Source organism: Dipodomys merriami, unplaced genomic scaffold (assembly GCF_024711535.1).
Source record: "Dipodomys merriami isolate MVZ:Mamm:240054 unplaced genomic scaffold, mDipMer1.0.p SCAF_17, whole genome shotgun sequence".
Taxonomy (NCBI): domain Eukaryota; kingdom Metazoa; phylum Chordata; class Mammalia; order Rodentia; family Heteromyidae; genus Dipodomys; species Dipodomys merriami.
In genome coordinates this window covers 17,244,420-17,373,572 of record NW_027203048.1, presented here as the reverse complement: position 1 = coordinate 17,373,572, position 129,153 = coordinate 17,244,420, and the positions used below count along the sequence as shown (strand labels likewise).

General features: G+C 37.0%; 1 protein-coding gene across 2 annotated transcripts; it reads left to right on the top strand.

The window, feature by feature from the left end:
* The first annotated feature begins 7,500 nt into the window (after positions 1-7,500).
* On the top strand, positions 7,501-118,106 carry Strn (striatin). 2 transcript variants are annotated; one of them, XM_070025367.1, is made up of 19 exons: positions 7,501-7,814; positions 49,960-50,063; positions 57,077-57,150; positions 66,483-66,561; positions 70,324-70,491; positions 72,907-73,039; positions 78,097-78,232; positions 83,960-84,070; positions 86,080-86,166; positions 86,616-86,759; positions 90,537-90,673; positions 92,446-92,621; positions 94,959-95,006; positions 96,548-96,669; positions 97,992-98,159; positions 104,238-104,378; positions 108,290-108,397; positions 109,870-109,956; positions 110,043-118,106. In XM_070025367.1, the coding sequence occupies exons 1-19, from the start codon at positions 7,581-7,583 to the stop codon at positions 110,210-110,212; spliced, it is 2,427 nt and encodes an 808-aa protein (XP_069881468.1). In that variant the 5' UTR covers positions 7,501-7,580; the 3' UTR covers positions 110,213-118,106. The 2 variants fall into 2 exon arrangements, with proteins under 2 accessions (XP_069881468.1, XP_069881469.1); XM_070025368.1 differs by lacking the exon at positions 86,080-86,166.
* The last annotated feature ends 11,047 nt before the right edge of the window (positions 118,107-129,153 follow it).

Sequence of the window (129,153 nt, the reverse complement as noted above, 5' to 3'; positions counted from 1 at the left end):
CGTAGACTCCTCCAACTTGGTTAATTTAAAATTGAAATCTTGGGTAAAATATGCTTTTCCACCTTTGATCTTCCAGTAACTAGTTCACAACTATCCTGTAGCTTAAACTGTAAATCCTCAGATCATCACTGATGATCTGTCTAGTTTATCACCAAGTCTCCTCAGTATTTCATCAAATCTCACCATATATCTTTATTATTATTGTTACTAATTTAGTCTAAGTCACCGAGCTCATTTGTAGTACAGATGATTCTTGATATATATCCAAGTTATAATTTTTAACTTCTTGGTGATGCAAAAGCAATACACATTCATTAGAAGCCATTCTTTCAAGCTTACATTATGATCTTTTCCTAGGCTAACAACACCACCATGCAATACTATCTTCCCATTCTGGGCAATAACAGTGGGACACAGATCCCAGTCAGCCATGCTATTAGGAGGAAAAATAGCCAGTATAGTGCACTGTATAACTAGATGATGTTTTCTGTATTAATATATTTTCAATTTATAATATTTTAAGGTGTATGAGGCTATATCCCCATTATAAATCAATGAATATCTTTATGACAAAGTGGTAGCCTCAGTTTGCTTGAATTGCAATCTGTTACAGCCTGTATAAGGTTGCACAAGTCACTTGTGCTGTTTTTTTTTGTTTTTTGTTTCTTTTTTTTTTTTTGCCAGTCCTGGGGCTTGAACTCAGGGCCTGGATTCTGTCCCTGAATATCTCTGTGCTCAAGGCTAACACACTACTACTTGAGCCACAGTGCCACTTCAGGTGTTTTCTGAGTAGCTTATTGGAGATAAGAGTCTTAAGGACTTTTCTGACCAGGCTGGTGTTGAACTGCAATCCTCAGATCTCAGATCTGTAAAATGAGAATATCTATCTCATAGAGTGCACTGGACTAAAAGAGTTAATATTTGCAAAGAACCTTAAAATGGTGTCTGACCCTTAGAAAACAATTTATAAATGCCTACTAATATGGAAAAAAAAGTTTTCAAGTTCAAATTCAACATCCTGCTAAAACTCTTTGGTTGGTTACCTCAGCATAAAGACTAGTTCTTTACTGTGATGTTCAGGCAATGTACAATTTGGCCTCTTGAATTCTTCCTCTCCTCATTTATGTTCTTCATAGTAAAACTTAAGTGTGTCCATGACTCTTAAGAGAACACAGCTAGTGCTTAGTGTCACAGAGACATTATAAGGATTGAATTTATCATGTAAGTGCATTATTTTTATTGAGTTAATGTTTATAAGTGTTAGCTGAAAATAGTAACTTGCTATTTTCAGTTTGCTCTTTGTATTTTAGCCATGTTGGATCTATTTCAGCATACCAAAGGCATTGTGTATGTTTCCTTCCTTATAGTATTTGAATTTTGCTTTAAAAGCTTCATCTACCCTTTAGGTCCTTTTTAGTTTAGTTTTTTTTTTTTTCAACAGCACTGGGGCTTCCTTCATATTTTGATAGGACTGCATTCTTGAAAGTTTGCAATATCAATTTATTTCCACGTACTAAGAACTATACTTATATTGTCTCCCTCTCAAGTGAATTGGTATGTATTGGTTAATTAAGCTTGAATACAGTCAGCTCATCAGTCATGTTACAAGCACAAGTTCATGTGAAAGTATTTGTTCACATGAACTTGTGCTATGTAACATGACCAATGGTTCAAGCCTTTCCTACTCTTGGTACTTCATGTCCTGCGCTGAGGGGAAATCTGGGAAAAGAGATAACATAGATAGTGGTAGAATTTTCCATTACTGAGAACAAGTGCTATAATTAACACCTATTGAACAATGGTAGCCTATTGAAAGCCTGCAGAATAGAGGGAGAGAGATGTAGTGCATGCAAAATAGATTTAATCCTGATGTAAGAAATCTAAGAAAAGCCACATCTTTAGAAATGAAAACAAAATGTACTGGACTCTGTTAATTTCATTCATTTTTCTGTTTTTCTGGCACAAGATCCAGTTTTCCCTGTCATATTTGTAATAAAAAAACAAATGTACACAAGGAAAATGTACCACATTTGAATTATTGTAAGGGTCAATTTTATGTGTAAAGAGCAGTTGGTGGGAGTTTGAAGAGGCAGTACTATTTCTGTGTAATTCAGATTGGGGGTCTACTGCTGAGAAGTGGCTATGTCTGGCATCTCCCTTGCATTGTTGGCAGGAGTATCCAGTTTACAAAAATGGTCTTTCAACACACACACACACACACACACACACACACACACACACACACACACACACACACACGGTTTGAAATTCAGTTCTTGACTTACAAATGGGGCATACCAACATTAAAAAACCCACAAAATTTGTTGAGTTTTAATTAGCTGGAAAATTTAAGAGAAAGCATGGATGCGGTTGTAGGAAAAGAAAGAAGAATGTGTTCAGAACCTAATTACTCTGCTTAGAGAAATAGACCAAAATTGGTCATCATTGTCATTCCTGGAGAAGTTTTGCTACAACTTTAGGAGTATATACTCATTTTTGTCTGTCCTGTGTTAGATGTTTAGATTTATTCAAACAATCTTAATTTTAGCTTTGAATTACTGATTTCTATAAATATAGACATTACAAAATTTAATTTAAAAATGTAAGTTTGAATAGTTAGGTTTGTTAGATTCTATTTAATAATTTAAATTATTTGAGGAGTGGACAGGTTCTCACTACTTAGCCTGACACTCTGATTTGCCTGTCTCAGTTTTCTGAGGCAGTTCTTTCTCTTTTTATCTGCCCAGAATTCTGAAAGAACTATGAAGTTGAATTTGAAACTTTTACCCTGAGTAAAAAGTAAAGATTCAGACACAAATAACTGAAAATTTACACATTCATTTTACTTTCCTTTTTTTTTTTTTTTTTGGCAGGGGGGGTCCGGTCATGGGCCTGAACTCTGGGCCTGGGCGCTGCCCCCGAGCTCTTCAGCTCAAGCTAGCGCTCTGCCTCGAGCCACAGCGCCACTTCCGGTTTTTTCTTATGTGGTGCTGAGGAATCGAACCCAGGGCCTCATGCATGCAAGGCAAATGCTCTACCACTGAGCCACCTTCCCAGCCCTTACACACTCATTTTAAAGAAGAAAAAAAAAGCAAACATGAATTGTGCCAAGCATTGGTGGCTCATGCCTGTAATCCTAGCTACACAGGAGGCTGAGATCTGAGTATTGTGGTTCAAAGCCAGCCCTGGGCACCAGAGTCCATGAGATTCTTCTCTCCAATCAACCAACAGAAAACCAGAAGTGCTGCTGTGGCTCAAGTGGTAGAGTGCCAGCCTTGAGTTGAAGAGCTGAGGGACAGCACCCAGGCCAAAAGTTCAAGCCCATGCCTGACCAAAAAACACACAAAAACCCCCAACAACAAAAAAAACCACACATAAATTGTAACTTAATGGAGCTATAATCCCACAAGGCACACACATATAAACCAAAAAGTAGCAAACACTTCTATTATTCGAATAACCATTTGGCATTTCACATTTTTCACTTTAAACAAGTTGTATTAATGTAACTTAGCACTTCCACAGTTGTTCTGTGTGTGTGAAGGGAGCCCTACCCTATTTATATTTCACTTAGGCCTTAATAAACATATAATGAAAAGATTAACCCCTTTAGGTCTGATGGTTAAAGGTTACCTTATCTTTGTTTTAAAATTATTTTAATTCTACTATATTAGTATTCTGAATATGGGGTGAGAAAGGAAAAGGAACATGGTTGAGTTCCTACTATTTACCAGAGATTTTTGCCCCAGTATGTATTACTATTGTAAAACTGTATTAGATAATAGTCATTATATACAGTATATACCAGCTATATACTAGCTACTATGGTAAGGGGTTACTTTATAAGACAAATAGGCCATTTGCTCAATTTTTTTTTTGGGGGGTCCAGTCGTGGGGCCTGAACTCTGGGCCTGGGTGCTGTCCCTCAGCTCTTCAGCTCAAGGCTAGTGCTCTACCACTTGAGCCACAGCACCACTTCCGGCTTTTTTTTTTCTTTTTGCTTATGTGGTGCTGAGGAATTGAACCCAGGGCCTCAGGCATGCAAGGCAAGCGCTCTACCACTGAACCAACTTCCCAGCCCTTTGCTCAATATTTTTAAATCTGGAAAATTACAAAGGAAAAATAAGTTTAATTTATTACAAATGTCACATCTTTAGTTACTTTTTTTCAGTTTTCAAATTCAAAAGGGATTCTTGGTATTGTGACTAAGAATATACATCAGAAGGAGACTTTGGAAGGCCTATGATGTTCCATTTCACAATGTGAGTTGTAGGTACACAGAAGTTGTGAAAATTCATTTAATACTTCTGTGTAATTTTTTATTTATTATTTTGTTGGTGGTCGGGCTTGAACACTGGGCCTGGTTGTTGTTCCTCAGCTCTTCAACATTAGGCTAGCACTCTACCACTTGAGCCACAGCACCACTTCTAGCTTTCTGGTGGCTTATTGGAGATAAAAGTCTCACAGAATTTCCTGCCCAGGTTGGCTTTGAACTGCAGTCCTCAGATCTCAGCCTCCTGAGTGGCTATGGTTACAGGTGTGAGCCATTGGCACCCAGCCCACTTCTGTGCATTTTTATATACACTAAATTACTTTAAAAACTTAATTTAAAGCCAGAGGCTACAAATCACTTAAAGGGACAGCTCATTACTCAAACACTGTTTCAAAATTGATTCATATCAGAGGTGTTCCATTAATTTCTTCCTGCCCTTCGTCCCTCCCTCCCTCCCTCCTTCCTTCCTTCCTTCCTTCCTTCCTTCCTTCCTTCCTTTCTTTCTTTCTTTCTTTTCCTTCCTTCCTTCCTTCTTTCTTTCTTTTTTTTGGGTCTGGTCGGGGTGCCTGAACTCGGCCTGGGTGCTGTCCTTCAGCTCTTCAGCTCAAGGCTAGCACTCTACCACTTGATCCCAGGGCTTCATGCATGCAAGGCAAGCGCTCTACCTCTGAGCCACCTTCCCAGCCCCCTTTTCCTTCTTTCTTAAAATTTCTTGTCGAGCATTGTTACCCCCTCCCTTGTTCTCCCATTACCTTCCCTCCATTAATTTATTTTCTTAAATTAATTTATGAATTTTAAGAGAAGGCCTTCTACCTAAAAATGCTTTGTTTTGTTTTTTGGTCAAACTACACACCAAATATTACCACATGGATTTTTTTTTCTTTTTTGTCAGTTGTGGGACTTGAACTCTGGGTCTGAGTGCTGTCCCTGGGTTCTTCAGCTCAAGGCAAGTGCTCTACTGCTTGAGCCGTGGAGCCATGTCTGGTTTTCTCTTGGTTTATTGGAGATAAGAGTCTCACAGACTTTCCTACCCCTGCTGGCTTTGAACCTTGATCCTCAGATCTCAGCTTACAGGCATGAGCCACTGGCGCTTGGTGGAAAATTTTTCAATGTGAGAAATACATTTCTTCATAATCCCAATTTACCATAACTATTCTTAGTATTTTTTAAATAATAAATCACTAATACTATTTTGGGTGTAATTATGTCCTTGCAAAACAAAAAAAAGCATTGCGAGTAGTAAAGTTTATGAATTGAAACAGTGCTTTTTAAAGTATGTTGTATTCTAGATTATAAATGTAATTATGTTTTATATTCTGATGTGAATTGCCTTAAGGGAAGTGTCAGTCATGTCTTCTATTAGAGAAATAAAAGCTCTTTTTAAATTTGTAAAGTTATTTACATTTGTCATATGAAAAACAGAATGCTTTGGTAGTAATCCGGTAAGGCTAATAAGAGAGAAGTCATCCTGTTAACGAATCTGTCACTGAACTGGCAGGCAAACTGGGTGCTAGCTTTGACTTTCACTCACTCCAAGTTTTTCTTTCTCTCACCAGGGATTTCTTTGAACTATAGTTTCTTGAGTTTAAATGAGGGGATTAGGTCGCATCTCAAAGGACATTCACAGCCCAAGTAATTTATGACACAGGGAATGTGGCCAGGCCTGGATCAACTTTTTATGATAATCAAGAATGAATTCACAAAGCAGAAACATTCAGTAACTGGGAGAAGAGAGCTTGCCATCTTTATTTGCAACCAGAGCAGATACAATGTGTTTCCTGTCTTTTCCACAGTACCCATGGGAACGGGGGAGGGGAGAGGGGACAGGGACAGGATGTCCTTCCCTTGCATGTCACTCATTACCCTATATACTCTTTAAAAAAACAATAACTCCCATAGCTACGGGGTCTGGAATCTTAACAGTTCATTCCTCCGCGTCCCCCGCCCCCCCTTCAAAAAGAACCTAGTAGGATTACAGAGAACTAGTTATAGCTTGAAAAGCAGTAAGTACTTAATTTCATTTTCATTCCTTCCATATTTTTCAGGCACCGTCCCATCCGTGTTGGAGGATTTTGTTGTGAGTTAATGGGAGAAGGGGGTGGGGAATCCAGAGAAGGAAATATTCAGTCACTTAACCGGAAAGGACTTTGATGAGTCTTTAGAAGGCTGATACCCTACAGGTGAAAGATGGAAAGAAAACAGTAAACAAACAACAAACAAAAACAAATGAAAAAAGGAGAGGTAGTGGACACTCCAGAGAGCTCTCCAGCACCAGAGGGCCGCGTCCTGCGGGCTACATTAGTCTAGATACTTCTGTCCAATTAAATGGAGTCAAAGCTGTGCAGGAAGGACAGGAAAAGCGAGGCTTAAAAAACCAAACCCACCAGCCACAGCACCTGTAATTAGATAGCTAATTAAGCTCTGACCGGGTTTGCTGGGCTCTGCGAGGAGAAGGGGACTTCAAAGCCCAGGAACTTTTCTGAGGCGAAACCCCAGGACGCCGAGGCGTGGACTCCCAGGGAAAAGAATGAGAGTTCTTGGTAAGTGGTCAGGAAACAGGTTTAAAAAAGGAAAAGAGAAAAGGCAGGCGTGACGGCGACCCCCGTGCGACGCGGCGGCGCTGGGCCCGGCAGGGGCGGTGGGCGCCGTCCGGGATCCGAGCGGAAGGCAGAGGACTGCAGCGGGGCTGAAATAGCTGCGCATCGAGCTTGTCTTCTTTTTTAACGAACCACCAGGAAGCCCTAAAAGAAGTGCGGCTTGGACTGGCATTTTGGCGTGATAACTTCCGTGTGTGTGTGTGCAACAGGGAGCGCCGCTCGAGAACTTCCGCGTGCAAGCGAAGCTGCGTTGGCGCGGCCCAGAGCGGGGCACAGACCAAGCCCACCCTGCCCGCCCAAAGGAAACCGACCGCTCCCCGCCCTGCGGTCCCACCACGTAGGGCGGAGCACCGCCACGGAGGGCGGGGCATGGGCGGGGCGACGGGGGATGGGGGCGGAGCCTCGGCCCCGCCCCCAAAGCCAGGCGAGCAGCCCCACAGGCTGCTGCGCTGCACGCTCCGCCCTCCGAAACTACATTTCCCGGCGAGCCCCGCGCGCCGCGCGCCGCAGTTGACCCACTTCCCGGCCCGTCACGGGCTCGCCCGGCCTCCGCGTCCAGGCGGCTGCTCCCTGCTGACTGGGGTGTGGGCGGGGAGCGGCGGTAGCGGCGGCGGCGGCGGCGGCGGGAGGAGGAGGTGGAGGTACTGCTGGTTGCCGCTGTTGCCTCCGCGGCTGGGCGCCTGGGCTGAGCCCGGGTTTCTGCGGCCACCATGGACGAGCAGGCGGGTCCCGGCGTTTTCTTCAGCAACAACCATCCGGGCGCCGGCGGTGCTAAGGGGCTCGGGCCTCTGGCGGAGGCTGCCGCGGCCGGCGACGGGGCGACGGCGGCGGGGGCGGCCCGAGCCCAGTACAGCCTCCCCGGGATCCTGCACTTCCTGCAGCACGAGTGGGCCCGCTTCGAGGTGGAGCGAGCCCAGTGGGAGGTGGAGCGGGCGGAGCTGCAGGTACGGACCCTCCCGGCCTGGCCCTCGGCATCCCGCCTCTCCGCTCCTTCCCGCCCCGCCCCGGACCCTCTCTCACGCGCAGCCCCCCGGCCCCCGCCTCCCTTCCCCCGCGAGCCTCGGCCCGCGGCCCCCCCCCCCCCCGCACCCCTGGCTTTCGCTGACCCCACTTCTTCCACCCCGCACCTCCGCTCCCATCCCGGATGCGTTGTTTACCCGCACGGCGCCTTTTTGGCGTTGGCTGCCTCTCTCTCACTCACTCTTTAACTCCCAGTCTCATTTCAACTCTCGTTGCACCCCCCCCCCCCCCATCCCCGGCCCATCTCAGGGCGTCCCTTTCAGTTTTGCGAATCGGGCTGACCGTAAGTTTTCCGAGACGCGGTGCCAATGGCCCTGTCTTAGCGAGTTCCCATCCCGGGTCTCCGGACGTTCACCGCCAAAGGTGTTGGCAGTTGGCTCCCTCCGCGGGGAAGGTGATTAAAGACAGCACAAGTTGTGTCAGTGAGGCCCTGGGCTTTCTGCGTGAAGCTGACGTTTGGTCGGGCAGAAGTGTGAATAGCAGTATCAGCTCCCGGTTTTAATGTGTGTCAACAATGCTTCTCTACTCTCTCTTTTTCTTCTTTCCCTTCCCCTTCATTCCCGTCTCATGTTTCTTTTAGATTTCATGGAATTTCAATGAAGGACCTAAGTGATCACAGTCGGATGATGAGAAGTTCCGAGATGGTTCCCTTGAAACTTCTCAAGAATTAATGTCATGTGTATAATGTGAGATTGACACGTACTTTAAAAGAAATGAAAGAGGCTTGGACGTTAGTTACATTGCCTTGCATAATCTGCAAGATAAAAGCTGTATCCAGAGAGGAGTTTTTGTGGGCCTGAGAAGAGAGAAAATGAGGTTGATACTTTACAGGTCACTCTGAGTTGGTAAGCAGTAGTGGTTCTCAAAACTAAAGCATAGACTTAATTTTAGGATAAACTTAGAGAATTGTGAGTGGTCATGTCTTTGTGCTTTATGGGCCAATCCTGAGTGTCTTATGGCTTATGAGATGCATGTGCTGTTTTTGTTGTTGTTGTTGTGCAGGTCCTTGGGCTTGAGCTCAGGGCCTGAGCACTGCCCCTTATATTTTTCACTCAGGGTTGGTGCTCCACCACTTGAGCTACAAGTCTACTTCGGCTTTTTAGTGGTTAATTAAAAAGTCTCATGTACTTAACTGGCTGGACTGGCTTTGAACCATGATCTTCAGATCTCAGACTGCTGAGAAGCACTTAAAGTTTAAATGCTACTCAATGTGCTGCTTTTGTGTGTGTGTGGGACATGTATATATATGAATATATATGTAATATATACATTTTTGGCACTAAAAAACAAAAATCTGCTTAACAGAATCTATGGTTAAACTTTTTTGTTTGTTGCTAGCTCTGCAACCTTGACCTCTTTGGGCTTAGTTTCATTATTCACCCCATGTTTACTGAGTGCCAGCTATGTGTTTAAACTGACAAAGCTTCTGCCCTCATGGGGCTTATATTTTAATGGGAGGGCAACCAAGAAATGCAACTATATAATAAAATGGTGTGTACCAGAGACTGCAATGAGGAAAAAAGTTAGGGGTCAGAATAGAATGTAATAGGGCAGTTATTTTAGATACGGTGATCAGAGAAGCTTCTGGAAGAGCAATTGAAGTGGAGGGGAGATGGACAGCTTCTATGATTCCTTTTTCCTTCTAAGTCTTTGACAACTTTTTCATCCCTATTATGTTGCTTTAATATCTAGTCTATTTGACTGTAAGTTTCCTCAGAATTAGCCTGATCACAGCTATCTAGTGCCCAAGAAATTCATATGCTTATACAGTTCACCATTACTGGTGATGCATTCTATAAACAAGGACTTTGGGCTTCAAGGAAGTGTGAAATGTGCAAGTTCATGAATTTTTTTGTATGCAAATGCTTAACTTTCAATTTCTTTAATATAAAATGAGTTGCATGAAAATAATGCTTACCTTTCTGTCTGTAGCAGTTTAGGAATTTGCAACCTACCTGCCCACTGTTCACTCTCTTCCTTTATGTTTAACTTTACAATTTACTCATGAATGTAGTTAGTCTTGAGTTTACACACAAATATGTGTGTTAAACTTCAAATAAGTTTCCCATTGATGCTCATGATATTTATTGACTACATTACGTTCTTCTTTTTTTTTTTTTTGGTCAGTTGTGGGGCTTGAACTCTGGGCCTGGGCGCTGTCCCTCAGCTCTTCAGGTCAAGGCAAGTGCTCTGCTGCTTGAGCCACAGTGCCACTTTACATTATGTTCTTTAACAGTGTCTTTTTTGTTTGTGTGAAACTTCCAGGAAGAAACTTAGAAATTGTGTCGTGTTTTCTGAACATATTAATATTACATATTTTGGGGGAAGAGGGTTTACAGTAATGGATGATCTTTGACCTCCTTATTATCATAATTGAGAAATTAAAAAACTTACATTAGACTAACATTAAATTAGAATCTTTCATTGGAATATTCTTAGAAAAATAATAAGTAAAATATTTTAATGATTAGTGGGTGAACTATTCATCACTTGGTGTCCTTTTAAATTTCTTTTCAAGTCATTAACACCAAAGTCAACAAAATGCTTCTAAAATTTAGTCTAATTTGTCCTTTCAGGAACCTGTCAGTACTGCTCTTTCAAGCTACCTGGGCAAAGTTGTAAAAGCAATCCAAGTTCTCATCTATCTATTTAGGGTGTAAAGAAATAGCCACATTGTATCAGAAACACCTTTTATCATTTATTTCTCCCTTGTTCATTAGTTAATAGACCCTCTTTCTCTTTGAAGTAGTGCTCTTCCTGTTCTGTGAGAATAGATAATTCAGGGGAAAGAAAAGAATGACCAAGATCTCATGGAGCTTTATGTTTGTGAAAGGAATTGTGAACAGAATAATAATAATATTTGAAACTATTTTCTACATGTGAGACCTTATTTGAGAGACCCTCTCTAGTAAAGCATGCAGCCTAGTAAGAATGATAGAATATAATCAACATGTGGAAGAATCAGATGATTATCATTTGAGGGCCAGGTGGCTAACTTTTGGCTAATTTTCTTAGAATAGCGTGAGAAGATTTAGCAGTGAATGAAGAGAGGAGCAGAAGAAAACTTTATGAAGTGATGAGAACCTAAGGCTCAGTATTTGACAATTACTGACTTCTGGGAAAGTAAAAATGTAAATAAAAGTAATGGCCCTGAATTTTGGTATGCATTTATGGCTGGGTGTGGGGAGACTTAGATTATTTACCTGGAAATTCTAGAATTGTATGGAAAAGTTCAGAAGTTTGAGTAATGTTGGGCCTACCTTTTTGGAGGCTATATGCTGGAGTATTAATGGATCTGGGCTTTGGTGTTAGTGATTTATATTTTCATTAAGGACATAATTTTCAAGCACATATTTCATACCAGACACTGTTATAAACATGGAGAAGATACAACTGTGAATAAAACCAGCTCTTGCTCTCATGAAGCTTAATCATGAGGGCAGGCAAACAATGATATATACCTGAAATGTTGGAAGATAATAAATGTCCTGATAGGGTAAGGGAGATAGGGAGTAATGCTTCACTGATGAGGTATCATTTGCGCTTTAAACCTGAAAAGGTGATACCTGAAGTGAGGAAAGTAATCTAGGTAGAAGGAACAGCTAGGGAATGGGAGAATGCTTGGAATATCAGAAGACTAACAGGGAGGCAAATGTGGCTGGAGTAGAAGAGAAGGAAAGAATGTGAGAGAGTCTTATCCATTTGTAAATACTTTAAATATGCTTTGAGCCAAGAGCAACTTTAAAAAGGATCGCTTTGCATAGGTTCAGAATAAACTTGGGAAATAGAAGCAGGAAGACTAGTTAACATGCTATTGTAGTTAATTCAGGCCAGATGAGTGACAATAATGAGATTTGAGAATGTTCATTTTGATACGCTATCAAAATCTGATGGATTCTGGACACAGGAAGGTAGAACTAGCAAGATGTGCAGGATCAAATGTGAGGTATGAGTTAAAGGGGAGTCAAAATTATTGAGATCTTTTAACTGAACAGCTTCATAAGACTGCTGAACATTAAATAGTACAAAAACACTTAAAATGACTTTCTTTTCTGTTCAGTTATTTACCAAATTATGAAAGGCAACATGATATAGATCTCGATATAAATTCTTGTTCTAAAACTCACTGTTGTGTTTCATGCCTATTGTACACGTTTTAATTTTTTCATGAATAAGGTGAAGATAATAAATTACTTTGTGATAATTAAGTAACATGTTTTAAGTACCTAGTCTGGTTCATAACTCCAGTAAGCATTGAATAAACACATACACAAATGTTAGCAAAAACTTTTACTTATTTCTTTATCTCTAGACAGAAAAGCATAATCATCAGTCATGAACTCTTCTAAAGTTAAGAGCATTTAGATGCCATCTTGAGACCTTGCTGGGCACTATTGCTGGAGACTATTCTGGGCACTATGGGCATGTGTGTGTGAGTGAGTGTGTGTGTGTGAGTGTGTATGTGCTCTAGAACTTGGCCTGGGCACTGTCTCTAAGATTTTTGGCTCAAGGCTATTGCTCTACAACTCCACTTCTGACTTTTTGGTAGTTAATTTGAAATACAAATCTTGTGAACTTTTCTGCCTGTGATCCTCAGATCTCAGCCTTCTGAGTAGCTAGGATTACAGGTGTGAGCCACTGGTTGGTACCTGGCACAATATGTCTTTTAGTAGGAATGAATGATGGCCTTCAGTGACTGCCTCAAAATGATTAGAATATTATCCAGTGGGTGGTGGCTATCTTGGAATTTGTATCAGCTTTTCTGAATATAATTTTCTTTATGTTTTGATAAATTTTATACTTTTAATAACTACTTTATAATACTAATCTTCAGTTTTATTTGGTTCTTTAAGCCATTTTAAATTTGAAATAGGTGAACCCTTTTGTGATATGGAATAGGTTCATTTTTTTCACTCTGCTCATATCCCTGAGAATTTAATCCTTGATCTTTAATTACAATTTGGAAAGGTTGTAGAAATTTTACTCTTTTAAAACATCCTGTTATTTGTCACTTTACTGTTTCTCAACAAGAATAATTTAGGGGAGAGGGGCTTTTTAAAGATACTCTTTCCTGAACTGTACTGTAGACCAGTTAAATAAGAATCATAGGAATTAAGGCCCCTGTCTATCTGTCTGTCTGTCTATCTATCTCAATATTTATATCTAAATATCTATATCTATGTATATGTATATATACATAGATATAGATTTTTTTCTCCTTTGTTCTAGTGTGCAGGGATTGAGAACCAATGCTTTTCTTTTTATGCATGCACACACATGTGAGTACACAGTGTATAAAAAAGTTTGGCAATTTCAATACTTGTGTTGGTGTATGGATGGCTTTTTATAGACTTTGGGATATAAGTCATTATATTTCCATTGTTCTTTCTGATAATAGCATTTTATTTTTAGGCAGTTGAATATTATAATTTGAATTACCTCCCACTGACTGAAATATATAATGACAGTGTAAGCTTTGAGCTGGAATGAACTTTGGAAATAATTCCAAACTTTTTGTGCAAGTAAAGTGAAGTCAGAGAGAGGTTAAGTAACTAGGAATGAAATAGTTTTTTTTTTGTTGTTGTTGTTGTTGTTTGTTGTGCCAATCCTAGGGCTTGAACTCAGGGCCCTGAGCTGCTTTTTTTTTGGTCCGGTAGTGGGGCCTGAACTCTGGGCCTGAGCGCTGTCCCTCAGCTCTTCAGCTCAAGGCTAGCGCTCTACCACTTGAGCCACAGCGCCACTTCTGGCTTTTTTCTTTTTGCTTATGTGGTGCTGAGGAATCGAACCCAGGGCTTCAGGCATGCAAGGCAAGCACTCTACCACTGAGCCACCTTCCCAGCCCCAACCCTGAGCTGCTTTTGCTCAAAGTTAGCACTCTAGCACTTGAGCCACAACACCAGTCCCAATTTTTTCTTGTGTATGTGGTGCTGAGGAATCGAACCCCGGGCTTCATGCAAGCTAGACAAGCACTCTATCACTAAGCCACATTCCCAGCCCTGAAATAGGTTTTATTTAACTCTGTCACTGTTTTCCAAATGTTTTTTGTACAATTATTTTCAGATACATTAGCGTTCTCCATCTCTTTCTACTTTTTCCAACCTTCTCTTTCTCTTCCTTGTTCATTTTCTCCCTCCTTCTTTCTTCCTTTCCTTCCCTTTTTTCTTTTTGTGTGTATTCCAGGAGCTTGAACTCAGGGCCTGGATGCTATCCCTGAACTTTTGTCCACAAGTCTAATACTCTACCACTTGAGTTACAGTTTCACTTCTGGCTTTTTTTCTTTTTCTCTTTTTGGGGGGGATGAGGAGGAACAGGTTGGTCAAATGGAGTTTAGAGTCTCACTGACTTTCCTTCTCAATAGCTTACAGTTGTGAGCCACCAGCATCTGACTTTCCTTCTTTCTTTTTCTCTTTTTTCTTTTGCTGGTTCTGAGCATGGGTGCTGTCCCTGAGCTCTTTTTGCTCGAAGTTAGCACTCTATGCCTTGAGCCACAGCTCCACTTCTGGCTTTTTCTGTGGTTAATTGGAGATAAGAGTCTTATAGACTTTCCTGTTGGGCTGGTTTCAAACTCTGATCCTCAGATCTCAGCCTCAGGAGCCACCAGTGGCTGGTTTCCTTTTTTTCTTAATCTTTCTTCTCTTTTGGTCCTGGGGCTTGAACCCAGGGTCTGGCACATGGCCAAGCATACCCTCTACCAGTAAGCTAAACCTGGACCTACTATTTCTTTTTATTCTTACGACCTTCTGAAGTAATCAGAGCTACACTGTTACTTAATGTTTTTCTTTTTACTTACATATTAGAAGTTTGCACAGTTTATTAATTGCATTTAAGGTTTGTTTTGGTAGTGTGTATTTTCATTGATTTGTCAGGGTAGATGCCTTTTCATTTTGTGTAAGACTTTTAAAAAAATTGTATTTTTTGTCAGTGATGTGGTGATGGTGGTTTGGTGATGGTGACAGTGATGGTGCACTTCTCTAACATCAAAAGTTGGTGGTTGACATTTCATTAAATCTGCAGATTCTGTTAGAATTTCTAAATATGTCCCCTGCTAAACTTGCTCTATTTGGATGTCTAATTGTACACGTTTTAGGCTTTTTCCTTTTTTGTTCTCTATATTTTCCATCTTTTTATACTTTTGCCCTTTATTGTGGATAATTTATTCTGGCTTCTTGTTCATTGGTTTTCTTTTTAATTGAGCACAATCTATTGTTATGCAAATCTGCTGGAACTTTTCTGTCTTCCTCTTTCTTTCACTCTCCCCCTTCTCTCTCTTCCAAGTGTGTTGTCCTTTGCAACTATTTTCCAGATGCTGTTTTTATCCTTTGTATCTAGTAAGTTTTCATTTTGTAGTTGGTGTCTCTACAGTTTGTATATTTGAGTTTGTTGTATGGTTTGTAGTTTTTGCCCATAATGGTTTATTATGACTTGTTCCTTTGCAATTTTTTTTGGCCTTCCTTGGGTTTCAACTCAGGGCTTCACACTTGCTAAGCAGGCCTCATATTGCTTGAGTCATGCTGCAGACCTAACTTGTCCTTTTGCAGTCTTAGTTTATCTTGTTTTGTGTGTTGCTCACTATCCTTGGAAAAAACCTAAGACTGGTTGTGTCTTTGCTTCTGGTAGGTACATGCTGAGGGCGTTACTAGTCCAAGAGTGGTGTAAAGAACGTTTGTTGCTTAAGGAGTTGAGGAATATGTAGCTGATGTGAATTTTGGTTATGAATACATTTGGGGGGGACTACTTCTGCCACCTTTGTCCTGAGGTTCTAAGCACTATAGAAGTGTCTTACCTAAGTTCTTGTGAGCTCTATGTGAACTGTAGACTCTCCACTTGCGATGGATTGGTCTTCGAGTTTTTGCCTTTTGGGTTCTGCAAGGCTGTTGAAACTAAAATTTAGATTTGTTCTGATTGGCAAATACCCAAAGTGAAAAAAGTGGGCTTTTTTTTTGTTAGTGTATTTCAGTGGGTTTCTGTTTTCTGTTATTTTGTCCAGAATTTTTCAGTAAGAAAGTCACTGTAGTTCACTGTTACAGGAAACTGATTTTTCTCCTAGTACTTTTTAAAAAATTTAATAAATAACAAATAAGGGGCTGAGTAATTATTTCATGAAATTAACACTGATAGCATTTCTTCTGTAGTTGTTGTTTTGACTGTTGTGGGGCTTGAACTCTGGGCCTAGGTCCTGTCCCTGAGTTCTTAAGCTCTACCACTTGAGGCACAGTGCCACTTCTAGTTTTCTTGTGGTTAATTGGAGATAAGAGTCTCATGGACTTTCTTGCCTGGGTTGGCTTTGAACTGCAGTCCTCAGATCTCAGCCACCTGAGTAGCTAGGATTACAGGCATGAGTCACCAGTGCCTGGCTTCCTTTTTTTAGTCAGTTGTGGGGCTTGAACCATGGACCTGGGCACTGTCGCTGAGCAGTTTTGCTCAAGGCTAGCTCTCTACCACTTTGAGCCACAGTGCCACTTTCAGTTTCCTGGTGGTAAATTGGAGATGAGAATCTCAATGAATTTGCATACTTGGGATATGGAAACAAGAGAATCATAGTAAGTCCAGCCTGTGAGACCCTAATCCAAACTTTGGAAGACCCTCTTTCAAGCCCGCTGCATCTTGTATATACATTTCTCTAATCTGGGGAGGGGAAGGGGAATAACAAAACGTTGAAACAAGGACACAGGATGACCCATTGCAACAAGTATATACACAGGACAGTATATTGGAAATGAACTTTACAACTTGGGGTGGGCTATGGGGTGGAGTGGGGAGGAGTGTGGGAGGTGGGAAAGGGAAGGGATAGTGGGACAACAACAAGGGAAGGGGTAATAATGATTGAAAAGTAATGTACTCATTGCCTTACTCATGTAACAGTAGTAACTCCTCGGTACAGCATCTTTACAATAAAATTAAAAAAAAAAAAAAGCAAGCTGACTGTGGTGGTGCCCACCTGGAATACCAGCTACTCTGGAGGTGGAAGTAGAAGGATCATAGCCAAAGCTAGCCTCAAATTCATGATCCTCCTGCTTCTACCTCTATGGTACTGGATTATAAGCTTGTGCCAGTGCAACTGGTTCTATTTTTTTCCACTCTCTTTCCCTTTCTTCCTTCTTCCCTTCCCCCACCCCATCTCCCCAAGTTTGCAACATACTGTCCTGAGTATTGCTGTTGCATTGGTTTATACTTTGTCCTTTAAACTTTATTTCTGTATCTACATTTCTTTGAATTCCATTAGTAGGAGGTGACCTACTGTTTTTCTCTTAAATCTTGGTAATTTAGGCAGAAACTGTTCAAAATTTATCACTATGCAGTCTTTGAGAAGGGTTGAAAGTGCAAATAATTTGATTTCTTTCTGCCAAGCTACTTAGCTACTCGATATCAACTGTACCTTTTGATTTATCAATGTTATTAATGACATATCAGTTTCATTTCTAGAATATTAAAAATAAAGTTTCCCTTATCATCCTTGGAGTTGTTACCTGGCTGGTTAATATAACAAAGCAGTCTTTTGATCATCATAATTTAGCAGTGGGGCTTTGAATTAGACATCTGTGTTCTAGTTTTTAAATTTTCTAGACCTCATTTTTATTTGTAAAATGTTGATAATCCCAACAGTAATGGTAAAGCTTAAAAAGACATGAAGTATGTAAAATTCGAGGTGCATGGTGGTTGCCCAATAAGTGGTTTTCTATCATTGGTTGAGATGTTGGTAGACAGAATGCATTGAATTGTATTACTTACTTAAGTCATATCTTAGAAACCAGTAGAACCACTCAGCATAGTAGCTTCTAGATTTTCTTTCCATGTAAGTAGTGGTTTAAGGACAATAAATAGTTTTTTGTTTTGTTTTTGTTGGCAGTGGGGCTTGAACTCTGGGCTTGGGCGCTGTCCCTGCATTCTTCAGCTCAAGGGAGTGCTCTACAGCTTGAGCCACAGCGCCACTTCTGGTTTTCTAGTGGTTTATTGGAGATAAGAGTGTCACGGACTTTCCTGCCCCATGATCTTCAGATCTCAGCCTCTGGAGTAGCTAGGATTACAGGCGTGAGCCACCGGTGCCCAGCATAATAAATAGTTTTTTTTTTTTTTTTTTTTGGGTCCGGTTGTGGGGCCTGAACTCTGGGCCTGGGCGCTGTCCCTCAGCTCTTCAGCTCAAGGCTAGCACTCTACCACTTGAGCCACAGCGCCACTTCCTGCTTTTTTCTTTCTGCTTATGTGGTGCTAAGGAATCTAACCCAGGGCCTTGAGCGTGCAAGGCAAGCGCTCTACCACTGAGCCACCTTCCCAGCCCAATAAATAGTTTTTGAAGTTAGAGGATTGGGTAGAGATGGCAGGTTGTAGCAGATGGAGATAGCTTGTAAGTTCTGAGGACTGGAGAGAATAATAAAGTAAAATTGGGGGTTCAGAGAGAAACTTGAGGCAAGAAAGAGTAGTTGGAGAAAGAGTAGAAGTGGAGGAAAAAAACAAGACAGGAACAGAAGGGTAGAGAGGACCCAGGCAGAGGAAGAGACTGTACACAATGTTAGTGATCTATTTTTTATTTCAGCATTTATAATTACATAATTCTTGAGCTTCCTTTCCCTGCCCAGTGTCTCTCTTCACCTTTATATCTTTTTTTATTGAGATTAGTGATTACATAAATTTCACAGTATTGTGAGATAGTGATACTTAGCTAAAGTCACAAACATTTTAACCTTTACAAGGCAAATTGTCATTATCATGATCTATAAAGTTTATGAAGTCTACAAACTTTGACAGTACAATTATTTCTTCCAAATCAGTTGATATGTACATTTCTTGTGCTTGTGCTTAGTGTAAGCTGTTCCCTCTTTCCCTTTCATTCCCTCCCTCTCTATCTCCTTTTTTTACTTTTTATGTTGGGTGTGGGGCCTGAACTCTGGGCCTGGGTGCTTTCCCTGAGCTCTTTAGCTCAAGGCTAGCGCTCTACCAACTTGAGCCACAGTGGTACTTCCAGCTTTTTCTGCTTATGTGGTGCTGAGGAATTCAACCCAGGACCTCATGCATGCGAGGCAAGCACTCTACTACTGAGCAAATTCCCAGCTCCTCTTCCTTTTTTTTTCTTTTTGTTGGTAGTGGGGCTTGAACTATGGACCTGGGCCCTGTCTCTCAGCTCTTCAGCTCAAGATGAGTGCTCTACCACTTGAGCCACAGCACTACTTCCTCTATCTCCTTTTTTTAATACCAAGAATATTTTGCTTCTACAGGAACTTTAAAATTTAAGTAATCTTATCCCTTTTTAGTTAGAACAAGAGTCATAGTGATTTATCTGAGGTCACTCTTAGAGTTAGGGTAGACTTAGTTTAAAATTGAGTTGTTTTAGTACCCAGGCTAGCATTTGTTTTCTATACCAGTCCCTTCCTTTTTATTGCTTCTTTACTTGTGTGTAATTGTTCCTGACCTAAAGAACCAAGCACATTGTGATATTTAGAAGATTAAATATTCTTTGAATGGCTATTATAATTTAAGTTCTTATCGTTTATTAAAAGTTTTTCTTGGGTTGGGAATGTGGCTTAGTGGTAGAGTGCTTGCCTGGCATGAGGCCCTGGGTTCGATTTCTTAGCACCACATAAGCAGAAAAAGCTGGAAGTGGCGCCATGGCTCAAGTGGTAGAGTGCTAGCCTTGAGCAAAAGCAGCTCAGGGACAGTGCCCAGGCCCTGAGTTCAAGCCCCAGGACTGGCAAAAAAAAAAAAGTTTTTCTTCAAACAGAACAATAATAAATACCATAAATGATAAAGCTAGAAGCTCAGGAAAGTAACAATTTATTTTCCTAAAAAAATGTTTGACAATATATTATCCTAAATGCTTTTAATAATTTCATTTTTGTGTAGGGAATACTAAAATGTTTCTTTTTTTTTTCTTTTTTGTATTTTCTTTTTGAAATTTTTCTTTCTTTTTTTTGGGGGGTGGGGGGTCCGTCTGGTCGTGGAGCCTGAACGCTGGGCCTGGGCGCTGTCCCTCAGCTCTTCAGCTCAAGGCTAGCGCTCTACCACTTGAGCTACAGTGCCACTTCCGGCTTTTTTCTTTTTGCTTATGTGGTGCTGAGGAAACGAACCCAGGGCCTCAGGTATGCAAGGCAAGCGTTCTACCACTGAGCCACCTTCCTAGCCCCAGAAATGTTTATTTCTTAAAAAAAAAAAAATCCTGCTGGGCACCAGTGGCTCACGCCTATAATCCTAGTTACTCAGGAGGCTGAGATCTGAGGATATGGGGCAGGAAAGGGCAGGAAAGTCTATGGCACTCTTTTCTTCTATAAACCACTAGAAAACCGGAAGTGGCTCTGTGGCTCAAGCAGCAGAGCTCTCAGGGACAGCGCCCAAGCCCAGAGTTCAAGCCCCACGACTGACAAAAAAAACCAAAAAAACCCAAAAACCCAACACTCCAAATTTGAGACTTTTCCACCTTGTGCTAAGGTTAGTTTAATTATGTTCAATGTATATATTTTAATATAGTGTTCATCGATTACACATTAATTTTGTTTAGTGCTTTGGTTATTAGACTTTTCTTAGCCTATTTTACATATTTTATGATAGGTCAAAATAGTAAATATGTCAACTTTATTTGTTCTTATGCAGCAAGTTATTTGGGGAAATAAAATCACTTTCTTTGGCAGACTTTTGTTTTACTTTTGTTAAAAATATTTTATTTGAATAAGATAATGGAATATTACAGAATATATTAAAGAAGTAAATTGTTTTGTAGAGTTAGCTTGAAGCAGATTAGCAGAAGAAAAAAGGAGTAGGTGTTTTGGAGGTGCAGTGGGGAGTAAAGTACGGGAATAGGAGTTCTGGAATTAAGGTGAACTTGGGGAAGTATTGAATAAGGTGGATGGAAAGGTATTTTGGGTGTGGCAAGTAGGTTTCTTTTTGGCATAACTACACTGGTGAGATCCTTTCCTAGGAAAGAGCCCAAGGGAATATTTGATTGCTGATCACAGAAGTTTCATTAACACTCATAAACATGTGACAGAAATTGGATCCAATACCTGTGTCTCTACTTTGGAGAAATAAACACGATGTCTAATTCCACAAGGGTGATACCAGTTTCACCCAATGGAAAATTACAGCCCAGTTTAGTACTTGCTCTCAGGTTTTTGTATTTTTTGTTTATGCTTCCTCAATGGGAAGTTTAAGCTGTGAGCAAAGGAGTTTAAATTATAGGCACAACCCCAACCTGTCTTGAAGAATGCAGATTCCTATAAAGCTGAAAGGAGGGACAGGGAGGAGCCTGGAGAACTGGGTCAGCACAGTCACTGAACTTAAAAGAATAGAGTTCAACGGGGAAGAAAGCACCCTTAGCCTCAGTAATTCATCCCATGCTTTTATGTTTCCTCTGTCCTTTCTTCTTTAACCTCCCCAACCAATACGTTTCATTTATTGAGCCTTTATCTTGCCAAAGCACAATGCTAAGCACTTTATATGTAAAATCTCTTTTAATCTTTGTAAAATTTTATTGGTAGTTATTAACCCTAATTCATAGATAAAGAATTTGAGGGAAAAGGATAAATAATAATATGCCATAGATAAAGGTTGACTCATATAGATTTGGGTGGAGTAAGTGGAAGGAAATATTTTGACATTTTAAATTTTCTTCATGCTTCTGGGTCAGTGTGTAGGACATGAGTTTTTTCCTCTTGTCTGCCTACTAAATTTCTAATCATCTCTGAAGATTAAGTTTACTTTCTCTGGAAAACCTGTCTGCCTTCCAGATCCAAGGAAATGTCCTCTGTTAGTATGTATATAAGGCAGAAGCATTGTTATCCAATACCTTTTAGACTGGTGGATGATCATTTAATCAGAAAAGTTGGTCATAATGATACCTTAAATATTTTTTGTTAAAAAATATATTTGTCAAGCTAGACATTGATGGCTCACCCCTGCAATCCTAGCTTCTTAGGGGGCTGGAGTCTGAGGATCATGGTTCAAAGCCGGCAGGGACGGGAAAGTCCTGGGAGACTCTTATCTCCAGTGAACCACTAGAAAACTGGAAGTGACACTGGGTGGTAGAGCACTAGCCTTGATCACAAAAGCTCAGAGACCAAGCCCAAGCTTCACAACTAACAACAATAAAAAAATGTGTTTGTTTGCTAATGTCACTTTTTTCTCCAAACACAGATTAGAGTTCTATATTATCGTTCTTGAATAAGCCACAGTTCTATTGTTTATGATTTCTGGTTTTGGTTTTCTTTGAGTAAAGTACTCTGAATGCAGAGTCTTTTTTTTTTTTTTTTTAATGACCTTTACCCTAGTCTTAATGGTTGTTTCTTCCATACTAGTTTGAAAGTGTTGTTTTTGATGAGTCTCCTTTATTGTCTTGTTGTTGTTGTTGTTTGTTTGTTTCTTTATTTCTTGCTTCTTTAGGAGGGAAGTGGGAGTGCTGGAGATTGAACTCAGCCTCATATATGTTAGTCAACCACCAAGTTCCATTCTTTGAATATCTGATTTTATTTAAGTAGTATTTGAATTACTCAATTAAAATAACAAGTACAACTAGCATAAACAGTTTTGGGATGAGTGTTGGTGAGCTTTTACAACTCTTATGGAAATTGAAATGTATGGGTGGACTTTAAAGAATGGCTACCACCTATGACTAATACATCTGGGCTGGGCAGTGTTTTACAAAGGGACTAGATAATACTGGCTAAACCATCTGGTTGGTTAAAGGGATTAGTGGCAAGAACATCTACTGTTGTATCTATTACATCACCTATCTCATACTTTCTGTATTTGTTTCCTCCTAGACTCTGAGTCACTGAAGGGTGTTTTTATTTTTATAAGGTGTAGCAGAGTGACATAGTTATTGCTTAATAAATGGTTCTTAAGTGAATAAATATATTAATATATTGTTACTGAATGTATATTCAGTGTCTGTTTCTCTTCTGTTTCAGAAAATTGTGTTATTAAAGGCAGGTCCTGTATCTCAGCCTGTTTGATATTTATGTGACTATGAAAGTTGTAGTAGCTAGGGAACATTGTACTTGTCCCTTTTGTTACCTTATGACTTCCACTGGAAAAAGCCTTTAGAGCATTGAACCTTGACAGCTCATTTTGACAAGAGTTTATTTCAGGATACTGCTGGCTACATACTTGCTGCTGGGTGTCAGCTGCAGCGAATGACAGTTGAGTTTTGGTAATTGTGAGTTGTCTCCTCAGTTCTTTGTCATGTGTTGAATGCTGACTATCAGGAAATGTATTTGACATCACTTCCTAAAAACTTAATCAGCAGAATTCTGTAACATTTTTCTTTTCTTAAGCTCCTACCTTCAGATTTTTTTCCCTTTTTTGTAAAAATGCTGTACAGAGGGATTACATTTCCTATCGAGCATTGTTACCTCCTCCTCCCTTCCCTCCCGCCTCCACAACGCCCCCACCCCAAGTTATAAAGTTCATTTCAACATAGTGTCTACCTTCAGATTTTATGTTTCTTATTTCTTCTAAATAGATAGCTAATTGAATATTTTATATCCTGAAGATAAATCTTATATTAAATAAAAATATCTAACCCGAGCAGATGCATTCCTATAATCCCAGTAATCCAGTAGCTAAGGCAGGTACATGACAAATTCGAGCCAATCTGGACTACAAATGGAACTCTGCATTAAACATGAAAATAAATATGATTATCATTACTTTTTATTTTCTTTATATGTTACGTTACTAATATACTATGATATTTAGACTTTTTTGAACTCCTTTAAATAAATGATACTGTAGTAGGAAGACCCCTACTCAGGCAGGCAAGTCCACCTAGTCGTCTGGAGTGACAGAGCCCACTGCAACAAAGTTGTTAACAAAGAAGCAACTTTATTGAGAAGGTTCCTACACTGACAGGTCAGGGCCACAGCACAGGCTAGGGAGCTGAGACTGTGACCCTGAGCGGCCCACATACTTTGGTTTTTAAAGGCAAAATCCACGAGGTGGAGCCTGGTCATGTGCATGTGACCAATGGGATCATAACACACACAAAGAATTGTACTGTCATACAAGACCACAACAGGTGGCCAATAGGCGGAGTTTACCGTAAGCATGTGCAAAAGGCAGGGTTTACCATAAGCATGTGGTTTCACCAATTGGAGCCAGATTACAACCTATCTGTTTTATGGGTCAGTCTTTAACTTAATAATCAAGGGTGGGTTAGGTTGTTAAGGGGAGGGGGAACCAAATGTGTTTTTTTCATTACAGGAACTAGGCCCATCAAGTCTAAAATCCCTAAAACAAAGGCAAAGCTCAAAATGGAATCATACCAGCTGGGGCCCCATCTCAGGGTCCACTTCAGGTAGCAATACTTAAGTTATTCAAAGCTCAGAATGAACTTGTTTGAGCTTTCTTTTCATCAAAACTTAAGGCTTAACAGGGTGCTGGTGGTTCATGTCAATAATCCTAGCTGAGGTCTGAGGATCACGGTTCAAAGCCAGCTGGGGCAGGAAAGTCCATGACACTCTTATCTCCACCAGAATACCAGAAGTGGCACTGTGGCTCAAGTGGTAAAGCACTAACCTTGAGCTGAAGAGCTGAGGGACAGTGCCCAGGCCCAGAGTTCAAGCCCAATGACTGACCAAAAAAACAACCAAAAAACCCTTAAGGTTTAGTTGAAGTTGTATAGTTAGTGAAGTAAAACCAAATGCAAAGAAGACTAGAATAGATAGAAAACAAACTCGCTAAAATCTCATTGAAAATGAGATCAAGCCCAGCTCAGTGGTGTATACCTGTAGTTCTAGCTGGTAGGTGGTCTTGAGTCAGGATGATCAGTCCAAGAGTTAAAGACAAGTATGGGAAACATTGAGACCCTGTCTTAAAACAAACCAAACCAGAATGTATCATGAAAAATTTATATATTTTGTTGTTGGCTGTACTGGAGTTGAACTCAGAGCCTTATACAGATTCTGTGCTTGTTGTACAGAAAATGTAGGGCACTTAACTGGATATCTAAATTCTCTTCACTGAAGAGATAGTAGAAAAGAGACAGATATGGTCCCAGCTCATATGAAACATTTAATTAAACAGTAATTCTTAGGGTCCCAGCTCACATGGAACATATAATTAAACAGTAATTCTTAACTTTTGGTTCGCTCAAGTCCAGTATATCAATGGTAATGCTCACTTCAGCCATGCCATATTAGTTTCCCCTATTTAAAAACCAGGTAACAGAGTAAGCTAAAGAGAAATACCTTTCTCAGTTCTCTTATCCAATAGTCATTCCATCCCAATTCAATTTTATTTTGGTTTACATTTCTCTGAACAAAGATCACATGTACTACCTTCAACCTTTTTTTTTTTTCTTTTTGGTGGTATTGGAGTTTGAGCTGGAACACTTGCTAGGTAAGTGTTCTACTGCTAAGTCTTGTCTCTAACCCTTTTATTTATTTATTTTTTTGTGCCAGTTCTGGGGATTGAACTCAGGACCTGGGTGCTGTCCATGAGTTTATTTGCTTGAGGATAGCACTTTACCACTTGAGCCACAGCCTTTTTTTTTTGGTGCTGAATTGGAGATGAGTCTCCTGAGCTTTCCTGCCTGTCCTGGCTTCAAACTGCAATCCTCAGAGCTCAGCTTCCTGAGTAGCTAGGATTACAGGCATGAGCCACAGTGCCCCTGCTATGTTGGTTAGTTTTTTTTTTTTTTTGGTCCGTTCGTGGGGCCTGAACTCTGGGCCTGGGTGCTGTCCCTCAGCTCTTCAGTTCAAGGCTAGCGCTCTACCACTTGAGCACAGCGCCACTTACGGCTTTTTTCTTTTTGCTTATGTGGTGCTGAGGAATCAAACTCAGGGCATCAGGCATGCAAGGCAAGCGCTCTATCACTGAGCCACCTTCCCAGCCCCGTTGGTTAGTTTTTGAGATAAGGTCTCATTTCCTGTTCAGGTTTGAACCCTGGACTGTGACCCACCAATTTTTAGCTTCCCATTGTAGCTAGGATGACACTTACCTTGTTTCTGTTGAGAATGAGTCTCTCAAACTTTTCTGGCTAGGCATGCCTAGAACTGTGCAGTCTGAGCTATCCATGAAGCTAGGGTGACGAGTGTGTACCACCACCCCAACCATGAATTGAGAAGTGGTCTCATGTGCTTGGACGTCTTTCATTGTGATTCTCCTATTCTCAGTGATGATTATAATTTATTTTGGTTGTTTCTTAGATTAGTATTGACATTTCAACAGAAAACAATGACATGCTGGATAATCTGATATTTTCAAGTAGATAAAATGAAATAATTGAGATCTTTATTTCAGTAACATTACTTAAAATAATAGCATTATTTATGTAATAGATTTATTTTAAAAAGGCTTCTTTATTAAATGAATTCATTAATTATTATTAATTAACTAATTAATTGGTATTCAGGGCCATTTGCTCTTAGTCAGCTTTTTTACTCACAGCTGGCATAACTTGAACTTTGCCTTTAATTCCATCCTTAGGTCTCAGCCTTCTGAACCACTGGCAATGGGCAAAATATATGTCTTCTTTTCTTTTCTTTTTTTTTTTGGTTGGTCATGGGGCCTGACCTCTGGGCCTGGGCACTGTCTCTCAGCTCTTCAGCTCAAGGCTAGTGCTCTACTACTTGAGCCACAGCGCCACTTCCAGCTTTTTTAGAGCTTATGTGGTGCTGAGGGTCGAACCCAGGGCCTCATCCATGCGAGGCAAGCACTCTACCACTGAGCCACCTTCCCAGCCAAATATGTGTCTTTTTGCTCTTTTTTTTTTTTTTCCCCCTCCATCTGGCTCTTCATATAGAAAAGATCAGAATGAGGGCTGGGAAGGTGGCTCAGTGGTAGAGCGCTTGCCTTGCATGCCTGAGGCTCTGGGTTCGATTCCTTAGCACCACATAAGCAAAAAGAAAAAAGCCGGAAGTGGAGCTGTGGCTCAAGTGGTAGAGAGCTAGCCTTGAGCTGAAGAGCTGAGGGACAGTGTCCAGGCCCAGAGGTCAGGCCCCATGACCGGACCCCCCCCCCAAAAAAAAAAAAAAGAAAATATCAGAATGAAATTAAACAACTGCTCATATTGGTTACCTGTGTGGGTGGGATGAGTTAGAGGAATAGATCTTTCAGTTCTTCCTTTATGTTTTTTTTTTTATTTTTTTAATTTTAATTTTAATTTTTTGTGAACATACTGTCCTTTATGTTTTTAATGTAGGTTAGTTTCTTCCCCCTGCATTTTATATAATGTTTTAATGATTAATAAGAATTTTTCCAAGACAATCAAATTAGTTTGCTGAACTCTTTTTTTTTTGAGCATTTGACCTTAAGTAGTAAATATATACACATATATTAATTATCATCAAAGCAGTACACAGTAAAGTAATGTGATACACTTTTATATTTTAAAATTTCAAATAGATGAAAACTAATTCAGTGTTGGGAGAGTTGTGTTAGACTTTTACTATGTTGTTGCTAGTGTTATTAAGGATACTGTATTTCACATCATGGGAAATAGTTAAATATTAACCTGTTAATCTCACTTGTGCTATTCTCAGGGAGATAAATGTAAAAAATTAAAGTATGCATGAAGAACAGTGTTGGAACCTATTTTATAAAAGTGAAAAATTACACATAATCAAAATGTACAATTATAGTGGGATAAATATCAGTTAAGAATACTTTGGGGTACCAGTAAACCCCAGTGGCTTTCAAACTAGAGATCATGTTCTTTCACATGAGAAGAATGTAATTGCTGTAAGCTTTGTGCACTGGCTTAGTGATGGCATAAAGAAACTGGTTTTGGGGGCTGGGCATATATCTCATTGGTAATGTATGCGCTTAAGGTTTGCAAATCTAGTTTTTTCCATCTTTTTTCTGCCACCCCTCATTCCCAGTATTTGTTGCTTGTCCTCTGTTAAATTATGAGCACAGATTGCTATAATGACACACATTAAGACCACCATGCAAAACAGCAGAAATGTTTGCCTGGGTTATTTTTGGAGTGAGTCTCCTTAATCAGTGAATGATAAACTTTCCTACAAGTGCTTTCTCGTGGTCTCTAGCAAACATTTATATATAGCTCTTGGTCACATAGCCATGTCTGACCACAACAGTCTTAAGAAAGCAAGCAGTTGGCTTTCCAGATGCTATAGGGGGAAGCTTCATAGTAGAGGGCTTAGGAATATGGATTTTTTTTTCTTTTTCTTTGGGGCTTGAACTCAAGGCCTGGGGACTGTCCCTGAGCTACTTTGGTTCCAGGTTAGTTCTTGAGCCACAGTGCCACTTGTGACTCTTTCTGTTTGGGTTGTACTGAGGAATGGAACCCTGTGTTTCATGCATGCTAGGCAAGCACTCTACCACTGAGCCATATTCCCATCCCCAAGAATGTTTTTTTTTTTGAGTTTGAGTAGCCAATCCATATCATGTTCCACATTGCTTAAGTTAGTTATGGCACATTTACTTCAAGATATACAATGTAACAAATTAAAAATGATCGTGTAAAACATATTTAAGAATTATTATTTTCAGAGCTTTTTATTAGCCTATTACTATTTGTTTCTGAGTAGGACCTAGTTGTTGACTAATATTTATAAATATTGACCAAATGATCGTGTAAAACATATTTAAGAATTATTATTTTCAGAGCTTTTTATTAGCCTATTACTATTTGTTTCTGAGTAGGACCTAGTTGTTGACTAATATTTATAAATATTGACCTAAAAAGGTAACCTATAATTAGCTATTTCTTGTGCATATTATTATTCCTTTGAAACATATCTTATAGACCATTGTGTAAAATGTCTTGTATTTTAAAGTATTTACTACGTGTCTTCCTCAAGTTTTGTGTTAGTATGGATTTATGTATTTTGCTTGTTAAACTAATTTGAATCCTATTTTTTTTTTTTTTGTCGGTTGTGGGGCCTGAACTCTGGGCCTGGGTGCTGTCCCTGAGCTCTTCAACTCAAGGCTAGCACTCTACCACTTGAGCCACAGCACCATTTCCTGCTTTTCCAGCTTATGTGGTGCTGAGGACTCAAATCCAGGGCCTCATGCATTTGAGGCAAGCACTCTGTCCCAGCCCCAAATTACATTTCTATACACTTTTTGTTCTCTTCAGCAAAGAATAATTATGTTCAAGAAACATTGTTAGGCAGTAGTGATTCATAGGTAAATAAGCCAGGTGCTTTTGGCTGAGGCCTGTAATCTTAGCTACTCTGGAGGCTAAGATCTGAGGATCGTGATTCAAAGCCAGCCCAGGCAGTAAAGTCTGTGACACTCTTATCTCCAATAAGCCATCAGAAAACTGTAACTAGTGCTGTGGCTCAAGTGGTAGAGCACTAGCCTTGAGCTGAAGAGCTGAGGGACAGCACCCAAGCCCAGAGTTTAAGCCCCATAACCGACAACAACAACAAAAAAGACACAGTTCATATTTTGAAGTTAATAATTAATTAGTCACCTCACATGGACTCTCCCAGCATCATGCTGTATTCATAATTAATATATCTAGCAAATATATTTAAGAATTTTTGTAGAGTAATACATGCATACATTTAAAGGCAGATAGTACTAAAAGGTTTATGATGAAAACTAGCTGCTGCTTTCTGTACTATTTCTTTTCTCAAGTATAAAAGTACAACTCTTCAGAATCAATCATTTATTTATTTTTTCACTTTTTTAATTTTTTTTTTTTATTGTAAAGATACTATACAGAGGGTTACAGTTACTTGAGTAAGGTAATGAGTACACTTCCTAAGAATCAATCATTTATAATTTTAATTTTTTTTTTTGATCCTGGGGCTTGAACTCAGGGCCTAGTTGCTGTCTTTAAGCTTTTTGACTAAGGCTAGCACTCTACCACTTTGAGCCACAGTGCTACTTCTGGTTATCTGGTGGTCACTTGGAGATAAGAATCTCACAGATTGGTTTTGTACCATGAGCCTCAGATAGCCTCCTGAGAAGCTAGGATTACAGGTGTGAGCCACCAGCTTCTAGCCTCAATAATTTTCATTTTTTTTTTTTGCCAATCCTGAGGCTTGAACTCAGGGCCTGGGTACTGTCTCTTAGCTTCTTTTGCTCTAGGCTACCACTTGAGCCACAGTACCACTTCTGGCTTTTTCTGTTTATGTGGTACTGAGGAATGGTACCCAGGGCTTCATGTATGCTAGACAAGCACTCTACCACTAAGTCACATTCCAAGCCCTAACTTATAATTCTTATATACCATTTCTGGTATCGTCATACTTCATATTTTTTTGGGGGGGAGGTCCGGTCGTGGGGCCTGAACTCTGGGCCTGGGCGCTGTCCCTCAGCTCTTCAGCTCAAGGCTAGCGCTCTACCATTTGAGCCACAGCGCCACTTCCGGCTTTTTTCTTATGTGGTGCTGAGGAATCAAACCCAGGGCCTCAGGCATGCAAGGCAAGCGCTCTACCACTGAGCCACCTTCCCAGCCCTTCATATTGTTTTGTTACTATCCTTTGTCAATTTTAAATATTATGTACTAACCTTTTCTGCTTTATGTCCTACTTGAATTCATTCAATAGAGTTGGCTCTTAGTATTTTAAAGTAATATGTACATATCATGCATGTATGAAAACACTTTTTCATTTCTAAGCCAACTATATTCTACAACTTTTCATTTTTCCTAGAGTAAAGATTAGCTTTTTTAAAAAAAAAGATTACTCCATTTTCTTTCACTAGTAGACCTTTTCTCAGTAACATTTTAAGACATATTTGTGTGTGGTGAAATCTATAATAATTTCTCGGTCTCTCCTCCTTGCACCACTCCACCTTTTGCAATACAGTCTCTTATTCCTGCCATGCTCTGTTGTGGGCTATGTGCTATTTAGACCTGTGGTCTAGCTGTTACTCTACAACTGCCTTTTGCCCATCGTTAGGACACTTATTTCCTGGATCCCATGTTTTCTTTTTTTAGTCTGTCCTTTCATTGTAATAGCACTATTGGTCTCTTTAAAAAGAATATTTGGTAAGTAACTTAGAAATGTGTTTGAAAATGATTAATTAGTGGATTTCCAGGTTCAGTATGATTTTAATACACTGCCTCATCTTATTGTAGCATTATTCTAATTCTTCTTACCTCTGTTTCTTGATTTTGTTTTGTCTCATTTTTTTTTCTTTCTTGATAACTTTTCATCTCTGGTGTGTTTCACTTCTGTTACATAGTAGTGAATTTGATTTTGCTTTTCAGTTCTGATAACTTTCTTTTAACATTGGTTGATATTCTCTTCATTTTCTCGTTTGTTTGATGGAATTTAAGACAACTAGATGATTAATCTTGTATTTTTGTTTAAAATTTTGCTTATTATTTTCCATTTCTGTTTTGTTTATATTTTAGGGAACTCTTTTTATCTTATTTCAGCAATGGGAATAACAGTTTTATAGGGTTATATAAAGATTAAGTACAGTAATACCTACTATATATTACCAAGGCTCTTGGAACATTTAATATTTTTTTCTTTAAAAATATCAAAGTCTTTTCAGGTTTGTTCGACATTTGCAGCATCTACTTTCTCATCTTTATCTTTTTTGTTTTTATTTTACCTTTTTTTGTGCTGGTATTCTGGCTTGAATTTAGTGCTTGGTTATTGTCTCTTAGCTTTTTTGCTCAAGACTGGTGCTCTACCAGTTGAGACACATCTCCACTTCTGGCTTTTTGCTGATGAATTGGTGATAAGAGTCTTTTTTAAATTTTTGTCTTTTTATTAGCAAATATTAATTTCACATAGTAATTTTATTGTGTTAGGAGATAAGAGTCTTAGAGACTTTCCTTCCCTGGCTGGTTTCAAACTGTGATCCTCAGATCTTAGCCTTCTGAATAGCCAGGGTTACACAGATATAAACCACCAGTACTTGGCCTTCATCTTTATCACTTACTAGCTGGAACCTTTTTTCAAGAATCTAAATAGATCGGTAGTTCTCCTTCTCAGTACAAATAATGAACTCAGGTCCTTGAGCTTTGCTCAGCTTGCTTGTTCACAGCTGGAGCCTTGAGTCATGCCTCCAGTTTTGCTGGTTAGAGATACAGTCCTCCTGGACAATATTTTTTTTTTGTTTTGGGTCCAGTTGTGGGGCCTGAACTCTGGGCCTGGGCATTGTCCCTCAGCTCTTCAGCTCAAGGCTAGCGCTCTACCACTTGAGCCACAGTGCCACTTCCGGCTTTTTTTTTTCTGCTTATGTGGTACTGAGGAATCGAACCCAGGGCCTCGTGCATGCAAAGTAAGAGCTCTATCACTGAGCAACCTTCCCAGCCCCCCTGGACAATAGTGCCTGGACTTGCTTTGCTAGGATTATAGGCATGAGTGATTGGCAATATGCTTTTAATGGACGTGTGTGTGTGTGTGTGTGTGTGTGTGTGTCGGTGTGTGTGTGTGTCACACTTCCGCTTTTGGTTATTGGAGATAAGAGCTGAATAGTTAGGATTACAGGTGTGAATCACTATCCCTTGGTTTATAATGGGCCATTTTTAAGAGTGGCAGCTTCTGTTTGTGGATTAGCAGTAGTAACATACAGGCTTCCCTGAAGGATGTTTAGGCCTTCACTGTTGGATGGTGTGGATTTAAGTCTGTTGGGTGTTCTGTTGAAAGACTCCAAATGTCATAATTGAATCTTTTTTTTTTTCTTCTGAACTTACTCAGTTTTCCAGAAAATAATTTTCTAGAAAATGGGAATTTTCTAGAAAACTTCCAGAAACAATTTGAGAGATGGGGCTTAGATGATAGGTATTGTTGGAACCTTCCTGGTGAAATAAATTAGAGGTCTTATCTTTAAAAACTGTTCATTTGTTATCTTTTTTGTTATTTAGTGCCTCATTTTTTTTGGAGGGGGTCGTGGGGCTTGAACTCTGGGCCTGGGCGCTATCCCTCAGCTCTTCAGCTCAAGGCTAGCGCTCTACCACTTGAGCCACAGCGCCACTTTCGGCTTTTTTTTCTTTTGCTTATGTGGTGCTGAGGAATAGAACCCAGGGCCTCAGGCATGCAAGGCAAGCGCTCTACCACTGAGACACCTTCCCAGCCCTTAGTGCCTCATTTTTATCTTCTGTTTTCTTACTGCTCTTTTTTTTTTTTTTTTTTTCTTACTGCTCTTTTTTTTTTTTTTTTTTGTCGGCCGTGGGGCTTGAACTCTGGGCCTGGGCGCTGTCCCTCAGCTCTTCAGCTCAAGGCGAGCGCTCTACCACTTGAGCTACAGCGCCACTTCCGGTTTTCTGGTGGTTTATTGGAGATAGGAGTTTCACGGTCTCTCCTGCCCGGGCTGGCTTTGAACCGCGATCCTCAGATCTCAGCCTCCTGAGTAGCTAGGATTACAGGCGTGAGCCACCAGCGCCCGGCTTTTTTCTTACTGCTCTTGAGTCAAGACCGGTTTCATTTTTTCACAGTAAGTTTCTGATGTTTTGTAAAGATAGAAAAATTGTCTTCTGAACACAAATAGTACAGGTAGATTCCTTGGAGATAAGACTAGTTTTCATATTTTTATATAAGAAATGTTCATTTCATTCAGTAGTGATAGGGATTGACCCAAGGCTTTGTACACATGAGACTAATACTCTTACCACTGAGCCTTGTTATACATGTGCCCCATCTATGTATGTCATCTTCTAATTCCTAAGCATTTTAAGGCACTTTTGAGGAAGCTACTAGCTTCTCCTTGGAAGGTTCTTTGCAGAAACTTGGTTTCTGATGTGCTGAGTTAGCGACCCTTTTAAAATTATTTTCTACTCTCTAAAGATTATTGTCCCTGGACTCCTGTTGCCCTTGTTTAATATCCTCTTTGATTTTGTGGGCTTATGTCTTTTTAAAAGGTTTATTGAATGTTATTTTTATGGGTTTTGGGGGGAAAGGTCTATTCTATCATCTTTTAAAATCTATGTATTATCTTCGTTACTACATTGAAAGTGCATGGATTTATTTTCCTTTAACTTCCTTTAGTATCCTTTGGTTTTTCACATAGCTGTCAAGTTCTATAAATTATCTCAAGGGACTTTTTAGTAGTTCATTTTATCTTGATTAAGTTTGTACATTAGTGTTACTTTTGTTAAGTAAATTTTGCTAATTAAAACAGTAGTGCCTTTATCCCTCTGGAACCAATATGGGAGCTACTAATTAATCAAAATACGTAAGATAATTCATGCCAGGCATAGGTGGCTCACTTTTGTAATCCTAGCTACAATCTGAGGATCACAGTTTGAAGCTAATGCCAGTAGGAAAGTCCACAGAGACTCTATGTCCAATTAGCCACCAAAAAAGCCAGAAGTGGAGATGTGGCTTAACTGGTAGATCACCAGCTTTGAACAAAAAGGTTCTTTAACCCTGAGTTCAAGCCTTGTTATTGCCACAAAAAATAAAGAGAGAAAGAATTCAGTTACTTAACCACTAGCTATACATTTTCAAACATGAATAGCCACTACAGGTAGCGTAGTGGCTTTATTGTATACCACAGATAAATAACATTGCCATTATTACAGAAAGCCCAGTTGGACAATGCCGTTCCAGAGTGGTTTTGCTTTTTGTTTTGTTTTGTGACATTAGGGATCAAACCTAGGACCTTGTGTATATGAGGCAAGTGCTATGACTGAGCTTTAGTCCCAGGCCCTGTTCTAGAATTTTATAGATTTTTTTCAAGTATATGTCTAATACCCTCAATAAAATTAGTACCAATGTATTCATTTGTTATTTGTCACTATTGTAAATAAAATCTCTTTTGTTTATTGCTAATAAATGACATTACATGAAAAAGTCCTTATAGACTATGTGGACAGGCCACATGTAAGATGACTAGATCCTCTGCTTTATTATTTCATCTTAAAATTCTTGTTTTATTAACCAAGTACACAACAGATTTAAATGATGTTTTTAAAATTTATGGGAGCTTTGTTCTCCTAGTGACCAGAATATTTATAACCTATGTCTAGGTATGTGCTGTAGAAAACCTGGGAAATCAAACTGGTAATCACAGATTCACTTGGTGAATTTGGATTTGAGCAAAGGAAACAAAGGCATGAACTCATTTTGAAAAGTTCACATGAAAAACCCTCATGAATTATTGTTGTCCAGTAGTATATATTTCTATAGTGACCTCAGATAATATCTTATATTTCAATTATATATTTGGGGAAATTCTTATAATTTTTTTATAGTTATATTTTCCTTGCAGACTCCTTCCTTTATATCAGATATAATTGCTTTGAAAGTTAAGTTGTAATACAAATGATTGGTTATATACTTGGACACAAGGTACTGGACTATCCTGCCAAAACTTGAGTTTTCCAAGTTCTTTTAAGTGACCTACTTACAGACCATATTTAGAATTGGAAACTGTAACAGATTATTAAGTTTTTTTTTTTTTTTTTAAAATAGTGATTTTGTTGTTCTTATTCTTGGAGGGTAACCATCTGCCCTATTTGTAGATTGAGAATGAAGGAATGGTACTGGGTTTTATGAACTTAATTTATATCCTGCCACCTTGCTAATTCATATGTGATTTTTAACTTTTTCCAATTTCTTTGGGAAGCTATATAGTCGCTGTAATTATAAAAAATAATAGTTTCTTTTTTTTTTGTTGTTGGGTGTGGGGCTTGAACTCTGGGCCTTGGCACTGTCCCTCAGCTCTTTAGCTCAAGGCTAGCACTCTACCACATGAGCCACAGTGCCACTTCCAGCTTTTTCTGCTCATGTGGTGATGAGGAATCGAACCCAGGGCCTCATGCATGTGAGGAAAGTGCTCTACCACTGAGCCACCTTCCTAGCCCCCAAAATAATAGTTTCTTAATTAATGGAACTGGAGATCCTTATGGTAACTGAGATAAGTCATGTTCAAAAAGCCAAATATCACATTTTTGCTCTTTGTGTAAGCTAATACTAATTAAGACATATACATAGATACATACATGCTTACGTACATATATGTGTATAAACACATACATAGGGGACTGTTTGGAGGGATGAGGTGAAAAAGCCATGAGTATGACTAATATTATAATGCATTATGTATGTATATAGCATAAGGAATGTCACTGAAAACTGTTGTATAATAAAGGTGTAAGGGAATGGGGAAATAGCAAGCAATAGAAGATCATCTTGCTATATATATGCATGTGTGACATGCCATGATGAAACCATATTTTACAATTAATATACACTTAAAATGATGAAAAAAAGGAATGAACAAAAGGTAAAACAGGCTCTGTTGGGAGGCAGGTTCTAGCAGGAGAGGGGAGGGCCAACAGAGGGTGAATGAAAATTAATGTGACTAAAGTATTTTATATACATAAATATAAACAGAACAATGAAAACTGTTGAACTTGACGTAAGAATAGGGAAGGAGATGAGGGAGAGTGCCAGAGGGGTGAGTTTGATCAGTGTGTTTTGTATTTATGTATAGAAATATCAACAATTAGGTTAAAAAAATTACATGAAAAAAATTAATACTCCTTTGCTTTCCTCTACCCCACCTAATTGTCCAGTAGTATATATTTCTGCAGTGACCCAGGTAATGTCTTCCATTTTAATTGTATATATGGGGAATTTTTTTTTCTTTTGGTTGGTTGTGGAGCTTGAACTCTGGGCCTGGGCGCTGATCCTCAGCTCTTCAGCTCAAGGTGAGTGCTATATCACTTGAGCCACAGCGCCACTTCTGGTTTTCTGGTGGTTTATTGGAGGTAAGAATCTCATGGACTTTCCTGCCCGGACTGGCTTTGAACCTTGATTCTCAGATCTCAGCTTCCTGAGAAGCTAGGATTATAGTGTCCGGCTTGGGAAATTCTTACGTGTTTTTATTTATATAGTAATATTTTTGTTGCAGACTCCTTCCTTTGTATCAGACATTATTTTTTTTTCCCCTGGTACTAAGGCTTGAACTCAGTCTTAAGCTCACTCAGCTTTTTCACTGTTTTTCTGTCACTTGACCCATACTTCTAGTTCTGGCTTTTTGGATATTTGGAGACAGGAGTCTTGAGGATGTCTGTCCAGGCTGGCTGTGAATCCCAATTTTCAGATCTGAGCTTCCTGAGCTAGGTATATAGATATTGTGCCACCAATGCCTGGCCTCTTTCTTCTTGAATGGTATAAACATACAGTTGTATATAAATCATTTTTATTATTGTGTTAATGAAATTGATGACGGTGTCATTTTGGATCATCTTTAATCTTCTCCTTTAAATGTCATTGTGACTTACTTTTAGGCAGTTAGTGCCAGTCCAGTCCCTGAAGAGACAGTTCTGATTGCCATAATCCTGAATGTTGAAATTCAGAAGGATGTTGAAATTCAGAAGGATCAAAATTCCTTACATCTAAACTCTCTACAGTGACAATCCCAAAAAATTAAGTAAGAATGCTGAAGTTCTGAAAGTTGAAATCCCCAAAATCACAATTTCCATTAAACTACTCAGAAAAAGCTGGAAGTGATATTGTGGCTCAAATGGTAGAGTGCTAGCCCTGAGCACAGAGAGGCTCAGGGACAGAGCTCAGGCCCTGAGTTCAAGTCCCAGACTGGAAAAAATAAAGACAGTAAAAGGAAAGTTAGAAGCCAGGTGATAGTGGCTCATGCCTGTAACCTCTGAAGATTATGATTCAAAACCAGACCATGCAGGAAAGTCTGTGGGACTTTTATTTCCAATAAACTAATCAAAGAAGTAGTGCTGTGGCTCAAGTGGTAGAGCACTAACCTTGAGTAAAAGAAATTTGGGGACAGTACCCAGACCCAATGTTCAAGCCCTAGGACTAGAAGAAAAAAAAAGTAAGAAATCTGAATATTTATGCTGGGCGCCAGTGGCTTACGCCTGTAATCCTAGCTACTCAGGAGGCTGAGATCTGAGATCGTGGTTCAAAGCCAGCCTGGGCAGAAAAGTCTGTGAGACTCCTATCTCCAATAAACCACTCAGAAAATCGGAAGTGGTACAGTTATTCAAGTGGTAGAGTGCCAGCTTTAAGCTGAAGAGCTGTGGGACAGCTTTCAAGCCCAGATTACAAGCCCCATAACCGACAAAAAAAAAAAAAAAGGAAAATAAAAAGAAATCTGAATATTTAATATTTGTGATTTTCATATGTTAGTATCAACCTCTTCCTTTTTTTTTTGTTTTTGGGTCCGGTCGTGGGGCCTGAACTCTGGGCCTGGGCGCTGTCCCTCAGCTCTTCAGCTCAAGGCTAGCACTCTACCACTTGAGCCACAGTGCCACTTCCGGCTTTTTTCTTTTTGCTTATGTGGTGCTGAGGAATCGAACCCAGGGCCTCATGCATGCAAGGCAAGCACTCTACCACTGAGTCACCTTCCCAGCCCCTCTTCTTTTTTTTTTTTAAAACGGAGATAAAATTGTTTTATTATGTCAAGCTGGCCTTGAATTTGTTATGTCTTCTGGGCTGGCTTTGAACTAGCTATCCTCCTGCCTCAGCCTCCCAAGTGCTAGGCTTATAGGTGGGAGCCACCATGTACAGGTAGGACTAAAACCTTTTTTTCTTTTTTTTTTTTTTTAATTTGGTTGGTCATAGGGTCTGAACTCTGGGCCTGGGAGTTGTTCCTTAGCTCTTCAGCTCAAGGCGAGCGCTCTACCACTTGAGCCATAGTGCTACTTCCGGCTTTTTCTGCTTATGTGGTGCTGAGGAATCGAACCTAGGGCCTCATGCATGCAAGGCAAGCACTCTACTGAACCACCTTCCCAGCCTTAGGACTAAAACTTCTGCTTGTTTGGTTTTAGTAGTACAGTTGTATTTCAGTTTCATAGTCACCTACATGGTAGGTTAAATGAGAATTTATTTTCAAATTTCAAAGCTCTAAGATAAAGAACTTCACAGCTTATGGCAATTAGTTTTTATACTTAAAGGATCCAGAACATTTAAACAGGATTTTTTGCTTTCAGATAGAAAGTACTGTGTTCTTGAATTTCAGAGAAGAATGAATTGAGTATACACATGCTCAGATTTGATGAAATCTGAAAATGAAAGGGTTTTGGAAGATAGGAGGGAAGACAGTAGAGTAAAGGCCAACGCCTGTGAAATTCAGGCTGTATGTATCTAAACACTGATTGCTTCAAGTTGGAGCTATTAGTAGAGATTGTGAAAAAGAGCTGGAAATGGCAACTGGAATGGGAGCTGGGGACAGATTGTGAAGAAACCTTATTCCATTGAAGTGTTTCTGATCTGTGTGTATGCTATCTTAGATTTATAGGTTCATACTTTACATATAGAAAATGGATGCTTTAATTATGAGTGTGGTCCTTTAAAGAATGCTTCCTTAAGCCAGGCTCTGGCAGCTCATGCCTGTAATCCTAGCTATTCAGGAGGCTGAGATCTGAGGGTCAAGGTTCAAAGCCAGCCTAGGCACCAAAAAGCTGAAGAAGAACTGTGGTTTAAGTGTTAGAGCACTAGCTTTGAGCAAAACAGCTCAGAGACAGTGCCTAGGCCCTGAGTTTATGACCCAGGACTGGCACCAAAAATAAAACAAAAACTTCTTTAAAGATTATGTATTTCTCAAAAAGCAATTTTTAAAATTAGCATTAGAAGTTTGTTGGAGCTTTCTAATCATAAGCAAAGTCATATTATATATATCATATTTCATTTGTACTTTCTGAGACCTAATTTTAAAATTCAGAGATCTGTGCATAGGATAATTACTTTCACTGAATTATATTTCCATTAAGAGACATTATACACACACACACAGACACAGACACACCTATTATATTCAGGTTAATATTCTTTTGTGCTTAAGTGAATTTATTTCACTTGATGAATAATTTCTGTGCAGCTTGGATTATTTGATGAACTAGTTTAATCTTTTTTTTTTTTTTTTTTTCCTGAGACCAGAACTTGAACTCAGTATCTCACTCATTCACTCATTGGCTGGCACTTTAACATCTGAGCCACGCCTTCAACCTCAGTGGTTTTATATAGCAAACATGTGGTGGACTTGTTTAATTCAGACCTACAAGCTGTTACCAAATTTGACATTCTGTTCTTTTTCTTGTTAAGAGCTTTCGTTTTCTTAGTCCTTAATATTATTCTTCCAATACTACTACTAGTGGCGTGGCTTTATTTGGAGGTGATGTGGTTGACATTTTCCATTTAAAAACAACAGGTGTTTTAAATAAAAATTTTAGTTGGAAAAAAAAAACCTTTTAACTTGGAGATGTATAGGTGTTAGACTGAACTCACATGTTTCTAGTCTTTGGATTGGGCCTTTGCCTGTGTGCATCTCTATACGTGTCTCTACATGGCTCTCAAAACAGTCTAACATTCAGAATGTGGTAGTATACTGCTATAGTTCCAGTACTGGGGAAGCTGAGGAGGAGATTAACAAATTCAAGGCCAGCCTGGGCGATATAGCAAGAACCTATCTAAAAGAACGATCAAAACGGTATTCATGGAAATTATTATTACTATTCTTGCCAGCTCTGAGGGCTTGAACTCAGAGCCTTGGTTCTGTGCCTGGGCTTTTTTGCTCAAGCTTAGTGCTCTTCCATCTGAGCCACAGCTCCACTTCTGACTTTTTAGGTACATTGTAGATAAAAGTCTCCCAGACTTCCTTGCCTGGGCTGGCTTTGATTCACAATCCTCAGATCTCAGCCTACTGAGTAACTAGGATTACAGGCATGAGCCACCGGTGCCTAGCTGAATATTAAAAATTTAAATTTAAATGATATATGTATATCCACAGGAACTCCTCTGTTGATATCTTATTTTTTACTCTTCCACTTGTGTGTATGTGCATGAGAATGCATGTGTATGTGTATATATGTGTATATATGTATATTTTTAGTTTTTATTTAGAATCATCAGGTTAACTCTGTGTGTGTATGTGTGTATACGTTTATAGTTTTTATTCAGAATCATCAGTTTAACTCTACAGTCCAGCTATTGTTGGAGAGGAATAAGGAAAAAACAGAATCCAAACTGTTGGAGTGAGAGCACAAGAATTTTAGGTTATTTTGCACAGGGAAGGGTCTTCTCCTGAACCACAGAAAGAATGGTCTAATGGTTAAGATTAATAGGCATCAGGGGCTGGGAAGGTGGCTCAGTGGTAGAGCGCTTGCCTTGCATGCATGAGGCCCTGGGTTTGATTCCTCAGCACCACATAAGCAGAAAAAAAAAGCCAGAAGTGGCACTGTGGCTCAAGTTGTAGAGTTCTAGCCTTGAGTTGAATTGCTGAGGGACAGCCCCTAGGCCCAGAGTTCAGGCCCATGACCGGACCCCCCCAAAAAAAAAACAAAAAAAGATTAATAGGCGTCAAATGTAGTTGTCCACAGTTGGTAATGTTGATATTCTTAGTTGAAAGCCCTCTGTGGCTTCTAGGATGTCCATGCCCTTTTCCACCTTCCCAAAGACTACATGCTTGCCAACCAGCCACTTGTTTGTGGAAATGTAGGTGAAAAGCTGGGCATCCTTTTTTTGGTCTGTTGTGAGTAGAACATTTGATAGGTCCTCCCTCTCTCCCTTTTAATTACTTATTTTAGACAAGAGTTTTAAATGTAGGCCCCTGAGTGTGGGATCACAAATGTGTGCCACTATGCTCAGCAGGAACTTGGTTTGCGTTTTCTATATTCTCCTTTGCAACAGGCTTAAATATAATGAGTAGTAGCTAATACCAAACATGATTAAACTTAAAAATGCCTTGATTAATTTTATTTCCTTACCTGGAGACTGCTAACAATATAGTCATGAAGAAAGAACTTGGAAGAGTTTCAAAAGCTAGTATGTACTAGTCTGTTAGGTTGTGTGACTGTGTAAGATGCCATACTTTTGGTGGAGTGAAGAGCTGGAGTTGTGAGATGGTTCTGTTCCTTTCTTTGTAATAGCCTATTTACCTTTTCTTTAGCCATCTAACTAACTATGTCACAGATGTGTAAGTCTGTGGTTTTCCAAATGTGGTCATGGATCAACAGCATGAGCATTACATGGGTACTTGCTGGAAATGCAGACCTGCAGTTCCCACTACAAAGCTCCTGAATTAGAAACTGGGAGTGGAGCCCAAAGCAATCTGTGTTTTAACAAGTCTTCTAGATATCACCAAGTCATCATTCTGTCATTAATGGAGAGGACTAGAGGCAATGTTTATATGGGAGAAAACCAACTAGCATCTTATTATATTAAAGTGTAGGTAGGGGTTGGTGGTGTGGCACAGTTGGAAGGATGCCAGCTAATGAGTGAAAGCAGGCAGGTACTGAATTTGAGTTCTAGTCTCAGGCCTAAAAAAAAAAAAGTAATTCAAAGTTTTTCTAAGGACACAGGTATGGTTTATAAGAAGGGATTAAGACACAAAGCAGATTATTGAAACTTTGTGGTATAGCATTAATATAAGTAAATGATAATACTGACATTTCAAATATTTTGCTTGTTTTTTTGTGAGTTTGTGTTCAAGTTGAAAGGAGACCTTCTGGGCTGGGAAGGATTACAGGTGTGAGCCACTGGTGCCTGGCTGTATATTTCTTTTTGAATATACTTTTTCAATAATTTCAGTTTTTTGAAGTCTAACACCTTTAGATTTTAGAATAGTGATAGTTTTCATTGGTTTTAGTAAATTACGTGGTTCCTTTTTAACATTTTGCTTATTAGATACTGTGTCTCCATACTTAGAAGATTCCTGTTTCTTATACAAATTGAATATCCTTTATCTGAAATGCTTGGGACCAGAAGTGTTTCAGATGTTGGATTTAGAATATTTTCATTGATCTCATTGGTTGACCACTCCGTATCTGAACATCCACCATCTGAAATGTAGCATGATGCTCAGAAAGTTTCAGAATTTTTTCTTTTCTGTGCTGGTACAGGAGAAACAAACCAACAGACTTGAACTCAGAGGCTCAAGGTCTTACTCAGTTTTTTTTTGCTTATGGCTGGTGCTCTGCCACATAAACTACACCTTTAGTACAGTTTCAGATTTTGATGGATTTTTAGATTTCAGATTTTGTACATTAGGGATGTTCAAAACTATGTGTATCCTTTTGACAAATTAGAATTGCAAATATAATTTGCTGTTTGTTGTGCAGACGACATGATGAAGTACTTGCCTAATAACTGTTAAGTTTTCTGGTTTTTTAAAAATACGTTTTTATTGTAAAGATACTGTACAGAGGGGTTGTAGTTACACAAGTAAGGTAATAAGTATATTTCCTATCGAGCATTTTTACCCCCTCCTTTGTTTTTCCCCTACCATCCCATCCCTCCCCACCTCCCCAATTCCTCCCTCTCCCCACTCCTGAAGTTGTAAAGTTTGTTTTCAACATAGAGTCTTGTACATCTCATTGTTACAGTAGGTCAACCTGTATCCTTGTTTCAGTGTTTTTGTTATTTCCCTTCCCCTCCTCAAATTAGAAAATATGTATATACAAGATACAGGGCATTGGAATCAAATACAGTGAAAACGGGTTATACTATGGGGGAAGAATATAAAAGAAGTTAAAAAAAATCACATAGTACATTAAAAACAGCAGCAAAGATAAAACCTCATGTCTCTATCTTGGGGTTCATTTTGCTTAGCATCATCTTATATGGTCATATGTGCATAGCTTGTTTGGTAAGATTATCCTAGATATATACTGGTTATTGAAAATAAGGGAATCCATGGGATCTATGTTTCTTTGGGTCTGGCTCACTTCACTTAATATAATTTTTTATTAACAAATGGGGTGTTATCATTCTTTCTGATGGAGGCAGAGAATTCCACTGTGTGTGTGTGTGTGTGTGTGTGTGTGTGTGTGTGTGTGTGTGTGTGTGTGTGTGTGTGTGTATAGTAGATGAATGGATCAAGAAAGTGTGATATATATACATATATATCACATCTACTGAGGGGCATTCATATCTTAGCTATAGCGAATAATGCTGCAATAAACATGGTTGTGCTGGTAGTTTTTTTTTTTTTGCTACTAGGAAATGTACAATCTTGTAAGATCTACTGTTAGGTAAACTTACAAAAACTTAGAAAGCATCATGGAAGTTTCATGTTTATTTTCCTTGGAGATTATTCCAAATAAAAAAAATGTGCCACTATAATTAGGCTTACTTATACAGATACATGGAATATACTGACTTGAGATTTTTAGATTATATTTGTAACACTTAAAAGATATTTTCACATACCTTATCTGTTTGATCAGATTGAATTTTTCTAGTTTTCCCAATTTTTTCTTAAGATATTGATAGCAATACAATTTTATTTATGTTTTCCTGTTTTTGGAAAGTTCAGGATCATTTACCTTTCAGAATAATGACATTAGGGGCTGGGAATGTGGCTTATTGTTAGAGTGCTTGCCTAGCATGCATGAAGCCCTGGGTTTGATTCCTCAGTACACATAAACAGAAAAGGCCAGAAATGGCTCTGTGGCTCAAATGGTGGAGTGAGCACAGGGAGGCTCAGGGACAGAGCCAAGGTCCTGAGTTCAGGCCCCAGTGCTGGCTTATTAGTATAGGTGGCTGAGATTTCTAAAAAAAAACAAAAACAAAAACTAATCAAAATGTTAATGATACATAAGGAAACATACAATACAAAAGTAAACAGTTGAATCTTTTCTTCCTTCCTTCACAGTTGCTAGGCAGGCACTTTACTGTTTGAGCCATAAATCCAGCCCTTTTTAAGATGGAGGCCAGCCTGGACCATGATCATCATCTTTATAGTTTCTGCCCTAGATGGTATGGCAGGCATGCACTACCACATCTAGTTTTTTCTATCCTGGCGGGGTAGGGTCTTGTGAACTGTTTTGCTTCGGTTAGCTTAGAACCATTTTCCTTTTCAACTCAGCCTCCTGACTAGCTAAATATAAGGGAAACCCAAATAATCTCCATATTGCTAAGTTTGGAGATGAGAATCATGTATTTATTCTCTAACTAGAATTTTCTGTTTATTTTATTTTATTTTTTTTGGTCCGGTCATGGGGCCTGAACTCTGGGCCTGGGCGCTGTCCCTCAGCTCTTCAGCTCAAGGCTAGCGCTCTACCAGTTGAGCCACAGTGCCACTTCCGACTTTTTTCTTTTTGCTTATGTGGTGCTGAGGAATCGAACCCAGGGCCTCATGCATGCAAGGCAAGCGCTCTACCACTGAGCCACCTTCCCAGCCCCTATTTCTAATGGAAGTTTTATAGTGATGGATAGGGAGAAGTTAAAGGTTCCTCTTGATTCTCTGTGAAATCCTCATTATTGATAACCCCCTATGTTCAGTGTGCTTCTTGATTTTTCCAAGTGATAATGCATTTATAACTTGGACCGTCATCTTAGTTCATTTGTAAGAATGCTGCTGTTAGAAATACAAACCACTTCATCTCTCAATGCTTCATTTTATTCCTCTCTAAAAATAATGAGTTTAGATTGGAACATCAAGACAGTGTGTCTACAAATAATGGCTTATGGGTTTGGATTTGGTGGATATGTTTTGTTTGGCTCTAACACTTTGCAATTAAAATTCTTTTAAGCATAGTAACTATGGTTCAACCTTCAAAATGTGTAGGGGGAGAGGGAACATTTAAAGGTGGGCTTAAACAGTATCTCCATCTCCTTTTCACCTTGTTAGCTGTATAAGCATTTATAATTGCTGTATATTTGTGAATTATTCTAGTGATAATAACCTACACATAGAGTTATAATGATATATTTACTTTTTTCTTAGAAAACCAATTAGTGGCAAACTATACACAGTGTCTTATGTATTGCTTTCCCCTTCCCCCATTTACTTTTATCTTGGATATAATTTATTATCAATCTCTTCAGAACTGTTTCCCTGAAACAGCTGTATGATATCCCTTGATATAGATGCCTCCTTATGTTCCTTCTTTTCTTCTGCTTTACCTTTTTCTCTTTCTGTCCTCTCAGTCTTTTCTTCTGCCTTTCACTCTACTCTTGCCAATTCAAACAGCAGTATATTGCCACATCTAGAAAATGTTTAGTTGGAATTTATGCTTTAAGGTATCAATTATTATGTTTTAGGTTTACATTTTTTTAACAAAAAGAAAATAATTTCCTTATGTAGGAACATGTGCTAAGTTTTCCAGAGGAAAAAAATTCGAGATGCTGGGCATTGGTGGCTCACTCCTGTAATTGTAGCAGCTCAGTAGGCTGAGGTCTGAGGATCGCAGTTCTAAGCGAAAAGCAGAAAAAGCAGAAATGTCTCCATGGGACTCTCATCTCCAGTTAACCACTCAAAAAACTGAAGTTGGGGCTGGGAAGGTGGCTCAATGGTAGAGTGTTTGCTTTGCATGCATGAGGCCCTGGGTTCAATTCCGCAGCACCACATAAGTAGAAAAAGCTGGAAGTGGTGCTATGGCTCAAGTGGTAGGGTGCTAGCCTTGTGCTGAAGAGCTGAGGGACAGTGCCCAGGGCCAGAGTTCAGGCCTCAGGACCGACCAAAAACAAAAACAGCAACAACAAAAAACCCTGAAGTTGTGGCTCAAGTGGTAGAGCCCTAGCTTTGCGCAAAAGAGCTCAGGGACAGTGCCCAGGCCCTGAGTTCAAGCCCCATGACTGGAAAAAAAAAAGAGATTGTCATCTCATGAATAGAAACAAAGTGAACCTCTTGCAATATATTCCATGTTCACTAAATTTTTTAAGAATTAATAAATTGTAATTTTGATTTGCTTTAGTCCCAGTGATTGAAGGTAGGGCCTTAGCAAATCTTAATCAGCACATCCTCTACCATCATACTACATCCTCCAGACTATCCCATTACCCTAATTTTAAAAGTTTCTATTTGGGTTTGTGCTTTGACTATTTTGTACTATAATTCTGTCCATCAGTGCTACTTGTTGAATTGTAGGATTATGTTTGAAAGTATTTTAAGGTTTTAAAATAATTTTCTGCTTATTCTTACACATTTTTCCATATGAACTTACTATGTATGATGTTTATTTTTCAGTTGCTGTTGTTTCAATCAATCAAGATTGCATAGTGTTTAAAGATTAGAGAGAAATGAAATTATTATAATGCTGAGTGCATGCATTTAAGGATCTCTTTGAATCTTTTCATGTCATTTTTGCTGTGCCCTTTAGTAAATTATTTTTAATTTTCTTTGTCTAACTTTGTTTTTTTTTTTTTTGTTTTTTGGATGGTACTGGGATAGAATAAGCACTCTATCACTATGCCACCAGTCCTTTTTGCTTTAGTTATTTGTGCCTAGGCTTGCCTTAAACTATGATCATTCCCAGTCTCTGCTTCCTGAATAGCTGAGATTACAGGCATAGATACTGTACTCAGCTTATATAACTTTTTTTTTTTTTTGTCGGTTGTGGGGCTTGAACTCTGGGCCTGAGCTCTGGCCCTCAGCTCTTCAACTCAATGCGCCACAGTGGCACTTCCAGTTTCCTGGTGGCTTATTGGAGATAAGAGTATCACAGACTTTCCTGCCCAGGCTGGCTTTGAACCATGATCCTCAGATCTCAGCCTCCTGAGTAGCTAGGATGACAGGCGTAAGCCACCAGTGCCGGGTTTATATAACTTTTTTAATATCCATTTTGTTGGACTTACCTGGTACTTGCTCATACTGTTTCTAAGTTATTTTTTTCTATTTTCTTACAGAGGAAATAGAAAAATTTCTTACTTGACAAAATTGCATTGGCCAGCGCTTCAAGCTCAATGTTGACTAAATGTTTGTGAGGACACAGATACTCTTATTTCATTCTAACTTTATTATCTCTGTTTCTAGGGTTTCTGTGTACATAGTGATAGTGTTTGAGTAGAGAATTTTATCTTTAAGAATGTTGGCAAACTATTTCAAAATTTTAACAAAAGCTTAAACTGAAAGTATAATTAGAAGGATCATACAAAGAACTTTTTTTTTTCTTGAACCATATGAGCTAGCTGCTAGCTAACTTGATAGTCTACTGGCTTCTACCAAATACTTCAATGTTTATTTCTTATAAACAAGTACTCTCCATGTAACCACATATCACATCAAAGCCAGGAATTTAATGCTCTCTGATATTCAGACCCCATTCTTGTCCCCGTAATGTCTTACAGATAAATGCAGTTCAGAATCATGCATTGCACTGGCTTTTCTTGTCTGTAGTTTTCTTCAATCTGGAACAGTTTTCCTTAGCTTTCATGAAATAATAGTTTTGAAGATTATAAGAAAATTATGTGAAGTGATCCTTATTTTAAGATTACCTGCAATTTTCTTTTTTTTTTTTTAACCTGGTATTTTCTTATGATTGATTTTAGGTTATGTGTCTTTTGCAGGCTGTCTCAGAGGTACTCTGTGGTCATGAAGGAGTATAACAGATTTTCTATTCTTTTATGTTTGCCTTGGCCACATACTCATCTTTGTAACCATTCTCTTTTGCAGTTTTGAGCCATCTCTTTTGATTAAATATTTAACTAATCCAGTGCTTGGAGGATAGGGAAAGCAAATACACTGGGAAAATATGGAAATAGCCAATGTTTTGGAGACTGGGTCATAATGAAGACTTTCCAGTATTAGAGGCTGACTTTTAGAAATACACAGGAATAGTGGTAGAGGCAAAATGCAAAGTTAATCAAAAAGTTTAGAGGACAAAATTGGTAATAAATGTTTTTATTCATTGATTAAATAATTGTATTGATTAGATAAATTAATTATTAGATGATTAGGTTATTGCATTTTTCGATTCTTGAATTTATTAAAGCCATTTAAAAAAAGAATGTATAAAATTCTATTTCAGTGAATTGTCTGGGCAAATATGTTGGGCTATCATTTCCTTTCATATTTACCTTTAAGTGTATGTATCATTGTTTTAGGTACAATAATTATCTCATTACAGAAAATACAATTTCAAAACACTTTATGATGTTTGAGGCAAGTCTGATGTCTTTTCTTCCATATATAAAATATATAAAATTGAGTTGTTTTCAGTCTGCTCTTAATTATTTCAATAAGATAAATATTATTTTAATTAAAAGGCAAATTTTGAGGGAAGAAGTGAGCAATAGGAATATGGTGAAGGAGGTGAATTTGTTCAAAGTATTGTTTGCATGTTTGGAAAGATCACAATGAGACCCACTCATATTACAAATGTATATGAATGTAAAGAAAGGTAAAATTTAAGAGCTCATTGAACTGAAGAAACATTACAATGTGTCTGTCTTGGAGGTTATAAGAGTGGCTTTTATGTTCATTGTAGTACCAAATGAATTTAACTGAGTTTTATTTTTTAGGGATGGGATAAGGTTGTCCTTAAATATCAAATTCTTGCGAATGTCAAATGGATAGCATTGTGGATATATAAATAACATTGTTATCTGTCTTGGTTAATATAATAGAAATTATGCGTGTGGTAGTATGTGAGAATAGTGAAATTCATAGCTATCCTTCAGGGACCTTAAATAAATAGAGCTCCTACCTGGCTTTTCTAGGTATTTGAGTTACTTGGATGAGTTAGTATTTCGTAGATCAATTTTTTTTTTCATAGATCAATTTTTTTAGTTAAAGATACTAAATGTGTAAAGATCAAAGTTGTTTATAGTTTTGTCTCATGTGAAAGTGCAGGGTTCAGTAATTCTTTGTGGAGTGGGAAGTAATGCACAAAAGACCATTCCTTTTAATTTCCCTTTATCCAGTTTCTGTGTACTATATATATATATTTCCCTAAAGCAATGGTTGGGAGTGGGTGTTTTGAGACAAGGTGTAAGGTATTTAATATTTGTAGGGAACCTAGTCCTGGTCCATGGAATAAATGTAATAAATACTCTACTAAAAATAATGTAAAGTCGCTCAAGATATGGAAGCCCTCATAAAATTTATGTGTGTGTGTGTGTGTGTATGGCAAAACTCTGAATTTAAAAGATTGTAAGAATTCTGATTTTACTTTCCTCCTTCACTCTATTAAAAGTTTTAAAGGCATAAAAGACATTTACTTGAACAAACTGCATTGTATGTCTTCTGTGTGTGTGTGTGTGTGTGTGTGTGTGTGTGTGTGTGTGTGTGTGTGTGTGTGTGGTGTGTGGCTGATTTATAGGTTCTAAGGGAATATAGACTGTTAACATGCCTAGTCTGAAGTAAACTGTACATAGGTGCCCCCCTTTTTGTTTTCAGTCATTTTCTCTCTCTCAGTTAATGCTTTTTTGTATTCCTACAAACTTTGTGACTGCTATGCAGAGAAAATATTCTACTTGTTCTGTAATCCTAAGGCTCTTGTTCTTCACTGATTTTTAAAAAAAAAGTATTTGCTCCAAACTGATTTTTTCCTTTCTCACCCATTCATAGGCTCAGATTGCTTTCCTTCAAGGAGAAAGAAAAGGTCAAGAAAATTTGAAGAAGGATCTTGTCAGGAGGATCAAAATGTTGGAATATGCTCTTAAACAAGAAAGGTAATTTATTAAAATAGAAAGTATTCTCATAAATTTCAGAATAATTTTTCTACCATTCCTAAAATAAATCTATATTTCAATATTGAATAGATTAATATACTCTGGAATTCAAGAATATATGTAATAAATATTTTATGATTATAAATGTTAATTTTATTTTAATAATAATGTTCAGTAAACTGATTTGATTTAAAACATTTTACCCACATTTTCCCGCCTCATCAATCCTGTCTTGAGAAACTTATTTCTGGGGCTGGGAAGGTGGCTCAGTGGTAGAGCGCTTGCCTTGCATGCATGAGGCCCTGGGTTCGATTCCTCAGCACCACACACGCAAAAAGAAAAAAGCTGGAAGTGGCGCTGTGGCTCAAGTGGTAGAGCACTAGCTTTGAGCTGAAGAGCTGAGAGACAGCGCCCAGGACCAGAGTTCAGGCCCCACGACCGGACCAAAAAAAAAAAAAAAAAAGAAACTTATTTCTGATCTTTTATTTTCTTTCCCTCCCTCCCTCCCTCCCTCTCTCTTTCTCTCTTTCTCTCTCTCTCTTTCTTTCTTTCTTTTCTTTCCTTTTTTTCTTTCTTTCCTTTCTTCTTGAACTCAGGGCATAGGTACTGTCCCTGAGCTTTTTGTTGTTCAAGGCTGGCATTCTACCACTAGAGCCACAGCTCTACTTCCAGCTTTTTGCTGGTTAATTGGAGATAAGAGTCTTACAGACTTCCTGCCCAAGCTGGCTTCAAACCTTAGATCTCAGCCTCCTAAATAGCTTAGGATTACAGGTATGAGCCACTAGCACCAAACTATATCTGATTCTTGATAAGATTGAAATTCTTTTTAATTCTAAGGGAAATCTCTGTAACGCTTTTCCCTTCCCCTGTCATCTAATATTCAATTTGATGTAGTTTCTTAGGAAAAATAGTCTGGCAGACTGCTGAGAATTTTTTTTGTCACTTTGTTGGCAGCTCTTCCTATCTTTCCAGGTGTTAATGTCTTTCTCTCTTGCTACTAAGATACTCAGTTTGTATTACAGGTAAAGAAAATAGGGCATGAGTTGAGAGTTTCAGATATTATTATACTGTTTATTTACTTTAATAGTTGGTCTGTAGATTTTTATTTTTGTCAGCAATGTGAAACAGTTCATTGTTTTCAATAATCTGAATCTTTTTGATAATTGACATTAGAATTCTTTCCTTTGCTCTGTGTGTGTGTGTGTGTGTGTGTGTGTGTGTGTGTGTGTGTGTGTGTGTGTGTGTGTGTGTGTGTGTCTGTCTGTCTGTCTGTCTGTCTGTCTGTCATGGAGCTTGAACTCTGGGCCTGAATGCTGTTCTTCAGCTCTTTAGCTCAAGGCTAGCACTCTACCACTTGAGCCACTGTTCTACTTCCTGTTTTCTGAGAGGTTCATTGGAGATAAGAGTCTCACTGACTTTCCTGCCCAGACTGGCTTTGCACCACATTCCTCTGATCTCATCCTCCTGAGTAGCTAGGATTACAGGCGTGAGCCAGCGGGCGGCTGCTTTGCTACCTTTTATCCTCTGCTGGTACTAGACCTTATTCAGCACTTGGATGTTGTCAGTTAGCTTTTTTGCTCAAAGCTAGCTTCTACTTCCAGCTTTTTGGTATTTAATTGGATGAGAGTCTCATGGTCAGAGCCACTGGGGCTGGGCTCATTATTTTTAGTAGAATATTTATTGCATTTATTCCATGGTCCAGGACTAGCCTGGACCATGATCTTCCTATTTTGGCTTCTCATTGTAGCTGGGATGACAGGCACACACTTGAGATGGGAGGGGATCTTGGGAACTTTATGACCAGGTTAGCCTTGAACTGTGATTAGATTTCTGCCTCCCAAATAACTTTGATTGTAGCTCTGAACCACTGTACTCCTCCCTTTCTTGCCTTTTGAAGTTGGCTGTTTGTGAAACTGCCATAAAACAACATTTATCACATATTTATGAATACTGAAAATAGCTTAAACTTCATTAGAACTTGTATACATCTTCATAAAGGATCTTTAAATGACATCTGAAATTTTATCTCTCTGGCTAAAGAATAGATGTTTCCCCTCATACTTTGAGAAGCTGATTTAAAGCCATATTGGGAAGATAGAAAAAAAAGTCATTTTAAAAGCAGATGGCCTTGTACTATTTGAAATCTTAAGCTGTCCAAATTGGAGGCTTAACTCAGAGAGAGGGGGGAAGAGAGAGAGAGAGAGAGAGAGAGAGAGAGAGAGAGAGAGAGAGAGAGAGAGAGCGAGAGAGCGCAAGCAATAACATTTCTAATAACTATTCATTGAATTGGTATTGTGTACCAGGCCCTGAGGCTTCAAACTAAGTATTCTGCAGTGGCAGAAACTTTGGTGGAGCTATGGATGAGATCCTTCAGTATTGTCTAATTCTTAAGCCTGTGCTGTTTACCAGTTTATTTTGCTACCTTACAAAACAGGAGAACTGGAATATACAAATACCAAAGTAACCAGGGGTTATGTGTGTGGGTGAGTGTGCATATCCAGACTTGTAGATCACAGAAGTGCAGTGAGTTAGGATAGGTGCTGTGGTAGTGGTATGTGCAGAGTATACAGTCCAACTCAAAGTGAAGTGAGTAGATATTACCATCTTGGGGGTGATACAGAAAGGTAAACCAGCATTTTAACAAGTAGGTAGGTGCTTGCCATTCAGGCATGGTACAGAGGTAGAACAAAATAGTGTGGTGTTTCAGAGATTTGTGCTTAATTGTGTGTGGAGAGTTGAGAGTTGTGATTTCATGAACAAAAATTGTAGAGGAGGATGAATTAAGACAATGGAGAGTCTACCTAAGAAGTTTAAACTTATCAGTCATGATATGGAACATGGCAGTATTCAAACAAATTTTATTCCAGAATGATCCTGAACTAATGGAAAACTTGCAAGCACTTTTTGTGCAGTCATCAACTATCGATTAAAAATTATCAACTGAATTAAAATATGAGTGAAAGTACATACCTGGGAATGTACAGTAGATTACAAGAGGTATCATGGAAGGAGAAGAGACAACTAGCAGGCAAACAGTTCAGTGTATGTTTTCAAATTTTTTCTTCAGTATATATATATAACAAAAAAGGTATTTTTATGTAACCACAGCATATTATCAAATTAAAGAAATTTGATATTGATACAATTTTGCTATCTATATTCATATGATTCAATAATATCTTCATAGCATATTTTTCTTGGCCCAGGATTCAGTCTGTGTATATGCTATTCAGAATTCTTAAGCATAAAATTTTGTGAAATATATTTTAGAAAGATCACTCTTTCTCAAAATGGGAGCTGTACTGTAATGATGTGTTATATCAGGTGGGTAGGTTTTAATAATCTGCTGAAATAAGCATCTTCCTTAACTCATTTTAAGTAGAATCCATAAAATTTGGAGATAAATGGAAATGGTAGAGAAAGTAAGAGAGAAGGGTAATTCAGTAATGACTCCCTGGTTTCTGGCTTGAAAAGCTGTATGGATTTTAAGTGAGAGTTTAAAAAATTATCAAATGGATTAAAATAAAAGGGTGAAAGTACCTTCTTGGAATATACAGTAGATTATAAGAAGTATCATGAAAGGAGAAGAGACAACTAGTAAGAACACAAGAAATGGAAATGTTTGAGGAAAAGGCAGAAGAAGAAGAGCAAACAAAATAACGGAAGGATAGAACAGTTTTGTAAATGAGCCAATAGGGGAAGGAGTTAAGACAATTGCTGATGCCAAATCTCCAAGTTAAGTTGTGTACTGGAAATAATTTGGATTTGCCAGTGGGCAGTTTGTTGTCCTTGCCAGGGCAGTTTCTGCGAGGTAGCAGCAACAAAGGGCAAGTCACAGGGATGAAGGAATGACAATAGGAGACAGATACAGTTGCTTACTTTTTCAAGAAGTTTGACTCTGAAGAACAGACAATATTAAGAACTGGCTGCATCTGGGGAAGATTTTTCTTCTTAAGTAATGGGAGACTCATGAAAAAGAGTCCCTGATTTTATATCTTTTTGGAGTTATAGAATGTTTTGATTTGGGATTACTCCTGATGCAATTGCACTTTTAAAGTATGATAAATTAAAGATTTAAAAGGCATTGTGTGATTGTGTGTGTGTGGGGGGAGGTGGATCTTTCATAGATTTTAGTTCTTTTTATTCCAAAATTATTTTTCCAAGGCTTTAATGCTTGGAATTTAAGAGATGGACCCCTGCAACATTTCAGTGCTTTCATCCTGAAATTATTTTTCTAATGTATTAATGTCAGAAATTTAAAATTTTGGATTGAGAAATACTTTAACAATTATTATGTTTGTCATTCTTGTTTAATCTTCATGTATTTTCAGTTCTAGCCATCATGTCATTTTACCCATACATACTTGAGTATAGATCACTAAGGATCATGTTATTGCATTGTTATATTTTAAGTAGTCCCCCCTTTAATATCTATTATTGAGTAAAAAAAAAATGAATCTTTAACATTACCAAAGGAATACTTCCCTGGCAATAGATTTATCAAATTATTTCCAAACATGCCAGCACACGTAGTCTTTGAAGAATGCATAGTGTATTCTGAGATTTATTCAGGAACTTGTATCTGAGTAATTTCAGTACTGTATGAAATACTGTTCTGCTCTTGTCTCCATTTCTCTACAGTCACTGCCACTTCCCTTCTATCCACACTACGAAAGAACCCAGATGTTTTCCTTGCCCCCAATATCTCCGTATTCTACTTCATTGTTACACAGAATTCATTTTCTAAAATGGAAATGTGATCATCATGTTATATCCCTGCATAAAAATACCTGAGTAATTTCAGAGTTATTCTTTTGTAAATTTTCTATTACTTTCTCTGAACTCCATTATTTTGGATATTAGTGTACTACTTGGCTGTGTTTTGAGCTGCTGTGTGCTTATTTTTTTACTTCTATGATATTTGGATAGACTGATTCTCTCCATCAATCCATTTGTCCTACTAGAAAATGACTAGTTTTTTTGAGCTTCAGCTAAAATCTTATGGGTTAACTTATTTTCAATAACTTTCTTTGACACTGCTTTTGACAGAATTAGATAATCCTTATCTACATTCCAATAACACGTTATATAACTTTTAGTTGTTATCATGGTGTGCTGTAGTTATTTACATGCCTGTCTCTTAGGCATCCTTTTGCTTCCAATCTCCCTTGACTCCAAGTTGCAGGTTATTTCTAGTAGCCAAAACACTACTTGGCATGATATAGGAATTCAATAATAAGTCTTTAAAATTAATGATATTTTTAGCATCAGCATTTAAAAAGTGGTTGTGCATGCTATGTTACATTCCTGGCACATTATTTACAGGTTTTGAAATAAAGCTGGAATGAGGTGTCTTTCATCTATATGATTATTACACATTTTTCATGTTATTATATCCAGTAAGGATCAGTTGGAGAGGTCTAGCTGTATTAAATGTGGAGTTGTTCATCATGAAATCTGCTTATTTATCTTGTAGTCAGAATGAGACAGATAAAGAATGATGAACTCAAGAATTAAAACAGTGGAAGCAATATGGAGAAAGTGTTTTGGTGTGTTCACTTCAAAAGGATTGTTATTAAGCTTGAAAAGAGTTCTATTAGTAATTATTATTTATTTTAACAAGTCAATAAGACAATGGTTTAAGGGACCATAACTTGTCCTAGGATACATATGTTGGCCTAATTTTGTTAAAATTTGTTGGCCTTAATAGAATTTTTTCTTCCTTTTTAGAACAAGTTCTGTTACATTTTGTTAAGACTACTAGAATGCACTATAAATTCAATATTTTGTTTTTGAAATATTTTTACTTTTATATAAAAATATAAGTAAATTTCTTAAAAATTTTATTTTCACTTTTACTTTGAAACCTTAAGTATAATCTGTGCCAAGGATTGTTGTATTCTAGTCACTCTTTTGTTTTCCAAGGGTATATTATTACTTTGTCTTATGGTAGATGAAACATTTCTGGAAAACCAGAGAATGACAATTATATTAAAATTTTTATTTACTTTCTGGTAAATGTAAGTCCACTTAATAATCAACATTGTTAATCAGCATTAACATTATTATATTGAAATAGATTTGGAAAATTTTGTCTGGTGATAAAAATCTCTCTGCTTGCTTGCTTGCTTGCTTGCTTGCTTCCTTCCTTCCCTCCTTCCCTCCCTCCCTCCCTCTCCCTCCCTCCCTCCCGCCCTCCCTTTCTTCCTCCCTTCCTCCCATCTTCCCTCCCTCCCCTTTCTCTCTCTCTCTTTCTCTCTCTTTCTTTCTTTCTTTCTTTCTTTCTTTCTTTCTTTCTTTCTTTCTTTCTTTCTTTCTTTCTTTCTTCCTTTTTCTTTCTTTCTTTCTTTCTCCCCTTCCCCCTTCCTTCTTTCTCTTTTTTCTTATTTATTTTTCTCTTTCCTTCTGTCTTTGCAAAAAGTTCAATTCTGAGTCCAGATATGATGTTATACACATGTAATCCAAGCTACTTAGGAGGTGAGAGGCGGGAGATTTTGAGTTTAAGGCAAAGTTAGTGATAGCCCTATCTCAAAAACAAAACAGAAGAACTGAGTGGCTAGCTTAAATGGTAGATTACTTACCTGTACTTGTAGCCTTTGATTGAATCCACTACATTGAAGGAAAAACTCCCTCAATTTGTGAAAGATTAATCTTACCAACTTTATTTCACAGTCTAAACTTTTCTTACTGCCTTGAGAGTAAAATTCAACTTTCATCAAGAAAATTTGAACAAATAGCTAGAATGTTATATGGTTCATTTGTAATTCTAGAAAGAAGATTTATGGTTCTGAATGTTATTCTTTTGTCTTTTTATAATAGCATTTGATGATATAGGAACAATAAATGTAGATGATGTTATATTAGGTTGGGCACCACAGAAGAATATGAGCCGTTGAAAGTTCTAGGAGTGTCTAGCCCACACTATTGCATACTTATAGTGACTCCTATTACATATCTTAAAGTTCATTTAAATATGTTTTAAGATGGTTTATGTTCTCTCATTTCTTTGTTAGAGCCAAATACCACAAGTTGAAATATGGGACAGAATTGAATCAGGGAGATATGAAGCCTCCAAGCTATGATTCTGGTAAGCTAATTTTAAAGCAAGCTTAAATGATAAAAAGAAGTAAACATCAACTATTTTGTAGAAATAATATTTATAATTTCTAGTTATTTGCATGCTAGTTACTGTTTCTGACCTGCTTATCATTTGGCACTAATTATTTAGTATCATATAACGTCTTTTTCCACCATCTTTCTTTTCCCTCCCATCCAACCCATTTTCTGCTTATGTTCTATACTTTGTGGAAAGTTCAACTTTCATGAAGTATCATAAACATAATTTCTGTGTGAGTTTTTCCAGTAGTAATGGGGACTTTGAAATATGTAGTACATAATATATGATGTCCTTAAAAGCCTGAGAAAGAGTAGAAACTAGGGACAACCAGTTTCCTTTTAAGGTACAGAGGAATTGACTAAGCTTAAGGAAAGTTGATTACTCAGTTCAGATTGTCTTGAACTTTTTTTAAGTTTTTAAAATTGTTACTATAAAGGTGGATTATGTAAGTCAGGTAATGGTACATTCCTTTTTTAGACAATGTCATCCCTTCCTTTGCTTTCTCCCAGTTTTTCCCTCCACTCACCATCCACAAGTTGTATAATTAATTTTCCACATAGTGTTTAGTGAGGACCACTGCTGCATTTGTTCACTCTTTGTCCCTCCATTTTTGTCCTGTCCGCCCCCACCCCCAGCCGTTAGACTTTGTTATTCATGGGAAGTTCAGTAAACAGAACATGTTTAATTGTATCTTTTATTACTTTTTGCCTTCTATCTTTTTTTAACCACCAAAAATACAAAATGGTATTTGTAAACAATTAGATACTAAGGATTACAGACATTAGTTAGTAGGTATAGTGAAAGGTGATAATAGTTATACTAAAGTTAGTTAATACCATGTTTCAGATGGGTGACTTTTTTGGTACAATTTCTGATTAAATCCTCAATCAACTATCTGAGAGTATTAACTATCATTTATATTATTTATTGAAATATCTGCCAGCTAAAGGCTGTGTTAACTTTAATTCTTAAAAATGGTTACTTACAAAAATAATGTTTTCTTTTTTTGTTGGTTGTGGGATCTGAACTCCGGGCCTTATCACTGTCCCTCAGCTCTTCAGTTCAAGGCTATCACTCTACCACTTGAGCCATAGTGCCACTTCTGCTCATGTGGTACTGAGGGATTGAACCCAGGGCCTCATGCATGCAAGGCAAGCACTCTACCATTGAGCCACCTTCCCAGCCCCTGTTTTCATTTTTTAAATGTGAATTTTAAACTCAGAGAAATGGGGAAACTTGGCCCAAGATCACACAGCTATAAATGATAAGATATGGAGCTGAACACATATTTTTCCCATTTTACCACTCTCCTCAGTATTTAACGATAACACTCCAAAATGAATGCATCCTAAATACATTTCAAGTTTTATAATTAATACAGTGTGATAATTATTATTGAATATCCATAGCAGAAAATCAAATTCTTGCTATTTAGAGCAATATCAGTTAGGCCCTGTGTAATTTTTTTCTTTTCTTTTTTTCTCTCCCCACCTTTGGAATATATCTGTTCTGGTTGTCTGAGATGCACTTAGATTTTAGAAATGCAATTAAAAAAAAATTAGGCTTGATCTGGTGTAGCTACTCATGCCAGTAATTCTACCTATTCAAAAGACAGAGATCAGGAGGATTGTGTTTGGAGGCCAAACTAGGAAAAAAGTTGGTGAGCCCTCTTCTCAGCCAATAAAAGCTGGTTATGATGGCATATACCTCATCCTTATTATCCAGGCAGTATAAATAGGAGGGTGGTGTTTTAGATTTCCCTGAGTATAAGCATGAGACCCTACCTGGAAAACAAATGAAGCAAAAAGCACTGGAGGTGTGGCTTAAATATTAGAATGCTCTTGCACAGGGCTCTGAGTTTAGACTCCAGTACTACCAAAAAAGAAAAATAAACCTATACACTGCTTGCTTCTAATTAAAAACTTCTTCATTATCTTAGTTCAAATATAATTTAAAAACTTAATTTTCCTTTTTAGATATCCCCATAAATTTGACTGTTTATGAATATAAGGCCTTGATGCAATATACTTAAAAGGTATAAATAAGCTTATAAACTTATTTATAAGATTTTGAAATCTTTTTTTTTTATATTGGTTGTGGGCGTGAACTCTGGGCCTGAATACTGTCCTTCAGCTCTTCAGCTCAAGGCGAGCGCTCTACCACTTGAGTTACAGCACCACTTCCGGTTTTCTGGTGGTTTATTGGAGATAAGAGTTTCACGGACTTTTCTGCCCGGGCTGGCTTTGAACTGTGATCCTCAGATCTCAGCCTCCTGAGTAGCTAGGATTACAGGCATGAGCCACAGGCGCCCGGCTAGACATTAATTTTCTTAGTACACAGTTCCTAGTTAGTACCTACTATCATTCTATCCATTTATTTTTTTCTACCATTTATTCAGCTTATATATATTAAATATATATATATATATATATATATATATATATATATATATATATATATATATATATATACTGCTTACCAAACCCAGCAGGAAATCAAGCAAATAAGACAATGCTTTGTTGAAACTTTACAGAAACTATAGACAGTTAAAGAATGATTATAATGAAATATAAAATTTGTAATGAGGAAGTACTAGGTATTACTAAACATAGTATTAGGGAACTAATTCTAGTCCAAGTGGCCAGAGAATGCTAATTGGAGGGAGTGATGTTTAACTTTGACCTCTGAAGGAATTAGAAAGGGCAAGTGGACTATTTGTTGAATGAGGCAGACTGGGCCATGCAGAATACAGCTACAAAGCTTCTGGGTTTGGTACCTTTGGGAAATAGAAGACTAGATAGTAATGAGAGGGAAGGAAGGAGTGTTTCTTGGAACTAGGGTTTGCCCATAGCAAAAAAATATGTTATAAGGCCTTGAAAAATATGCTAAGGAGATGATACTTTGTTAAGAGGAGAAGGCATTACAAGTATCTCCATTAGAAGGTTGTGACAAGATTTGTTGTTACTATGACACTGTTGCAGAAGGCAGATTAGAGAAGAGCAGAAGAGCAGTACTGAAGAAAGGGTGACTGGTTAGAAACGGTCTGTTTCAGCCACTTGGCTAATTGAGTAAGATTACATTGACAAGGGTAGCAACAAGAAAGTTGCAGACTTATGGTTGTATTTAGAAAATATTTAAGAAGTAAATATGCAGGAACTAAGTCTTAACTAGATGGAAGAGGTGAAAGGAGCTTAAATGAGACCAGAAGTAGTTTAGAAATGGTGAGTTCAGCTTGGGATTTATTTCTTAGGCACAAAGCTATTGGGGTAGAGAAGATCATCCAGGGACTTTTTGCAGAGTGAGAAAGGAAACTAAAATTAAGCCTTGAGGAATCATAACATTTAAAAGATGAGAAGAATAAACAAACCTGACCTAGGGGCTGGGAAGGTGGCTCAGTGGTAGAGTGCTTGCCTTGCATGCATGAGGCCCTGGGTTCGATTCCTCAGCACCACATAAGCAAACAGGAAAAAGCCGGAAGTGGCGCTGTGGCTCAAGCGGTAGAGCCTTGAGCTGAAGAGCTGAGGGACAGTGCCCAGGCCCAGAGTTCAAGGCCCCACGACCGGACCCCAAAAAAAAAAAAAACAAAAAAAAACCTGACCTAAGCATGATGACTCATGCCTATAATCCTCACTACTCAGGAGGTTGAGATAATGAGAACTGTAGTTTGAGGCCAGCCTGGCTAGAAAAATTCACAAGTTCCCCTTTTAACCAATACTGGGGGAGTAGTATATACATGTCATCTAGCTACAAAGAGAAGCTTGGTATATACATGTCATCTAGCTACAAGCTGGTAATAAATGGTTTCTTCCAGGTGTCCAGGCAAGAAGTGAGTCCCTATCAGAAAGATTAATGCAAAAAGGGAGGTGGGAGTTTCTAGAGACATGGCTTAGGAGTAGAATGCTTACCTAGCAAGCAGAGGCTGTGAATTAGAACTCTAGAACTATTAAGTATTAAAATAAAATAAAAACCTGAAAAGGAAACCGAAAACGGCTACTTTAATGATACAGGGTAAATCAGGAGTGTGGAATCTAAGAGGATACAGTTTTAAAATGAGGATTACTCAGCACTCCTGATTAATTTCTAGAAGGTTAAAAGTAGTGACATAAAGTTGACTATGAATGTAATTGCAGTCAGTTTCAGGAGAGAGGTGAAGACAGAAAGACATGAGTGTAAAATGAAGACTTGAATGTGGTCTGTTTTCAAGAAGCTTAGGTTGTGAAAGTGAAGGGGGATTGGGGGTGATAGCTGAAACAATACTGGGGTCAAGGGGAGTGGGGTGCATGTACACCTGTGTGCTGTGTTTCTTAGAAGAAGAAAAATAAAAGGGAAAGAGTAGAAATACTCATCATAGGAAGGTATCTGAAAAATGATAGGGATTTCATAGCAGATAAGTTGGAGGAAAAGTATGCCTGTGAGTAAGAGTGAATGGAAGAAGTCAAGTAATAGTTTTATAGGTTTGGATTACAGTTTGGTGATGGATATTTCAGGGAATGTTCTTATGCTAGCTTTACGTATGAGACATGATTAACTGCTAAGAGTAGGTCAGACATTTAAGAAAAGCAGAAGTTTGTAATACTGATATTGATCACTAGGAATTAAGTAGAATTGAGAAAAGCTAAGGGTTCAATTGAACTGTTTTTGTTTCAGCAGTCCAATATTTATAATCTTTCCAATGAATTTATTGTCCCAACTGGCACACATTTGAGAGAGCATTGACACACTCTTAATAGTTATAAAGACATGAATATGAGACTATCTCCTGAACCAAGGGATGTGTGATAACTTACCAAATTCTTTTTTGCTTTTAATCTGTTTGATGCTTTTCCCTTTTTCTTTTCTAATTAGCATTCACCATTAGTATAAGGGTTTTCATTGTGACAGTTCTATAGATGTGTACAGTGTTCTTTGAACAAACCCACCCCCTCTATTATATCTCCTTTCTTTGTTTCTCCCTTTTGATGAGTTTTATTATTCTAGCTCAATCCTCTTTTTAAAGTGATTTAAATAATAATAAGAAAAATATTTCCAGGTCTCATCGTTCCTTTGTGTAGATAAGTATATCTGATATCATTTTCTATCTGCCTTAAAATTTTGTTTTAGCATATCTTGCATATGAGATGCTGGCAATGAATTCTTTTTTTTTTTTTTTTTGGGTCCAGTCGTGGGGCCTGAACTCTGGGCCTGGGCACTGTCCCTCAGCTCTTCAGCTCAAGGCTAGTGCTCTACCACTTGAGCTACAGCGCCACTTCCGGCTTTTTTCTTTTTGCATATGTGGTGCTGGGGAATCGAACCCAAGGCCTCAGGCATGCAAGGCAAGCCCTCTACCACTGAGCCACCTTCCCAGCCCAAAGGTATTTCTTTTTTTTTTTTTTTTTTTGGTCGGTCGTGGGGCTTGAACTCTGGGCCTGGGCGCTGTCCCTCAGCTCTTCAGCTCAAGGCGAGCGCTCTACCACTTGAGCTACAGTGCCACTTCCTGGCAATGAATTCTTTTAGCTTTCATAAATTTGAAAAGTATTTTTTTCCCTTACTGACATTGTTTCCAAGACATATCTGCCTTTGTCTTTTTCTTTGTTCCTCTGTATGTAATGTGACTTTTTCACTATTAATTCTAAACAATTTTATTTTGGTATGTCTTAGTGTACTTGCTTCTCTCTACAATGGTTTTTAGACTTGGGTTTGCTGAGTTTCTTGAATCTATGGGTTTAAAGTTTTTATGACATTTGGAACTTTGTAGCCATTATTTCTTCAAATATTGCTTTTGGTCCTCCTCTCTGGTATCATGATCAGAACCCCCAGCAGTAGCAGGAGCAGTCATAAAGTTCATCATTTTACTTCCCTTCTGTCAGTGATTATTGAAATACTTGGTGTTTTAAACCCCACTGTTAAATCTATTTATTTTATATTTATTTCAGGTGGATGAGGAAATTAGTTCCTATTGATCCAACATGTCTGTTGAAAGTTAGATACTTTCAATAATTGAAGAAATTAGAAAATTTAAGCTAGTAGAGACTTTAAAACACTCACTTTTATATAATGTTATTTTTGAACTTGATAAGGTAAGAAGGAATCTGATAGTTGATCACCATTAAGTAATCATGGAAAAAACTGTGAGCTTGTCCTAGGTATAGAAGTATTAGAACAATTTATCTTCATATTAATTTGTTCTTTTATTAAGGAAGAGTCTACATTCAGTAAAATTGAACACCTGGAATGCTTTTAAACATATTCAGTGTTATAACTACTATTCTTTGTGGGCACCCCCTTCTTTTTCAAACTTTATTGATAACCACTAAAGTATTTTCCATATTTATAGTCTTACCTTTTCCAGAAAGCCATGTAAATTACAGAAGATAGGTTTTCCCTGTGGCTTATGACACTTCACATAATATGTTTGAGATCCATTTTTGTTGGTATGTAGTTCATTCCTTGTTCTTGTTGAGTAATAGTCTATTAAATTAATGTATCATACTTTGGCAGTATCACTAGATTCTAAAGTAGATAGTGGCAGTTGAATGTATCTAAATACAACATTGAAAGGATTTAGGCTCATTTTGATGGGAGATTAAATGCTCTTACAATTTATTTCCATATCTGGAAATTTTAAAGTCTTGAAATGCTAGTATAAATATTCTTGGTTGGCAAGTACAGATTTACTTAATTGACTGAGGAGGTATAACCAACATATTTTGTTTTAAACACAGTTCTGAATTAATTTGACTTAGTGGAAATATGATGTTTGTTTTTTCATTGCTATGACAAAATACTCAAGCAAACCTACTTAAAGGAAATAAGATTTATAGTCACTTGGTTCCATCACTGTGAGCCAATGGAGAGGAAGAGAAGGCATAATTGAGCAGAGCTTCTCACTTCATGGCAACCAGGAAGCAGAGGAGTATGGAAGGAGGGAAGACAGATGCCTGTACCACAGGGCTATCTCCCCTTTCCCCTTTTATTCCATCTTGGCTGCTACCCTTTGGAGTAGTGCTGCTATTTGAGGTGGGTCTTTAGCTAATCCTCTCTGGAGATGATCTTAGACACACTGAGAGGTGTGCTTTACTAATCTCTTAGCTACTTCTCAGTCCAGATCAAATTGAGAGGATAAACTATCACACCAGATGTATTATTTTTTTCTTAGTATTGGGGGCATTGTTTTTGTCTTTTTTTTTTTTTTTTTTTTGGGTCCGGTTGTGGGGCCTGAACTCTGGGCCTGGGCGCTGTCCCTCAGCTCTTCAGCTCAAAGCTAGTGCTCTACCACTTGAGCCACAGCGCCACTTCCGGCTTTTTTCTTTTTGCTTATGTGGTGCTGAGGAATCGAACCCAGGGCCTCAGGCATGCAAGGCAAGCACTCTACAACTGAGCCACCTTCCCAGCCCTTGTCTTTTTCTTTTTTTTTTTTTTTTTTTGTCGGTCGTGGGGCTTGAACTCTGGGCCTGGGCGCTGTCCCTCAGCTCTTCAGCTCAAGGCGAGCGCTCTACCACTTGAGCTACAGCGCCACTTCCGGTTTTCTGGTGGTTTATTGGAGATAGGAGTCTCACGGTCTCTCCTGCCCGGGCTGGCTTTGAACCGCGATCCTCAGATCTCAGCCTCCTGAGTAGCTAGGATTACAGGCGTGAGCCACCAGCGCCCGGCTCTTGTCTTTTTTTTAAAAAAGAGATTACCCTAGAATAGCCAGGCATTTGTGGTTCACATGTGTTATCATAACTTCCCAGGAGGCTGATATCTAGAGGATTACAATTCAAAGCCAGCCTAAGCAAAAAAAAAGAAAACAAAAAAACAAAAATTCCCACAAAACTCTCCAAGATAACTAGCAAAAAGCTAAGGTGGAACTGTAGCTTACGTGGTAAAATGCCTGCTGAGAAAGCAAGCACAGTAAACTCAAAGTCCTGAGTTTAAACTTTGGTATTTCCCCCTCCACAAAAAAAAGTAGAAGTTAATTTAATTTGTCTCATTTTTTTACTCTCATATCTAGTCTACTGCTATTTCTTTGGTATATAACAGAATTTGGCCAACTTATTTCAGAAGAAGAATAAATAGGCAAGATCTAATTCTTTTTTTTTTTTTTTTTTTTTTTTTTGGGTCCGGTCGTGGGGCCTGAACTCTGGGCCTGGGCGCTGTCCCTCAGCTCTTCAGCTCAAGGCTAGCGCTCTACCACTTGAGCCACAGCACCACTTCCGGCTTTTTTCTTTTTGCTTATGTGGTGCTGAGGAATCAAACCCAGGACCTCGAGCATGCAAGGCAAGCACTCTACCACTGAGCCACCTTCCCAGCCCCCAAGATCTAATTCTTACTTTAATCACATATTTCTTTTTTTCCCCTATCATTTTAATGATAGCATGTGGAGGAAAATGCTGGCTCAAGAATGAAGCAGGCAGGATTTTAACACTTAGAGCTGTATTTCTAGGAAGCCTCAAAATTATTCTCTAAACTCTGCTTTCTCTTTTTCTTATTCTTTTTTTTTTTTTTTTTGGGGGGGTCCGGTCATGGGGCCTGAACTCTGGGCCTGGGCGCTGTCCCTCAGCTCTTCAGCTGAAGGCTAGCACTCTACCACTTGAGCCACAGTGCCACGTCCGGCTTTTTTCTTTTCGCTTATGTGGTGCTGAGGAATCGAACCCAGGGTCTCATGCATGTAAGGCAAGCTCTCTACCACTGAGCCACCTTCTCAGCCCCTGCTTTCTCATTTTTAAAATGGAGATTGAACACTTACCTTCAGAGGTACTGAGAATTAAAGAGATTTTGTGCGTACATGTGTACATGAATAGTATATACATACACACACATATGAGAGAGGGTTTTTTTTTTTTGCCAGTATTGAATTTAAACTCAGTATGCTCATACTCAACCACTTGAGCCACACCTCCATTTATTTCTATGTTTTGCTGGTTATTTTCATAATAGGGTCTCGTGGATGCTTCTGCCCAGAGTGGCCTCGAACAACAATTCTTCTATTCTTAGCATCTAGAATAGTTAGGATTACAAATGTGTGTCACTGGCACCTAGACACTGCATACATTTTTAGCACATTGTTGGGAACATAGTATGCAGGTAGTAAATGATTAATTTCAAATATCACTACTTGTATCTCTATTTGTATAAGACTCTATAAAGATCAAGAGTTTCTCATACTGTAACCAAGGGCTGATTAAAAGTGTAATTGTTTCACATTGTTAAGGTTGAGCCATCAGTGCCCCCCGCAGAGTAATATAGTCTCAACCTCATAAATGATTATTGGACATTTTTTATGGTTTGAGAGGCCTTTAAATATGTAAAACAAGTTAGCTTTATTATGATTCAATGTTTTCCAGATGAAGGTAATGAAACTGAATTGCAGCCACAACCAAACAGTCAGTTAATGTGGAAACAAGGACGACAACTACTTAGACAGTAAGTATCCCAAGGTTATACTTACAAAGAGTAGAAGGTACCGTCATGTTTTCATCTCAATAGAATAAGCTTTTCTCAAACTACTGATGGAAAGAAGTTTAAGGTGGATTATTTATTTTTCATTTAAAATACTTTCCCTCTAGAGAATTTATGTAATTAAAATAACTTACTGTATTTTTTATTGTAAGGAAAATGTTGAGAGGGGTTACTTATATAAGTCAGGTGTTGAACTTTTCTTCTTGAACAGTATTACCTCTTCCCTCGTTTTCTGCCAGTTTTTCCCTCCCAACCCCCTCTCCCACAAATTAGTTCATTTTCAACATATTGTCTATTGAGTATCACTGGCTGATTTAATTTACCCTGTGTCCCACCATTTCTGTGTGTCCCTTTCCCATCCCCATTAAAAGAATTTTATATCTGTAAAGTTTTTCTTCATTTTATATCAACTCTATAAGAATATGTATATGCCTTAATATAAGCCCACTGGCAATTTGCAATCAGTAATTTTGCAAGCAGTATTATTAATCAGTAATTTTTAAAGTGTTTTGTTTTAAATCAGTTGAAGAACTTGAATTCCCCAGATTTTCCCAATATTGCCTATTTTCTCCTATAAAATGTATTATCTGACCCTAAACAGAGGAAACAAAGCTCTATTGAGGTTCTGATGTCAAATGGTGCAATAGATCCACTCATCAATAGAGCCTAGTCTTGTATACTATTTTTGTAACTAGTATTCAAATTTATGCCAAAGTAAAATTAAATCTACATATTTTGGATTTCTGAGTTTTCTTATGAGTAGTTTAGATTAAGGTTTCAAAGTGAATGATTGTTAAATGTTTCATTTGACTATAAGAAACAATATATCTCCTACCTATTCTTTTATTTAGACAAAGTTGAATAAAAAGTGAATAATAACAATTATGTGGATTGAGTAGATATTCATTAACATTCATTTTAATCCTATGAGTTACATGAACTTTTTTTTTAACCTTCTTTACCAATACTAACATATGTTAGGCAAGTGCTGTTAACCATGGAGCAACAACCAACACTCTTTTGCTCCTTTTGATTCATTTTTTATTTTGAGACAGGGATCTCATTAAGTTAGTTGCACATTAAGTTAGGCTGATTTTGAACTTTTTATCTTTCTGTCTCAGCTTTCCAAGTAGATGTGATCATAGGTAGTATACTTCACCATGCCTTTGCTTTTTCTTGTCTTAAATAGGTAAGCATATGCGAAATGCTGATTTCTTTTTTTCTAAATAAGAAGTAGTTTCATAATGAGATATTTAACAGATATTTCAAAAAATTGAAAGACTGATAACCTGCTTCTCAAAGAAAAGAGGACATCTTATCAGTCATTGATGAAGTAATTGTTTAGTAAAAGCACCTTTAGTAAAAGCAGTTTTGAAACAGTTATTTGTAGTGGTCATGTTGCCAAAGGGAGGTGCATATCAAATATTGCTAAAAATAGAAAAACAAGCTAATGCCTGTAATCCTAGATGTAACTTAGGAGGCTGGGATCTGAGGATCTGGGTTTGAATCCAGCCTAGGAGGAAAGTCCATGAGATTTATCTCCAATTAGCCACCAGAAAACTGGACGTAGAGCTTGGCTTAAATGATAGACCGCTAGCCTTGAGCACAAAAGCAGAGTTAAATTCAAGTTCCAGGTCCAGGACAACAAATTAAAAAAATAGAAAAACAAATATATAAGAACAACTCATTAAGTTCAGGAAAGTTAGAAACATGATTCATGATTTCAAATTTTGATTCAGACTTTTGTGTAGATATTGGGTGAGACTTAAAAGTGAGCATCTTGCCTAAATAAACAAAAACACTGTTCTCAACCATTGCTTTCTTTTCTCATCAAGTAGACATCACTGCATAAGTCAGTGCTAGCTGGGCGCCGGTGGCTCACGCCTGTAATCCTAGCTACACAGGAGGCTGAGATCTGAGGATTACAGTTCAAAGCCAGCCTGGGCAGGAAAGTCCATGAGACTCTTATCTCCAACAAACCACTAGAAAACCGGAAGTGGCGCTGTGGCTCAAGCGGTAGAGCACTTGCCTTGAGCTGAAGAGCTCAGGGACAGCAGCACCCAAGCCCAGAGTTCAAGCCCCATGACCGACCAAAAAAAAAAAAAAAAAAGTCAGTGCTTAACATTTTATATCATGTTTGTTAATAGCATTTATCTCTTTTATGATCCTCAAACTGCAGCTTTTGGTGGTTTAATGGTTTAACAGTGAATCCAAGTATCAATTCAAAATGTTTTTATGTGGACTTTCAACATTTTTGATGTAAACTTACTGTTTATTTTGCATAAGTTCTTTACTAAGCATTCAAGACACTTTTGTTATATGAAACACAAGGATAATAGTCAGCCTTAAAAGAGAGTCTTGTTATCTACATACAATTAGAAGTCAGGACAAAGAAAAATACCCAAGTGTGTATTAAATATTGTGAAGAATTCTTGGTTTTAAAATCTAAAGTACCATGACTGAAATGCAATAGTAATGATAAAAATGCAAAAGTAATAATAGTAACAAGGACAAATTCAATTTTATAGCTGAGAGTTTTATGTATTCTTGAAGAAAAATACAAAGTCAGAAAGATAAGAAACTGGTGACAAGTCTTAAATTATTGAATGCACAGTAGTTTTAAATAGGTCTTTATAATTTCATCATTAAATTGAACCTTTAGATTACATGTTCCTAATATTGTAGTTTCATGTCTACTGCATCTTCGTGATGTGTATTGCCAGCAGTGATTGTAATGTGGAAAAGCCACAACTAGATTTTATATGTAAAATACTCATTATGTTTACAGATGAAAAAGTTGTATTATCCCTAGCTAATTGTACAAAAAGGTTCCAGCTCAACACGTTAGTTTATGAGTTCAGTGCATCTTGATCAGCGTCACCTATTTCATAATCCTCCCATCTCTCCCAACCCCACCCATCCCCTCAATTTTCCTTTTGGTCTTTTTTGGTGTTGATAGGTATTAGATGTTTTATATATGCCCAGGATAGTATTAGGGATATCTTTCCAGGGAAGGAAAACTGACATTTAGGAGAATTAAGCTATGCAACAAGTAGGTGGCAGAAATAGGCTTATGAACTAGAAGTAATGCTTAATACAAATGAGCCTGTGCTCATTTGTCTGTATTGTTATCTTCCTGATACAAAGTCATACATGTGTACACATACCTTACATCCTACAGTTTAATTGTGGTCTATTTTATTTTAAAGTTGCCTCCAGATAGAAGTTTTTTCTACTGAGGTGACTCTGTATCTTTCCTATACATGATAGAGGAAGCCATATATTAAAAAAAAAACAAAACATTTTCTGTAGATCTTAAACTATCCTTAACTCTTTGCATTAGAAATGTAAAAAAATCTACTAGAATCATTATTAATCATTATTATAAAATAGAAATTTGCTAGTGTTTGAGGGTGAGATTGCCTCTATCCTGCCTAAAGAAAAGAATGTGCCATGAAATATATTAAAGAATACATTCTTCTTAGGATAAATGTAATGAATGGTGTATTGTATAGTTCTTTGATTTTTCTCAGTGACTGTAGAGGCTGGTACTGCAAGAGACAGCTCCATCTGCAGCTGGAAGATTATTAACAAATCTTACTAGCATAGTACTGTACTGTTGAGTCTTATATAGGCATTGAATTTGAAGAAATACTTTTGTTTACATATTGAATTTTAGAATAGTGGTAACTGTGTGACAAATTTGTAAGGATCTTCTTTACACAGGTATCTCCAGGAGGTGGGATACACAGATACTATTCTAGATGTGAAATCTAAACGAGTGCGAGCTTTGTTGGGCTTTTCAAGTGATGTCACTGACAGAGAAGATGACAAAAATCCGGACTCAGTTATAAATGGCACAGAAGCTGAAGGTAAAGAGACAGCAATGATTGGGTAAGTAATTTGTCTGGTAAATATTTCAGTTATGAATTTAGTTCTTGTTAAATAATTTTGGTTTGAGTGTTATTATACTTTAAGGTAGTGATTTAGAAATAAGTATAGTCAATTACGTATCATAATTTTAAGTTTTACTAAACCAAACACAGGGATTGAAGTCATTGCTTATGATTATTTAAAGTAGAGAATATTTGAAATCTTCTTTATTAGGATTTTATTCAACACAAATTTTAATATCTTGAAGCCACATACTGTTAAAATCTCAAAGACTTTACCTAATGAAATTCAGTACAAATTGGAATGAAATTTTATTATTAGTGAATTTGAAATAAAATTAAAATCAGAATTTCAAAAAATTTAAGAAGTAAATTTTTTTGACCACTCTTGTTTATGTCAAAATTATATAACTCATCTGACTTTGATACATTGTATCTATTTTAAGTGTATATATTTTAGTAGGTTAAGCATGAAAAATTGAATTAGCTGTTTGAAATATTTTCTTTTTCGGGAGGGGTTTGTAATTTTTTTTAATTGTGAAAATACCGTATTTTATTTTTCTTTTACCATATATCATACAATTATAAATAATTCTACTTAAATGCATATTAACAGTCTAATTAAAAAAAAACTTCTTACCAGAAAAAAACTGCGTAATTCAAATCAGTAATTTAATAAAAAGTCAATAATTCTGACAAGTCTAACTATGATATTACTTTGTTTTGACCCGTGTTAAGGCTGGAAAAATGGTTTTAACTAAACTGTAAGTTTTCTAGTGAGACTGTAGTTCCTGTTATTTGGAAAATAAATTAAAACTATATGATTAGGTAAAGGTACAAAATAAGAATTGTATAAGCAAGTGTCATTGGAACTTTTGTAAAATTACTAATAATTAAGAATGCATTTACTTGTATTTATAAATGCAAAATGTAGATTATTCCTCTTTGTAGTTATATACCAGCTATTTCTGCTTGCATTTTTGTCTTATGGCTTAAGTTAATTTAGAGAATACAGATAATTTTTATATTTATTATTTTTGTGCTGGTTCTGGAGCTTGAATTTAGGTCCTGGGTGCTGTCTCTGAGCTTTTTTGCTCAAGCTAGTGCTCTGTCACTTTTGCCACACTTTCATTTCCAGCTTTTTTGGGAGATGGTGCTTAGTTGGAGATAAGAGTCTCCTGGACTTTCCTGCTCACCTCTCAGATCTCAGCCTCCCGAGTAGCTAGGATTACAGGTGTGACCCACCAGCATCCAGCTTAATATAGATATTTTAAAGAACTATAACGCAGTAACAGTTTTCAGAAAATACTACTTTGTTGTGTGTTGAGTGTTGTGGTATTGACCTGTCTTTTATTTTTTCTTTCTTTCTTTCCTATATTAGTTCTGGGGCTTGAACTTGAGGGTTAGGCACTGTCCTTGGTTTTTGTGCTCAAGGCTAGCATTCTGCCACTTGAGCCACAGCTCCACTTCGGGCTTTTTGATGGTGAATTGGAGATCAGAGTCTCACAAGCTTTCTTGTCTGGACTGGCTTTGAACCTTGATCCTCAGATCTTAGCCTTCTGAGTAGCTAGGATTATAGGCGTGAGCCACTGGCACCTGGCTTGACCTTTCTTTTGAAACTGACAAGGATATTATTCTGCATTTGCTAGATTTTTTTATAGGGATGAAGAATGGTGGAGGACAAGGAGCAAATGAAAAAACAAAACAATAGTTCTCAGCAGATTTGAAATTTAAGATTTATCTGTTTTTAAAGTTCTATCTATAATTGTGGCCTTATTTTTTTCTTCAGGAAAATGTCTTTATCTAAATCATTTCCTAATGAACTAGAGAGAAATGATTCTGTTCTGGCCATTAGGATTTACTGAGGTTATTTTGAAGCAATTGTATTCAAACCTTATATTTGAAAAATCCAATAATTTCTCTTAAAAATGGTTTATTTAAGGTCAGATATATGCATAGTAGTGTAATTACTAGAACATTTTCGATAACTCTCTGTGTACATTTGCTATTTTCACTTTTTTAGCCATTTAACAAGTATAAGATTGAGAGAGAAAAAATGACATATTTACTAATTGTCTGTGGTTTTGGAAGCTTTTGAAGCTTTACAAAAAGAAAACAAATGAAAGCAGAGATAGTGAAAAAAAGTACTTTTTAAAGTGTGTACATTGAACTTGTTATAAGAATCAGAGTATTACTGAATCTGGAGGGAAGGAGTTCTGTATATGAGATTATTACTAGTCTAAATAGGTATGATTATAAAGTGTCATTAAAATAGTAGTATTTCCTGCTTGCTTTTCAGTTAATCCAAAAAATTCAAATAGATGAGAATTAATGTAGATTATATTATAATGTTGTTATTATAAGGTAAACAACATCTGGAAATTAACTGAGTAAGGATGTATGTGTTTTAAACCAGAAAATCCGAGTTAACAGATTCTGCCTCCGTGCTGGATAATTTCAAATTCCTTGAAAATGCAGCTGCAGATTTCAGTGATGAAGATGAAGATGATGATGAGGGAAGAGATAAAAGTGTCATTGATACTTCAACGGTGAGTTAGATAACTCAGATGGTATAAATATTTCCAGACCTTAACTTTTTTGTGTGTGAAGTTGAGGGAATGGGGAAGAATTTTTAGCACTGATTTCAAATTCAAGAATAATATTTCACCTTTGTCATAAAATACTACACTTTGATTTTTTATTAATTCATTAATCATGCTAGCATTTCAGTAGTGCTGGTGAATATGATAAATGTTGTATCTTATAACAATGCAGTTTTTTTGATTGTGGTAAGATAATTGAACTGTCGGACATATGATGGTGCCTTCAGCAACTAAGATCAGCTCAGATTTATGCTGTTTTTCTCTCTTGTATTCAGAGTTTCTTTGGTACACAAGTTCTGTAGATTTTCAAAACTCTTCCATTAAATTTCTCTAAAATTGTTTAGGATATTTCTGTATTTTTGTTTAGATCATTATGTTTATTGATTTTTCTCATGACAGGGAAAGTCATGGAATAAGAAATGTCTCTGAGTGTCTATTTCTTCCTTCTTTTCCCTTCATAACTCTTGTGTTTTTCTACTTTTCCTCCTTTTCCCTTCTTCTGTTCTTTTCTTTTTTCCTCTCTCTTTCCCTCCTTCCTTTCCTCCCTCTCTCTGTCTTTCTCTGTGTGTCTTTCCCTCCCCCCCTCCCTCTCTCCCCCCCTCCCTCCCCCCCTCCCTCCCTCCCTCCCTCCCTCCCTCCCTCCCTCCCTTCCTCCCTTCCTTCCTCCCTTCCTTCCTTCCTTCCTTCCTTCCTTCCTTCCTTCCTTCCTTCCTTCCTTCCTTCCTTCCTTCCTTCCTTCCTTCCTTCTTTCTTTTTTGGTGTTGTGTTGGTTGTGGGGCTTGAACTCAGAGCCTGGGTGCTGTCCCTGAGATTTTTTTCTCAACCACTTTGAGCCATAGTGCCACTTCTGGTTTTCTGGGGGTTGATTGGAGATAAGAGTCTAACAGGCTTTCTTGCCTGGTCTGGCTCTCTTCTTCTTTTTTTTAAAGTAAGAAGTTAGGACATGCTTTGTTTTATTTAGGAAATGTTTGTTGTTTTCTTTCATATTTATTTAAGAATAAGAAGGAAAAAAGTAAAGTAATATGAAGCAGACTAGACCTAGGGTTAAAAGATTTGAAATTGCCACTAATAGTGCTTCTTAATGGGTAAGGCTGTTATTATACTTTGTAGAAAGAGGATTAGAATAAATACACATCCCCTGAAGATTTTGTGATACAAAAAATACTATATATGAAAGTAAGTTTAGTGGACAAGGAACTGTCCTCCAGTGGTAGATAGATAGGAGGAGTGGACATATGTGCCAGGATAGCCTCATTTCTAGAGGTAGAAATGATGAACAGTGGCCCACACAGAATACCCTATTCCCTTTTCCCGATGGTTCCTGACCCTGTTCAGTGTCCTCAACATCCATGTGTCAGAAACAAGCACTTTACTTTCGTGGTAGTTTTTATTTTATCTGATCACTCAATCCTCTTTGGAAAGACAATGATACTCTTTTCAGTTGTCTTTTAGGATTGGACAATTTGTTAGTAGTTTGGGACAGTGTTATACTATGGACTGTGATGCAGTAGACAATTTAAAGACACATTTAAAGACATATATCTGATTGATATGAATATACCTGTTTGCTTTACTATACCTGACATTTCATTTCTTAGGTTAAAATGAGAAATATATACCACATGTTTTTGTTTTTGTTTTGGTAGTTAATTGAAGATAAGAGTCTCATGTATTTTCCTGCCCAAGCTTATTACTTGGAACTACCAGCCTCCTGACTTGCAGAGATTATAGGTGTGAGCCACCAGTGCCCAGCTTATAGAGTAGTTTCTAAGTGCAATTTCTGTTTTCTTATGTCCTCTTCTTCCGAGGATCCATCAAAGACTCTTAAATTATTACTGCCGCTGTTTTTCAAGACCACTAATACTGATAACAGCTCTGCCATGATTATTACATGAACTTTAAGCACTCACTAAAAACTTTTCTGATCCAGACAAGTAGTACTGGCATATGCCTTCATTTACAGTGGCAAAAAAAAAAAAAAAAAAAAGCCTAAAGGTCCAGAATATTTTTTCTCTATCCTAGTCACCTGAAAATTGCGAGTCATTAAAGTTTCTGTGGGGTGATTGCACTGAGATGATATTTTCTTATCAGAATTCTTTGTAGCCTAGTGGTAAAAAACACTAATTACGATGATGTAATTTTCTTTACTGATTATATCAATTTAAGTATTATCAGTTTAACTATTAAATGTATTAAAACTATTTTGAATGCTTTGACTAGAAATTCCTAAGAATAGCCTACCACTTGATTTTTCTAATTCATCGTCATTTAGGGTTTTTTTTTTTACATAATCAAATCCGTAAATGTATGTTGTATCTTTTGTTAAGTGCTCTTTTAGCGAGTAACAAGTAATGAAGGCACATCTAAAATAGTCTACAACCTATATTTTGTGTCTTAATTTTAAGTGATTTTTAAGTTGATTCATAATCTCCTTGAATATGGGAATGGAGGAGCCTCATTTGAAGACAAGAAAAGTAACACATGCTTATTATCCCTTCTCATTTGCTGATTCTATACTTCTTTGTCCACTATCATTTATTTTTCTTTTCTGTCTACACATTAAAAACATAACACTTTTGATATATTTCTTTAAAATGAATACTTGATAGGTAGGAGTATGTAACAACAGTGAAACACTTGATGTTTATCTCGTTTTAAATAAGGTTACCTAGAACCAGCTGTTTTTCCTGACAGTTGCCTTTATGACTTAATACCATATTTAGTAATAACACTTGTTGAAAATATATTGAGACATTAAATTTCAGATTTTAGATACTCTTACTGGATTTTCCCTGCCTTTTTTGTCAGACAATGCAAACAATTCTCTGTTTATAAAATATTAGTGATGGCTCCTCTAAATTACAACTGGCATCCTATCTGAGTCAAAGATCAAAGGGGATCAAGTCTCTAGGATAAAGGAAAGTGGAGGTGGCAGTGTATTTATAGATGAGATTTGTATGTGGCCTGTTGATATAACTCTTCAGAAGCATTTCTTGGGCTGTGTAGAGTGCTTGTCTCATATGCACGAAGCCCTGGGTTCAATACCTCAGTACCATATAAAAAGCTAGAAGTGGTTCTCTGGCTCAAGTGGTAGAGTGCTAGCCTTGAGCAAAAGAAGCTCAGGGATAGTGCCCAGGCCCTGAGTTCAAGCTCCAGGACCTGAAAAGAAAAAAAAAAAAGCAAGCATTTCTTTGGTCTGGTTTCCAGGGAAAATTGGAAGAAATGATCAACATGGGTTTGTGAGTACTTGCAGAAGACAACCCATCTAATACGAGCTTTCTGTTTATAACCTGCCATACTAATCTTGTTGTTTCTTGTTTGTTTGCTTGTTTAGTTGCTAGATTTTAGACTGGGAAGTACTTTAAGCATAATTTTAGAAAATTTTAGAAAAATACCCCCAAATTAGTAAACCAAATATAGCACCATTAAATAATCCTTGATTTCTCCTGTTCAGTTTTTGTGTATCCTTATGGATAGTTAAGACAAGTTTAGTCTGTAATGTTAGCTCTGTCCCATTAGTAGTGGCTTCCTGAACTGTGGAGGATTTCTGATGCTGTGTTTCATCTTTGATGAAAAGAGCTGCAGTTGAAAAGTGATACCTGGTGTGAGCATGAAAACAGGGCCATCAAGTCAAGTGTTATTTCTTAGAGTCTTTTTATTTAGGGCTAAACCTTTAAGCACTTTCTAGAGTGTTTAACTTTGGTATGTTTCATTTTAAACACTCAAAAGTTCCAGGAAAAAGTATAGTCAGGTCATGGCTATTTCTGTTTTACATGAAGTAACAAAACTAAAGTCTGGAGAAATTAAGATTTTGAAATAAGCTCTAAACTACTTATTCTACTTTATTTGGGCTCATATTGGTTCATGTGACCACAAAGGAAGATAATTTATCAAGAGCACAAACATATTGACCTCAAAAATCATCAAAACAATTTTTAGCTCTGGATTTGTAATGCTAAACATTGCTCTATAAACATATTAAAATAAGATAACAATCCTTACCATAGTTGCTATTAAATCTAGGATATGTTACTTTGAAAGATCAGGTTTTTTTTTTTTTTTTTGAGGACAAAGTAAATATATAAAGATCTAATATACTACAAGTCGACACTTTAAAAGCTTAGGCAGGAACATCTCAAGTTTGAGGCCAACCTGGGATTCAAAGCAAGACCCAGTCTCAAAAACTAAAATAAACTGCTATTGGAGAAGGTGATACAAGATTAGAACAGTAGAAATAATAATGGGAACCTGAGAGTATCTTGTGATTCTTAAGAAGTATTTCTGAGTTTGTAAGTTTTTGTGATTTGGTGTTTTGTGTTAGGGAAGAGAATTAAAGTTATTATTCATAGGATTGATGATGTGGCTAAATTGGTATAGTAATACCTGCCTTGCAGGAATGAAGTCCTAAAGTCAAACCCTAGTACTGCCCCCCCAAAGTTATCAGGGTTATATTTTGAAAAATTCTTGTAATATTTTATTAAACGTGTTATTGGGGGCTAGATTAGGATGTTTGCAAACTGCACAGATAGCATCCAAGAAATATAATATGATTGTTGTTCATAATACCGTGTATTAGGGACATGTTAATTTATCTATAATTTAAGTACATATCTTATACTCCAATGATATCTATCCTTTATTTAAAATGAGCCATTGAACAAAGTTTAAACTATTGTTTTAAAATGAATAATATATATCTTTTTAAATGATCTGTGTATTTTTTACAGAATTACATAGTTTATCAGCTGGATGCTGGTGGCTCATGCCTGTAATCCTGGTTACTCAGGAGGCTGAGATCTGAGGATCACAGCTCGAAGCCAGCCCAGACAGTGAAGACTCTGATCTCCAATTAAAAAGCCAGAAGTAGTGCCATGACTCAAGTATTAGAGCATTAGTCTTGAGCACAAAGAAGCTCAAGGACAGTGCCCCAGGCCCTGAGTTCAAGCCCAGGACTGGCAAAAAAATAAAAAATATTCTAATGTTTAAATTTATTTTTTCATTAGATTGTTAGGAAAAAAGCATTGCCTGATACCAGTGAAGATCGAGATACAAAAGAAGCTCTAAAGGAGTTTGACTTCTTGGTTACATCAGAGGAAGGAGACAATGAATCTAGAAGTGCAGGTGATGGAACAGACTGGGGTAAGGAAGAACTGGATTCAACTAGATGTCTAAGTAAACAAAAGAAATTAATGATTTACCAGGAGAGCAATGCCTTGAAGAACTATAATATTGAAACAGTGACCATCCCATGAAAATTTCACTACTTTTTTGTTCATGGGGTGTGTTTTTGTTTAAGGAAGATTGTATAACTAGTTACATATACCTATTTATATGTGCTATATAATGTGGAAACAAATTTGAATTGAAGTGCAGAATGTTATGTTTTGTACTTACACAGTAACACTTGCAAACCTAGACTTTTGTGGAAACTTCAATATGAGAAAATAAGAGAGGATTTTGAAGATGACATTTCATCTCCAATATCTTTTGTGCACAAAGAAGTAGGTTAGAAATTCATAGTTGCTCATTTTGCCAGCTTAGATGGGCATTAGTTAGGAATTTTTTGTTTCTGTTTAAATGAAGCTAATATTTTAACTTCTAATGAGTTAAATATTTTGGAGAAACTTCTATACCATAGATTATTATTATAGTAGTTTGGAAATTTATTTACTGTCAACAAGGGAAGGTGTGTGTGTGTGTGTGTGTGTGTGTGTGTGTGTGTGTGTGTGTGTGTGTGTGTGTGTGTGTGTGTGTGTGTGTGTGTGTGTGTGTGTGTGTGTGTGTGTGTGTGTGTGTGTGTGAGTGTGAGAGATACCATAGATTATTATTATAGTAGTTTGGAAATTTATTTACTGTCAACAAGGGAAGGTGTGTGTGTGTGTGTGTGTGTGTGTGTGTGTGTGTGTGTGTGTGTGTGTGTGTGTGTGTGTGTGTGTGTGTGTGTGTGTGTGTGTGTGTGTGTGTGTGTGTGTGTGTGTGTGTGTGTGTGTGTGTGTTCAAGAGAGAGACCAAGAAAAAGGGAAATTCTGATACTTGAATAGTTTATTTTTTATTTTTTTTGCCAGTCATAGGGCCTGAACTCTGGGCCTAGGCACTGTCCCTCAGCTCGTCAGCTCAAGGCTAGCGCTCTACCACTTGAGCCACAGTGCCACTTCTGGCTTTTTCTGCTTATGTGGTGCTGAGGAATCGAACCCACGGCCTCATGCATGCAAGGCAAGCGCTCTACCACTGAGCCACCTTCCCAGCCTTGAATAGGTATTTTTTGAGAGAATATAATGTAACTAGTGGTTGAAAGAACTTCAGTGTTCTTTCAGTTTAAAAGATGAGCCAATGACTTCTTATTTGAAATGGATGATTTTGTTTATAAGGATAAAAGTAGCTGTAAACATCATATAAAATTATTAAATCATTATTTAAATGTTGATACATGACATTATAAACATTTCATTTGCTTTTCTTCAAGCAGCTACTTTATATATTGATTTCAGTATGACTTCAAGAATTTGACTGCATTACTAAAACAAAAGCATCACTTATGCCTATAAACCCTAATTTTTAAGTTATATTCTGTCTGCCTGGGTGCAGGTGGTTCATGTCTGTAATCCTACCTACTCAGAAGACTGAGATCTGAGGATCATGGTTTGAAGTCAGCCCTAGCAGTAAAGCCTAAGACTCTTGTTTCCAATTAACTTTCAAAAAAATCCAGAAGTGGAGCTGTGGCTCTAGTGGTAGAGTGCTAGCCTTGAGCAGAATAGTTCAGGGATAGGGACCAGGTTCTTAGTTTGAGCCCCAGGACTGGCACCAAACAAACAAAACAACATAACACATCCTATCTCGAGGGTATACAAAAGCATTCTAAGGCCAAAAAGAAAAGCCAGTGGCTCTTACCTATAATTCTAGCTATTCCAGAGGCTGAGATCTGAGGATCTTGGTTTGAACCCAGCTAAGACAGAGAAACCTGAGACATTCTTCATCTCCAAATAACCATCAAAAATCTGAAACTAGAGGTATGGTTCAGGTGGTAGAACCACAGCCATGAGTAAAAAAGCTGAACTAGAGCACTAGGATCTGAGTTTAAGACCCAGTACTGACACACACACATACAGATGATACCTTTTCCTTCTCTTATGTTAAAAATTTTGCTCAAATTTCCCTCTTTCACACTTGTTTAACCAACCTAAGTGGCTGACAAGAAGACTCTCAGGTAAGTTCAAGAGAAATATTTTTAGTAAACAGAGTTTATGTATACATGTATGTGTATTTGTATTCTTTTTTTCTACTTGAAACACTCTTAACAATGAACATCATTATGATCACCTCCAAGAAAAAAATGTTCTTTTCTCTGTATACTATGATTAATCCCAATAGCACATGATCTGAGAAAAGTGGATTATATAGGAATTACTTTTCTTCTTTTGTATTCAAGGTAGATTTGAACTCTTCTTACCCAAATCCATTATTATACTAGAAGCACTTATGGCATCTTATGGTGACTTTTCCTATTGAGCTGTTAAGTAGGTCACCAGTACAAATCACTATTATTTTGCATTTATTGGAACTCCTCATGAGAGAAAGGAAACTCAGCTGACTTTTTACTGTTCTTTCAACTCATTTGAAAATGTTTCTAGGCTAGCTGGCTGGTTCATTTGTCACAGAATCATTGTAAATGGATATTGTGGTACTATGATAATATTGACAATTAGAACCATGTCACATACTAGATTTTTCATCTGTCTTTATTTTTTCTTAAATCATGTAAATTTACTGATATTTTAATTAACCCTTTAATTTCTTACTTCAGGGATTCTGTCTTGATACTATTGCTATTTATTCCTTTTTTGTGACAAAAATGTGAAGAATTATTTATGATAATTAAATAGAAAAATACACTTGCTTCAAGAGAACAAAGTTTTGAAGTTTAGTGAAATTGCTTTTTATTATTTTCTACTGAACTTATTTATCAAGTTACCTAGATATTTTAGGCAACAATTCCACATTATAGGAATAGCTTCAGCTATATCACAGTTAAGGTGTTTCTCTGAGAATCACATATCTACATAGATGATAACTGACCCTCTTAAATTGCCAGTCACATTACAGGTATTTGGGACTTTTTTTTTCCTACCAAAACAGCTATAATTTCCCTTGTATAACTTCTTTTCATTTCATTGTGTGAGTCATTATCCAGTGTATTACATGATGCATGTGTATGCAATTTAACCCAATATTGCATGAGGTAACTGGTGAAAACATGTTTGAATTGTCATATTCTTTTGTAGTGTACTTAGATCTATCTGTTCATGAGTGAATAGAAGTGGAGGCTTCTTCACCTCTAGTTTCACCTGTTTAAGGGTCAAGTAGTAGAGCACCAGCTGAAGGAGCACATATGAGACCCTGAGTTTTAAAACTTGGTGCCAGAAAAAAAAAATCCACAGAAAAGTTTTTGTTCTAATTTCAAATAATCTCAATATTCACTTAACAAATATTGTTTGATCGGGTGTTTTATATGTGCCAGATCTTCCAGATAAATTCTTACTTCTGTAATGCCTACAATCAACTAAGAGGACCTAGGCAATGAGCAATAGACCCAGTAAAAGGATAGCAGTGGGTGATAAATGCTATGAAAAGAGCAAAAGAACAAAGTAAGGGAAATAAGGAGAGCTCAAGTTGGGGGTAGTAATAAGAACAGGGATGCCATGGTAAGCTCCATTAAGAGGGTAGCATTTGAGCAAAAGACTTGAAGTTGATAAGGAAGTTGGCCAGGTAGAAGTATTTAGAAGGAAGAAAGTCAGAGTAGATACGAAGATAATAATAGTTCTGGAATGGCTAAGGAATTCAAGCAAGCCACAATAGTTGGAGCACAGTGATTTCCAGGGGGCTCATTATAATCAGTGGCCACATTATGTAAGGCCATGTCAATTATTGGTGAGATGGAGAACCTTGAGAGGGATTTGAGCTGATTTTTTTTTTTTTTATTTTTGGTCGGTCATGGGCCTTGAACTCTGGGCCTGAGCGCTGTCCCTCAGCTCTTCAGCTCAAGGCGAGCGCTCAACCACTTGAGCTACAGCGCCACTTCCGGTTTTCTGGTGGTTTATTGGAGATAAGAGTCTCACGGTCTCTCCTGCCCGGGCTGGCTTTGAACCGCGATCCTCAGATCTCAGCCTCCTGAGTAGCTAGGATTACAGGCGTGAGCCACCAGCGCCCGGCTTTGAGCTGATTTTTAAAGCAACACTCTGACTACTATACTGAGAATAGTTTACCCAGAGAACCACTGATAACCAACTTGAAGGAGAGGAAATAATTATTGCAGTCTTTCTTTCTTTCTTTCTTCCTTTCTTTTCTTTCTTTCTCTTTCTTTGTTTCTCTCTCTCTGCCTGTCTCTCTCTGTCTCTCTGTCTCTCTCTCTCTCTCCCTCTCCCTCTCTCTCTGGCTTTCTCTCTCTCTCTTTCTCTTTCTTTCTTTGTTGGTCATGGGGCTTGAACCTCTGGGCCTGAGTGCTGTACCTCAGCTCAAGGCTAGCACTCTACCACTTGGGCTAAAGTGCCACTTCCAGTTTTCTGACGGTTTATTGGAGATAAGAGTTTCATGGCCTTTCCTGCCTGGGGTTGGCTTTGAACTGTGATCCTCAGATCTCCGCCTCCTAAGTAGCTAGGATTACAGGCATGAGCCACTGGCACTCGGCTATTGCAGTATTAAGAGATCCCAGTGGTCAAAGAAGTGAAGTGATCTGTTGAAAATTCACATTCTAGATGTATTTGAACATGGAGAAAACAGTATTTTCTGAAATATTCACTGTGGAATGGAAAAGAAAGGTTTTTGGTCTAAGTAGATAGAAGTATAGAATCACTATTACATGAAGTACAGAACCCCATGGAAACAGATTGGATGAGGAGGAAACTGGGAGTTTGTATGTTCAGTTTGCAATGTCTGTTTGACTTTCCAGTGGATAGGTAGAGTGAGCAGTACAATATGGAGGTCTTGAATTCAGACTAGAGTTTTGAGCTAACACTTCCATGGTATTATTGAGCACAATTATTTTATAGTAAGTGTAAGAGATCAAGCTTATATTTACTGTTTAACTTTTTCTGAAATAGTATTAAGTATATTTTTTACTAGAAGTTCCGTTTCTTATTTTGAGAATTTATAGACTAACATCAGTTTTAATTTTTGGCCTTACAAATGGCTATTTTTAGTATTTTTACTTATTTATTTTGTCAGTCATGGGGCTTGAACTCTGGGCTTGGGCACTGTCCCTACGCTCTTCAGCTCAAGGGAAGTGCTCTTCTACTTGAGCCATAGTGCCACTTCCGGTTTTCTATGGTTTATTGAAGATAAAGCCTGGGCTGGCTTTGAACCATGATCCTCAGATCTCAACCTCCTGAGTGCTAAGATGATAGGTGTGAGCCACCTGCGCCTGGTTTCAAAATGCTATTTTTAAAGTCAGTAAAATAGAGTATGTCAATGAACATATGCCAAAATCAAAAGTCTTGAAATAGATCATTACAGATGAGTTTGTATTATCTCTGAATAAGTCTTTTCTCTTTAGCACAAAAATAAATATGAAGCGTATTTTGTGAGATTCTGTTCATGAAAGAAATCACAAAATATAATGAATAATAATGAGAGGTTCTTGAGTATAAGGTATTTGGAGAGTTGCTTAAATTTCTTGATTTTTTTTCACATATCTCTTTCAGAGGAAATTTATTCTTGATTAGGGATTGAACTGATGATTACTTCTCAGTGGTTATGTTTCTGTGGCTAAGTAAATAATGCTGTAGAGAAAATGGTGTCTATCAGATATATTGACTTTTAGAGTATTTGATATCTTATTGAAAAAGGTTATTTCATTTGTTTTACTCTGTTTAGAAAAGGAAGACCAATGTCTCATGCCTGAAGCCTGGAATGTGGACCAGGGAGTAATTACCAAACTCAAGGAACAATACAAAAAGGAGAGAAAGGGGAAAAAAGGGGTGAAGAGTAAGTGGAAAACATTGTATCTGTAAATCATAAATCTTGCCTCTTTTTACATCTCCCAAGTTTTTTTTTTCCAATGTTTTCCTAAAACTACTTACTCTTTTTCATTTCTGCTCCTGACCTCTTTCCTTTCACCTACTCTCAGGGGTTGAAATTAAATGGTTAGCCATTTGATTATGAAGTTAACAAAAAACCATATATGAGTATGGAATAATAACAAATTTAGAGCCTTATGAGAGTATTAAACTATAAATAGTGATAAGTTGATATTCAAAAGTGTATATGCCGAATTACAATGATATTTATTCCTAATGGCAGTTTATAAATCTCATCTAACTTGACCTTCTGACAAACCAGCAAAGATATTGCTTATACTTTAAGATTTTGGAACAAAATTTCTACCCCTGAATGTTTCATGTTCACAATACACAGTTCATTTGCTCACAACCACTATATGCTATACAGGGCACAGAATCAAAAGCATAAAGTCTTTTTTTAATTTAAAAACTTTGGCCAATTTAATTCATAGCAATTTTACTAGTTACCTTTTTTTTCTTTCCAATAATATATTTGCTCTATCAAAACCGAGCTAAAATGAAAGTTCCAGCCCTGTGAATCATATAATTCATTATGCAAATGAAAGGTTTAACAATAGACCTAGTTAAATATGTAAAGTGGAAATACTAACTCTTTCAAAACATCTCTAAAAACAATCTTAAACATTTATTTAGAAGAACAAGGCTAAAGTACCTTCTCATATTCCCACCCTCATTGTTAATTGGCCTCCCCTTTATGGTAATAGAAATTTCATCCATTGTGATATAAAGGGCAGTGTAAGGTGAGATTAAAGTATAAACTTAGTGAAAAATGTATTTATAACTTGAAAAAACCAGAGGGATATGCTTTATCACTCTATTTTTAAATTGTATCAACCAGTTCAGGTACGACATTTTTTACAGTGAGGTAGTAACTTGAAAACATTTAGAACTTTATTTTGAATACTTAAAATTTATTGATGTTTAAAAAAATTCAATATTAGTAGTACAGTATCAACAATTACCTACTGAGACTTATCATTTAGTACTATCTCAATATAAATTAAATCAGAATGGAAAGATTACTATTAAAACAAGAACATTTCATACTTTTTATCAAATATACTGATAAAAATTTAATCTTCATAGATGTCCTGTGACATGAATTGGCATGACTTTTGGAGCCATGACCAAGCAGTTAAACTGAAATTTTGAAGAAAACTGTTTATGTCATATTTGAGAAATAATTTCTAGATTAGCTTAACAGTTAATACATTTAAGTCATTATGGTGTAAGAATGGATATCTCGAAATGTGAACATATTTTGATTGGAAACCTAGCCAAGACTTACATAGAATTCATCTACTCTCACATAGATGATTCAGGTCTTGCCAAGTGTCAAGGTATCACTTAAGATCTAAAATTGCACCATTTGACTGGAACAGTATTCCTACCAATAGAAGCAATTGCATTTCCCGAATCTGAGAATTAGAATCTGGCTCTTTGTGTGTGTGTGTGTGTGTGTATGTTTAGTAAAGTAAATAAAAAATTCTGGGGTGGAAAGAGATTTGAATATCTCAGGTAGAGGGAATGTAGACTGAAGTTCAGCAGATTTTTTTTAAAATCATTTTTACCTTTTACCTGTTACTTTGCTAAGTAGCAGTGTAAGAACCAAGTGAAGATTTATGATTAAAAAAACCCCAAAACTTTGAATGGGCTTAATGAAGCATTAATTTATAAACTACCATAATGTATTTTTAGTTGGATTTAATAGAAGAATTTGAGTCTTTTAAATTGATGTAGTATCTATATTTTTTTCCAGTCAAATTGTGTACTCTGATCAAACTATCTTAAAATACAATTTTAGGTATTAGTTAAAATTGCTTAGAAATAGTTGTATCTTTGCTGGTATAGGGGAAAAAAAACCATAATGGACTATGGGTAAGATTTTCCCATTCTTAATTAAACTTATAACAGGAAAAACTACCGAAGATCTGTTTCAGCCTCTATCCTATATAAAACAGTCAAAACAGGGATGTGGGAGAATGAAGAATCAAAGCTCAGGTAAGTAATTAGTAGGGCATGAGATTTCACCTTGGGTACCATAGCTTCAGGATGTAAGACAGTGAATGAAATTTAATTTAAACAAACAGGGGTGTTACTGCTTTAATTCATAGTTCACAATCTGAGGTGTCTGTCTTCATTTAGAGTCTGTATCATTGATTATAGACTATTAATGATTTTTAATTGGTCCAACTTGTATATAAATGTTCTTTTTCATTCAAATAATGATTCCATTGGCTTAATTTATAAAAATATATCTAAAATACATTCAAGAAATAATAAACTTTTAGAATTTAAAAACTTAAAGTAATTCTTATTGATAAATCTAGGATGTTGTTAAAGATAAATGTTGATAGATGTGAAATAAGGTTGATGTCACAATTATGATGTAGTACATAAGTCTGTTTCTTCTTTTGTTTCCTCTCCCTGTCCCCCCTTTTTTTGGCTAGGACCCAATAGGTCAAAACTACAAGATATGCTTGCTAATTTGAGAGATGTTGATGAACTTCCTTCATTGCAGCCGTCTGTGGGTTCACCTTCCAGACCCAGCAGCTCCAGGCTACCTGAACATGAAATCAGTAGGGCAGATGAAGGTACATATTTAAGATACTCTGGAACACAGAAAGTACTGAAACACAAAGCTGTAAACTCAATTATTACTATAAAGGACTCTCCTGTCATAGAATTTTACTCTGAAAATATTTGATGTATATAAGTATTCTCTAAATGTAGGCTTTCTTGGATTCAGTTAGGTTAATTCCTACTTCATCTTTACAACTTCATAAACTTTAAAACTAATTCTTACATTTTGGTTTAGAATACCCTGTAATTCCTGTGCAAATAACATTCAACTGCTGAGAAAATTAAGAACAAAAATAAGTAATAAATGTTTACCTTGAGATTCAACACAAATATTTTATTTAAGCTATTTATTAGTGATAAAAAGTGTATATGGCTGCAATTCACCTAACAGTTGAGTCACATCTTCAGCTTCTTGTGTTTCCTTGTCAACATGCCTTTTTATATATACTTACATAGATACTTTTTATATATAAGTATATATGTACTTTTCATATATAATAATTCAATTTTATAGTTAAAATGATTTTTAAGCCAGTAGCTCACACCTGTAATCCCAGCTACTCACGTGGCTGAGATCTGAGCATTGGAGTTTGAAGTCAGCCTGGGCAGGAAAGCCTGTGAGACTCTTTATCACCAATTAACTACCAAAGAGCCAGAAGTGGAGCTGTGGCTCAAGTGGTAGAGTGCTAACCTTGAACAAAAAAAGCTCAAAGATAGTGCTGAGGCCCTGAGTTCAAGCCTCAGAACTAGCACAGAAGAAAATAATAATTTTTTTGTTGAGCCACAGCACCACTTCCAGCTTTTTCTGTGTATGTGGTACTGAGGGTACTACCCAGGGCTTCATGTATGCTAGGTAAGCACTCTACAACTAAGCCACATTCCAGCCAGAAAATAATAACTTTTAAACTTACAACTCTTAATACTAAATATTATCCTTGAGATGAAACCAATCCCTTTTGAATATTGTTATTCAGTAGTTGTTTCCAGCTTTTTATGTGGTAAGTCTTTTGTTATATAAATATACATATATATAAATATAAATACAGTTTTCTCAGAGGTAGTGATATGTAGCTCAGTGGTAGAGCATTTGTCATGTGCAAGGCTTGGATTTACTCTTCATCATCACAGAGAGGGAGAGATCAAGAGGGAAGGGGAAAGAAAGGATGAGAGAGGGAGAGAAAACGAGAATAAGAAAATGAAATAAGTTATATATTTAATTTTGTGACATACTTCTTGGTCTTCTCCACTTGCAGAAAAAAGCCTATGTATGTTCTATAGTTTTATCACTTGATTTTTATTCAGAAGGTAATATTATATTTAAGAGGTATAGTTACATAACTAGAAATGTGAGCTATAGTCTTAAGTTTGGGGCCTTTAGAGAACAAGATACTCAGAGCATACTGCCCATTGTTGCTCCTTTCTTCAGACATCTGCTGACTGTCCATGGGGGTATGAGGATATTGTTGTTACCTTCTTTGTTTTTAGTTCTACTTTGCAATTTCTGGAGCATTGGTTAAAACTAGCCCATACAATGTGTATAGTCAGAAACCTTGGTATTTGTTTAAAGTTGTTTAGTTCACATTTGACTGTTTGAAATGAAAACAAAATAAACAAACTCTTGTCTTAAGACCTAGCTTCCTACTCTCAAAATAGTAGTTTCTTTGTAAATTTGGCCTGAAAGTTATTTTCTAACTTAAACAATTTCTACTGTATATTAATAAATATTTAGAGCTTTTTGTAACCTTGAGATATCACATAGCATTTAGGCAAAACCTATTTTTATTATTGCTGCTGTATTATAAAGTGACTTGGTAATGGTCTTAATTTTTATTCTGTTTTATTCTGACAAGGATTTTTAAGTAGAGTTTCTGTCTCTACTATTAAAAATAATTATTTAATCAAAAAATATTTAATATTAGATATGATTGACTGTAACACCAAGAAAAAAATCTTGTTAATCTGTTATACAGTTGACTTGTTTAACTTAGGAGAAAAAAGTTAATTTCTTTTTCTCAGAAGTGTTTGTCATCAATAAAGTAATTACCTCTAGAAACCAACTCCAAGAGCATGTCTGATTATCAGAATAAATTTTCACTTAAAATTTTAAAGAGTTAAAGTATAGGAAGTGGCGCTGTGGCTCAAGCGGTAGAACTTTCTCCTTGAGCTGAAGAGCACAGGAACAGCACCCAAGCCCAGAGTTCAAGCCCCATGACCGACTCCCCCCTGCCCCCCCAAAAGAGTTAAAGTATATTAAAGTATATCATAATTTGGCATTTTGCTTTTAACTGATTCTTCTATAATAGTTATTGAAAGGATTACATTGTGTATTCTTAGTTAAAAAAAACAGAATATTCAAATTTATCACAAAGTAAGGCTATGTCTTGAAGCACTGTTGGAAACCATAAAAGTGATAAATAGATCTAAAATCTTCAGAGAATTGAGCTAGTAATTTAAGTGGAGAGCACTTGCCTAACTTGTGAGGCTCTTGAGTTCCATCTTAGTATGTGACATCGACACAGACACACATGAAATATACCCTCTGACATAACATTTTTAAATAAAGTATACCCACAAAAAGTACTGAAATAATAAGGGAACAATTCAATTAATTATAATAAATTCAGAATTATCAGCCATCTGTGCTACTACCCCAGGTTAAGAAGTAGAACATTATCAAGGCCCTAGGAGTTGAGCTTATATTACCTTTGGATCACTGTCTCCTCCATGCCTCTCAGATGAGACTTGACTTTTTATTTTTAAATTTTCTGTGCTGGTTCTTGGGGCTTAAACTTGAGGCTTGGGTACCATCCTTGAGTTTTTGTACTCAAGACTAGTGCTCTTCTACTTGAGCCACAGCTCCACTTCTGGCTTTTTGGTGATTAATTGGAGATCAGAGTCTCACAGTCTTCTTTGTCTGGGCTTTGAAAAGCAATCCTCAGATCTCAGCCTCCTGAGCAGCTAGAATTACAGGCATGATCCACCAGTGCTAGCTAGGCCTGACTTTTTTTAAAAAATTTTTTATTGTGAAAATACTGTACAGAGGGGTTACAATTACATGGGCAAGATAGTGGCCTGACTTTTGACACTACAAATTAATTTTGCCTCAAAATAGGCACATCTTAAAATTATAAACATTTTTATTTTAAAATTTCTTTAGTCTTCCAGGTTATAAAATCGATTAATTTTGATTGACTCCAGCAGTGTTGAGAATTACTTGTTGGAAATATTAAGTGATTGATAACAGTGATTTGGATAATTAGTATAAAAATATCAGATGGGGGAACTTACTTTGTTTTCTGTGTAATGAAAAGGGAAGGCCAGTTTTAGATTTGTTTCAAGCTTTACTTTTCTGATTATATGAGATGGCTTTAGTTGTGGATAAGATAGGAAAAGAAAATTAACTTCAAGGTTTTCTGTTCATTGAATTTTACATATTTTAAAACATTTTAAATAGTTACATATATACATTACAAAGACCTTTGATTAAAAAAATGAAACTAGTTGTTGATAATTTTTAAAAGTTCTTTTTTTAATGAAGAAAGTATTTTATTCTTAGGATTTCTAGGTAATTGACAAAGAAATTTTCTAGACTGAATAGTAAATTCAGTAAGCCAGTGAGCTCAGCTATCACATTTGGAAAAAGTATCCACATCACCTTCACTGAAAATGTCATTGTACAATTCTGCTTTAGAACACCATTTTCAGAGAAGCATAATCCTTAAGCATAATCCATTCATTTTTTATAATCCAATTTTAAAAAGTTCTTAATGTTTATCTTCTTCCTTCAGTTGAAGCACTGACATTTCCTCCTTCTTCTGGAAAGTCTTTCATTATGGGAGCAGATGAAGCCCTTGAAAGTGAACTAGGACTTGGAGAATTAGCAGGCCTTACAGTGGCCAATGAAGCAGACTCACTAGCTTACGATGTAAGTGGTAGTTTTGTTTGTTATGTTTTTCCTTAGTTTTTGAAAATAAAAAGTTGGATTTATAGAAAAATATGGTTGTGGTAAAATCTTTACAAGTATAGACCTTGTTTCAGCTTTGATTACACACTTTGCAAAGATGAATAAAAAGATAAATTATTTTAAATAACCTAATGATTAAAATTATAGGTTTTTGCCTGGTTAGTAATGCTCAAAATAACAGATAATTCTCAAAATAGCACCTATTGTTAACACTGCTCATTTTCTTAATGTGTTAGCAATACTTGGCCAAGTTTTTTTTAAGCCTAGTATGAGTTTACTTTTTGAATGTGAAGAAATCATATATAGTGCTAATATAAATAAATGCCAGCTACTACTTCAGTTTTTTTTTTTTTTTTTGTCGGTCATGGGACTTGAACTCTGGGCTTGGGTGCTATCCCTGTGCTCTTCAGCTCAAGGCAAGTGCTCTACCACTTGAGCCACAGCGCCACTTCCGGTTTTCTAGTGGTTTGTTGGAGATAAGAGTCTCATGGACTTTCCTGCCCAGGCTGGCTTTGAACTGTGATCCTCAGATCTCAGCCTCCTGAGTAGCTAGGATTACAGGCGTGAGCCAATGGCGCCCGGCTCACATGTATATTTTTATTATCTGATTGTTTCCTCTAACATTTTCTATTTCCAATTTATAAACCTGATTTTTAGTTTGATGAAGAAAATTTAGCCCAAGTTAGAACGTTAAAAAAAATGACCATGTTTTAAAATGTTAACGTAAATGTAAAGATTACTTAATTTTTCAACTCCTTATCCAAAGTAACTTTTTTTCCCCCCCTGGGGATGGAGGAAACAAGTAATCAGGACCTTGCACTGGTTAGGCAGATGCTTTACCACCTGAACTGTGCTGCAGTCCTTAAAATGACCATTTCTATACCATAGTTTAGATTGAGTTGCATGGCTTAGGAACCCTCCTAGTTATATTAGTCACTTCCTATCATTGTGACAAAATTCTTGTGATAACTGCTTACAAGGAAGGAACGTTTATTTTGCATCACAGTTTTCAGTTTTCAGTCTGGTCAGTTGATTTGTTTCTTGGAGGCTTATGTAAAGTGTATCATGATGGGAGGAAGGGTTAGGCAGCTGGGAAACAAAGAGAAAGAGAAGGACAAAGGGTCCCAATAAATCCATCAAGGGCAAACTCTTCAGTGATCTTTCTTTCCAGTTGGTCCATCTTGTAAGGGTTCTACCACCTCACAGTAGTTCCATAACCTGGGGACCAAGCCTTCAACAAGTGAATCTTTAGAAGGCATATAAGAGCTAAACTAGAATTTGTGAAAGTCTATTTTTCTATAATTATTTGATAATACTTTTTATATTGAGTCCGTATTTCTTCAGAGAAAACCACTGTTGACATTTGGCTATGGTTTGGTTATTTACATTTAATAATTATATTGATTTGAAAGTTGTACAATGTGATGGTTTAGTAAGAAGACAACAAGAATTAATGTTTAGGGGCTGGGAAGGTTGGTCAGTGGTAGAGTGCTTGCCTTGCATGCATGAGGCCCTGGGTTTGAGTCCTCAGTACCACATAAGCAGGAAAAGCCAGAAGTGGCACTGTGGCTCAACTGGTAGAGTGCTAGCCTTGAGCAGAAGAGCTGAGGGACAGCACCTAGGCCCAGAGTTCAGGCCCCAGGACTGGCAAAAAAAAAAAAAAGAATTTTTAAATGTAAGAAGTTTTTCTCCTAGTCTGAATGAACTATATCTTTGTTTTGTTTCACTGATAGATAGCAAACAATAAAGATGCACTGAGGAAGACTTGGAACCCTAAGTTTACATTAAGAAGTCATTTTGATGGCATTCGAGCCCTTGCTTTCCACCCCATTGAGCCTGTTTTGATAACAGCATCAGAGGATCATACACTGAAAATGTGGAATTTGCAGAAAACAGCTCCAGCCAAAAAGTGAGACTATTGTACTTTAACTTTATTTGATATTTCAGTTAAGTTTCTCAGGAAGAATACATTTAATTACTTGCTGTTCAGTTTCTTCTAGCTCTTTCTTCTTTACCATGTCATGTAATTTAGTTTTTCTTTTCATTATAGTCTAATGTTATGTTGGAAAAACTGACATATAGGAAAGGAATGTTTTAATCTGATGTTTTCCCCAGAGTTTATGAATGCCGATTTACAGTCCTTTTTCATGCAGTGTTTTTTGATATCTGTCATGTTTGGAGAGCCTCTTGTTTCTACTGAAGATTCATACTGTTAGTAAAATAGGCATGTTTAAAATGACCAAATCTTCACCTTCTTCTGCTCTATTGTTCACTAAGTTTGAATGTACAGAGTGGAGGAGAGAAAGGGCTGGTTGGGAGCAGTAAAGGACCTTTCTTGGTCTTAACTTTTTAGGCTGCGGTACATTTCATACCAACCAGTATCTCTAAACTGAAAAGTACTACTTAGTTGCTAGTCTTGTCTTGAGCCATTGGTTCTAAATATTAATGGACATGATTTGGTATAAACCTTCTTAGAAGTCCCTGAAGTAGACTTGATTCTACATGATGGGACACTTAGTGGAGCTCTTCTTCTTCCTTGGATCACATTGTTCAAAACTACTATCTGCCATCAAGAACTCTTCTGCAGTCTGAGGAACAAAAGTGTCCTCCATCAAATGGAAGACATTATTGAAATTTTTTCACTGATAAATCTGTTGTCCAGTTTGAAAGAGATCAGTAGTATTTATTCTGTGAGTCATATATAAAGTAGACTAGGTATTTTCAGTTGAGAAGATTGTTTTTTCTGTTTATTATACCTTTTTACCTTTTTAATTTTTTTAATCACAATGTGCTAGCTGCAGTTCTAACATTAATAGTAACTATAATAGAACTATTAATAGAACTATATAAGTGTCTCATTTAGAAAAACATTGAAACAAATTTCTTGTTGGAGATAGCTTACTAAAAATACTTTAACATGAAAATAACAGATGTTTAACCTTTGGACTTAAAGCCTGAAAATGACTTGAGGAGAGATGATAAATGCTTCAAAATAACTGCAATACAATGTACTTGACTTTAAATCCAGTTTTCATGATAAGTAGGTAACGTAGTTTATCCATAGTAGCCGTAGTAGTATTGTTAGTAATGAGTAAAATACTGACTTTCAGGACAGTTTCTACAGAATCAAGGATAACCTTCATGGAAAGCTAAGGAAATCAAAGTACCATTTGTTGAAATCCTATCCTGCATTTGGTTTTATCCTGGGCTGGTTTTTTTTTCCCCTAATCTTTCTGGGCTGTTTTTTAGGTTGTAGAAATTAATTTAATCAAATGAGTGTTTGGTACTTTCACCATTTTTCTTTTTTCTTTTTTGTAAATCTGAACTTTATTCATTTTTTTGCACATATCTTTCCCCAATTCATAGATTTTTTAAAAATCTCTATGTATAAACCATTTTTCTATTTACTTAAAAAAAATCTGAAGTTGTCTAAGTCTAAATAGCTTACCTAAAGTTAATAATTAATTTAATGGCAGAACTGGAAATTGAAGTCAGAAATGTATCCCTATAAACCCCTTGTTGTTTTTCTGAATAAAGTTGTCTCTCAGCTGGGTGCTGGTGGCTCACTCCTGTAATTCTAGGAGGCTGAGATCTGAGGATCGCTTTTCAAAGCCAACCTGGGCAGGAAAGTCTATGAGACTTTTATCTCTAATTAGCCACCAGAAAACTGGAAGTGGCACTGTGCCTCAAGTGGTAGATGCTTACCTTGAGCTGAAGAGCCCAGGTACAGCGCCAAAGCCCAGAGTTCAAGCCCCATGACTGAGGCTACCCCCCCCCCCCCCCCCCCGCAAAAAAATGTTGTCTCTCTTTTTTTTTTTTTGGTCAGTTGTGGGGTCTGAACTCTGGCCTGGGCACTGTCCCTTGGCTCTTCAACTCAAGGCTAGCGCTCTACCACTAGAGTCATAGCTCCACTTCTGGCCTTTTCTGCTTATGTGGTGCTGAGGAATTGAACCCAGGGCCTCATGCATGCAAGACAAGCACTCTACCACTGAGCCACCTTCCCAGCCCCTACTTTTACTCAGATTCTAACAGTGCTGAAACCATTGTAACAAAATTATTACTACTACATAAGGAACTTGTTCCATGACACCAGAAAAAGTAAGTGGAGTTAGGTAAGTTTTCTTACTTATAGTGTAGTTGAGAATTACCAGGATGACTATATTTCTAAAGGCAGTTTTATGACATACATTATTGTATTGTCTATTGTTGAAACTTAGAATTGTTACTTGTCTCCTTTCTTATTTAGGAGTACTTCTCTTGATGTAGAGCCTATCTATACCTTCAGGGCTCACAAGTAAGTATGTGTTTGTTTATTCATTCGTTCATTCAGTCATTCATTTTGTCAATCATTGGACTTGAACTCAGAGCCTGAGTGCTGTCCAGAGCTTTTTTGCTCAAAGTAGTTGTACTATCACTTCCAGTTTCCTGGTGGTTAATTGGAGAGGAGAGTTTCATGGAGTTTCCTGCCTGGTCTGGCTTTGAACTGCAATCCTCAAATCTCATTCTCTTAAGTAGTTAGCTAAGATTAGAACACCTGACTTGTGTTTTTTACTTTAAACTGATATCATTGTAAAACAGAATTGTAAACAATCTTTAATAGGATATTTTTATTTCACTTACATATTTTCATTACTTAATTTTAGTATTTAGTTATGGTTTTCTTGTAAATGTAAAAAAAATTGACAAGTAATACTATGCTAAATACAAGTTTATTGCTACTAAATAGGGTCCTTACTGAAAGGTTTTATTTGCATGATGCCTAAATGATGTATGTACACATCTTAAAATAAAGTTGAGGCAATTAGGTTTAAATATTAGAAATCTTGGCAATGTTTTTCTCTTAAAGATGATTGGCATAAACATATTCAAGAGCTAGACAGATGGATTTACAAGGAGATTCTAACCTTTTATATATAGGGTCAGCTGGTAAATATTTTCTGGTTTTGTAGGCTAGATACTTGCAATTGGTTTTGTTTATTTGGTTTTGGTTTCTGTCTTGGGATAGAACTCTCTAAGTTTTGGTTTAGTATATATTCTTTGGTTGTTTCATTTTGTCTTTAAGAATATAAAGAAATATACTTTATTTACCTTTAAGATCCCACAATCCACTGTAAATAGAGATGGTGTACATTATGTGAAAAATGAACTGTGTAACTTGAAAGTTATACAGAGTAAGGATGGGAAGGGACAAATGGAAAAGAACAAAGGAAGGGGTGACATTGACCAAGAAGCATTGTACTTGCAACCTGACTCATTGAATTATAACCTTTTCTACAACTACTTAAAATTAACAAATAAGAAAGAAAGAATTACTGGGCGCTGGTGACTCACACCTGTAATTAGTTCTAACTCAGGAGGCTAATATCTGAGGATCACAGCTCAACTCATGTAGGAAAGTCTGTCTGTGAGATTTTATCTAACTAGTACCAGAAATGGAGCTCTGGCTCAAGTGGTTGGGTTCTAGTCTTGAGCAAAAAAGGCAGCGTCTAGGTCCTGAGTTCAAGCCCCATGACTAATTTAGCACCCGCATGTGCATGCGCGCGCGCGCACACACACACACACACACACACACACACACACACACACACATTTGTAAGAACCATTCTTAGCTTGAGACTGAACAGAAACAGATTACTGGTAGAATTTTGCCTACAGCCATGATTTTATAACTTCTGGTTTGAACACTAATTTGACAGTATTTTTATTCATTGTTTTAGGCAGAAAAATAGAAAGTCATTTGAGTAATTAAGCATTTGTGTCTTTGACAAACCATTATAGGACTTACTTTTGAAAACAGCAGTTTACTTACTTACCCTAATTTATTTAACTTCGCAGAGGCCCAGTGCTTTGTGTGGTAATGAGCAGCAATGGTGAGCAATGCTACAGTGGTGGTACTGATGGACTGATCCAGAGCTGGAATACCACCAATCCTAACATTGATCCCTATGATTCCTACGGTATGTCATTCCCAATGTTTTAAAAGAAGAGTGTTTGGTCTTCTGCATTTTCCCACAGTGGCTTTAAGGATAACATTAGGTATTTTTTTCTTCTGTTTTTTTTTTTTTTATTTTGAAAATACTGTACAGAGGAGTTACAATTACATGAGCAAGGTAATGAGTACATTTATAATCAATCATTGTAGCCTCCTCCTTTGTTTCCCCTTCCCATCTTCCCCCGCCCCCCAAAAAATTAGGTATTTTTGAAAATAAGAGAAGCGTATCTTCCTTTGTTTGGTTAGGAAATAATTTGGTATGTATTATGCAAAAGAAAAAACAAGTTCTTACTGAGAAAACAGTTCATATTTCCCCATATTCAGCTTGAGTAACTATTGTTTTCTTCATTTTAGGCATCTATATGGTACTTGAAGCATTTCTAACCTATAATCATTTCATCATTGTTCTTACAAACAACTTTGAAGGAAAATGAATGTTATCATTATCATTAGAGGATAATGATATTGGAGGGATATAGATACTTAGGGTGTTTTAAGTATATGCTACCAAAATATTTAAAAAGGCTACAAGATTAACAAGTGTCCTTTAAATCTTAGAAACAGTATCCTGGGCATAAATCCATATTATATTTATCACTCAATAGTAACATAAGTTCTCTTTCAAAATTTGTATAGGAATGGATAGATTTGGTTTTCATTTAAGTTGTACAGTGGTTTAAAATGTCATAAAGCTGTTTTGCTGAATCTTTTACAAGAACATCTGATTTTTAAAATAAACCATTTAAAATGTGGAATCATTTAAAAGCTGTATAATGTTTTAAAGTGTTATTTGTCATAAAACTGTATTTACTATCTACTATTTAATTTCCTTGGATTTTTTTTTTGTGGGGGGGGGGTCACTCATGGGGCTTGAACTCTGGCCCTGGGTGCTATCCCTAAGCTCTTCAGCTCAAAGTGAGTGCTCTACCACTTGAGCCACAGTGCCATTTCCTACTATTTAATTTAAATTTACTATTTAAATTTTACTATTTTTTGAGTTTTGCCACCAATTCTAAGTAAACATAAATTTAGTAAACAAAAATTTAACACTTAATAAACATTAAAAATAGATCATTTTCTCTAAGAAAGAATGTACTTTTAAGTTTTAATTAAAGTTGAATTCCACAATTGTATATTTCCAAGCCTGTTTTTAATTACTACAACATTTAAAAGAAACTAGGAAAAGTATTTCACCCTACTATCAGAAGCTTTTATTTTACTTCTATGGAACCTGTAACAATAACTTCATGATAATTTTCTCCTGGTTTTGTACTCTTTTTTACATAGATCCTTCTGTATTGCGAGGCCCTCTGCTAGGTCACACAGATGCAGTCTGGGGTTTGGCGTACAGTGCGGCACATCAGCGTTTGTTGTCCTGTTCAGCAGATGGCACGCTTCGTTTATGGAACACAATGGAGGTTGCTCCAGCTCTAAGTGTATTTAGTGATAATCAAGGTACATACCTTAGATTATTTTGCTGAATCTTTTGTAAAAACATATTTTTGAGAAGGAACAAGCAAGCAAATAATTCTGTAAACTCTATTTAAATCAAAACTCTTTTTAAATCTAAAGTTATTTTTAAGCAATTTTTCAAGCAATTTTTTAAACTTATTTGTAATTCTTAAAAGCATAGTATTTGGTGAGAAAACATTTCAAATTTTAAAAATTGGGAAATAATTTATATATACTGTAGTAAAAAATACAGATCTTCAGTGCCTAATAAACTAATTCATTGCTATAAATCACGCACAGATCAATACCTAGAATATTTCTTTCTTTTTTTTTAATTTTATTTTATTTTATTTGTGAACATACTGTACAGAGGAGTTACAATTACATGGGCAGGATAATGTGTACATTTCTTACCAAGCATTGCAGCCTCCTCCTGTGTTTACCCTTCACATCCCTTCCCAGCCTCCCCCCTTCCCCCCTAGAATATTTCTTTCACCTCTCCAGAGCTCTCTTTGTTCACAATAGGTTATTACCATTGTGATTTTTTCATCATTAGATTAGTTTTGTTAGCCCTTAAACTTCATAAAATGCAATAATAAAGTTTGTACTCTTTTGTACCTGGCTTTTGACTCACTATAATCTTTTTGCAATTCATTGTCAGTTTGTTTCTACTATTTTAAGACTATTTCATGAAGCTATTGATAGTCTATTCATTTACCTCTTTTTCATAGTGTATATTAATTGTACAGAATGAGAGGTTTCCCTGTGACAATTCTATACATACAATGTACTTTAATAATGGTCACACTATTATTCTTTATTATTCCTCTTCTCCCCCAGTTTTGCTTTTGTTTTTTGTTTTTTTTGGGGGGGGATGGGGCTTGAACTCTGGTCTGGGTTCTGTCCCTGAGCTCTTCAGCTCAAGGCTAGCACTCTGCCACTTAAGCCACAGTGCCACTTCCAGTTTTCTGGTGGTTAATTGGAGATAAGAGTCTCATGGACTTTACTGCCTGGCTCAGATCTCAGCCTCCTTAGTAGCTAGGATTACGGGCATGAGCCACCAGTGCCTGCCCCCCCCCCCCCAAATTTTAAAAGTTTTTCTTAAAAATTTTAAGTGATACTTGGATGTGAACTTACACATTCAGTACTTGCTGATTTTTTAATATGGGTTTATTATTATTTATTAATATTGTTGTTGGTCATAGGGCTTGAACTCAGGGACTGGGCACTGTCCCTGGGTTCTTTTTGCTCAAGGCTAGTGCTCTACCACTTTGAGCCCACAGCTCTATTTCCAGTTTTCTGATGATTAATTGGCAATAAAGAGTCCTGTAGACTTTCCTGCCTGCTCTGACTATGAATGACAGGCTTTGAACTGCAATCCTTAGATCTTAGCCTCATGAGTCACTAAGATTGTAGGTATGAGCCACCAGTGCCTGGCTTATTATCTTTTTATTATGATCTTTACATACACATACACACATATACATACTCTCACACATACACACACAGAGTACTTGTCATACTTTTCTTACCACTTGATGAACACTGAGTTGGTCTGAGTTGTTCCAATTTTTGGTTATTAGGAGCAGAGCTTCTGTGAATATTCATTATATTTTCAATTCATATGTTTTAATTTTATATTCATAATTTGCCTATTCACTTACCTTTTGATAGATATGTTGGTTATTCCAGTTTGAGGCTTTTATGAACAAAGCTATTATGAATATTCATATATTTTCCTTGTGGGTGGATGTAGAAATCCAGAGGTAGAATTGTTGGACTTTAAATCAGGTTTCTTTTCTTTTTTTACTTTATGTAAAACACCACCATTTTTTCCAACATGCTTATGACTTCTTATACCACTTTAATTTGCTCTATATCCTTATCAACACTTTAGGTATTAATCTATATAATTTTAGCCATTTTGGTATATATTAGAATTTCTGATTAGTTTCAGTATTTGTTTTCCTTAATGTCTAATTATGTTGAGCACTTTTTATTTACTAGCTTTTTTTTACTTTTTAAAAATTATCTTTAAGTAGTTGTACAAAGAAGTTCCCATTCTACAAAACAGTATATGAGTAAAAAAGTGTCTGACAACATTGTCACCCATCTCTCTTAACCCATCCCTTCTCACTTTTTTTCTTTAATTGAGATTAGGTGATTACATAAATTTCACATATTTCACAGTATTGTGTAATAGTGATACTTAGAGTCACAAACACATTTTAACGTTCATAAGGCACATTGTCATTATCATGGTCTATACAGTGTGTGAATTCTTTGAGCTTTGACAATACAAGTTATTTTTTCCACATCAGGTGATGTTCACATTACTTTCCTTTTGCTTAGTGTAGGCTGTTCCCACTTATTCTGTGCCTCCTCCTGGCTTCCCTATGTTGCGTGTATGTATCTACCATATATATGGTCTAGAACATGGAGTCATTTAGCAATGACAAAATGGATGGCTGTCCTTTGTTTCTTGAGTCCTGTTAACTTTGTCATATCTTCTTGTATTTTGACTTTCGCATCCACATATCAGGGAGACCATGTGCCATTTGTCTCTTTGTTTTTGGCTTACTTCGCTCAAAATAATCTGCTCTAATTCCATCTATTTCCCTGCAAATGCCATTATTTTGTCCTTTTTAATGCCTGCATAATATTCCATTGTATATAGGTACCACAATTTTTGGATCCACTCATCAGTAGTGGTACATCTGGGTTGTTTCCAAATCTTGGCTATTGTGAACAGTGCTGCAATAAACATGGAGGTACCTGTGTCTTTGTATGCTGGTTCTTGTTGCTCAGGGTAGATGTGTAGGAGTGGTATGGCTGGGTCATAGGGGAGGTCTATAATTAGCTTTCTGAGGCATCTCCAGACTGTTTTCCAAAGTGGTTGTATTAGTGTACATTCCCACCAGCAATGCAGTAGGGTTCCTCTTTCTACGTATCCCCTCCAGCATGTGTTGTTGGCTGATTTTAGGATGTGGGCCATTCTGACTGGGGTAAGGTGGTATCTCAGTGTTGTTTTTATTTACATTTCCTTTACAGCCAGGGATGATGAACATTTCCTCATGTGTTTCTTTGTCATTTTTATCTCTTCTTCTGAGAAGTCTCTCTTTAGTTCCCTTGCCCATTTCATGAAATGGTTTGTTAGATTTGTGAGGGGTTAGTTTCTTGAGTTCCCTGTATATAATAGGTATTAGACCCTTGTCTGATATTTTGCTGGTAAATATTTTTTTCCCAATTAGTTGGCTGCCTTTCTAGTTTGGTTGCTATTTCTTTGTCTGTGCAGAAACTTTTTATTGTAAGGTAGTCCCATTTGTCCAATCTCTCTCCAATTCGTTGTGACCCTGGGACTCTGTTTAGGAAGTTTCTGCCTGTGCCTATAAGTTCAAGCGTCTCTCCTACTCTGTCCTGCTGTAGTTTCAGAGTATCTGGTTTGATGTTAAGGTCTTTAATCCATTTTGAGTTGATGTTAGTGCATGGTGATAGGCTAGGGTCTACTTTCATTTTTCTGCATGTGGCCACCCAGTTTACCCAGCACCAATAGTTGAAAAGGTTATGATTTTTCCACTGTATGTCTTTGGCTCCTTTGTCAAATATCAACTGACTGTACATATGTGGCTTTATTCTGGGTCCTCTAGTCTATTCCATTGGTCTTTGGGTCTCTTTTTATACCAGTACCAAGCTGTCTTTGTTATTATGGCTGTATATAGAGCTTGAAATTTGGTATCGTGATCCCTCCTGTGTTGTTTCTTTTGCCTAGAATTGGTTTGGCTATTCTAGGTCTTTTGTTGTTCCATATGAATTTTTGGACTGTTTTCTCTCTTTCAGTAAAGTATGTCATTGGGATTTTAATGGGAACTGCATTGAATGTGTATATCAATTTTGGCAATATAGCTATTTTTACTATGTTAATTCTGCCTATTCAGGAACATGGGAGATATTTCCATTTCCTGGTATCCTCTATGATTCCTTTTTTTTTTTTTAAGGCTTTTATAGTTTTCATGAAATAGATCCTCTACATTTTTGGATAGGTTAATTCCTAGATACTTTCTTTTTTTGAGGTTATTGTGGATAGGGTTGTTTCCTTGATTTCCCTTTCTGCTTGTACATTGTTGGTGTACAGAAAGGCGACTGATTTTTGTGGGTTAGTTTTGTATCCTGCTACTTTGCCGAAGTGGTTTATAAGCTCTTAAGTGTTTGGGGATGGAGCCTTTGGGATCGTTAAGGTATAAAATCTTGTCATCTGCAAAAAGAGATAGTTTAACTTCTTCCTCCCCTATGCAGATCCCTTTAATGTCTTTTTCCTGCCTTATTGCTCTGGCTAAGGATTCCAGAACTATATTGAATAGGAGTGGAGAGAGTGGGCATCCTTGCCTTGTTCCTGTTTTTAGGGGAATTGATTGTAGTTTTTCCCCATTAAGTATGATATTGGCTGTTGGTCTGTCATTGCATATAGTTCTTTTTTTTTTTTTTGGTCCGATCCTGGGGCCTGAACTCTGGGCCTGGACACTGTCCCTCAGCTCTTCAGCTCAAGGCTAGCGCTCTATCACTTGAGCCACAGTGCCACTTCCGGTTTTTTTTTTTTTGCTTATGTGGTACTGAGGAATCGAACCCAGGGCCTCATGCATGCAAGGCAAGCGCTCTACCACTGAGCCACCTTCCCAGCCCTGCATATAGTTCTTTGATACATACATTTCTGAACTGTTAACTTGCTTTAGATACTGAAAAAATTATTTATTTTATATTTATCATTCTACTTCTAGTACCAATAAGTTCTAAGCCTAGTTTCTGGAGAAGAAATAAAAAATCCTTCTTTTAATCTTTGAACTATCATAACTTGCCTGTAGACTTTGATGAATTGCCTGCATCATTGGAAAGTACTCTTGTTATTGAACCACATGCCCAGATTTTGTAAATTTTTTTCTAGATGGATGTTCTATCACTGAGCCATGCCTCTAGCCCTTTTTTGCATTGGTTATGCGTAAAATAAATTCTCACATCTTGCTCAGGCAAGTGCCAGGATTGTGCTGCACATATTCGTGCTTCTCATGTAGCTATGTCAACACGTATATGTGTTGTGCCCAGCTACTAGTTGAGAAGAACTCTTACTAAATGTTTTGTCTAGGCTTGCCTCAAACTGCAATTTTCTGTCTCACTATCCCAAGTATCTAGAATTATAGGTAGGAGCCACCAGCACCTGGCTGAGTGGGAAGTTTTTTTAATGAAGAATTTCTACTATTTCAGTGGATAAGCTCAAGTTTGAAGTGGAAACATACATACTTGGACTGTACATAGTTTCTCTTTCTAAATAAATATGTGCATTCCCTTAGTATATTAACAGAATTAATAGGTAAAAGATATACTACCTACCCATTATTATTATGTAAGGATAAAAAATAGACTATGACTCACAGCTGTGATCCTAGCTAGAGTGGCTCATGCCTACTATATTATTTACTCAGGAGGTTGAGATCTGAGGATCAAGGTTCAAAGCCAACCTGGGCAGACAAATTCCTTATAACCAACAAAAAGCTGGAAGTTGAGGCATGGCTGAAATAATAGAGGATCAGTTTTTAGCAAAAGAGTCGGTGAAAGTGTGAGGCCCTGAGTCAAGCCTTAGTACCAGCATACACATACACACAAAAGTAGACTAAAGGCTGGGGCATGGCTCAAGTGGTACAGCACTTGCCTAGAATGAGGGAAACCCTGTGTCTAATCCCTAGAGAAACAAACACACACACACACACACACACACACACACACACACACACACACACACACACACACACACACACACACACACACACACACACACACACACACACACACACACACACACACACACACACACACACACACACACACACACACACACACACTTAATACTAAAATAGACTAAAAGTTACAAAGAAATCATCTTCATTGAATAATGACCAGCTAATTCTTACTCTAATGATAAGCCTTACCTACTTACTAAGGAAATGCTGCCACTATTGTTTTTATGACATTTTGAGCACATCATCAAATAAACTTTACTTCCCATTGTCTTTCAATATGTTCTGATGTTTTTAGAATTGGGAATCCCTGCCTCTGTGGATCTTGTGAGCAGTGATCCGAGCCATATGGTTGCATCATTCAGCAAAGGATATACGAGCATCTTTAACATGGAAACACAACAACGAATTCTCACTTTAGAATCCAATGTAGATTCAAGTATGTATACCAATAAGTAGCTTGTGTTCTGATCAGTTTATTAACTTAATCATAATTATTACTGCTAAAATCAACTATGAAAAGTACTGACATTATAAAGTATTCTACCTTAAACCTCAAAACACATTCACTTAGAAGGATATTATAATGATTTACAATTGAGTTTTTTGAGAGTTAAAAAAGCATTTTTTAAACATTTATAACTATACTATTATACTCTTTTATGTCTCTATTATTCCTCCTATAATTAAACTTAGTTTGGTACCAAATGACTAATTTTCAATTCTATTGAAAGGAAAATTTTTGTTTAAAAATAAAAAGTATTCTTTTTTCATAATTACATTTTTAATCAATTTTGTATTAATAATACCACCTGTTACAGTTCAGTACTGATTAGGATGTAGGCCATATTATAGCTCTCAGAATCCCAAATCTGAAACTTCTTTTTGGTTACATAAGTCAGAAAACAAATGCTTTCTTTGTTATAAGGAAGACATTAGAGAATCTTTTTAGTTTTGGTTTTTAAAAATGATTGTTCTCTATCTTTAGCTATAATCCACACAAGCACAGCTTAGTTGCAATAGATAAAGAAAATTGGATGCATATATACTGTTACAGTCATCCCTCACTATATTTTAGTTTGCTTATTGCGGCATCACTGTATCATGGGGTTTGTTTTTAAACACATAAGTAGTGATTCCTTACCTGTTATGGTAATTATGTTCCAGAGACCCCTGCAATGGGTGAAAATATGAGAAGTAGCAACAAATGAACTGCAATATAGCAAGGGTAACGCTGCTGCTTTGCAGATTTTCACCTATCTCAGGGGTCTCTGGAACATAACTCCCATGATTGGTGAGGGATCACTATTTTAATCTGGGAACTAGCTGTAAAAGTAATTACATGGGTATATGTGAGGATGTACATTTACTTGTCTTTCTTTCTCCTCGCTTTCCCTCTTAAAAATTTCATTTTTTTCCATTTTCTCTACCTAGTCTTTTGTTTTCTTCTGATATGCTATAGAACATACTTAGAGAAGTAAAAATGAACAGAACTTTGAGATGTTCATAACAAAAAGATAAAGACAGGAAAATAAAAATTGAAATTATGGCATTGAAAAATATTTTTTCAAGTAATTGATTTTTAAACTCAAATAATTTTAAAAATTGAAATAAATTTAAAATGACATTTAAATATATGACCTGACACAGTAGTAAAATTTGAAAAGCCAGAATTAAAATAAGAAGAGCGGGCTGGGAAGGTGGCTCAGTGGTAGAGCGCTTGCCTTGCGTGCATGAGACCCTGGGTTTGATTCCTCAGCACCACATAAGCAAAAAGAAAAAAGCTGGAAGTAGTACTGTGGCTCAAGTGGTGGAGCGCAAGCCTTGAGCTGAAGAGCTAAGGGATAGCGCCCAGGCCCAGAGTTCAGGCCCCACGACCGGACCCAAAAATAAATAAATAAATAAATAAATAAAATAAGAAGAGCATAAGCAACTTTAGAATTACCTTCAGAGCTTTAGCCAATTTCTGTAATTTCCTGAGTGGGAAGTGTTGACTTTTCATGACTAAGTCACTCTAGTCTATTGAATGAGATAGATAAACTGAACTAGGTTATCCCATCTATTTTTCTCTATGAGCTGTAATTATAAAGTAATAAAGATATTTTGCCTGTTACTGGAAATGTTTTTAGGCAAGACTACTAGAAATGCTTTTAACAGAGGCAGTATTAGAATAAGTGATAATTATTTTGACTTACAATAACATATTCTGGCACTTCTAGGTTATCTGTATTAGTATTTTTATCACTATATAAAGAAGACTTATTCATTGTATTGTGGAATATCCCTTTGCTGTTTAATATTTGATTCTGTTTTTCTACTTTGAAGTTCAGTAGTTTTGTTTTTTTCTTTTTGGTAATTAAAGTGGACACTGGTGGCTCATGTCTGTAATCCTAGCTATTCAGGAGGCTGAGACCTGAGGATCAAGGTTCGAAACCAGCTCAGAAAGAAAAGTTCTTGGGAACTGCCAAAAAATTGGAAATGGAGCTGCGGTTCAAGTGGTAGAATGCTGGTCTTGAGCAAAAATGTTCAGGGATAGTTTTCAGGCTCTGAGTTCATGCCCCAGGACCAGCACACACAAAAAATTTTCCAAACCAAATGTGTTTCAGCGTCAAAGTGCATTCCACATACAGTTTATAGTGAGGAAAGATGTTTGTTGTTAGAATAAATTATATTTCTTCTCATTGATGTCAGTGGTGATTGGACTGCAATAACGTCACAGGTAATTTGAACAGGTAATTGGGTACTTGTGGGAGAAAAAGTTTCTAAGTCACAAGTTAAATGTGAATACTTGAATTATTTTGGATTCCCTAGTTTTGCATGTGTGTGGGGGTGGGAGTAGGGGTCCTGGGGCTTGAACTCAGGGCCTGGGCACTGTCCCTGTGCTTTTTAGCTCAAGGCTACACTTTTTTAGTTCAAGGCTCATGCTGTACCACTTGAGCACAACTCCACTTCCAGTTCTTTGGTAGCTAATTGGAGCTCACTAATTTGGTAGCTCACTGACTTAGGAAATTTAATAATTCAGTAATATTTAAATTGTGCCATTTGTTTCATTCAGATAGATAGATGGATAGATGTTGGTATTAGGACTTGAATTCAGGGCCTGGCACTCCTTTTGGCTTTCTTGCCTACATCTGGTGCACAACCACTTGAGCTACCGCTCCAGTCTGATTTTTTACTGGATAAAGATAGAGTCTTGTGGACTTTCTCCTCAAATTGTCTTCAAACGGATTCTCCAGGACTTACTTTCCTGAGTAGCTAGGATTACAGGCATGAGCCACTAGTGCCAGTGCAATCATATATTTTATGACATCCCTTTCTCTTTCAAAAATCATAGGATTTTTTAACTGACATATCTCATTAATGTTAAATTTATGTCGATTTTTACTTAAAAAGTATCTTAATGAAAGTCATCCACTAAGCCAGTTTCTCCTAATTATCTACTCTTTTTTTGGGAAAAGGCTTTCATAAGAACCAGTAATAGTTTAGGAACTAGTTTTAGCAGTTACCTCATCTCCTCTGCATGGAGTTTTGTCACCTGATGTAGAGGAAGTCATAGCTCTTCCTTGGTACTTACTGTGATATGGGTTTAGTGATAATCTATCTCATTGTATATTTGAATGAAATCTCTGAAAACTCAAATAATTCACAAAAAACCAAGGATACCATTTTAAAATTCTAAGCCCAACAGACTGTCATATGATGACTATTTCTATTATGATGAGGAATAATTAACAAGTATGTGACAAAGGTCTATATATAAAGAGGTAACATTTAAATTTAAGGATTGTTCTGGGAATGTAGCTTAGCAGCAGAATGCTTGCCTAGCATGCACAAAGCTCTGGGTTCAATTCTTCAGCACCACATAAACAGAAAAAGCTGAAAGTGGCATTGTGGCTCAAGTGCTAGCCTTGAGGGGGAAAAAAAAAAAAGCCTAGGGACAGTGCTCAGGCTCTGAGTTCAAACTCCAGGACTGTCAAAAAATAATAATAATAAACTTAAGGATTATCAACATATAAATGATGATGCAATTTTATTGTTAGCAAAAGTACCACACATAGAACATTGTAGAATGAGATGTTAGTGTTTATGTTAAATGGTAGGTAGTGCTCATAAGATGACAGGTAGTAAAACAGGAAATTCTAATTTTTAGGTACTTCTAGATATGTTAGCCTGGTATAACTCAGGCAGTTTGAATTCCTGCTCTTGAAGTTATAGAAATAAGGAGAATAAACGAATAAACAGCAAAATAAAGCCATACTGTTGGCTTTTCAAACTCTGTATTTCTTTCTTCTTTATGTAAAAATAAACACTTGGACTAATTTGTATTACTCTTTAATTTTTCCATTTTAGCATCCAGCTCTTCCTGCCAAATAAACAGAGTCATCAGTCATCCCACTCTTCCTATCAGCATTACTGCTCATGAAGACAGACACATCAAATTCTTCGATAACAATACAGGTAGGAATTTATTAAGAAATGATATTTGCTAAAGTATTCTCTATGAAACATAAGCTAATTGTGGTGTCAGGAAATAGGTGCTGAAACACAAATACTTTCCTGGCTCAGTTTCTGTTCATTCCATTCACATCTGGTAAGATTAGTCTTCATTATACAATATAGAAATATTTTTGCTTAATACTTAGCAAACTACATATTTAGGCCGTAGTGCCAAGTTTATCACTAGGGACATAATGAGAAATTAATTCATTTACCAATGAATGTGATCTTTTGCTATGATCTATTATAGTATATTAGGGAAAAGTAGAAACTTGTTGGAAATAGAGGCATGTAAATAGCCTTACTTAATATTCAGGTATTCAGTTATGAAATAGCTATATTCAGCATTGAAGATGGTTTATTTCACTCATTTCTCATCTGATTAATTTGAATTGGGCCATGGGGCTTTCCCAATTTTTCTTGGACCACATTTCACCAATCTAATGAAAATGTATGACTGTGCCGAGAGGAAAACACTCTTTTAGCAGCCATATTTCCAGGACTCTGCTACTGCCCTTGTTAGTAATTTGATGTTTTAAATACTTTTCTATATGTTGTTTCCATGAAAATTATAGCCATATTTTCTTTTTAAAATTTTTTAATTTTTTAATTGTCAAAGTGATATACAGAGGGTTTACATAAGTAAGGTAGTGTGTACATTTCTTGTTGAAGTTGTTACCCCCTCCCTCATTTTTCTCCCTCTTTCCATCTCCCTCAATCCCTTTCTCAGTTGTACAGATTATTTCCAACATATTTTCTTGTGAGTATCACTGTTGCTTTGGTTCACCCTTTGTCTTACCATTTTGTTGTTTCCCTTCCCTTCCCTAATTCAGATAAACGTATATACAATACCCAGGGTACCAAAATCAAATACAGTAACATCAGGGGATAAACCATAGGGGAAAAATACAAAAGAAACAAGAAATCACATACATCGAGAACAGCAACAACAAAGAAAAACCTCTTGTGTCCATGTCTTGGAGTTCATTTTGCTTAGCATCATCTTACATGGTTATATGTACATAGCTTTGAGCTTATTCTGCTCATCTTAGAGCCATATTTTCTTTCTGCTCCTTTGTCATTCTTTGTCTTAGTCTTCTTTCTGTGAATGTGAACTCTCTGTTCCTATAAACCAACAAATTTTTAGTTAAGGATGCAAAGTAGAAGCTTAATCTCTTAAGTTCTAATTAATGCACAGGTAAACATTACTGAGTTCTACATTAGAGTTTAAAAGACAAATATAATCTGACATTTGAATTTTCCCTCTCATTATTACTGTGACTGGAGGCAAGAAGGGGAGGTGCATTGTTTTAACTGTTAAAAAAGTTTTTGATACAGGAAGTACACAGGAGAAATCAGTATAACATGGTTTAGTCAGTATGTGTTCAGGATAAGAGAATCATCAATAAAGTAACCATCTTCTTTTTCCAAAGGCAAACTGATCCACTCAATGGTAGCCCACCTAGAAGCTGTCACAAGTTTAGCAGTTGATCCTAATGGCCTGTACTTGATGTCTGGCAGTAAGTACATCAATTGTAGGTTATTTGTCCTTTTTATTTTCATGATAATGTAATTGTTCCTTTCAACTTCCTTTCTTTTGGTATAGGTCATGACTGTTCAATACGTTTATGGAATCTTGAAAGTAAGACATGTATCCAAGAATTCACAGCTCACCGGAAAAAATTTGAAGAATCAATTCATGATGTAGCTTTCCACCCTTCGAAATGCTATATAGCCAGTGCTGGAGCCGATGCACTGGCTAAAGTCTTTGTATGACAAAATGCTTCATCTTCACTTCTAGCTCTTTATAAATAATCAACTGCACAAAAGAGATATGGAAGACCAGGGCAAGAATCTACTCATGATGCCCATTTATTCTGCTGAAGGAGCACAGAGAACATTTGTTAAAGTATAGTTTTGCAATTCATAATACTGTTTGCTAAAGTTAAGGTTTGTTTAGGTTGCTGCAAGCTCAGCTGAATTTGTAAGCCTGAAAACAGTTTCAGATTTTCCCCCCAAAAAGGCGCTTTATTTCTCAAATTGTCTTAATTCACTAGGCAAGCCTGAGCGAACACAGGTGTAGCTTGTCTTATCCCTCTTTGATAAACAAGACGTCATATAGTAGTTAATTAAAAGCTGAATGGCTGGGAATGAGTAGAGGACGAGTAAAAAGTTATAGTTAATTCCCCCTTGTGAAATCCTGTAAAACAAATTAGGTAGTCAAACTGTCACCTTTACTATATCTGCTGTACTAATCCCATTGTGTACAATGACCAGACAGTGTTGAAATGAGTTTTTAATTTAGCTTTCCTTGCAACTATTTGCATAAAGCATGTACAAGGCATTTTACCTTTTATGAGGAAAAGATGCTAAATGTATTATTCAGCCATGCTAAACAAATACTTAGTTTGCAAGCAGATTTCTGTGTTGTATTATAGTTTTGACAATATACTTGGTACCCTAAAATTCAACTGCCAGGCATCACCATTATGAAGAATAGTTAATGAATCTGCCTTTACTACAGGATTTAACTTACTTGGATTTGAAATTCTGTTCTAAGGGCAAACAAGGAATATCTCTAATAATTCTAGTTTTAAACAATTCTTATTTACATGATAGTTCTAACACCAGAATTATTATTTCATACTGATGAAAATTAAGTGACTGGAGAAAAGGAAATTATTTACTAGTACTCATTTGTCAAAACCCACATACCCATGCTTCAGATGATCTCTGCTCTTTGTTTTACATTTGTGTTATCTTGACAGCTACAAAAAGAATTTGTAATTGTTTTGTGTTTTAATAGTCCAGAGAGTATGGCTCAGGCAATTTTTTTTAAAGCAGAACTAACTAAAGCAAATATTTGGTACTTTAGAAGCTCACTATTAGTATTTCTAAGATTAACCTCCTGGAAATCTAGATGGATGAGTTTAATGCCTTATCATTGGCTAAAAAGGTCTTCTCTCCTTCACCTTTCCCTATTGTTCAGTTGGAATATGTGTTTGAATGGGCAGTGAATCAGTTTTGTTTTTAGAGAAGAGCATGTGTTGAAAGGCCAGGTTTTACTTTACTTGGTATCCACATGTAGTCAGCTTCAGGGATTCTCATGACTCTGCTGTCTAGAACTACAATTATCATGACCCCTCTTTATGTTCTTCCCTTCAAATACAAAAGATCAATATAAGCATTAAAATATTAATGTCCAACTTTTGCCAAAATGTATATACCATAGGCTTCCAGTCTTTTAAGAACTTATAACCATAAATATTTTAACTCCTTAAATAAGTCCTACATTTCTGTCCCCATATATTCCATTGTCATAGCAATGATACTTCTGATACTAAGTACTTCTTTGAAGTGTAGTGTTCTCCTGATTTTGCAGATATTAATTGATAATACATTTTTTTTCAATTTCTGCTCTCTGCCTCTAGAATTCTGTAGTACAAGGATATCTTTCTTTTTTTTTGCTAACGCTGTAAGATCTGTGCTAAACTTATGCATATGTAATAGAAAGATGCTCTAGTATTTTGACACACTGCTTTTTAAACTTTGTGCTTCGGTTAACAAGCTGGCGTAAGGAACTTCTTTGTGTAGTCAAGTGAATTCACCTAAGCATAAGTTACCAGGTGACTGTTTATGTTTATATGCAGATATACAATCTCACATTTAATTTGTAAATTCCTTTCAGTTCTTCACAAAGTAAACAAAGTGAATTGCTAACCTAACATTTGTAGAACACTGGTAAATTCCAGTCAGATACCCTTACATGGTATATTTACGAACAATAACCACAAAGCTATTACTACTGCTTGTTGCTTTAATTTCCTTCCAAGGTCTTCATTGCTTGCTTATGTCATTGAAATTCTGAAAACCTCATATTTTATTCTTTTCTCATTTCGTGCCTCTTGTGCAGACTGTAGTGCAAATGATGTAATGTTGAAGGTTTCTTAGGAAGCCAATACTATGCCATTGGAGACTATAGAGAAAGATTTTTCTACATTAACACTGTATCATCTCAGCCTAGAAATGAGCCAGAGCTGTCTTCCAACTAGGTGATAGCATATACAGGAGTCTTAACTTTTCCCCTGAACCTCTGGAAATTTATAAAATGAGCAAATTCAAGATGCAGTCATTGCAGTTTTTTCACAATGCTTGACTTATAAATAGTTTGGAGGAAATGTATTGGAATAATATGAAAATCAGCAGGTGGTATGGTTCCCTGCCTTACTTTCAAATGCTATGGATATATCTCTTGGAGCTTGCAGTACCCTTTTCAAAACTCAGCTGTCATATGGATCTCATTTGCTACTCACATGTAGACAAATATTTAACATAATTAATATAATGACCTTCAGTATTTTTCTATTGAACAAGTTTAGCAATTTTTGCCATTAAGTAAATAGTATGCAAAGTATTTAGCTTTTATAATCATTTTAGTTATGACTAAAAGGGGGAAATTGAGCTGTAACACTGATAATGAACTTTGTGAGAAATTTTTGTTATCTGACTTTCATTCCTTCAGTATTCTTGCTATAAATTTTTTTTGGAGATAATGATGAAGATTTATTTGAAAATATCTAAAATGTATGTATATTTTATAAATATATATTATATATATTAGAGGAATATATATAATATATATAGACTATATATATATATATCTAAACCATAGGTGCATTTTACTGTTTTGTATTTTCATTTTGGAGATAGTGTACACAGCAGATAATGATGAGTATGACAAGTGTTGTGCTGTTTGCTTTTGCAGTATAATATATAGTTCTAAATGTTTAAATTACTGTATATACTATATTCATTATAGGCTAGCATGCTTGTTTTAAAGATTGTCATTATAGTTTATTAAAATCTGAATGTAAGAAAACCTGGCTATTCAAATGTGAATTGAAAAATATTCCATTCTCAGTACTGAACTATCCATTGAGCATTCAGGCTTTGTAACAAAATATAAATCATCTGGAAGGCAATAGCTAGAAAATGAGAGGTGCCTTTTAAAAACAAAACAAAACAAATGCAGCCTTACAGTGAGAATGAAAATTGAATTTGTGAAGGTGGTGGGAGGGAAAACAGAGACAGAGAGAAAGTAAGAGCATGTGTGTGTGTGTGTCCATGTGTGTGTCTGTCCGTGTGTGTGTGTGTGTTAATCTGTGAAGGTCCATCAATGTCTTTTTAATGTGTCTGTTCCACCTCTAGGACTTCAGGGGACATTTCATGCCATCTTTGCGCTCTTCTGAGCACCATTATCTAGTTTCCAAGAATTTTGAATGTGAATTCCTAGATATTTCAGTAGAAAATAAACAATTGTCCTTTATAGTGAAGTTCAGGTAAAAGGAAAAATTATTGGTTCACCCAAATTACAGAATCCCCTTAACATAATTTTTAAAGGCTCACTTTTCTTTAGTACTTTTAAAGGCTCACTGTTTTTTTTTTTTTTTTTAGTTTTTGTTTTTTTTAATTTATTTTTTTATTTTTTTAGTATTTTGTGTTTCCCTCTAAGAGTATGTCATAACATTGGCAAAAGCAAGGATTCAGATAGTAAAAATTATTTTCAGATTAAACACCTGAACTAGTTAAAACTCCACCTAAGAATAGTCTTAATGTATTTAAATGGCATCTCTCATATCTACCTCGTCATTGCTGCCATTTTAACTTAAGCAAATCTTTATGACATCTGAAATGATGGTTGGATGCAATTAAAAAAAAATCTATGTTGGTGCTTTTCTCAGGTTTGTCCTTTAAGTTGTATTTTCACAAATCAGTCTGAAAGGTTTAGGATTCATTTTAATTTACTTTTGAAAGAGTAGCTTACAGTTAGCCATCCTATCAGTGTTGTTAATGAGTGGAAATAGTTAACATGTGTGTGTGTGTGTGTGCGCACGCGCACGTGTGGGCTCACATACACGCGTGCGTGTGCGTGTGTGTGTGTGTATATATGTGTGTGTATGTGAGATGCTTTCAACCAAGAGATAAACTTACTGAATTTATCTGTAAAAAGTGTTCTGAGTACAATTTTACTCAGTTTACTTTATTCTTTGAAAGCTATTTCCATATTATTAGGTAAATAATCACTCATTTTACTTGCTCAGAAGTTGCTTCCCTTGCTTTGTTACTTGTTTATTTATAAAATTGAACTTTTTCAAGTGTTTTGACACTGGGAATCTGGTTGTACAAAAGTAGTAGTTGACTGAAAGATATATATTTTTGTGAAATGTACTAATTCATAAGGTCCATTTTAGGGAAGGTCCAAAAAACTAACTTATCTGTGTTTAGCTGGTTATGGTAAATGATCTGAATTTTACTTTTGACACCAAAAGCTTTTTAATTGGCCATATCTATCTTCCAGTTGGATCTCCATATCAGTGAAAGGGATTCTAGGTGGACAAATTATTTAACAAATCCTGGATTCTCATTTTATTTTTAGATTTGGAAACAGCAGATGTTAGACCAAAAGAGATCCCTTTGTTCCATGCACTTGTTCTGGCAGTATTGGTGCTCAGGGGTCAGAATTTTCTGGATCTTTGCTAGTGAAGCTTTTGCTTTTATTTTCCTGGGACCACAAGTTTATTATCTCTCCAATGAAAATTAGATAGTTCATTTTAATTTAGATTAACTAATGTCTGCCTGAGTTTTTAACAGGCTGTGAACCAGTGAGTGCCTTGTTAATGTAGAATGATTTTTTTCCCCCTGTTGTGCATTAGCTTTCTCTGAAAAAGTCTCAGAGAATGGTATTTTAATTGACTTGTAGAGAGCTGCTGCTATATTTGGTATCAGTCAGCATCAGAAAGTCTTTGGTCTACCACACATTATTTCTCCCTGCTTCCTCTTCATTGTTTGGCTGAATTTGGCCCCTTTGGAGAAAACAAATATGACCCATTTATACTGTTTTCCAGTCCAAATTAAGAGATACTCTGTATCCCTACTCCAACTATATGATCTATACCTGTTTTGGTGGGGAACTACTTACTTTGTAATACTAAAATGTACTGGTTGTTCTGTGTCTTCTCAAGGTCAGTTTACTAGTGTGGATCTCAGGGTATCATCAGTTCAGATTCCTAAATAACCCTTTCACCTTCCAAGCCCCCAGCTGGTGAGCCCTGTACCAGATTGTTTGATCTTCAGATATTTTAAATTTTTAGTTATAATACCAATTAATGTAAATCCAAATGCTAATTTTTGTGGTGCAAGAAGTTTCTTTTGTAAATTCAGGGTTTGGATAAGCTAAGATATCCAATTTTGGTGGCTCTTAAGTGTATTATTTGTTTTTAAATAAAGTCTACAAATAGAGATATTGTGCTATAGGTGTCTCATGAATTACAGTATTTATCAGATTGGGATGTAGCTCTATGACTCTGCAGTGAATCAGCTAAAATAATATAGTCTGATTTGGGGGTTTTGTTGGAGGGGTAGTAGAGGGGTTTAAGAGAAGTCACAGTATTAGACAAAGTAGATATTAGTCCAAAGTAAATGAAACAATGTTATTTGTCGATTATGAAGAAGCTTTAAAAGTTTACCATTACATAAAATTTGGGCCTTTGGAAAAATATTAAAATCAAAATAACCTCTCTGGGTGCCTTTAATCCTAGCTACTCAGGAGTCTGAGATCTGAGGGTAGAAGTTTGAGGCCAGTCTGGACAGAAAAATCAGATTCTCACCACCTATTAACCACAAAAAAGACAAAAGTGGTTGAGCACCAGCATTGTGCAGAAAAATCTAAGGGACGGTGCCTAGTTCCTGCATTCAAGCTCCAGTACGGGCGGGCGCGCACACAACACACACAAAACACACACACACACACACACACACACACACACACACACCACACACACACACACACACACACACACACACACACGACCTTATTGTTGGACTAGTCCAAGTTCCAGGGGCATGTGCATGTTTAACAAATAGTTTCAGTAACTGTTCAACTGAATAATTTTTAAAAATTATACACATAAAGTTAGTATGCGCCCCCCCCACCCCCTGCCTTTTGGTTACTTTCACAATCACAAGCTTTCCATGTCCCCTTTCCCTTCAGTGCAAGGACTCTGCCTGTGCCAAACCCATAATGCCTTTGTTGCACATTATGCAACCTATGATGTAGAATGTAAAATGTCCCACTTCTAGCTCCCACTTCTAGCTGTTCTCAGTGCTGGTACAGTATTGAGAACAAGTGTGTACATACCTGTGTATGTATTTTTCAGTAGTTTTAGAACACATGCTTTTTCATAAGAGCTGAGCATGATTGGCTGAAGTAATTTTTTTTTTTTTTTTTTTTTTTTTTTTTTTTTTTTGTCTATTGTGGGGCTTGAACTCTGGGCCTGGGTGCTGTCCCTCAGCTCTTCAGCTCAAGGCTACTACTCTACCACTTGAGCCACAGCTTCACTTCCAGTTTTCTGGTGGTTCATTGGAGATAAGACTTGAAGTAATTTTTTGAATAATGTAAGACATTATTCAGAACATCAGGAGATGCAAAGCTATTCATGAATTTATTTGCAGTCAGCCTAGATTGAAAGTTGTTGTGTGATCTTCCTTAGATTTTTGAAGACCACTGAGGGGTTCTGGCCTTGTACTAGACTCAAGGTATTTCTAGAAATGCCTGGAGGCCTGATGAATAACAATACCATAAGTGTGAGGCATCAGTTATCATGACCAGAACAGTCCAGTTCCATCAAAAAGCATGTACACAGACACACACACAGCTCTGAAACTCTGGAAATTGCACCCCTTATTTTCTGAAACAGATCTTTGTTTTGTTTTTTCCCCAGTGATAGATACTGAACACAGGGTCTAGGGTATACTAGGTAAGCACCCTGCCAGTGAGCCACACTCTCATCCCTCCATAACAGAAATTTTAATTTTCCAAAATCTACCCAACAACAACTGAGTCACTTTATATATCACTTAGATCCTATAGAACCCTAAGCTCTTTAAAATGTTTTTGTCACAATCAGGGGCTACATTCTGAACTGGTGTTAAACTAAAAATAATGGTAAGAAGGATATGATTTGTGAACTGAATCTACACTATACTGCTGGTGGGAAAGCCCCATTTCATGTAAAATTCCCTTGTCTTCAGTGATTTAGCCATTCCACCTCAACATGGAGACTGATCCAGATGTTAACTCTGTGCTGACTTTTCCTGCAAATCTGGAGAGCTAATTAGTTCAGTGATATAAAGAAGAGCCCACAGAAAGACATCTGCTGAATAGCATTTGGAGTATTACAGTTAGAACTAAAAGTTCATGTGCCATAGTTTTTTAATGTCTTCATAATACCCACAAAATGTAACAGATTCCCAGCTATAACCTCAAACCAAAGATTTAAAAATAATGACAGATGGATGGATGATATCAATAGACAGATTAATAATTAAAGATAATGGTAGAGTAGTTCATGCCTGCAATCCCAGCTACTCAAGAGGCTGAGATCTGAGGATCAGAGTTTGAAGTCAGGATGGGCAGTGTAAGACTCTTATCTCCAACCATCCTCCCCTGTCCCACCTCCCCCATGCAAGAAATAAAAGATCAGAAATGAAACCCCAGCTTAAGTGGCAGGAGTGCTAGCCTTGAGCAAAAAGAAGCTCGGACAATGCCCAGGCCCTGAGTTTAAGCCCCAGAACTAGCACAAAAAAAAAAAAAAAAAATGGTAGAGAAGCCTATCATCTACAAATATGAACTCCCAAATTGACAAGTTTCCTTAGCAAAAACAAGTCCACAGAAAGCAAGATCTGATACTAATTTTGAGTTATAGGAATAAGCAATTTGTATGTTTATTTATAATGTACTGAAATGTTAACACATACTTCCAAGTACTACTCCCTGTGCAGGTGGGACCACGGCAGAGACTTCCCACACATGAACAGGATTAACTTAGAGCAAAAGTGCTTTCAGCAGAAGCAGCTTACTTACTTTGGATTCTGGAAATTATGAATGAGATTGTCGGAACGAAGTATCACAGCCAGAAGAAAAATCAGCTAGGCCTGTAACCTGGGCCGCATTGTCTTCCATTGTTCTTTAAGGAGACAGGAAAGACTTCCTGTTTGACCTCCAAAAGGGAACTGTTCAGATTTGACTTGTTTGTCATTGGTCTTTGTTGTCTAAGTTAAAGATTTTTTATTAGTGTATAATAATTGTACAGAGGGGTTCCGTTGTGATATGTCCATACATGTATATAATGTGCTTTCATCAAATTTACCCTAAATTAAAGGACTTTAATAAAACACCAAAACTGAGAGTCCTGTGACTGAAAAAAGTATCAGCCAGTTTTTTTTTTTTAATTATAATTAAAACAAGCACACGTGTGTTAAATCATCAGAAAGAAGACCAGACTTAAGAAATGTGACCAGGCATAATCTTATGAAAAAAATAGTAATTTTTGTTGTACATTCTATTTTGAGGTTTTAAATGTTAAAAGTATTTTATGTACTTAAATATTTATATATTTTGCAGTATGCTATTGATAAGTTAACTGCATATTTCAGAAAAAGAGCAACTCTGATCTCATCTGTCTTTCTACAATTGTTCAGAAATAACTCTTCTGCTGTGTCCAAATGCTTACACTGTAAAACCTCAGTATTTATTTACAGAAAAATCAGTGTTTCTGTGCATAGCTTGCGTAGAGCCTTTGATAAGAAATTTATGCCATGTACACCACAGTAATGGTCTTAATAACAATGTCCTCTCACAGCTAAAACTTCAGATTTTGCAAGTGTGGCAGTTCAGCAAAAACAGCATTTTATCTAAAATTTATTTAAGTAGAAACCTTGTTTTTCTTTTTTTTTTGGGGGGGAGGGAAGGTCCGATCATGGGGCCTGAACTCTGGGCATGGGCGCTGTCCCTTAGCTCTTCAGCTCAAGGCTAGCACGCTATCACTTGAGCCACAGCGCCACTTCCGGCTTTTTTCTTTTTTGCTTATGTGGTGCTGAGGAATTGAACCCAGGGCCTCAGGCATGCAAGGCAAGTGCTCTACCACTGAGCCACCTTCCCAGCCCTGAAACCTTGTTTTTCAATGAAGTAGAACATGCTGTTTCTTTGTATATCTCAAGTCAAAAAGGAATAGGGCTTTCTTCCAACTGTAAAACATTCAGTTTCAATTTTTTGTAAAAAAAATATGTGTACATATTTATAAAAATTTGATATTTTGAGTCATCTATATTGGGATCTGATGAACTCTAATTAGCATATCCATCGCTTTAAATTTACCAATTTATAATAAATACATTCAAAATCTTTTAGCTACTCAGAGATACATAATGTATTAGTATTAAGTATATTTACCCTATCATGCCATAGAACACCTGAACTTACTCAGAACTTAAAAACACTTATTCAGACCTAATTATAGGCTCATGGACCAATACTTCTCCAACCCCCTCCCATCTGTCATTCTGGTAGTTTTCGATTTCTATTGATCAGCATTCCACATGGATGAGATTATGTGGTTTTTATTTTTCTGTGCCTCTTAACATGCCCTCCAAGTCTACCCATGCTATGACAAATGATAGAATTTTATGCTCTTTGGTTTTGTTCCTTTTTTTGTTTTGTTTTGTTTTGTTTTTGGTCATGTTTCAGACATGGTCTTATGATTGTACCTAATGCCAGCCTTGGAGTTCCATCCTCTTACGTACAGTCTCATGTCAGCTTCCCCAGCCTATGACCAGAGATATGGTCTACCTAACTTTTTGCCTGGGCTGGCCTTGAATTACCATTCTCCTTCTCTCCACTTTCTATGTAGCTAGGATTATAAGAATGAGGCAGCCTTTTAAGCAAGACAATGGGTTCTTGTTTCTGAAGACTTCTTAGGAATACCTGCCTGCTGATTACAGACTTTTTGTTTTAGTTTTCAATAGCTTTCAGATTCTCAAAATATTTTTTTAATTTTTTTTTGTTTATTTATTTTGTCGGTTGTGGGGCACTGTCCCTCAGCTCTATAGCTCAAGGCTAGCGCTACCACTGGAGCCACAGCGCCACTTCCGGCTTTTTCTGCCTATCTGGTGCTGAGGAATCGAACCCAGTGCCTCATGCATGCAAGGCAAACACTCTACCACTGAGCCACCTTCCCAGCCCCTTCCAAAATATTTCTTTGAGAGCAGAAGACTTTTGCTTTCGAACTTGAGCGTACATCAGGGCAATCTTATGTCCTCATTGCATACATTGATAACTTGTCTCTGCTGCTGCTACTAAGTACATTAAAGTTTCATTTTGTGTGATTTTTAGAAATTACTTTGAAAACTGACAAGGAAAAACATTATCTTTGGAGATCTTTCTGATTTTTTTTTTTTTTTTAAGCATGGGGATCGAGTAGTGACAAGTATTTTGCTCAATCTGATTTTCCTCCATTCCCTGAAGTATTGCTCGTTTATCACTTAGCAAAATAAAAGTTAAATGATTACTTGTTTTTATAAGCTCATTGATACAGGAACCCTGTTTGTGCTTCTTATATTCCTTTCAACACTTCACTTGTGCAAATAACTGAAATAATTTGTTTAGTAATCAAGAGAACCCATTTCAAAATTCTAAATCTATACTAATCACCAAAACCAAAGAGAGGGAAAACCTGCTAGTGCCTAGGCAGTGCTCTCGTGCATTGTATGAGTGATCTGATCCTAAGAGAAGTTTGGACCTATCCTATAGGTGGGAATAGAATGTCCATGGCACGCCCTTTGGTGCTGCACACTTCTGGTCCTGCATATATTGAACTGCAGAAAGCGTTAGGGAGAGGAGAGGTGTGTAAACCCTGTTAATGGCATTCCTGGTTACCCTGCTTCCTTGCTGCTCTGCATCAGTGTCATGTGCTGTCATGACAAGACAAACATTTCTGTACCTGCTACAGCTTACATTCCAGTTGGGAGACGTAAACAAGTGAGATACAGAAATACTAGTGGCAAGTGCTGCAGGAAACAAAAAGTGAATCGGAAAGGGGTTCGGTTTGGTGTTTCTCTGACAATTAGGGAAAGAACAACCAATACATATGACTAATAAAATGAAGTAAAGATATAAAACAGCAAACCAATCTCCCACTATATCCCTTCACTGTATACCTGATACTTGCAATAGTCATACAAATGTGTGTACACAAATGATTATATTACAGACCGTGTCTTATTCTATATGTTATCCTGATAAATACAATGAGTATTGTACTAGTGTGCATACATGGATCACTTTAAAATTTCTTAATATTCATATACACATGCACATATACACATGCACAGACATACATAAATGAGATCATTTGGTGAGCCCGTTGCTTTAAATGGATACAATTACACTCTGAATCTCCCTTTCCTCTTTCAACAGTCTATGCTGGAAAGTTTGAATAAGAGCTCTTATTCTTTTTACTGTCTACGTATTACTCCATTGTGGCAGTATCATGACTTATTTAATCTTTTCCATGAAGATGGGTATTTATTACTAGCTTTTTACCATTACCCTAAACTTTTCTGTTTATGTGTTTGTTATGACAGCTTTACTTTTGTAGAATAGATTCCTTGGAGTAGATTGCTGGAGTGAGGGATATGTATATTTAAATTTTTGCTATATGCTGATAGACCCCACCAAAAAAGGTGGGTATAATTTGTATTTCTGTCAAGTTTCTAAAAGCACTTTTCCTTTATATACACTGTCAATAGATGCCATAGCATTTTTTTTAATAGAAAAGAAAAGCCTGGTGAGTGGTAGTGATTTGATTTTTTTGTTTGGGGGTGTTTTGTTATTGTTGGTGCATTTTTGTTCAATCTTTTGTTGTTGCTTTTGTTTTTCTAAGGATCTCATGTAGCCACGGCTAGTTCAGAAGTCTCCATCCTTGTGCCTTAGGCTTTGGACTGCTTTATTTGCAGGTGTGTACCACAATGCCCAATTTTATTCTAATTTCCAGTATTTTGACTACTGTCATGTGAACATCTTTTGATATATTTGTGGAACATTTGGGTTGCCTAATCAATGATAATTAGTTTTCTGTTGCTATATAAATTGCCACAAATTTAGCAGCTTAAAGCAGTATCTATTATCTCATAGTTCCATAAGTAAGAATGCTCAGCCAACTTCTTTGGACTCTGTTCAGAGCCCAGCAAGGCTGAGGTAAAGCTCAGTGGGTTCTTACTGTGTTAGAATTTACTTCCAAGCTCCATAAGGTTGTGGGATGCAAATTCCTGTTTCCTTGTTGCACAGTCAGTTCCCAGGTTGTCTTCTGGGTGTTGCATGTGGTTCCCTTCATTTTCAAAACTGTTAAGGATGCATCAAAGGTTTCTCTTATGATGTCTTGGCCTACTCCTACTTTTTTTTGGTGGGGGGTGGTCGTGAGGCTGCACTCTGAGCCTAGGCACTGCCCCTCAGCTCTTCAGCTCAAGGCAAGCTCTCTACCACTTGAGCCACAGTGCCACTTCCAGTTTTCTGGTGGTTTATTGTGACTCTCACAGACTTTCCTGCCCAGGCTGGCTTTGAGCTGTAATCCTCAGATCTTAGCCTCCTGAGTAGCTAGGATTACAGGTGTGAGCCACCGCTGAGCCACCACACCCAGCTGGAACTTCTCCTACTTTTAAAAGGCTTTTTGACTTGGTTAAGTACAACCAGATAATCCCTGTATGTTCAAGACAGCTGATAAATGATCTGCAAAGCATCTCTGCCCTGCAGTGCAGCCTTATGGCAGAGTGAACAGCAGGGACAAAGTTCTAGGGGCCATCTTCTTATTCAATTTTTTTTTAAGTAACAGGAAAAAAAATCAGTTTCCTATAAAAGAGTGACTTCCTATAATAGAGTGATTTCTGCTGAAAACAGTTAAAACTTGACAATTTTTTTTTTTTTTACAATTTTCTTGAAAGCAATGGTAAGGTGACAGGGTAGTAAGAAATTATCTGGTCAAAATCAGAGAAAATGGGAACCCAGTGAAATGCAGGAACAAAAGACCTCTTTTTCACTTTGGGTATTTGCCAATCAGAGCAAAACTGAATTTCAGTTTCACCAGCCTTGCAGAACCCAAAAGGCAAAAACTCAAAGACCAATCCATCCCAAGTGGAGAGTCTACAGTTCACACATCTCACGAGAACTTAGGTAGGACACTCTCTAGGGCTTAGAACCTCAGGCCAAAGTTGGCAGAAGTATAGTCCCCCCCAAATGTATTCATAACCAAAATTCACATCAGCTCCATAGTCCTCAACTCCTTAAGCAACAAATGTTCTTTAAACCACTTTTGGACTAATAATGCCCTCAGCATGTACCAGAAGCAACCCAGTCTTACGTTTTTCCAAGGATAGTGATTAACACAAAACAAGCTAAACTAAGAATGCAAAAGGACAAGGTAGGTCTTGGCAGCATGACTCACACAATACTAGGCCTGCTTAGCAAGTGTGAAGCCCTGAGTTCAAACCCAAGGTAGGCCAAAAAAAATTGCAAAGGAACAAGTCATGATAAACCATAACCAGCAAAAACTGCAAATCACACAACAAACTCAAATATACAAACCAGAGACACCAACTACAAAGTGAAAATTTCCATACTTACATCTGGAAAATATTTGCAAAGGACAAGACACAATTAGAGAACGGGGAGGGGGGAAGAGGAGGGGGAGAGAAAAGATCCAGCAGATTTGCATACCAATATTATAGATTATACTCCATTAAGAAGAAAGCCAATGGACTAGAAGCTAAACTAGAGTAAATTATCCACAATAAAGGGCAGAAGGATAAAAAGGTAGAAAATAGGGAGAACAAAAAGGGAAAGGCTGAAAACATGTATAATTAGATATACAAATGAGAAAGAAAGTGCAACAGGGGACATATGTAGAAATCCTAACATGTTCTGCAGATTTAATGAAATGTAAACCACCAACTTACTGAGCTTAGAGAAGTACACCATCACCAAACCACCACCGCCAAACCATTACCACAAAAAATACAATTTTTCAAAAGTCTTACACAAAAAGGAATATATTCTCTGACAATAAACTATGCAGTAAAATCTCTAATTTTTAAGTAAAAAAAAACCAACTTTTTCTATGAAGTAAAATCTCTATGTCTTGATATTTATTTATTTATTTATTTTGGGTCCGGTCGTGGGGCCTGAACTCAGCCTGGGTGCTGTACTTCAGCTCTTCAGCTCAAGGCTAGCGCTCTACCACAGCGCCACTTCCGGCTTTTTTTCTTTTTGCTTATGTGGTACTGGGGAATTGAACCCAGGGCCTCATGCATGCAAGGCAAGCACTCTACCACTGAGCCACCTTCCCAGCCCATGTCTTGATATTTAAAGGAAAAATGAAAACAGTATCAATGTGGCTCTGATTACTTCAGAAGGTTGTGTATGGCGGGGGCAGCAGTTCGGTAAATAAACTTCTTTTCCTGCCTGATTTAAAAAGAAATAAATTGAGATAATGGGTCTAGGTTACTTATTGGTAGAGGATGTGCTTAGTCATGTGCCATACCCAGGACCAACGGAGAAGAAAGATTAAGAAAGAAGGAAGCCAGGCACTGATGGCTCCCATCTGTAATCCTAGCTACTCAGAAGGCTAATATCTGACCATCATGGTTCAAAGCCAGGCTGGGCAGGAAAGTGAGACTCTTCAATTAATCACAGAAAAATCTGGAAGTGGAGCTGTGGCTCAAGTGGTAGAAGTGATAACTCAGGGACAGTGCCCAGACCGAGTTCAAGCTGCACAAATGACAAACAAAACCCAAAAACTATTCACATCTTGCTTTTATATATTCCTGTGGTATGTAACAAACTTATTATATATGCTTACTAAATCTCAAGAATTCTCGCAGCTTTTACTGACATTAGTTGAAGTGGTGTTAGTATTTAGTTATTCAAATAATTGTATTGTTACATGTTGATCCTTATTTAAATAAATTCTTTCCTGTTTTGCCAAGAGATTTTATTTGGACTAGCTACTGAATTATATCAAATGTCTCCTCAGCATCTTTTGATGCCTGTAAGCTGCTGACTAGCTGGTTATATGTATAAAGTTCTGACATTAAAACACACTTGCTGACTTGAAATAAAAGTCGGCGTTACCACAGTATGTTCTTGGCTTAAAAGTCTGTGCCCGTGGCTCATGCCTGTAATCCTAGCTATTGAGGAGGTTGAGATCTGAGGATCACAAAGCCAGCCCAGGCAGGAAAGTCCATGAGACTCTTACCTCCAGTTAACCACCAGAAAACCAGAAGTGGTGCTGTGGCTTAAGTGGTAGGGTGCAAGCCTTGAGCTGAGGAGTTGAGGGACAGTGCCCAGGCCCAGGGTTCAAGCCCCACGACAGACCAAAAAAAAAGTCTGTTTTATATATTCATAAATAACATCTATAGTTTCTTTAGTGGATTTTTATTGTGTATAAAAATTACACAGTCTGGCAAGGGTATGGGAGTAATCAAGGCTCGTCCACTGCTAACGAGAGTGTGACTTGCTTGATTCAAACACATTGGAAAACCATTTGGCATGATCTGCTACAGCTGAAAATATTCATAGCATAGGATATAGTAATTCCACTCCAAGGTACACACCCAATAAAATGCCTATGTATGTTCGCTAAAATATGAGTTCTAAAATGTTTAAAGCAACACCATTGGTAATAGCTTTAAAACAAAAACGTCCCAATAGTCTGTCATCCATGGAACAGATAAAATGTATTTTGTGTAATCAACATGAATTAATATAGAGTAGTGAGAATGAGCTGTATCTAGTTATATGCCACAGGAATGACACATACAAACCTTACATAGAAAAGGATACTGAAGGCTTTTAACTTACTTAAAAAGGTGAGCAAAACCAATGGGTGTGACATTACAAATCAGTAGTTATTCCTGGTGGCAGGTAGTTGAGGAAGCTGTACTTGGAAGAGATTTAGGTCTTCTATAGTATTGACAATTTTTATTTGGGTGTCTGTTGATAGCTGATTTTAGTTCATGAAAAGTCATCCAACTTACATGTATATTTTTCTGCATATATACATTGATATTATAATTTAATGAAAAAGGCATTGTATCATACTTTCTAAATGAGTTAGGGAACTTTTTATCTTTTTTTCCCGTAGTTTATAATATTCACCCTGTAGCCCAGGCGGGCCTTGAACTCAAAATCCTCCAGCTTCTACAGAACTAGCACATGCTGTAATTACAGCATCTGTAGAAATCCTAACAGGTTCTGCAGATTCAAGATGGTGATCCTTCAAATAATTTCATATTTTTGACTTCCCATTTCAGGCATCCTTCTTTCATTTTACTTCCTGTCCATTAGAATTTATAAGTTAACTTTCCTCATTTCATGTTACTTTTGTTCCATAATGTTTTTGGTTTATTGGTTTTCTGTATTTTCTTTTGTAAGACTCAGACCTTAATGCTTAAAAAATATTGCTGTACACTTTATTTTTACTGTTGAGCTAAATTTGGCCAGAGGAAGCTTCCATCTATGCGTTCTTACATACTGAACTGCACCCAAGCTTGCTATGCAAATTAAATAAACGATTAACTTGACTTCACATTTTCTGTCCATGAATGCCTAATCAACCAGAACTTTCTCAGAAACTGACTCTGGGGGCTGAGTGACTCCCAAATTGCTTTTTGTTTAATCAAACTCTGAAAAATTTAATTTGCCAAATTTTTTTTTCTTTTAATCTTTTTTAAAATCTTATTTAAAACTTTTTTTTTCCAAGATGGACAATTTTGAATCTGGCATTTAACAAATGCATAGCCTGAGGCAAATAATTTAGCTCCTGTCTGAGTCTCTATTTTTTATAAAATGGTGCCTGAACGTGTCAATATGGACATTCATTTGGGTAACATATGCAAAGGCAACCAAGATAGTGCCAGGCATATGGAAATTCCCTCCAACCCCCAGATAGGGCTGGCTGTTCAAACCCCTCTCCCTCATCCTGACCCCTTGAAGTTCAGGGCTGTAAACAGTGCCTGCCCACAGTGGAAAACTTCACTGTGGAGAATTCTAGACCTGGAAACCAAAAGCAACACATTACAAAGACCTCTTGGTTTAGAAACATTCAGAGCCCACATGTGTTTATGTGATTTTATTTAGAAATCTTCTTAGAAAAGGGATCAAATTAAAGTAAAACTAATTTTCTCCATTCCTAATATTTTCCGGAAAATAGAGATCTGATTTAGAGGCAATGCCATATTCAGGAAGAAAAGGTAAGAAAAGCTTCCCCCCGTCCTTTTTTTCCTACCTGTGCTTCTTCAGATGCTACCTGGTGTGAAAAGGGACGAAGAGGTAGCTGTCCACGTAACATCTAGCACCTGTGATCTGGGATTCCATGTTGCAGGGGAAAAATAGATACAGCAAAAACGTGTGTGGTGTTGAAGAGATAGTTGTCCATGGTGTGAATGAAAAGATGGCATCCAGGGGAAGAGAGGAGCTGAGGGTGAAGGCACTGGTGGCTGACGGGTAAAAAGAGGAAGGAAGGGAAGGTCAGAGAATGGCCAGGTTGCCATTTTGTACAAAATAGGCAGGGAACCTGCAAGTCAGGAAGCCTGGGTTCATGGTGAAGCTTTCCTTCCTACAGATGGTATGAACTGGGTCTTTGGATCTCCCTGAATACTGAGGATGGAATAAATTATGAAACTATGTTTGACACATAGTAGACTCCTGATGATAGTCAATTGTCAAGCAAGACCATTCTCCCTGCTCCCCCCACAAATATGGAGGAAGGGTGGGTACTAAAAGTCACATCGTATTCAACACCATGGATTTTGTGTGTCTTCAGTGATGCAGTACAAATGCACATCGTGACACACTGGGACTTCATAACAGAGGTCAATCATTGGTTTTACCGTTGTCACCAATATTTTTCTAGGTCTCTCCAACCTATGAATATCAAGTCATCTGGACAGTAACTACTCTGCTTTGTTGGCTTGTCCTCACTAGCATACTGCAAGACTGGACTTGGGTGTTTCCTCAAGGATACCCTAGGTCTGCTCAGAAACAAAGCTGTGGGCCCTGTCAGGACAGTCTTGACTGCTGCCTAGGTGGGCAACACTTCAAGGCCCCCTGGATCTACCAGTGTTTTGTTTGCAGAGATCTTTGCTGTCTGCTCAGGAGGACTATTGAGGTCTCCAGGTTGAAAGATGGCTTTTCCATGTCAAGAGAAAGCCCCATTCTGAAGGCAGAAACAGAACTGTGGATGATGCAGGCCTGGCACTTGGGTCATACACGCTGGAAGGCACCATGCTTCCCTGCTGCTCTTGTTCCCAGTTCAATGAAGGTATTCTCTTAGGAGAAAACAAATTACAGTGCCATTTTTCCCTTTAGAGAACTCTGTGTGCGTATTTATTTTGCTTGCTGCATATCTCAGTTATTACCACAGTGGTTTGCAACCTTTTCAGCTTGTCCCTGTTCCCTCTCTGGCTTCCTATTGAGATTGCAAAAGAAACTCACGTTCACCGAGGTTCCAAAGAGAACTTGCAGGGTTTTAAAGCAATGGAAACAAAAATCAATATCATCATATCAGAATACAGGTTCACAGATGTCTTGGGGATGTCAGACCAACAACAATTAAATTGATCTTGGATCATGTTTGAGTGTTTGCACGGTTCCTATGGTTTCTAGTCCCTATGGAAATCTGCCCTGGGCAGTCATGTAAAGGTTCCTTGTGGGAAACCCAGAATCCAATTTGCCATTAACTTGAATACACCCTGCTCACCTTAAGCAAGTGTGAGGCTGGAGGAGTCAGAGAAAGGAGCTATTCGGTGGAAATTATACTTTTTTTTTTAAA

Coding starts and splice junctions, on each gene's coding strand:
- Strn (XM_070025367.1), top strand. CDS start 7,581: ATGGACGAGCAGGCGGGTCCCGGCGTTTTCTTCAGCAACAACCATCCG. Junction 78,233..83,959: donor AGGTGATGGAACAGACTGGG/GTAAGGAAGAAC, acceptor TACTCTGTTTAG/AAAAGGAAGACCAATGTCTC. Junction 92,622..94,958: donor AAAACAGCTCCAGCCAAAAA/GTGAGACTATTG, acceptor TTTCTTATTTAG/GAGTACTTCTCTTGATGTAG.